This window comes from Salmo salar, chromosome 28 (assembly GCF_965601325.2).
Source record: "Salmo salar chromosome 28, fSalSal1, whole genome shotgun sequence".
Lineage (NCBI taxonomy): Eukaryota > Metazoa > Chordata > Actinopteri > Salmoniformes > Salmonidae > Salmo > Salmo salar.
This window is the reverse complement of record NC_138318.1, coordinates 20,830,062-20,974,240: the sequence shown is the minus strand read 5'-3', so window position 1 is coordinate 20,974,240 and position 144,179 is coordinate 20,830,062. Positions and strand designations below refer to the sequence as shown.

General features: G+C 43.6%; 2 protein-coding genes across 2 annotated transcripts; both read left to right on the top strand.

The window, feature by feature from the left end:
• The first annotated feature begins 39,334 nt into the window (after positions 1–39,334).
• On the top strand, positions 39,335–107,058 carry cox10 (cytochrome c oxidase assembly factor heme A:farnesyltransferase COX10). The gene is made up of 7 exons (XM_014179837.3): positions 39,335–39,473; positions 44,067–44,212; positions 44,594–45,056; positions 46,573–46,697; positions 99,201–99,271; positions 103,090–103,322; positions 105,725–107,058. Exons 1-7 carry the CDS (start codon positions 39,443–39,445, stop codon positions 106,165–106,167), a joined length of 1,512 nt encoding a protein of 503 aa, XP_014035312.1. The 5' UTR covers positions 39,335–39,442; the 3' UTR covers positions 106,168–107,058.
• A 4,691-nt stretch (positions 107,059–111,749) lies between these two features.
• On the top strand, positions 111,750–141,282 carry hs3st3b1b (heparan sulfate (glucosamine) 3-O-sulfotransferase 3B1b). The gene is made up of 2 exons (XM_014179835.3): positions 111,750–112,667; positions 137,633–141,282. The coding sequence occupies exons 1-2, from the start codon at positions 112,084–112,086 to the stop codon at positions 138,249–138,251; spliced, it is 1,203 nt and encodes a 400-aa protein (XP_014035310.1). The 5' UTR covers positions 111,750–112,083; the 3' UTR covers positions 138,252–141,282.
• Positions 141,283–144,179: the final 2,897 nt, after the last annotated feature.

Here is a 144,179-nt window from a genome sequence, read left to right as displayed (position 1 = left end):
ATTTTCTACTTTTATCCAATGTAAAAAACACAATTTCAAATTTTGCTACATAAGACCAAATCGAGCCGGTCGGTCACGTATTCCTGTAAAGCTTAGAGAGGATCTCATGTCAAATGCTGTTGAAGTAATATGGCTACAGGTTCACCTGCCTCACCTAAAGCCTATTCTTGTGGAAGTTGCTATAGACCAAGTGCAAACAGTCAGTATAAGGATAATATGTTTGAAAGGCTTGATAATGTATGTGATATCAACAGAGAGGTATATTTTCTGGGTGACCTAAATATTGATTGGCTTTCATCAAGCTGTCCGCTCAAGAAACATCTTCAAACTGTAACCAGTGCCTGCAACCTGGTTCAGGTTATCAGTCTACCTACCAGGGTATTTACAAACAGAACAGGAACGAAATCATCCACTTGTATTCACCACATCTTTACTGATGCTGCTGAAATCTGCTCTAAAGCAGTATCCACACCCATCGGATGTAATGATCATAATATAATAGCCATGTCTAGGAAAAACAAAGTTTCAAAGTCTGGACCTAAGAGGTTTCGCAATGATTCCCATGTTGAAGTGGTGAAAAATATTTGTTAGTCTGGTGTGTGTAATGAGGAACATGCTGACGCTGCACATTCTTCCAGGTATTGACAGGCATGTGCCCATAAAGAAACTGACTGTTAAAACTGCCAAATCCCCATGGATAGATGAGGAATTTAAAAACTGTATGGCTGAGAGGAATGAAGCTAAGGGAATGGCAAATAAGTCTGGCAACACAGCAGATTGGCAAACATACAGTAAACTGAGAAATCACATAACTAAACTTAACAAAAAAAAGAAACTATAAAATCAAATCACATTTTATTAGTCACATGCGCCGAATACAACAGGAGTAGACCTTACAGTGAAATGCTTACTTACGAGCCCCTAACCAACAGTGCAGTTTCAAAAAATATGGATAAGAATAAGAGAAAAGTAATTAAAGAGCAGCAGTAAAAAATAACAATATAAACAAGGGGGTGCCGGTACAGAGTCATTGTGCGGGGGCACTGGTTAGTTGAGGTAGTATGTACATGTAGGTAGAGTTAATTAAAGTGACTGTGCATAGATGACAGCAGAGAGTGGCAGTGGTGTGGAGAGGGGAGGGGGGCGGGGGGCAATGCAAATAGTCTGGGTAGCCATTTGACTAGATGTTCAGGAGTCTTATGAAGTGGGGGTAGAAGCTGTTTAGAAGCCTCTTGGAAACAATATACTATGGAACAAAGATAAATGATATAAAGAATGATAGCAAAAATGCTCTGGAGTTACCTTAAATTAAATTCTAGGCAGAAAATCTAACAACTCCATCCTTCAATGAGGCTGATGGCTCATTAATAACAAACCCTTTGATATTGCCAACCCCTTTAAAAACCTTTCTGTTGACAAGATTAGCAAACTCAGGCATGACATGCAAACAACAAATGCCGAGCCTTCTTATTGATGCCTAACATACCAAATAATGAAAGACAAGCACTGTAGCTTTGAATTCCGCAAAGTTAGTGTGGAAGAGGTGAAACAATAATTGCTATCTATAAATAAGGACAACCCACCTGGAACCAACAAACTGGATGGTAAATTATTGAGGCTGGTAGCGGAATACATTGCGACTCCCTATTTGCTGCATCGTCAATCTAAGCCTAGAAGACAGAGACGGAGTGTGCCCTCAGGCCTGGAGGGAGGCAAAGGTCATTCAGTTGCCCAAAAATAGTAAAGCACACTTTAATGGTTCAAACAGCAGACCAATCAGCCTGTTACCGGTGCTTAGTAAACTTTTGGGAAAAATTGTGTTTGACCAAATACAATGTTATTTTACAGAAAACAAATTAACAACATATTTTCAGCTTGCTTATAGGCAAGGGCACTCAACATGCTCGGCACTGACACAAATGACTGATGATTGGCTGAAAGAAATTGATAATAAGAAGATTGAGAGATGGTTTGTTAGACTTTAATGCAGCCTTTGATATCATTGATCATAACATATTGCTGAAAATACCTAGGTGTTATGGATTAACATCCTCTGCCTTATCATATATGGACAGTTACCTATCCAATAGAACACAGAGGGTTTTCTTTAATGGAAGCCTCTGTAATGCAATTTCGGTTGAGTGTGGTGTACCGCAGGGCAGCCAGCTCGGACCATTATTGTTTTCGGTGTTTACTAATGACCTTCAACTGACCTTGAATACAGCCTATGTGTCCATGTATGCTGGCGACTCAACAGTATACACATCGGCTGCAACAGTAAAACAAATAACTGACACCCTTAACATAGAGCCCCAGTCAGTTTAAGAATAGTCAACTATCAATAGGTTGGTGCTAAACATCTCAAAAACTAAAAGCATAATTTTTAGGACAAATCACTTGCTCAACCCTAAACCTCATCTAGATCTACACTGAGTATACCAAATATTAGGAAGCCCTCCCACCTCTTTTGCCTTCAGAACAACCTCAAATTGTTGGGGCATGGACTCTACAAGGTGTCAAAAGCGTTCTACAGGGATGCTGGCCCATGTTGACTCCAATGCTTTCAACAGTTGTGTCAAGTTGGCCACCTAATACCATACCCTGTTAAAAGGCGCTTAAATATTTTGTCTTGCCTATTCACATCTCTGAATGGCACACATACACAGTCCATGTCTCAATTGTCTCAAGGCTTAAAAAATATTGTTTAAGTTGTATCTTCCCGTTCATCTACATTGATTGAAGCAGATTTAACAAGTGAAATCAATAAGGGATCATAGCTTTCACATGTATTCACCTAGTCAGTCCATGGCATGGAAAGATGAGTTCTTAATGTTTTGTATACTCAGTATATTATCGAATAATGTGGCTATTGAGCAAGTTGAAGAACCTAAACTGCTGGGTGCAACCCTAGATAGCAAGCTGTCATGGTCAAAACATATAGACTCAATGGTTGCTTAAATGGGAAGAGGTCTGTCCATGATAAGCCATTGCTTTGCTTTCTTGATATCTCTGTCAACCAGACAGGTCCTACAGGCCGTAGTTTTGTCACGCCTGGACTACTGGCCAGTTCTGTGGTCAAGTGCGGCAAAGAGGGACATAGGTACATTTCAGTTGGTCCAGTACAAAGCAGCACGTATCGCACTTAGATGTACACGGAGTGTCAGTAACATGCATGTCAATCTATCCTGGCTCAAAGTTGAGGAGAGATTGACTGCATCACTATTGGTCTTTGTGCGAGGTGTTGATGGTACCGAATTCTCTGTTCAAGCAGTTGGCACACAGTTCACACACTCATCAGTATCACACAAGACATGTAACCAGAGGTCTCTTCAGTCTCCAGGTCCAGAACAGAAGCTGGGAAACACACAGTATTAAATAGAGCAATGACTACATGGAACTCTCTACCACCCCAGGTAACTCAAGCTAGCAATAATAACAGATTCCAAAAAACATATAAAAGAGCACCTTACGGCATGAAGAGACACATACATGTTTTAAAGCATTTTGCATTGTATTTTGCATTGTATTATGTATTGTACTATGTATGCGATACGTGGTTGGGATACGACTGTGATATGTGGTTGTCTCGCCTGGTTATCACCAGATGAATGTACTAGCTGTGGGTCACTCTGGATGGGAGCGTCTGCTGAATGGCTAAAGTGTAATGTAAATGTAGTGCTGTGTATATTTATGTATATTATGTATGTTATTTGTTATGTTGTTTCCTGTTTGGACCCCAGGAAGAGTATCCCTGCCTTGGCAGCAGATCATTGGGATCCTAATAAATACTAAAATACTAAATACTAAAAGGAACACAGCAATTGTCTAGGAGGCCTTGTCTGTGTCTGGGTTCTCCCTGGGGATATATGGCACTCTTCCCTTTTATTTCTTCCCTCATAATGATATATGAAAGATATTAAACATGACACCTGTGTCAGGCAAATCCCCTCGCCACCTGAAGGCATTTAACTAACATTTAAACAATGATTTCTGTCCACTGCAGAGATAATATCCTGAGGTCCCAGCCCACCCAGGCAGAACAATATCTTTACATGAATTGTTCCTCTCCTCGCTGCTGTGACACATTTACACACACACACACACACACACACACACACACACACACACACACACACCACACACACACACACACACACACACACACACACACACACACACACACAATTGATAATTGGATCCAAGAAGAGGCTACTATGAAAAAGAAGCGTCTAGAGAAGCAACATTAAAATAGTTTAAATGAAGAAGCATCTTCATGCTGACAGAGTTGTTTTGTAATAGCTGTGTTGTACTGAAGCTTTATTCTCACTCAGAGAGACAATAAAAGAGTAATAAAAAGCAATGCCATGGCATCTGGTCTGCTGGCTAGATCCCTGCAAATCGACTCGGTACTGATACTCCCTGTGTATAGCCCTGTTATTTTCTACTCCATATATATAGCCAGGTTATTTTCTACTCCCTATATATAGACAGGTTATTTTCTACTCCCTATATATAGACAGCTTATTTTCTACTCCCTATATATAGACAGGTTATTTTTACTCATTATTTGTAATTGTTATTCACTCTGTATTTATTCCTCGTGTCACTTTTATATTTAAATTTAAAAAATGGTATGTTATCTTTAACTCTGCATTGTTGGAGAAGGACACGTAAGTAAGCATTTCACTGTTAGTCTATACCTGTAGACTAATTGCTCTACAATAGCACATTACGAAGCATGTGCAATTATTTTTTTATTTGGATGGTGTAAAGCATGTGAGACTCCATAGCTGTGTTTACACATGCAGCCCAATTCTGATCTTTTTTCCCAGTAATTGGCCTTTTAAAATGATATTTAAAAATGTTTGTGAAGCACAGCTGAGTGAGCATACATTTAAATAATTTGCTTTTCATTTTAATGGGCTGATGGTGCCTGCATCTGATGGTCAGTCTCAGCAGAGGGAGAGAGCAGCAGACTGAGGGTCTGCCTCTCAACATCCCTCCACTCCCCCTTTCCTCCACTGAAACGGACCAAAAAGGGACACAGTCTTCCAGCTGATGGTGAAACTCGAGTCGCACCGCATTATTTCTGCCTCATGCACAAATTCATGTTGTTACTACTATGACCAGAGAAAGTGAAATATTCCTTGATATTGAACAAGACCTAACAACACAAGCTTATCGATACACTTTCCTACTCACTCGTTTTTTATGTTATTTTTTATTTCACCTTTATTTAACCAGGTAGGCTAGTTGAGAACAAGTTCTCATTTACAACTGCGACCTGTCCAAGATAAAGCAAAGCAGTTCGACACATACAACAACACAGAGTTACACATGAAATAAACAAACATACAGTCAATAATACAGTAGAAAAAGTCTATATACAGTGTGTGCAAAGGAGGTAGGATAAGGGAGGTAAGGCAATAAATAGGCCATAGTGGCGAAGTAATTACAATATAGTAATTAAACACTGGAATGGTAGATGTGAAGAAGATTAATGTGCAAGTAGAGATACTGGGGTGCAAAGGAGCAGGATAAACAAATAAATACAGTATGGGGATGAGGTAGTTGGATGGGGTATTTACAGATGGGCTATGTACATTACAGCTGCAGTGTTTGTTGTAGCGCTGAGTGGAAATAGGAAGAACGTGCATTGTATGGCTTATAAAGTGTTGAATAAAAAGTGCTGTCAGTGCTTAAACATTAACACACTCATAAAATATCAGCTCTTTGCTGTATTCGTTGAGTCTGTCTCTAGTCATGGTTTTAAAAGTTTTTAAAAGTTTTGAAATCTCACAGTATCAACTTTGACGTAACTTTCTTTTACGCCTGCAACGTTACTACAGACACAGTAATCTGAGCCATCCGATTGGCCAGCAGTTGGCCAATAGTGCACTGTATTTGCTTTCTGGGCCCGCCAGGAAGGCAGAGTTTGTACCTTCAGACACATGAAATTGTTCAAAATGGCAACACTTCGCCTAACCGCCACGCAGGGCAGCTGAATCAGGTGCACCGACCGCCAACTGCACGAGACAAATCAAATTAAAAAGGAACGCAGGGCTTTATCGTTGTTGTTTTTTCACAGAAATGTTTGGCGATCGACTAGGAATGCCTCACCGGTTGGTGACCACTGCGCTAGATAGATATAAAGGATATTGGTGGTTTTATGATAAATGTGCTGCTCTAGTGAATATATACAGTAGTTCATATAAGAACTAAAATGATATGTAATGCATTTCCTCTACAGGGCAAACAGAGGATGGCTGTGGAGAGGGCAACTGGGGATCTTTGTCCGGTACTGCATGAAGAAGGATGAGACACACACTTCCTGGTCGTGTAGTCCAGTGAGGGAGATGTGGAAAACAGAATGTCACGTGTAGAATCTTCAAGTAGCTTTGAAATCAGAGAGCGGTAGTTAGATGTCAAAGAAAGAGGGTAGACTGATCCAACGTGCCACTACATCAAGTGTTTGAGAAGACGGACAAGGCCATCATTGATCCTGTCAAGTTCTCATTTCTCTTGAATAGCTGTCCATTGAACGAAGTTAGAATAAAACTGTCCTGTGTAGCCTCATAATGGCCCGTCTCCTCTTGAGAGGAGAGATGAAGAGACTTGATTGATGCTAAGAGGCCTAGTCTCAATCATATTGTTGACCTCCATCTCTTACCAGTCTCCCTGACACAGTCTCACTCCTTTCTGAGACAAAGCACTCTCTACCTCCCCAAACCCCAGCCAATTGATTGGCCCGCCAACTCCAGAAGGCCCCATTTGAATGAGCTCCAACCCACTGGCACAGCCTCCTGTAATGCCTAATGATGGACTAATTCCGCAACCCTGTGGAATTCCAGAATCCCAATCATGCTCCAAAGAACCATATTGGCCAATTAAAATGGGTAAGCTTGTTCAGAGCCAAAGATAGCCATTCATGGTAAGGGAGAGAAGGGTTGCGTTCGGTTGGACCTGTCTCTGTTCTATTCATGCACCCCATCCATTACTGAGCTCCACCAAACAGATTTGCTTTTGGCACAAATGTCGGTGCTGGATGGATGGATTTTAGTTATGTGGTCCTGGTAGTCAATGCTTATATGGGACTGTTTTGTTTCAATGCGTTTGTGCTCTGTCTGTAGCCTAGAACATGCAATCACTCTCAGCTCTGTTCTCAGAATTGGAGGTGAGACATTGAGAGTCATTTTTCCATGAATGTTTAAAGCTTGAAACACTGCCAGTAAACATTGAATTTGTGTACAGATATCTAAGAAAAAGTTTGACCAACCAGAATCTCTTATTGAGCAGTTGAAACTGTTTAACATGATTAAGTTATTTTGTTAACAAAGATTAAAAGAAAAATATTGTCATGCCTGGGAGCATCACAGTGAAAACTATGTTTGTTTACACAGTCATATTTTCAGGAACAAGCCTCACCTTGCCCTTCTGTGAAGGAGGAGGAAAAATGGCCCTAGGTTAAAAACACAATCAGTGATTTCTGATTCCTTTTAGACAGTTGAATAGGTTGAATTGGCCTGAAGAAGAGAGCTGATACTCTATGTGGGTGAGAGTGGTGAGCCACACTTACACATGGGTGTCGTGAGAACACCATTCCTCCATACTGATAAATCAATCAGAGAGACAGGCAGTTGATGGACGCCCCTCACACGGTGAGCAGAGGTCGAAACGCTACGGTGGCAAAACATGAACAATCCTCTCCAATTCCCTCCTGTCTCCTGAGGCTCAGGCTCCTGGGATTGGTGCAGGGGGCAGGAGAGGGGGTCCATGGAGGGGGGTTTCCCTGGTGATGTGCCCCAGTAGACCACACAAACAGAGAGCATCTGCGGAGGTCTTCTTCTACTTCTACTGTTGCTATCTCACGTCATCTCAAAAAAGAGCAAACAGAGTATGAAGAACAACTGAGCACATAACATATTGTATGCCCAGGCACACACAACCTGTACGGAAAATTCTTCCAGTCAACATTCTTTCCATCTCATAACAAGCTAATAAATAATTAGATTAATTACACAAATAAATCATACAGTAGGAAAATAAAGGAAGGAAAAAATACCCATCTGAAAGCGCCATCTAAAACATTCTTTGTTCATTATAGAACAGAGAGCACTGAAGCAAAATGGAGCTGAGGGGAACAGAACACAGGTGTTCCAAACCTGCGAACAATTTCTCCAAATCCAGACTGTAGCCTGATGAGCTGCAAGTGTAACAAAATGGCCAGACTATCAAAGAGCCCTGCTGTATCCTGCTAAAAGCAAAACAGCTGGACATGATGGACCACTGCAGTAAAAAACCCTACAGTACTCAACCTGGCTACCAGGCCCCGCAAACAGCCGTTTGTAATTCACAGAGGTCACAACATGTTTCCATTTCAGTTTAAATCAAATTAACCCTCCACTGTTTATAGAAGGCTTCTTGTTGTATGTGCTAACATATGAGCTTCCCTTACAGAAAAATCATATGAATTCACTTGAAATTTCACGTGAAATCATGTTTTTCGAACATTTCACATGTGAGCATGTTTTAAAACATGTGTACTTTAATGTTACCACGTTGCTTTACATGTTGTCACGTGTTATCACATTAACTTCACATAAGATCACGTGATCACATGAAAACATGTATTTTTGGAACACTCTACAAGTGATCACGTGAAATTCATATAGCAAAGTCTCCTCACTTTGTTATTTTATTTGTTATCATTTAAGGCTCTCTGAGTCCAAAGGCCTCCGGGCCTCCCCCTCACATCGATAATCAGCACCACCTTGATAGAAAAATCCAGGGGAGAACACCGGAGATATCCTAGGTCCCCTCCTCCTATGACCCAGTGATAAAGGATACATACCAAATGGCACTCTATTCCCTACAGAGTGCACTACTTTTGATCAAGGCTCCGTCAAATATTGAGCATATGCCATTTGTGACACAGACATCATTTGTGAGGCAGTAGTAAGGAACATTTGTGGACATTTTTACCTTCTCAGCTTGGTGTATCCTTGTGGAGAGCATCCGACCCAATACAGATATTGACAGATGTAGGGTGTTGCTGATGTTCCAGAGGGGGACGGATGGTTAGGTTATAGGGCTCTTATTCACTGACCGTCCGAGACACTGTCACAGGAGAACCACAGCCCTATAAAATATCCCTGCATTCCTGAGTATATGGAATGTCCGTCGGTATCTCTCTCGTTTTCCTCCCTTCCAAATATCTGTCTAGCCGGCTGAGCCTCCACATAATGACAAATCCACCTGGAACTTTTAGTTCTAAACAGAAACAGAATAAAGTTTGAGAACCTATAAAAACAAAATGAATCCAATTTGTTCTGCTGATGTCAACATCCATCTATGCCTTATGAAATCTCCTCACGGGTCTCTCTACTTCAGCTATGAGAAACTGGTCTTCAGTGAGGAAAGGGCAACGCAGTCAGAGAGGGTCATTTAGGTAGGAAGGAGAAACACATCATGACACTGGGACTATTTTCTCTTGAAAGCCGCAGGTGTTTGAGTGACACCTTCATATATACATACACTCACACACTATAAAATGTCTTCACCCAACACTGAGAGGCTTGTTTCATTTTCTTAAGTAGTAGGTAAACACTTTGGCATAAGGAAGCACTTGATTCAGGCTGGCCAAGTCAGGCAGGTGTCCCAAATGACAACCCTATTCCCTTTAAAGTGCACTACCTAATTATAATAGTATATGCCATTTAACTGATGCTTTTATCCAAAGCAGCTTACAGTCATGAATGCATACATTTTATGTATGGGCAACCCCGGGAAACGAACCCACTATCCTGGCGTTGCAAGCGGCATGCTCTATCAACTGAGCTACAGAGGACCCTATGGGCCCTGGTCAAAAGTAGTGCACTCCATTTGGGACAAAGTCTGGAAGGGTACAGGACATGAAAGACTGCCTTTATAAGGATCTAATTGGTCCCTGCATCACGTTTCAAACAACTACTTCTAACCTCCATCCACATGCATGCACAAACACACGCACACACCATGTGTAAAACGAAGTGGACAGCCAGACCATGGTCAGTTTATTGTAATAAGCAGGGGAATTCAGCCTAATGAAACGTTTAAATGAGCTGTAAATGAGGTAAAATGAACCCAGAGGTCTTCTGAAAGACACTTAGCAAGAGAGGTATACACATAGATACATAGGTCACTGGCTAAAATACATTTTGAAACCAGCTCATAAAGTAGGCCTAAATAAGCAACTTTTCTGACCAAAAAACATCTGATGTCAGATCGCTGACCCTTATTAAGAAATTGTGCAGGACAAACATCATATATTATTAGCTACTTTGAAAAACTATATGTTGTATGTTGTTTGTCCTGCACTAATTTCTTACGTGTGCATGTATGGGGATGTTTGAAAAACTGGCAAACAAAAAAAACTGTTGGTGCTTCAATCTAACACCACATTTGAGTTTCATTCTAAAACTAATCCAGAACTGTTGGTCCCTGGTCCTCTTCAAAGCATAGAAGCAATGCTGGGCTCGAGCCCACAGCCTTCAAGCCACGAATCTGGAGGAAGGACAGGAAACTAACTACAGTGCAGTGCCACTTTGCGATCCATTACTGCAGAAGAAAAGATCAACTAGGTGCAGAGGAAGAGAACACAACATAAAGCTGATTTCAACCACCTGTGCTGTGCTCCCTCCCGGGCCGAGGCCTGCACATTCCATCTCAGTGACATGCATGGCACGCAGATAATTCCCTATATAAAAACATTTTCTCTTGCAAATAAATTATTGACCATAGTTCAGAGAAATGTAGTGTCATATAAAAAAGAAAGGAAAGGGAGTGAGGAGGAGGGAGGGAAGGAGGCGGAAGAGGGGAGGAGGGTGGGGTAAAGAGAGACTTTTAAATGAGAAAAAGTGCAATGAATGAATTATGCGATACCATTACATATCTACGTTTTCATCATTATCCCAAACCGTTGGAGGGGTAATTCAATTCATGCACTGATAGGATCCTCTTGTTTTCTGCCCCTTTGGTGTACTCTGTCATTCTGTCACTTTCTCCTCTGAACGAAGAGGGGGTCGAGGCGACAGGAGGAACTGGAGTAACAAAAGGGGTAGTGGTTATGGAACGGGGTGATGAATGATGTAGCTACAGTACATTCAGTAGACCATCAGTGGATCAGGGGTGAGGGTCGGGGTCATGGTCGAGGTCGTGGTCAGGGTGTCACGCCTGCTCCCGCTCTTCCCCCCTAGTGCTCGAGGGCGCCAGGCTGCCCTGCATTACGCACTCCTGCCACCATCATTACGCACACCTGCCTTCCCTTATCACTCGCATCAGCGATATTGGACTCACCTGGACTCAGTCACCTGTTTATTACCTTGCCTATATTTGTCAGTTCCCCAGCTCTATTCCCCGCTGCTGCATTGATTGTCATCTATCTTTGTGTTTACCAGTTCTGACGCTGTTCCTGTCCTGTTGCATGTCCGTTCCAAATGAAATGTCAACTCCCCGTACCTGCTTCTCTTCTGCAGCGTCGTTCCTTATAGAATGCAGCAGCCATCAAATGGAGCATCGGGGAGTGCTGGCAGTTCGGTTGTTGGTGACGTCGGGTCCGGGGGCTGCCGCCGATGGAACCGGGGGTGCCTTAGCTGGATTGTCAGGCTTCCATGCCCTAGCCGGCTCGAGAGGTTTCCTTGCCCCGGTTGGCTCGGAAAGCACCCATCCCACGTCAGGCCTCAGCCCGATCGTCAGATTTTTACTCCAATCGGCTCGTCAGGCTGCTACACCTCAGCCGGATCATCGAGCTCCCACGCCTCAGCGGGATTGACAGGCTTTCATGCCTCAGCCAGATCGTCATGCTCCTATGCCTCAGCCGGCTCGCCAGGCTCCCACGCCTCTTACCGGTTCATCGGGATTTCAGGCCCAGCCGGCTTGTCCAGCGCCCGTACCTCGGCCGGCCCGTCAGGATCGCCGAGGTGGGACGCCGGGTGACGCCCCTGGGGGGGGGGTGTCCTGTCACGCCTGCTCCCGCTCTTCCCCCCTGGCGATCGAGGGCGCATTACACCCTCCTGCCACCATCATTATGTACACCTGCCTTCTCTCATCACGTGCATCAGCGATATTCGGCTCACCTGGACTCAGTCACCTGTTTATTACCTCCCCTATATTTGTCAGTTCCCCAGCTCTGTTCCCCGCTGCTGCATTGATTGTCGTCTGTCTTTGTGTTTCCCAGTTCTGACGCTGTTCCTGTCCTGTTGCATGTCCGTTCCATATTAAATGTCAACTCCCTGTACCTGCTTCTCTTCTGCATCGTCATTCCTTACACAGGGTTGGGTTGGTTATTTTCTAAATCTTATCCTTTACAGTTACTAGTTTCCTGTCCAAAATTGTAATCAGTAACATTACTTTTGGATTACTTACCCCTTAAGAGGCAATATCATTATAGTGGTCTCTGACTTGTGGTCAGACTCACTCAGGTGGAACAAACTTAAACTTCAATGCTGAATTGAATGTCATTGAGAAAACAAAAATGTGTCATAATGAATTTTTCCACAAACATCCTTTCTGAATTTAAAAATGAATCCAAGAAGAAATCATCTAGTTTTTCAAAAGTACCTGTAATCTTATTGTGATATTTTAGCTGGTAACATAACCTTTTTTTTTTTGTAATCAGTTACTCCCCAACCCTGGTATTGGTAAATTAAATTATGTAGACTTCAGTCAGTAGAACACCAGTGGATCAGGGATGAGGCTGGGTGGGGGTCGTGGTAATGTAGAGTACAGCCAGTGCACCACCATTGAATCAGGGTGGAGTGGGGGTCAGTGGTACCTGATGTACAATACAGTCCTTACACCATCAGTACAAGGGGTGCTGTGCAGTCACTCTGTGAGGCAGAGAGGGAGTTCTGTAATGTAATGTGTGAAACAGCTTGGTCCCTGTTGAATGAGAGCAGAATCCAGGAATGCTCCCTAGCTGTCACACTCCAACAGACAGGACTCCATGGACCACAGCTGCTCAGACTAAACCTTCATAAGGCTAACCATGCACACTGACCTGGGGTCACAGTGGTGTTGACTCCCAAATGACACCCTATTCCCTATGTAGTGCACTACTTGTGTGCAAAATTGTGCACTATAAAGGGAATACGGTGCCATTTGGTACACAGCCACAATGGTGGTCTATACAATACTCAAACCTCTTCATAGGAAACGTGCTGGTACAAGACCAGCATGAAGGATCAGGTGGATTGCATCAATACTGAAATCAAGCCACATATTTGTCCAACTATCAAATAGAGCTGAACCTCACATATCTGTTGTACAGGGGAATATTCTGCAAACAATATGCTTGATATTGATATTATACAGAAAAGCTTGGTTTCATGTAGCCTATATCTAGCGTCCCCAAATGAATACATTTTATCATATAAAAGGGACATTTAGTTTACCCAGGGATGTAAAACTGGGTTATGGAGACATCCACAGCTGTTTCTGAAATCCAAACTGAAAACTGCATGGATTAGGTTATGGTTTTATTGATGGGAAATTATCTCACTCTTAAACCAATAAACATCAGACAAACTGGGGACAGACTTCTATAAAAATGACATTTTACTACAGGATCTGTTTTTGTTTTTCGTCGATTCTCCATGTCTGTGAATTCTGTTTGTTTTACCTAAGAGGGATAAAAAAGGGACAAGCAGTAAGACAGATATGTTTTCCATATATGTGAATGAAAGCTTTAGTTGTTATTAAGTTTACTATTGTGGTAGAGACATTGGTCGAGTCCTATAATCAGAACTATTTAGCTACGTTTATAGACTAAAACTCATTTCATTTAAAAAAGTAAGCTTAAAAATGAAATGTACAGAATGCAGTAATTGAAAGCATACATGTTGTTCTCATCATTTTCTATTGTTGTGATTCCAGCGACAGTACAGGGCCCAAGCTTTGGAATCTGCCTTAAATCGCACACCAACATCGCCTCAAAAATCCAATTTTATTTCAGCAGCTAGGAAGAGAATATAGTCATAGTCCATTTTGCTTATTGACTCTTTCAGGAGGAGACTGCGGTCTTGCAATATCCTTGCTTATTCCCGCATCCCTCGGGTCGTTCAGGGGAAATACACAGCACAGAAAACAGATTCTGTTATAGATGGTTGTGGATTTATGACATGGAGGAGAGTACGAGTGAAGAGAGCTCATTCCCATCTGGGCCGGGAGCCACCGCTGGTCAGATGAGATTTATGACAAGGATGACACAGTTGATTACTCTCGGACACTGAGGAGAATTGGACATGGGACCAGTTTCAGCTTTGTCCTCTTTTTTAACAGGATGAATATACCAGGGGCGACAGTGTTGCAGAGACTGCTCTCCTCTCGTCCTCTCCACATCCTCACCTTATACTCCAGAGAGAGGTGGCTTCACCCCTCCCACTCCCCCACCCAACTTCCACCGAACCCCCACCACGCCCCCTGAAGCAGCAAGGCTCCGTTGTTGGACAAATACAAGCCAATTTGAACTTGTTAGGGTAGATAAATAACATGTGTACAGACTGATGGGAAAGCCACATTGAAGCAAGCCAGGGGTTACAGTACGCATGCAGGCAATCTCTCTGGACGGAAGTGGAGAAATATGGAGACATTGCTGTGACCCCAGCAGAAACCTCATGTGCTGTGGTACTTTTCCCCCTCTTCCTTTTGACAAATTTGTGGGCCCTTCGTTGCAACGTTTCCCTGTGCGTGGCCTCAAACCCTGGACTGACAGTGAGAGTTCAGCCAAACCAAATAGACCACGAACAGAATAGTGGCTCTGGGGTAACCCTTTTAGACCCAGTATGGAGTATGGTTCTGGCTTATGGGCTGGACTCGTTGATCCTAGAGGTCCACAGGCTGTCACCTTCTCCAGCACCACATGGAACTGCCCTCAAGGCCCTCCACCCAGTTACAGCCACAGGTCCAGCTAGCATCCAAACCAAGATAATAAAGTGAAATGAAAGAAAACAGTCTCGTTCTCACCCAGTTCATAAAACAGAAGAGAAACCATGTCAAGTGAAAATAGCCAAATAAAGGACTAGTAGATTGGAGACAGATGGACAATTCATTTTCCTCTGAATGACCATTTCAGAGACATTATGATGAGATTCATTCAAGAGATCCAAATCACAGGAGTATGCTAATACAGGAGTAATAGAGGCCTAGTTCCCTAATTTTGTGGGGGGGGAATAAATTAAATATATATACAGTACCAGTCAAAAGTTTTGACACACCTACTCATTCAAGGGTTTTTCTTAATTTTTTACTATTATCTACATTGTAGAATAATAGGGAAGACATCAAAACTACGAAATAACACATATGGAATCATGTAGTAACAAAAATATTGTTAAACAAATGAAAATATATTTTATATTTGAGATTCTTCAAAGAAGCCAACCTTCGCCCCGATGACAGCTTTGCCCACTCTTGGCATTCGCTCAACCACCTTCACCTGGAATGCTTTCCAACAGTTTTGAAGGAGTTCCCACATATGCTGAGCACTTGTTGGCTGCTTTTCCTTCACCATGCGGTCCAACTCATCCAAACCATCTCAAATGGGTTGAGGTCGAGGGATTGTGGAGGCCAGGTCATCTGATGCAGCACTCCATCATCCTTCTTGGTCAAATAGCCCTTACACAGCCTGGAGGTGATAGTCCCACTAATCGCAAACCAGATGGGATGGCGTATTGCTGCAGAATGCTGTGGTAGCCATGCTGGTTAAGTGTGCCTTGAATTATAAATAAATCACAGACAGTGTCACGAGCAAAGCACCCCCACACAATCACACCTCCTCCTCCATGCTTCACGGTGGGAACCGCACATGCGGAAATCATCCATTCACCTACTCTGCTTGGTTGGAACCAAAAATCTCAAATTTGGACTCATCAGACCAAAGGACAGATTTCCATCAGTTTAATGTCCATTGCTCGTGTTTCTTGGACCAAGCAAGTCTCTTCTTATTATTGGTGTCCTTTAGTAGTGGTTTCTTGGCAGCAATTCGACCATGAAGGCCTGATTCACACAGTCTCCTCTGAACAGTTGATGTTGAGATGTGTCTGTTACTTGAACTCTGTGAAGCATTTATTTGGGCTGCAATTTTTGAGGCTGGTAACTGTAATGAACTTAAAAAAAAACTTTATTTAACTAGGCAAGTCAGTTAAGAACAAATTCTTATTTACAATGACTGCCTACCCTGGCCAAACCCGGCCAACGCTGGGCCAATTGTGCGCCGCCCTATGGGACTCCCAATCACAGCCGTTTGTGATGCAGCCTGGATTCAAACCAGGGTGTCTGTAGTGACACCTCAAGCACTGAGATGCAGTGCCTTAGACCGCTGCGCCACTCGGGAACTGCAGCAACGGTAACTCTGGGTCTTCCTTTCCTGTGGCGGTCCTCATGAGAGCCAGTTTCATTATAGCGCTTGACGGTTTTTGCGACTATTTTAAGTTCTTGAAATGTTCCGGATTGACTGACCTTCATGTCTTAAAGTAATGATGGACTGTCGTTTCTCTTTGCTTATTTGAGCGGTTCTTTCCATAATATTGTCACGCCCTGATCTGTTCACCTGTCCTTGTGATTGTCTCCACCCCCTCCAGGTGTCGCTTATTTCCCTGGTGTATGTATCCCTGTGTTTCCTGTCTCTCTGTGCCAGTTCGTCTTGTATGTTGAAGTCAACCAGCATGTTTTTCCCATGGTCCTGCTTTTCTATTCTCTTTTACTAGTCCTCCCGGTTTTGACCTTTGCCTGTTTTTCTGAAGCTACTTCAGGACCTTCTGGAAGGGCTTTGTTCCCTGACGGAACGCCACGACCAGGGGTTTAAGACTATTATGCAGCAAATCAGGGAGTTAGCTCATAGGCAGCCTAAAACCTCCGAAAACCCCCAACCACTCAGAAACTTTTTCCCTGTGAGTGGTGAGGTTGTACAGCCTACCTCGTCTCCCCGAGTACCCTGCTTACCTCCTCCGGAACGATGCTCTGGGGATCCTGGTACCTGCCGGGGTTTTCTTTCTCAATGCTCACTTATTTTTGAGCTACAGCCATCTTCGTTTCCTTCAGACCGATCTAAGATAGCATATATTATTACGCTAATGTCGGGAAGGGCGCTCTCCTGGGTGACAGCTGTTTGGGAGCAACAATACGCCATTTGTTGTAATCTGGAGGACTTTATGGCAGAGGTGAGAAAGGTTATTGATTCTCCGGTATCCGGGAGAGAGGCGGCCCATAAACTGCTGGATCTACGTCAAAATTCTCATAGTGTGGTAGACTACGCTATTGACCTTCGCACGCTGGCCGCCGAGAGTGCCTGGAACCCGGAGTCCCTTTTTGATACCTTCCTTCACGGACTATCTGAGGAGATAAAGGATGAGCTAGCCGCCGATGGACCTCGAATTGCCGGTGGACCTCAGTTCCCTCATCGCCCTCACCATTAAAATTGATGGGCGGCTAAGGGAACGCAGGAGTGAGAGGAGGTCTGGCCTGGGTCACACTCGTTCATCTGCAGTGGCTCGCTCATCTTCAAAGGAATCCAGAAGTCCCTGAAGGCTATTTTTCCAAGAGGATCTGAAGCCACCCAAGCTCCCTCGAGAATCATCAGCAACGGGTGAGTCAGATACTCCGGAATCTATGCAACTGGGCAGAGCTAGATTATCGCCTAAGGATCGTTCACATAGGCTGAGTTCCAACAGCTGTCTGTACTGTGGGGCTGCAGGACATTATATAGCCACCTGCCCAGTTAAGAGACCTATCTCTATAGTAGGCACAAGTACTCTGGTGAGCCAAACTAGGAATCTACTTAATCCCATTAACCGTACTCCCTCCTTTGTTACACTGCTGAGGCTTTACAGCTGCTTCTCATTGAGTCGCCCCAGGTTCCAGTTGTTTTGGTATTTTTTTGGCTTAAAAAAACACAACCCCGTTATTGATTGGACCACAAGTTCAATCGTGGGTTGGAGTCTGTTTTTCCATTCCCATTGCCTCAAAGCAGGTTAGTCTTCCCCGAGACAACCTCCTCAGGACTTAAGTCAAGTCTCGGATTTCTCCACCGTCCCCACAGAGTACCACGACCTCCTGGAAGTTTTCAGCAAGGCACGGGTTATTTCTCTTCCCACGCATCGTCCTTTTGATTGTGCCATTAATATCCTCCCAGGTACCATACCAACTTGTGGTAGGTTATATTCTCTATCTGGGCCAGAGACCAAGGCCATGGAGGAGTACATAGAGGAGTCTCTGGCTACTTTCCAAGCTAGACCTTCGGAATGCCTACCACCTGGTTCGAATACGCGAAGCGAAGGCGATGAGTGGAAGACAGCATTCAACACAGCCAGTGGACATTATGAGTACCAGGTCATGCCGTTTGGACGCACCAATGCCCCTGCTGTCATCCAGGCCCTGGTAAACCATGTGCTCCAGGACATGCTAAACCAGTTTGTGTTCATATGCCTTGATGACATCCTGTTTTTTTCCCGGTCTGCCCAAGAACATGTTCTGCATATCAGACAGGTCCTTCAGCGCCTCCTGGAGAACCAATTGTTTGTAAAAGCTGAGAAGTGTGTTTCACCGCTCTACCATCTCCTTTCTGGGATATGTCATTGCTGAGGGAAATGTCCAGATGGATCCTGGAAAGGTGAAAGCAGTGGTGGATTGGCCTCAACCCACATCCAGGGTGCAGTTGCAACGTTTCCCAGGTTTTGCTAACTTCTACCGCCATTTAATTCGGGGTTACAGCACCCTGGCGGCCCCCCTCTCTGCACTCACCTCTCCCAAAGTTCCGTTTACATGGTCTCCAGCTGTCAACAAAGCCTTTGTGGACCTGAAGCATCGGTTCACAACAGAACCCATCCTCATCCATCCGGACCCGTCCCGTCAATTTGTGGTTGAGGTTGATGCTTCTGATGTTGGAGTGGGGGCCATCCTGTCCCAGCTATCTACCCAGGAACAAAACCTTCATCCCTGTGCCTTCCTGTTCCATCGACACAACTCTGTAGAAAGAAACTATGACGTAGGTAACCGAGAACTCCTGGCGGTCAAGACGGCACTGGAGGAGTGGAGACACTGGTTGGAGGGAGCTGAACATTTGTTTTTGGTCTGGACTGACCACAAGAATTTGGAATATCTCTGCACAGCCAAGCGCCTTAATTCCGGGCAGACCCAGTGGGCTCTGTTATTTACTAGGTTTAATTTCACCATCTCCTACCGCCCAGGGTCCAAAAATGTGAAGCCGGACGCTCTCTCCCGTCTATACAGTTCCACTGCCACTCCCTCTGAATCTGAGACCATCCTCCCTGCCTCTTGTTTGGCGGCTTCTGTTGTTTGGGGAATTGAGGGTCTGGTCCACAAGGCTCAGCATAATAATTATGGTTTGATTTATCACGGGGTGCTGCAGCACTCTCAGCACCCCTACTTCCTGCGGATATGTGTTCTTCTGGGATATAAAGCAGAATTGAGAGACAAGACACACAAGCACACAGGCACACTTTATCGCTGTGTAAAACAACAGAAGCCCTGTTTGGAGGTTTCAAATACTTCATTGCCTCAAAATACTTTGGACAAATGTCATCATGCCTCCCTTTTCCCTCCTCCATAAGATGAAACCAAGACAAGAGACAATCCCAGCCTCGGACTAATTCCATGGCTGATTCCGGAACGGTGCCATCATCTCCAACAGAAGGAAAGGGGGGTGGAGGGTGGGATAGCCGTTCCATTTGACACCCTGTAGTTGACGAGCTCCAGCGGCGCCAGCCGGGAGGCTTGTTAGACAAACTCTGACAACAAGATGCTGCCCTTGAAAATCAATTATAAACAGGGGAGCTTCCCTCCCTCCCTGGCCTGACCTGGCTGCATCTGTTTCTGCTTGGGACTTTAGTAGCAGCCAGTCACTGTCTGTCTGTCTCTGTCTTCTAACCCCTTTTTTAAAGATCAGACTCCACATAACAGCAGTTGAAATGGCCATCCCCAAGGGATTAGTGATGGCACTTAAGCCTGTGGGACAGTGCTTGTAAATCAGGCAGGATGAACTGGGGCGATGACAGGTCCAGGAGGCCAATGTTACTTCACTGGGCCATTTATTAGAGGGGTTTACATGCACATACACACGCACACACATAGCGGGGGGGGGGGGGGGGGGGGGGTCCTCCTCATTATCTGTGCTCAGTGCTTTCTCTGCTGCATTGGACGTGTAAAACAAAAAACACCAAATAAGTTGGACTGTTGGGCGTTGTAGAATGCCATATGGGGTGCTGCTCTGGACTGGAGTTAGACTTAGAGAGGCCCCTAAGTATTGAAGTCTATTAATGGCCCTTCAGCACTTTGCTTACACAACCTGGGGCCAAAGTTACCTTCAATTGATTCAACATGTCACCTTTTCACCGCAGAGCACCAGGGATCTGTGTTTAAATTAACAAGCTGGGTAAATTCCTCTGCCATTTGAAATTCGCTATAGAGACCCCCTTTTCTCGTTGGCCGCATCGATTTCACAGCAACCCAGACAACTGAAGAGACCCTAACATAGTCCTGGCCCATCAGTCTTCCTAACGACTGCTTTCCCATGTTTGTTCACCTTTAATCTCAATGGTGCTGCACATTTGGGCAAGGTTGGTCTCCTACTAGAGAGAAATTAGTCCCCCCCCACAAAATAACTCAAACCAAGATATTAGGCTATAGCCGTCTCAGCAATAGCATGCAGAGTAAAGGCCTATGCAGCCCTGCCCAGACATACTGTATTACTTTGTTTGTCATAAATTAATAGAAGTTAATCAGAGGTTATCCAATGACCAATAAAGGATTTTTTTTTTTTTACTTTAGATTTTCCAAATGTGCTTATAGTTATTTTCCAACACACACTATCTTAGTGCTTTCATTTGTTTTCATAAGAGCTGAGCGGGTAAATATTTCTTTATGAATCTTCTCTGAGAGCTGCAATGTTTGTCACGATCGTCGTGATAATTGGACCAAGGCGCAGCGTGAGTAGCGTTCCACATCTTTATTATAATGTGAAACTTAGCAAAATACAAAAACAATAAATGAATAAACGAACCATGAAGACAGTGAAGTGCAAATAGGTACCTACACAAAAACAAGATCCCACAAACACAGGTGGGAAAAATAACTACTTAAATATGATCCCCAATTAGAGACAACGATTACCAGCTGCCTCTAATTGGGAATCATACAAATCACCAACATAGAAATAATAACCTAGAACCCCACATAGCAATAATAAACTAGAATACCCCCCAGTCACGCCCTGACCTACTTCACCATGGAGAAACAATGGCTCTCTATGGTCAGGGCATGACAATGCTCCAGTCTTGTTTACCCCGAAGACGCCAACCTGGCAAATTCATCTTGCAAAGAAAATATGTACCGCCTGCACCAGATGTGTTTTCCGCTTTCACTGACATAGCCTACAGTACATCCCCTCAGCAAACTGTTAAATTACGGTGGTGAAAGACTGATCCGTCACCACTCCGAAATGTCCAAATCTCAATACATGCTATAACACTTTACGGGCAACTCTTGTTTCATTGTCTCCCAAAGAGGATGTTTACAGTCTTTTTCAAGACGCTAAAGTGGCGTGATAAAAGAGCTGCACATTGAGACCACCGTCAGCTGTGGATGAAATCATTGTATAGGCCTTTTGAGAGGCTCCTTGTGTTGAGCAGACCTTTCCAATTCAACCTATTGTTTTTGGGCTTGTGGGCATTGTTTTTCCACACGGTGCCCATCTGTTCTTGAGGTCCTGGAACTGCCTCGCTGTCGACCCAACAGCTTGAAGAGAAGAGGAGGAGAAGAGAAGACCCCACATCACAGAAAGGAGAGGAGGAGAGACCCCACATGACCCTACATCACAGAGAGGAGAAGAGGAAAAGGGAGGAGAGAGGAGGAGGCGAGGAGACCCTACATCACAGAGAGGAGAGAAGAGGAGGAAAAGGGAGGAGAGAGGAGGAGGCGAGGAGACCATACATCACGGAGAGGAGAGGAGGAAAAGGGAGGAGAGAGGTGGAGATGAGGACAACCTACATCACAGAGAGGAGGAAAGGGGAGGAGAGGAGGAGGAGGTGAGGAGACCCTACATTATGGAGAGGAGGAAAGGGGAGGAGAGAGGAGGAGGCGAGGAGACCCTACATCACAGAGAGGAGGAAAGGGGAGGAGAGAGGAGGAGGCGAGGAGACCCTACATTACGGAGAGGAGGAAAGGGGAGGAGAGAGGAGGAGGCGAGGAGACCATACATCACAGAGAGGAGGAAACGGTAGGAGAGAGGAGGCAAGGAGACCCTACATCGTGGAGAGGAAGAGGAGACCCCACATCACAGAGGAGAGGATGAGAGGAGGAAGAGAGGGTAAGAGAATAGAGTACAGGAGGAGAGGAAACCCCACAACACAGAGAGGAGAGGAGGAAGGGGGAGAGGAGGAAGTGGAGGCATGTCTGGGTTTCTGACCTATACAGAGCTTCTGTCTTCCCTCTGTCGAGCATCTCATGCAATTATACAATCTTTGTTAGACAATTAGAGCCATTACTCTTCAAATGTTGAGAAAATAAAGGGTTGCTAGAATGTGTCTCTTTATCATGTAAAGCTATATAAATTGTCCCTGTGCTCCACATAAGTATGCCATGAAGACTGACATTATAGCCATATTTGTCACCAAGGGAAGATATTATCACCTGAATAAATTAGAATGAAATCTCCACAAAGTACCTTAAATCTAAACCATCCAGGTCAACAACATAGACCATAGTACTACCTCTCCTTTTGCCCTCATGGTCAGCCAGGGAAATGGGGAGATCTGAATGCTGGAAATCATTTCCCTATGGCTCCTCTCCTCTATCCAAGCCTTCGTATTGCATTGGACCAGAATGAATTATTCCTAAATGATATAAACAAATATTATTCCCATCATGGGCTGGGGGAGGCGGAACAGCCAGCTCTGCTCCTCATGGTTATGAATGAGTCTGGTTGTTAATGTTAATGTGAGAGGCCCGATAACGTTCTACTGGGGCTGTATGTCACTCATCACATCTGGGGGGCGGCTATACTGAAACTCCAGGGTCTGAGGTTACAGCTCAACACATCCACAGCATGCAGATATGGTTTAAACTTTGGACACTCCACAACTTTATTCCAAACATCATTAGAGAGGTAATATGAAACAAGACAGGAGCCAATATGAATTCCACTGCAAAAAAAGAAGTGGTGTATAACAACGTAATAAAACATTTTATCACACATATCAAAATCACACAAAAGAGGTTGACCGGTTCAGAGCCAAATCAAATCTTGTAGTACAGCACATAATCATTATCTCCTGTAATAAAGGTTGTGTGAAGCTGGGTCTGGGATGGTTGTGTCCCAAATGGCACCCTATTCCCTATGTAGTGTAGCTGTGGTCAAAAGTGCCTGGTCAAAAGCGGGAATAGGGTGACATTTGGAATGCAACCCTAGTGTGTATTGTTGGCATTCATCAGTCCCCTGCATCTTGATGGAGCAACCAGATTACATGGTGTAATCTTGCCAGGGAAAGAGGAGAGGAGGGGAGGGGCCATGCAGCAGGAAGCTGTAATGAATGAGATGAATCAGGGAAATGGGATGGCTGGATTGGGATGGGATGCCCGGATCTGATTGGATTACAGCACAGTGCCTTTTGTGCTCAATGAAACCATCTATGATCATATAAAAGATCCACAGCATGATGGTGTAAGATACAAGATGGTTGATACTGGACATTTCAGCAAAACAATTTGATAATGAAATAAACAAATAGGATCATACCTAAGTACATGTATACAAAAAGTAGCCTATTTACTGTAGGCCTAGCTATACATTGGCTGAAATAAATACATAATTTAGGATAGATTCCAATGGTAACAACTCTGTAGCAACGGTATGCTCAGTTGGAACCTATTGATTATTACAACACTTTTCCTTTAAGACTACTTTCACTGAGTCTACTTTCTGTTATCATAATCATGTTGATAACCCAGCCAAATAGGCTATTTCTCATAACAACACATGGAAACATTGCAACGTCAGCAAAGACTAGCCTACACTTTTATACTAGCCTACACTTTATATACTAGCCTACACTTTATATACAGTGTGTATCATAAGTATTTACCCTCCTTGGATTTCTTCACATTTTATTGTGTTACAAAGTGGGATTAAAATAGATTTAATAATTTACTGATATACCTTGATTAGATAAGTACTCACCCCCGAGTCAATACATGTTAGCAACACCTTTGGCAGCGATTACAGCTGTCAGTCTTCTTGGGTAAATCTCTAAGAGCTTTGCAAACCTTGATTGTGAAATATTGGCCTATTATTATTTTCTAAATTCTTCAAGCTCTGTCAAGGTGTTGGGGATCTACTCTTGCCATAGATTTTCGAGCAGATTTAAGTTAAAAGTGTAATTTAGCAACTCCAGTGTAGATTTGGCCTTGTGTCGTGGGTTAATGTCCTGCTGAAAGGTGAATTTACCTCTAGGATTTTGCCTGTGCTTAGATTAATCTTGTTTCTTTTTATCTTGAAAAGCTCTCCAGTCTTTGTTGATGTCAAGCATACCATACCATGATGCAGCCACTACCATGCTTGAAAATAAGCATGTAGTTAATCAGTGATGTGTTGTGTTGGATTTGCCACAAACATAAGGCCTTGCATTTGGGCCAAAAGGTGTATTCCTTTGCAATTATTTTTTGCAGTATTGCTTTAGTAATACTATTTAACTTTAGGATGCATGTTTTGGAATATTTTTTATTCTGTATATTTGTATTCTTCTTTTCACTTTCATTTAGGTCATTATTATGGAGTCACTTCAATATTGTTGATCCATCCTCAGTTTTCTCCCGTCAAAGCCATTGAACTCTGTAGCTGTTTTAAAATCACCAATGTCCTCATGGTGAAATCCCTGAGCAGTTTGCTTCCTGTCCTGCAGCTCAGGTCAGAAGGATGACTGTATATTTTCTGTGTCTGAGTTGTTTAATACATCGTCCACAGGATAATTATTAACTTGACCATGCTTAAAGAGATATTCAATGTTTGATTTGTTCTTGTTGCCCATCCACCAATCACTGCCCTTCTTTAAGAGACTTCATGAGACAAGTTGGTGCCGAAGATGGATGCCCTATTGCTAGCTAGCTCCCAGCCAACTTAGCAGTCTTTTGTTTCTTTTAGTGTTATTGTGTACTTTATTTGAGTAGACAGTTTCTACACTCAGAAAAAAGGTGCTATCTAGAACCTAAAAGGGTTATTCGACTGTCCCCATAGGAGAACCCTTTGAAGAACCCTTTTTGGTTCCAGGTAAAACCTTTTTGGTTCCATGTAGAATCCTTTCCACAGAGAGTTCTACATGTAACCCAAAAGAGTTCTACCTGGAGCAAAAAAGGGTTTTAGCTGAAACCAAAAAGGGTTATCCTGTGGGGACAGCCAGAGAACCGTTTTTTTTCTAATGAGCGTAGTATTATTTCCTATGACCTACAAGCTTGTTTCTTTTGTATTTTTTTATTACATTTTGTTTATTTGTGTACTTTTTTTACATTTAACTGCATTGTTAGGAGCTAGTAACATAAGAATTCGCTGCACGCGCTATAACACCTGCTAAACTGTGTACGCGACCAAAAAACTTAGATTTGAAAAGCTTCCTGGTCTTGTAGTTGGATCTTTGCTTGAAATTCAATACATGACTGAGGGACCTTACAGATGTATGGGGGACAGAGGAAGGGGCAGCCTTTCAGAAATCATGTCAACCCCTATTATTTCACACAGAGTGAGTCCATGTAATTTATTATGTGATTTGTAAAGCCAAATTTTACTCCTGAACTTATTTAGGCTTGCCTAAACAAAGGGGGTGAATACTTATGGAACAACTTTATCTTAATTAATTCATTTTTATTCATTTGAAAAAATGTGGAGCATTCTCTTTTGTCACGTCCTGACCATGGTAAGCTGTTATTTTCTATGGTAGAGTAGGTCAGGGCGTGACAGGGGGGTTTATTCTATGTGTTCTATTTCTATGTTCTTAGGTTCTAGTTTTTGTATTTCTATGTTGGTTTGTTTGGGATGATCTCCAATTAGAGGCAGCTGGTCCTCATTGTCTCTAATTGGAGATCATACTTAAGTAGGGGTTTTTCTTCCTGGGTTTTGTGGGTGATTCATTTTTGAGTAGTGTTCGTTTCTCCTCTCTGTCACGGTTTGTTGTTTTGTCTATTCAGTTATTTTGATGTATTGCATAGTTTCACAGAGTAAATAAAATGTGGAACTAGACACACACTGCACTTTGGTCCTCTCCTTTTGACAGCCGTGACATCTTTTCACTTTGACATTATGAAGTATTTTGTGTAGACTAATGACCAAAAGAAAATCACGTATGTTGAGGGAGCTCGCAAATAAGCATTTCATTGCACCATTTTCACTGTATCCTGTGCATATGGCGAATAAACTTGATTTTCACCTACACAGTACATTAGGCTTTATTGTTATGTTTTCTGCCCGAACCCTTGTGTTACTATAGAAGTTAACTGAGGCTGCAAAGTCAAGGCAGGAAAGGAGAGAGCTGAGGATATTAATCAGGCAGCCACCATTGGCAGCCCAGGCCATCGGGATGATCACGCACATAAATAACAGGCCAAGCAGTGGGGCTACACAGAGGACACGCAAGGGCAGGGAGGCAAAAGGCCAGCCATTGAATTAGAAGGCAATTTAGAGTTAAACGAATCCCATCTGCAACTCAGATTTATTGGACAGCGACAGGGTTTGCCTGGTTGGTAAGCCACTAGTTCAGTTCCAACAAAATGAAAAACCAACTGATATATCTAAATAAACAGGTGAACTTGCTGCAACAAATATGTTGTTTGATCTGGAACAAACAGTAGATGTGTTACCTTTGATCGGTTGAGTAAATCCATCAAACTCATCAGCCCTCAAACTCAACTCTGGACCTCGAAGCCAGTTACACTGCATTTTTTAATTGTTCCCCTCTAATCAGGGACAGATTTAGTCCTGGGACACCAGGAGGGTGCAATTAATTATCAGGTAGAACAGAAAACCCTCGTAAGTTAATAGTTGAATAGCCCTGATCTACAGTAACGGACGGGATAAGACTCAAAGTTATCATGACTATAGGAATTTATATGATTGGCTTGATGGCTAAACAAGGGATTCAAGCGATCATGTTCAATAATAATATCTGGAATATTTGTCAAATAAATAGACTGAATTAAAAACGACCGGTTCTGACTTTTGAGAGTATAGAGCAGGGTTCCCGAACTGGCGGCACGTGGACCGAATTTGTCCCGCAGGTGGTTTTATTTGCCCCCCAAGTTTTCTGAGCAAAAAAATTAAAATATAAATATTTTTTATTAATACAATTTTTTATTGTTGGACATAAAAGACTGTAGAAACACCAGGAAATCAGCTCTAATTGATTTTAATTTAAGAAATCTGTTCAAGTATTCCCACACATAAAAAAAACAAAAAAAACTTTCAAATCAGTTAAAAACAAATTGTTATTTACAATGGTGGCCTACAGTACACTGGCCAAACCCGGAAGACGCTGGGTTGGGAGCCGCCCTATGGGACTCCCAATCACGGCCAGTTGTGATACAACCTGGATTCAAACCAGGGTGTCTGTAGTGACGCCTCAAGCACTGAGATGCAGACCGCTGTACCACTTAGGAGTGTAATAATAGAGAGACACGTGATAGCATACAAATGTAAGCAAGGTTTGAAATTATTATGTTTTAGTCAAATATTATATCTGTTTGGGCTTCTTGCAGTCAATTTGCAGTCTACAAATGATTTGTAATTATGTTCCGGCCCCCCGACCATTTGCTTAAGAAAAGATCAGCACGCAGCTGAATCTAGTTGATGATCCCTGGTATAGAGAAGAAAAAAAAAACGAATAATTTTGAAATACAGTGCATTTGGAAAGTGTTCAGACCCATTGCCTTTTTCCACATTTTGTTAAGTCACAGCCTAAAATTGATTAAATCGTCCCCCCCATCAATCTACACACGTTACTCCAGAATGACAAAGCAAAAAAAAAATGGAAATGTTTGCAAAAGATAACAGAAAATATATCACATTTACATAAGTATTCAGACCCTTTAATCAGTACTTTGTTGAAGCACCTTTGGCAGAAATTACAGCCTCGAGTCTTCTTGGGTATGACGCTACAAGCTTGGCATACCTGTGTTTGGGGAGTTTCTCCCATTCTTCTCTGCAGATCCTCTCAAGCTGTGTCATATTGGATGGGGAGTGTCGCTGCACAGCTTTTTTCAGGTCTCTAGAAATGTTTGATCGGGTTCAAGTCCGGGCTCTGGCTGGGCCACTCCAGGACATTCAGAGACTTGTCCCGAAAACACTCCTGCGTTGTCTTGGCTGTGTGCTTAGGGTTGTTGTCCTGTTGGAAGGTGAACCTTCACACCAGTCTGAGGTCCTGATCACTCTGGAGCAGGTTTTCTTTAAGGATCTCTCTGTACTTTGCTCTGTTCATCTTTCCCTCGATCCTGACTAGTCTCGCAGTCCCTGCCACTGAAAAAAATCCCCACCGCATGATGCTACCACCACCATGCTTCACTTTAGGGATGGTGCCAGGTTTCCTCCAGACGTGACGATTAACATTCACGCCAAAGAGTTCAATCTTGGATTCATCTGACCAGAGAATCTTGTTTCTCAGTCTGAGAGTCTTTCGGTGCCTTTTGGCAAACTGCTGTCATGTGCCTTTTACTGAGAAGTGGCTTCCATCTGGCCACTTTACCATAAAGGCCTCATTGGTGGAGTGCAGCAGAGATGGTTGTCTTTCTGGAACGTTCTCCCATCTCCACAAAGGAACTCCGGAGCTCTGTCAGAGTGACCATTGGTTTCTTGGTCACCTCCCTGACCAAGGCCCTTCTCTTCCGATTGCTCAGTTTGGCCGGGCGGCAAGCTCTAGGAAGAGTCTTGGTGGTTCCAAACTTCCTCCATTTAAGAATGAGGGAGGCCACTGTGTTCTTGGGGACCTTCAATACTGCAGAATTCTGTCTTGGTGCTCTACGAACAATTCCTTCGACCTCATCACTTGGTTTTTGCTCTGACATGCATTGTCAACTGTGGGACCTTATAAACACAGGTTTGTACTTTCCAAATCATGTCCAACAATTGAATTTACCACAGGTGGACTTGAATCAAGTTGTAGAAACATCTCAATGATGATCAATGGAAACAGGGTGAACCTGAGCTCAAATTAGTGTGTCATAGCAAAGGGTCTCAGCAATAAAAGAAACGTCCTCTCACTGTCAACTGCATTTATTTTCAGCAAACCTAACGTGTAAATATTTGTATAAACATAACAAAATTCAACAACTGAGACATAAACTGAACAAGTCTCACAGACATGTGACTAACAGAAATTGAATAATGTGTCCCTAAACAAAGGGGGGATCAAAATCAAAAGTAACAGTCGGTATCTGGTGTAGCCACCAGCTGCATTAAGTACTGCAGTGCATCTCCTCCTCATGGACTGCACCAGATTTGCCAGTTCTTGCTGTGAGATGTTACCCCACTCTTCCACCAAGGCACCTGCAAGTTCCCGGACATTTCTGTGGGGAATGGCCCTAGGCCTCACCCTCTGATCCAACAGGTCCCAGACGTGCTCAATGGGATTGAGATTCGTGCTCTTCACTGGCCATGATAGAACGCTGACATTCCTGTCTTGCAGGAAATCACGCACAGAATGAGCAGTATGACTGGTGGCATTGTCATGCTGGAGGGTCATGTCAGGAGGAGCCTGCAGGAAGGGTACCACATGAGGGAGGAGGATGTCTTCCCTGCAACGCACAGCGTCGAGATTGCCTGCAATGACAACAAGCTCAGTCCAATGATGCTGTAACACACCGCCCCAGACCATGATGGACCCTCCCCCTCCAAATCGATCCCACTCCAGAGTACAGGCCTCGGTGTAACGTTCATTCCTTCGACGATAAACGCGAATCCGACCATCACCCCTGGTGAGACAAAACCTTGACTTGTCAGTGAAGAGCACTTTTTGCCAGTCCTGTCTGTTCTAGTGATGTGGGTTTGTGCCCATAGGCGACGTTGTTGCCAGTGATGTCTGGTGAAAACATCACCTTACAACAGGCCTATAAGCCCTCAGTCCAGCTTCTCTCAGCCTATTGCGGACAGTCTGAGCACTGATGGAGGGATTGTGCGTTCCTGGTGTAATGTTTGGATGTACCAATCCTGTGCAGGTGTTGTTACACGTGATCTGCTACTGCGAGGACGATCAGCTGTCCGTCCTGTCTCCCTGTAGAGCTGTCTTAGGTGTCATTGCAATTTATTACCCTGGCCACATCTGCAGTCCTCATGCCTCCTTGCAGCATGCCTAAGGCATATTCACGCAGATGAGCAGGGACCCTGGGCATCTTTCTTTTGGTGTTTTCCAGAGTCAGTAGAAAGGCCTCTTTAGTGTTCTAAGTTTTCATAACTGTGACCTTAATTGCCTACCGTCTGTAAGCTGATAGTGTCTTAACAACCGTTCCACAGGTGCATGTTCATTAATTGTTTATGGTTCATTGAACAAGCATGGGAAACAGTGTTTAAACCCTTTACATTGAGACCTGTGAAGTTATTTGGATTCTTACAAAATATCTTTGAAAGACAGGGTCCTGAAAAAGGGACGTTTCTTTTTTCGCTGAGTTTTATATTTAAGCAATTTTAGAATAAGGCTGTAATTTAACAAAATGTGGAAAAAGTCAAGGGGTCTGAGTACTTTCCGAATGCACTGTATTAAGAAAAGTAAAGTGTATCATTATCAACTTGGAATATAAAAATAGAGCAGAAATAGGCTTATAGGTCTGCAATCTACTTCGTTGAAATCAAAATCTAAAGTAAAGAAACATTTTTACTATAAGTTTATGGCAGTGTGCTCCAAGTATATACAGTGCCTTGCAAAAGTATTCACCCCCCTTGGCATTTTTCCTATTTTGTTGCCTTACAACCTGGATTTAAAATAGATTTTTGTGGGGTTTATATAATTTGATTTTCACAACATGCCTACCACTTTGAAGATGAAAAATATTTTGCATTGTGAAACAAACAAGATATAAGACAAAAAAATGAAAACATGAGTGTGCATAACTATTCACCCCCCCAATGTCAATACTTTGTAGAGCCACCTTTTGCAGCAATTACAGCTGCAAGTCTCTTGGGATATGTCTCTATAAGCTTGGCACATCTAGCCACTGGGATTTTTGTCAATTCTTCAAGGAGAAACTGCTCCAGCTCCTTCAAGTTGGATGGGTTCCTGCTGGTGTACAGCAATCTTTAAGTCCTACCACAGATTCTCAATTGGATTGAGGTCTGGGCTTTGACTAGGCCATTCCAAGACATTTAAATGTTTCCCCTTAAACCACACACGTGTTGCTTTAGCAGTATGCTTAGGGTCATTGTCCTGCTGGAAGGTGAACCTCCATCCCAGTCTCAAATCGCTGGATGACTGAAACAGATTTACCTCAAGAATTTCCCCGTATTTTTCTGCCATCCATCATTCCTTCAATTCTGACAAGTTTCCCAGTGTCTGCCGATGAAAAACGTCCCCACGTCATGATGCTGCCACCACTATGCTTCACTGTGGGGATGGTATTCTCGGGGTGATGAGAGGTCTTGAGTTTGTGCCAGACATAGCATTTTCCTTGATGGCCCAAATTTTTTATTTTAGTCTCATCTGACCAGAATACCTTCTTCCATATGTTTGGGGAGGCTCCCACATGCCTTTTGGCGAACACCAAACATGGCTTGCTTATTTATTTCTTTAAGCAATGGCTTTTTTCTGGCCACTCTTCCGTAAAGCCCATCTCTGTGGAGTGTATGGCTTAAAGTGGTCCTATGGACAGATACTCAAAACTCCGCTGTGGAGCTTTGCAGCTCCTTCAGGGTTATCTTTGATCTCTTTGTTGCCGCTCTGATTAACCTCTTGACGGTCGCCTAGGATAGGGGGTGCCACAGCGCATTTTGAAAAAAATGTGTGCCCATTTTAAACGGCCTACTACTCAAACTCAGAAGCTAGGATATGCATATAATTAATACTTGTGGATAGAAAACACCCTAAAGTTTCTAAAACTGTTTGAATGGTGTCTGTGAGTATAACAGAACTCATATGGCAGTCAAAACCCCGAGACAGATCGAAACAGGAAGTGGAATTCTGAATTGCGGACTCAACTTCATCACGTTGCCTATTAATCACACCGTGAGCTATGGTTCATTGAGCACTTCCTATTGCTTCCACTAGATGTCCCCAGTCTTTACAAAGTGATTTGAGTCTCCTACTGTGAAAACTGACAGAATGACACGCTGTGGAACGTGGTCACACGGAGAGGGCCATCATCATTATGACGCCGGCGCCCCTGGTTACCCTCCCTTTTCGAAACGTTTTGAAACACAATGCAATCATCCCCCTCGAATCTTATTGGAGCTCTCGTGGAAAAAGGCCCTACAGATTTATGTTATACAACGTTTGACATGTTTGAACGAACCTAAATAAGAAAAAAATGCATTTTGTTGAAAGAGTAGCCCCGCGCACGTCGGAACTTTTGGTGAAGCCTTCAGAACGCGCTAACAAGAACAAGCTATTGGGACGTAAAGGATTAACTTTTTCGAACGAAAATACATTTGTTGTGGACCTGGGATTCCTGGAAGTGCCTAAGGATGAAGATAATCAATGGTAAGGGATTATTGACAATAGTATACAAGACTAGATGTGATATGCGATTGGTCCAAGATGGCTAGCCTATTGCTATTGCTAGCCTATTGTTCTGAGTATCGCATCCCCTTTTATCGCAAAGTGTGATTACCCAGTAAAGTTATTTTTAAATCTGGCATTACAGGTGCTTTCAAGAGATATTCATCTATAAATCTTAGAATGACAATATTACATTTTAAAAATGTTTTCGAATAGTAATTTAGTAAATTGTAGCACTGTTTCACCGGATGCATTTGAGGGAAAATAGTTAGTCAACGTTACGCGCTGATGTAAAATGCTGTTTTTATATATAAATATGAACTTTATCGAACAAAAGAATGCATGTATTGTGTAACATGATGTCCTAGGAGTGTCATCTGATGAAGTTTGTAAAAGGTTAGTGCTGCATTTAGCTGTTTTTTGGTTATTTGTGATGTATGTGGTTGGTCGTAAAATGGCTATGTGGCTACTTTTACGATATACTCCTCTAACATAATCTAATGTTTTGCTTTTGCTGTAAAGCCTTTTTGAAATCGGACAACGTGGTTCGATTCAGGAGAGGTGTATCTATAAAACGATATAATTTGAAAAAAAAAATGCTTTTTAAAAAAAATTAAATGTTGTTATGCTAATGGCGATATGGTTTTTCGCTGGATGTCGAGGCCGCACAGGGGTTAATGCCCTCCTTGCCTGGTCTGTGAGTTTTGGTGAGTGGCCCTGTCTTGGCAGGGGTGTTGTGGTGCCATATTCTTTCCATTTTTTAATAATGGATTTAATGGTGCTCCGTGGGATGTTCAAAGTTTCTGATATTTTTTCGTAACCCAACCCTGATTTGTACTTCTCCACAACTTTGTCCCTGACCTGTTTGGAGAGCTCCTTGGTCCTCATGGTGCCGCTTGCTTGGTGGTGCCCCTTGCTTAGTGGTGTTGCAGACTCGGGGGCCTTTCAGAACAGGTGTATATATACTGAGATCATGTGACAGATCATGTGACACTTAGATTGCACACAGGTGGACTTTATTTAATTAATTATATGACTTCTGAAGGTAATTGGTTGCAACAGATCTTATTTAGGGGCTTCATAGCAAAGGGGTGAATACATATGCACGCACCACTTTTCCGTTTTTTATTTTTAGAATTTTTTTAAACAATTCTTTTTTTTCATTTCACTTCACCAATTTGGACTATTTTTGTATGTCCATTACATGAAATCCAAATAAAAATCTATTTAATTTACAGGTTGTAATACAACAAAATAGGAAAAACCCAAGGGGGTGAATATTTTTGCAAGGCATTGTATAAGGAGGAGTTGGCAAAAGAGCAGAAACAAACAACAGTTGACTTCATTGAAATCAGGACCATCAAGTTTCACATGAATTAAAGGGATACTGCAAGATTCTGGCAATTAAGTTGATCTACTTGCCCAGAGTCAGATGAACTCGTGGATACCATTTTTATGTTTCTGTATGGAGTATGAAGGAAGTTAGAGGTAGTTTCGCAAGCCAATGCTAACTTGGAATTAGCGCAATGACTGGAAGTCTACAGGTACGCTTTTTTGTTTTCTTCTAGGACATCAGGCATGTGATCTACATTGGCATGTATTCATGGATGCCAAGGCAAGCCAGGCTTCCCCAAAATGTATTTAAAAAAAATACATACAATAATTTATCTTTCATCTCTCTGTGTTTCATAATTGTCCTTCAATTCGTAAGAGGCTGAATGTATCTCACCGGAGAAAGCATCCCAGCGAGTAAAACAGAGCCCATCTGTCTCTGTATGTACAGCCCATCTATCTGATGCTGTCTGGTCAAAAAGAGTATTACATTGTTCCCGCCGTAATATTGAAAAATTGAAATAATGTGTATTGTTGCATCTCCTTGTGTTGTTGTCCTCCGGTGGCTAGCTAGCTAAAATGGGCCCTTTCCTGAATTAGCCACGGAGATAGGGATTTAGACTTGTGGTTTTACTTAATTATCCATACTGGACAATGATTATAATGGTGATTCTAATCCAACCATAAATTCATTCATTGTGCCTCTGGCCTGAGAGGATGGAAGTTAAATATGTAGCTAGATGTAGTAGGCTAATGTTAGCTGGCTAATCGTTGCCCATGAATGGAAATTAGGCAAGCAAGCATTTTAGCCAGGTAGCCTAGAACGACAAAAAGTTAAAGCGTGTACTGTATGATAGAGTCATAGCCCATTTCGGCAACATGAGAGAGATTAGGATGGCATTGGCATTTCTCTACAAGCAGGGTGAGTCAACATGTTTTTGTCTACCTATATGCTGACCACACTGCTCGCGTCACGTGTGCGAGTGTTATTCAATCATTGCACCCACACTGCTCGCGAGCGTTTGCGTAGCCAGGCGCTAAAATAGAACTTGGTTCTATTTGTGATGCTTAATGCAATGCAAGTCCCGTCTCTCCCATCTCCTCTTTGGTTTTTAGGAGCATATACCCACGTGGGTGATTGAAAGATGAACCGAGGTCCATACTCCAGTCGGTAGATGTAATGCACCTTAAAGTTGGTTGCCAACCACCATATAAAGTCCAAAGAAGAAGAAGAATCCTGAAGGAGGAGAGATTACTAGAAACAAACTCGGTTTACCCTTTTATCTGTGGATTAATTGTCGGAGTAGAGGACCTTGTGCATTTCAGGTAAAATAACAACCCAATGTTTATATCCCAGGACAAATTAGCTAGCAACAGCAAGCTATCTAGCTAGCTTTGCCATAAATGTTTAATGCTTTTCGACCTGTCCCCAAATTAATATAGTTGGTTCAGAGTTGGTTTTGATATTATTCATCCAATCTTTTTTATATCCATCCAACCTTTTTATATGAGTAAAGTACATGTCAAATTAAAAATGTCATGACAGGCCTGATGGAAACAGAACATTTTTCGTTAAACTTTCCAAATGTCAACAAAACAAAATAAGCTACACAAGGTGGGATCTTTTTGTGTTGGTAAAATGAATTATGCTAGATATGTCAGTGGAAACACTTATGCGGAAATATTGATATAATAATCATCCTATCTAAGTAAACTTGGAGTCACACGATGTCAATGTTGTGTGGTCCTCCCACTACAACTTGTCAGGAAAGCATGCAGTTTATTAAGTTACAGATTAAATAAATGATGCTGAACTTCACAGGGTGATGAAAGTGCAAGGTAATGAGGTTGATGCTCCTTTCCAATAAATATAATTCTGGTGACATTATATTCGATGCTTGGCTGCCGTTTGAAAAATAAAATTAATATCGCTCTAGTGTCCACAATAATAGTAATAATAATAATAATAATAATAGTAAAGAACAAGAAGGCCGCACTCTGTTAAAGCTCCCAATTCACAGCTGTTATGACAACGTTACAATAAAGCGGTGAATTGTGAGCTTTAACAGTGTGTGGGCCTTCTCGTTCTTTACTAGTATTCTTTACTATGACCACATACATTTCATAATAATTATAATCATCTTGTCATGTATGTTATACATGCACTCCAGCGGACAGATAGCGCTGTTGGCTAGAGCGCACGTGACAATACTAAAGTGGGCACACTCACTGTATTACGCATCACTTTTTGTGAGAAAACCATCAGTAGAGTTGAAAATTCAATGGAAACCAATGGGGATTTAAGTGCAAAAGGTATTTTTATGTGCACTGCATCACGACACACAGCCTTTTATCAGCAACAGGTCAATTTGATGGAAACATCTCTGGTGGGAAAATGTGCATAATGTTTCATTGCAGATTTTTGAATATTTGCATTAAAATCTGTCGCCAATTGGATGGAAACCTAGCTACTGTGTCTTCTTATTGTCTCGGCCTTAGGCCTATATCACGGTGGCAAGGCATATGAACTAACAGGATTTATTGTGCAAACAATGCAATAAGGCTTTTTTTCTGGCTCGGCTTCCCCAGTGATTTTACCCATGCACCGCTACCGGACGTCAGGACCGGAAGATTTTAAAACTTTAAACAAACTAAACTTTAGGTTTCCCCTTTTTCCCTGTGTTGGAATTCCTGTTTCTTGTTGTCAATGGTGTGCTCTTTTTCAGGCAAGGCCCATGTAATCTAGTGGGCACATAATTTCAACCAGGGAAGTTATGAACAAATATACACAGGCAGTTAGGAAAGCTAAGGCTAGCTTTTTCAAACTGAAATTTGCATCCTGTAGTACTAACTCAAAAAAGTTCTGGGACACTGTAAAGTCCATGGAGAATAAGGGCATCTCCTCCCATCTACCCACTGCTCTGAGGCTAGGAAACACTGTTACCACCGATAAATCCACTATAATTGATTATTTCAATAAGCATTTCTCTACGGCTGGCCATGCTTTCCACCTGGCTACCTCTACCCCGGTCAACTGCCCGGCACCCTCCACAGCAACCCGCCAAACCCCCACCATTTCTCCTTCACCCAAATCCAGATAGCTGATGTTCTGAAAGAGGTGCAACATCTGGACCCCTACAAATCAGCCGGGCTAGACAATCTGGACCCTCTCTTTCTAAAATTATCTGCAGAAATTGTTGCAACCCCTATTACTAGCCTGTTCAACCTCTCTTTCTTATCGTTTGAGATTCCCAAAGACTGGAAAGCTGCCGCGGTCATCCCCCTCTTCAAAGGGGGTGACACTCTAGACACAAACTGCTACAGACCTATATCTATCCTACCCTGTCTTTCTAAGGTCTTCGAAAGCCAAGTTAACAAACAGATTACCGACCATTTCGAATCCCACCGTACCTTCTCCTCTATGCAATCTGGTTTCAGAGCTGGTCATGGGTGCACCTCAGCCATGCTCAAGGTCCTAAACGACATCATAACCGCCATCGATAAGAGACATTACTGTGCAGCCGTATTCATCGACCTGGCCAAGGCTTTCGACTCTGTCAATCACCACATTCTTACTGGCAGACTCGACAGCCTTGGTTTCTCAAATGATTGCCCCGCCTGGTTTACCAACTACTTCTCTGATAGAGTTCAGTGTGTCAAATCGGAGGGCCTGTTGTCCGGACCTCTGGCAGTCTCTATGGGGGTGCCACAGGGTTCAATTCTCGGGCCGACTCTCTTCTCTGTATACATCAATGATGTTGCTCTTGCTGCTGGTGATTCTCTGATCCACCTCTACGCAGACGACACCATTCTGTATACTTCTGGCCCCTCTTTGGACACTGTATTAACTAACCTCCAGACGAGCTTCAATGCCATACAACTCTTCTTCCGTGGCCTCCAACTGCTCTTAAACGCAAGTAAAACTAAATGCATGCTATTCAATCGATCACTGCCCGCACCTGCTCGCCCGTCCAGCATCACTACTCTCGACGGCTCTGACTTAGAATACGTGGACAACTACAAATACCTAGGTGTATGGTTAGACTGTAAACTCTCCTTCCAGACTCACATTAAGTATCTTCAATCCAAAATTAAATCTAGAATCGGCTTCCTATATCGCAACATTCATCAGACCACAGAATCTTGTTTTTCATGGTCAGTGTCTTTCGGTGCCTTCATGCTGCCAAACATACCCTCGTAAAACTGACCATCCTACCGATCCTCGACTTCGGTGATGTCATCTATAAAATAGCCTCCAACACTCTACTCAACAAATTGGATGCAGTCTATCACAGTGCCATCCGTTTTGTCACCAAAGCCCCATACACTACCCACCATTGCGACCTGTACGGTCTCGTTGGTTGGCCCTCGCTTCATACTCGTCGCCAAACCCACTGGCTACAGGTTATCTACAAGTTTCTGCTAGGTAAAGCCCCGCCTTATCTCAGCTCACTGGTCACCATAGCAGCACCTACTTGTAGCACGCGCTCCAGCAGGTATATCTCACTCGTCACCCCCAAAGCCAATTCCTCCTTTGGTCGTCTTTCCTTCCAGTTCTCTGCTGCCAATGACTGGAACGAACTGCAAAAATCTCTGAAGCTGGAGACTCATATCTCCCTCACTAGCTTTAAGCACCAGCTGTCAGAGCAGCTCACAGATCACTGCACCTGTACATAGCCCATCTGTAAACAGCCCATCTATCTACCTACCTTATCCCCATACTGTATTTATTTATTTATCTTGCTCCTTTGCACCCCAGTATCCCTACTTGCACATTCATCTTCTCCATATCTACCATTCCAGTGTTTAATTGCTATATTGTAATTACTTCGCCACCATGGCCTATTTATTGCCTTAACTCCCTTATCTTACCTCATTTGCACTCACTGTATATAGACTTTTTGCTTTATTTTGTTCTACTGTATTATTGACTGTATGTTTTGTTTTTTCCATGTGTAACTCTGTGTTGTATGTGTCGAATTGCTATGCTCTATCTTGGCCAGGTCGCAGTTGCAAATGAGAACTTGTTCTCAACTAGCCTACCTGGTTAAATAAAGGTTTAATTAAAAATAAATAAAAAAAGGCTACATCATGGGCTGTCACTACTTACTAATAAAAAAGAAAAGGACTAGATGTGCTACATGAGTACCATGTTTGTCTCTGTTCAGCGTTATAACACCTGCCAGTGTCACATGTGTTGTGTGTGTGAAGGTGCACGTATGACTTTAAATGATTATGCGTTCAAATGAGGCGTCTGAAGTCATCTGAAATGCGCTTGCGCAGTCTGTCTCACCGGAAGGGATTCCCACGCTCAGACGAGGTCAAAATGGCGACTTGCTACATGTGAAGAGGACATAGGGGAGCCGGCTTTATGCTACAAAAACATGTACAAATCGACATGTAGCAGACTCACAGGTGAACACATAGATCATGTGCTTATCATTCAGATGCACCCGAATAAAATGTTACTTATTCTGCTTTTGTGGGTCGAAAATACCCACGTTTGCTCGGTTAGGTAAGCTTGTTAACATAAAACTGTTAGCTATGTGTACCGGTATGTTATGTAGATGTCTGTCAGTTAGCAATGCTGTATGACCTTCGATTTAATCCAGCCAATGTGTGCCAATCTACTCTCGAATAAATCTCGATTCATCTAGTCATTTGATTTATCGCTAGACACATCGTGTGGTGTTGCAGTGCCAGCAACAAACCCGTCAATTATGCTTTGCGTTGAAGAGTTATCTAGCTGCCTGGCTAGTTAATGCTAGCACCATACAAGTTGCTGTAACTCGATACCCCATTAACGATAATATCTTCTGCCCATAGGTATTTTCTTAAGCGCCCCGACGCTTGGTCTAAACATTAACACGCATCGTTTGCGGTACGGTTTGGGAAATATAAGGAGCGTATATTTAATATCAGCAGAAATAATAAAGTAACATTACTACACACCTTTTTATAATGTTGATGTTCCCACACGGCATATTTCCATTTTAGTGTTTGTTTAGGAAACAAAGACGGTAGACTGAGTGGCCTACAGTACATGTGCAAATTACAGTGCCTTTGGAAAGTATTCAGACCCCTTGACTTTTTCCACATTTTGTGTAGTTACAGCCTTCTAATATAACCAATTAAATCAAGTAATCCTCATCAATCTGTACACAATACCCCATAATGACAAAGCGAAAACAGGTTTTTAGAAATGTTTGCTGATTTGTTAAATAAACAGATACCTAATTTACATAAGAATTCAGACCCTTTGCTATGAGACTCGAAATAGAGCTCAGGTGCATCCTGTTTTCATTGCTCATCCTTGATGTTTCTACAACTTGACTGGATTCCACCTTTGCAATTCAATTGATTGGACATGATTTGGAAAGGCACACACCTGTCTATATAAAGGTCCCACAGTGCATGTCAGAGCAACAACCAAGCCATGAGGTCAGGGAGATGACCAAAAACCTGATGGAAACTCTGACAGAGCTCTAGAGTTTTTCTGTGGAGATGGGAGAACCTTCCAGAAGGGCAACCATCTCTACAGCACTCCACCAATCAGGCCTTTATGGTAGAGTGGCCAGACGGAAGCCACTCCTCAATAAAAGGCACATGACCGCCTGCTTTGAGTTTGCCAAAAGGCACCGAAAGACACTGACCATGAAAAACAAGATTCTGTGGTCTGATGAAACCAAGCTTGAACTCTTTGGCCTGAATGCAAAGCGTCACGTCTGGAGGAAACCTGGCACCATCTCTTCAGTGAAGCATGGTGGTGGTGGCAGTATCATGCTGTGGGGATGTTTTTCAGTGGCAGGGATTGGGAGACTAGTTAGGATCGAGGGAAAGATGAACGGAGCAAAGTACAGTGAGATCCTTGATGAAAACCTGCTCAGGACCTCAGACTGGGGTGAAGGTTCACCTTCCAACAGGACAACGACCCTAAGCACAAAGGCAAGAGACCTAGAGGCACCTTTTCATTATAATGTTGAAGATGTGTTCCTATCGTGTGAGGAATGTGATTGCTTGCCTAATAAATGTTAGCCGGCTAGCTAATGTTTAGAATTATAATATTTTTTGGGGCTAGACTTATGCTAACCCGTTTGCAGTCCTTTTAGCGTTGCTTGCTGGCTAGTTAGCTACAGTATTTGGCTACTGCCGTCAGTGTTTATCATATTTTGCCTATTCCACCATTTGTAGAATGCATACTGGCATTTGAATATAGCGCGGGATAAGGGAATCTGGACACGGTAGACACATTTTAAATGTAGGTGTAGAGTTATTACTCGTTCGGAATTCTATGATCAGAATACTAAAGCTGCATGAACTGTTAAGTCTAGACACGGCTTGAGGTGTGGCTAAGGTGTCTGGTTCTGGAATTATTTCAGCCTCCTGAGTTTGAAAAGGCACTGTTGCGCCTTCATCACACTTTGTAAAGGGACCATTTCAGGTCATCAGTGATGTGCACACCAAGGAACTTTAATCTTCTGACCCACTCCTCTGTGGCCCCATCGATGTGGATGGGGCGCGCGCTGTCTCCTGTAGGTGTATAGATTGATGCTATACATCGTTTGACATGTTTCTACAAACTGTAGTAGAACTTTTTGGACTTTTCGTCTCAACAAAATGCGCGAGCATGGCACATTTGGATAACTCGTCTGAATGCCTGAACAAAACGGAGGTATTTGGATATTAATATAGACGTTATCGAAACAAAACAAACATTTATGGTGGAACTGGGATTCCTGGGAGTGCATTCCGACGGAGATCATCAAAGGTAAGTGAATATTTATAACACTATTTCTGACTTTTTTTTTTACTCCAACATGGCACCTTTCTATAATGGCGGTTGTTGTTCTCTGAGCACTGTACTCAGATTATTGCCAAGTGTGCTTTCTTCGTGAAGCTTTTTTCAAATCTGACACAGCGGTTGCATTAAGGAGAGGTGTATCTATAATTCTTTCAATAACTGTTCTATATTTTATCAACGTTTATGATGAGTATTTCTGTAAATTGATGTTCTCATTCACCGGAAGTTTTGGGAGGCAAAACATTTCTGAACATTACACGCCAATGTAAAATGGGGTTTTTGGATATGAACTTGATCGAGCAAAACATACATGAAGTCCTATGAGTGCCATCTGATGAAGATCGTCAAAGGTTAGTGATTAATTTTAGCTGTATTTCTGGTTTTTGTGACGCCTCTCCTTGCTTGGAAAATGGCTGTGGTTTTTCTCGTTTACGTGCTGTCCTAACATAATCTAATATTATGCTTTCGCCCGTAAAGCCTTTTTGAAATTGGACACTGGTTAGATTAAGGAGAATTGTATCTTTAAAATGGTGTATAATAGTTCTATGTTTGAGAAATTTGAATTGAGATTTTCGTTGTTTTAAATTTGGCGCTCTGCTATTTCACTGGCTATTGAATAGTGTGTCCCACAGGTGGGATTGTCACGTCCCACATACCCAAGAGACGTTAACTGACTTGCCTAGTTAACCTTTAATTAATAAATAATAACAGCTGTGCATATGTCCTTCCACAGAGGCGTGACATGCTGGAGTGACGCTTCTCTATGCAAATGTTGATCAGTAGGCTGTAACTCTCGAACGGAAGGCAAACAGTTTGTCATCTGTAGCACCATAGACTCCACTGATCAGCCAAAACAAGCTCAATAACTCAATGCATACACATACTCCTATTGAATATGCATTCACATGTATTGGGAGTAAGCCTATGCCATCTAAATTTCCCTAGTTTATCAAGAGATTTGCGACTCAAACAAAATTATTACCGTTATGTAATTTTGGTAAAAACAAAGTAAAATGTATTGTTTGATTTTAAAAATGTATGTAATACATATATGGCTGTCTGGGAAATGTTTGTCTTCAACATTGTCAAATGTAATATTGAATTTCGTCCTAAAATATTGTCCATCAGTTTCCTAGACCCCCGAGGGTCAGCGTGGCGGAGGTGTTGTTGCCTACGTTCATCACATGGGCTTGGCCTGTCAGGAAGTCCAGGATCCAGTTGCACAGGGAGGGGTTCAAGCCCTGAGCTTAGTGATGAGCTTGAAGGGCACTATGGTGTTGAAGGCTGAACTGCATTCTTACATGGGTATTCTTCTTGTCCAGGTGGGTTAGGGCAATGTGTAGTGCAATGGCGGTTGCGTTGTATGTGGACCTGTTGGGGCAGTATGCAAATTGTAGTGGATCTAGGGTGTCAGGTAGGATGGAGGTGATATGGTCCTTAACTAGCCTCTCTAAGCACTTCATGATTACAGAAGTGAGTCCTACAGGGTGATAGTCATTTAGTTAATTTACCTTCGCTTTCATGGGTACAGGAACGATGGTGGACATCTTGAAGTGGGACAACGGACTGAGAGATTGAAAATCCCTAAACATTCCAGCCAGCTGGTCTGCACATGCTCTGAGGACAATGCTTGGGATGCCTTCTGGGCCGGCAGCCTTGCGAGGGTTAACATTCTTAAATGTCTGACTTACTGTACGTCGCCTACGGAGATCGGGAGCACACAATCCTCGTGAGTGGCGGACCACGTCAGCGGCTCAGTGTTTAACTCGAAGCGGGCGACGGCGTTTCGCTTGTCCGGAAGCGAGGCTTTGGTGTTTGATGTGGCTGGCTTTCCCTTTTATAATCCGGGATTGTCTGGAGTTCCTGCCACATGCGTCTCATGTTTGAGCTGTTGAATTGTGACTCCACTTTGTCTCTATACTGACGTTTTGCCACTTTGATTGCCTTACACAGGTCATAGTTCTTCCAGAGCCAATTCACTTTTAAACAAAACCCATAGTTCTTCCAGAGCCAATTCGCTTTTAAACAAAACCATGTAAGATCCTTGGACTATAAGGAGAAACGTTAGGCTCCTTTAGTCCATTGTTGGGCTAACCTCTGTTATAGCAGAGAAGTATAACTTACTTTTCTAGCAAGTCCTCAACAGTGGACATTTTGTCCAGATGATGCATATTCATGTCATGAACAGGTTTGTTTTGTGTTTATAGGTGTGGTTGGTGTGAGTGTGAACCAGAAACTATTAGGTCGAAATGCCATTAGAAATCACAAGAGTGCTCGCAGCCTCATCCAGATGTCCAGGAGAGACCCATCACAATGGATCACGTTTCAGCACCTCAACTTCTTGAAGCGCCAGGTAAGTCACAAGCCCATTTTAGCAGGCAACAACAACACTGTTTTGTAAGTGATGGGGCACAATCTAAGGACAGAATGTTGTCTATCATACCAATTGACTTCTCAGTCCATGCTCATGTAACCTAGTTGGCCTATATGTACCAGGTAATGTCAGGACATGTACACAGGATTAGCTGTATTATAATTGCAGCTGTATAGGCTATGTCATGGGCAGCCGCCACTTATTGATCAAAAAATAAGAGGACTACTAGCTCTGTGTTACATGTTGTGCCAATGTACAAGTATGACTTTCACTGCTTGTACTTTCAATGGAGGAAAATGTGCCAATGACAGACCACCTTTATCTTCACACACACTATCTGCTCTACCTCCCTCTTCCCAGTATGTGATGAGGAGTAACAATGCCCTCTATCAGAGAGCTAAACCTAAGCAGACAGCCATCTTGACTGTCGTCGAGGACCATCGTGATGATGGCATGGACAGTGAGATCCAGCAGGTCCCAACCATCGACCATGTGCCTGTGGTCACCGATGTCACAGCACAGCCAGAGACCACAACCACAAATATGACTGCAGCACCTGTCTCAAGTCCTCTCTCGACTGTGGCAGCACAGGAGAAACTTGATGTGTTGAAACCTCCCTCCAGCAAGACTGTGTCACCACCACAGACGAAGGCAGTGTCCAGTGCAGCTGAGTCTGGGACTGAGATGTTAGAGGTGCCCCATGTGCAGGTGGAGTCTGATGAAGCCAGGGAGGCTCGGCTGGAGAGGCAGTGGAAGGAGCTCAAGGTGGACCTGGCTGAGCTTCCAGATGTGTACGCCAAACTTTCCAAAATCAAACTCACAGGTATGTTAAGGACTAGGCTAAGCACGCCAGACTACTTGGTAACCAAAATCAAGTCTTAATTGCTTAGTGATCAAACTTTAGCAAGCATTGACAGTGTTATGATTTGAGGCTTTTTTTTAAATTGTCCGTAAAACCGAAGGAACACGTATGAAAGCATTTCTTATTTTGAATCAAGCATATGCACAATTCGGTTTAGAGTATTACTTCACCTTTCACAAAGATGGGAACTTTTAGCATTCGCATATACTCGGGGATGCAAACTCGTCACTTTCCAGCGATGTTCGCCATTTTGATTCCAAAATGGGTTGTCCATATGAATCGTGTAGATCCTAACAAAAAATGTTTGGTGTGGGGGGGTATGTTTCTCGTATTGAAATTGACTGAGCACAGAATGAATCCTCACGCGTCCTTCAATGAGAATATCAAACAGAGTTCAGAGCGGGATGTCCTATCAGAATGAGTGCTTTATCCAATATCTTCAAATTTAGGATGCAGTTGCCTAATCAATCTTTTTCTGGTGTTCCTTAAATTTGGTTTGGTGCCTAACTTTTGGGAGCTGTGTGGGGGAGGGGGGGGGGGTGTGTGTGTAAAGTTGTCTGAAGAGTAGGCTAGTAATGGGGGGGGGGGGGGGGGGGGTCGATACAGTTACGTAACGGATATTATTTTTGACGATGTATGGTTTTGACGATGTATGGTTTTGACGATGTATGGTTTTGACTATTGCAATATAATTTTTTTCGCTAGTTGGCTGTACCTGCACCAAAACTCCAGTATTTTTCCTTCATAGATTGTTCTCCATCTTCTTTTTAAATAGGAGCCGATTTTTCTTTTTTTGTTTTCAGCACTTTTTTATTTACATTACTTTTTTTTTTCTAATGGCGCTTTCTTGTACCTCTGCAGCAGACATATGGTGAGCAATATGTTTGGAACATCGAATCGCAATTCATATCGCATCGGCAGCCAAGTATCGTGATAATATCGTATCGGGAGGTTCCTTACTAAATATGGTTTCATATAGTGTTTTCTCCCCCTTACTGCCACAATGAAATTGCAGAACAATATGTGGTAATATTCTTTGATTACATTCCTCCTGCCAAATCACAGGTAGGCCTTTGGATATGAGCAAATCGGCGATTTTTCTGCAGTAGCCCATTCAATGTGTTGTATTGAGTAGAGGTGTGAATATCAGGGACAGGTTTTTGTGTAGCACAGGTGCAGAATGTATAGAAAACTCTATCGTGATACTTGACCTTGTATCACATCGTTAGTAAAATGTTATCGTGACAACCCCACTCTGAAATTAACCAAACTTTCTATCAGTTTACACAGAATTTTCTTGTGTTTCCGTGTCAACTTTTTCTGGCACTCATCAGTTTGCATTCCTGATCCTGTTTTGCCAGTAATTGCCTAAAGCTGCAGTCCTATAATTGATATGGAAATGATGGTGGGTATTCAAGTATGATAAGCATGCATGTTGCTTGTGTGTGATGTTGATATTGTTGTCTGGTTGTTTCAGCATTAGTAGTGTGGACGGCAGCAGCTGGTTTTGCCATGGCTCCAGTGCCCTTTGACCCTGCCACCTTCTTCCTGGCATCCCTCGGGACAGGGCTCGCCTCCTGCACCGCCAACTCCATCAACCAGGTCAGTTGCGTCACAGCTGTGTGCGCGTGTGTCAAAATTGTCATGCAGAGTAGCCTGCCTGGGCAGTCTTGGTTTGGTTTCAGACATTGTCTTGTTATTGCAGTGAGATATGACCATCGGTAAAGGACTGTGAAGAAAAGCACAATTAGCTGTGTATATTGGCCTGCTGTATTATTAATGCATGTATTATTGTGGACTATATCCCCTCCCCGTGATGAACTTTGTTTTACATGGAGAACAAAAGCCAAATCTTTGGTTTCTGGCACCGTATGGGTGGTTAATAGCTCAAAACTTTAATGATTCTGCATTTAACATCTTCCCCTGGTCAACCCCAGACTTACAAAACATTCAAATCACTGTAATCGGTCCCGAGTGGTCAAATATTTTTCCCTTTTTCTCCCACTTAAGTTGTTTCTCTGAAAGATGGATGAGGTCTCATTTCAACGGCTGGCAAGATTACAGTTGGGTTCTGAAACGCGTAATAGATTTTCATTGCACTTTACACAAACATGAACTCACTGGCTGACAGACATGCACACACACAGTACTGTCCCCTCGTCGTGCACTTCTTGTTGTTCTACAAAACATTGCGGGAGCCATTGACAGCACCTTTGAACTTTAGTTAAATTCCTCTCTCGCTGCGTATCTAAAAAATGCATTAACAGGCGGCTCAAACTAGAATACTGTTATTTTCCTGCTGAAAGCTTTTTTGTAACAAAAAATAAAGTGACTGCTGCGCCTGGACACTTAAAATGCCTGGAATAATCAGACCTCGCTGAGTGTTGACGCTGTGCGCTGGAATGCACTCCATGACTTAAGAATATTAGTTTAATGGACAACCTCTCCCTCAGCCCTGGGTTGAACCCCAATTAGCTGCGGCCTTCTGCCTGTAATTTGTCCAGGGCCCTGATTACACTGCAGGTTCCTGCCCTAGGGGCCAGACAGCAGGGTTATGTTCACTAGGTAGGCTCCAACCTGAAGAAAACCAACTAAAACTGGGAGGGACTAACCTGAACTAGTCCAATGAGAAATGCTTGTTTTTGTTGCAAAATGTGTTTGGTTGTAAAACCCTCCCTTAGCCCTAACACTAGCCCAGCCTTCAACAGCCAAGTTCCAGGCAGTGTCCTCTCTCTCATTTAGAGCTGGAATGAGGTTATTTTCTCAACGGGGTCACAATGAACGGAACTTATTTGTCCCAACAATCCAAAGCTCTTGGACCTGACCTTTCCGTGCAGGCATGTAGTATTTTCTCTAGTCTAGCGTGTCATTGTCAGGGTGACATCTGTAGAATTATGAATAGCGTCAATCCATCAAACAAAATAAATGGCATTGTCCCGTCAATGACTTCTTGGAACTAAACTCTGCCTGCCTTTCCCCTTCAATTTACCTCTTCACCCATCTACCTTACACTGGAGCAGGAGTGTAAAATATCCTACAGGTGTGACAGTTATGTCTCCTTCTCTAAAAGCAGGGGCAGATTGGTAGTCTCTAATCCCCAGCTGTAGGGCTCCGGGGCCCCAGCCCTGAGGAGTTCAGTGCTGAGAGATGGGAGAGGCGGTAGCTACATCATGTCCGTCCCTATCTGTATCAAGTCAGCCACTGTCATTCTTAATTTTCTCTATATTAATTTGTTCGGGGCAAGGAAGGACATGATGATTCATCTTTCATTTAGAGTACTAGATCTTTCTCCTTTCATCTCCTCTTTATCTCCTCCCAGCACAGCAGGCACCAGCCAGGCCTAGTCAGAACAGAAGCCTGGGGCTTGGGTGAAGGTGAAGTCCAGGGAGCCACCCACTAAGACCGGGTTTAGGTGATGGGTCTGGGGCCCTACAAAATCAGTTAAATTAGTCTGATTTGGTTTTATTTTCCAGGTTTCTGTTTTTCGCTCTAAAAATCATTAGACCTATGTTAGCAATGTTGCTGTAGTGCTCATCTGATTGCAGTGTTTGCACGACAAATGGCCACTGGATTGACACAAATAATCATGAGATCATTCTAGTGGTAGACCAACACGCACACAGACGCGGGCATTCCTGTGCCATTTCAGAAAGTTGAAGGAAAATACGAATCACTGATGCATTTTGTTCATGTCTTATGATAATCTTGGGCAAATGAATGCATTTTCTAATAAATTCAAAACATTTTAGTTGATTTCCTACTAAGTTCAATCCATTTTTAAATGTTGTTTTAATGTCTGGATTCTTTGATTCTGTCCGCCTTCTCCGTAACTCAGTTTATCGGGTCCTAGAGGGGAGTGTGTGGCTGTAGTTTGGGTAGGCTTTAGGTGTGGGTTGGCTGCTGTTCTGAAGTGGGCAGTGTGGAACATGTAGACTATCTTCAACCGAACATGAAGGGTAGTAGTCTAAGTTGTAGAGTTGGGAGGTAGTATTACAGTAGAGCAGGACCAATGGAATTCATGTTGATTTGTTTTGTTTGATGTGTCTCCGCTTTGAAGTCTTAATGGGCCCGCCAGCCAGGCCAGTGCATTATGGGTGGGTGGTAGCGGCGTGCACTTGGCCAACTGACAGTCATTTATTCACGCTGGCAAAGAGACACACAGGAAGAAAATTGTGGATGAGGTAAAAATGCCATTGTCATTGGATCGCAGTAAATTGTCTTTGAAAGTAAATACAGAGCTCTTGTAGGACTGTCTTACCTCAACATGTTTTCCTCCCTTTTTTTTTATGTGGATGGCCTTGTTTTTCTCAGACCTTATGTAAGCAGAGCCCGAGTCTCCTCACGGTTCTGTCTGGAATCTGAGGGCATTAAATCTTTAGGCCAGGGCTTCTCTTTCTTGTGGCCAGCACCAGTTGTTAGACAGACCAGGGCTTCACTCCACACAAGGCAGCCCCTGTCTGCCTCCATGTTTCTTGTCTTTCTCAATGTCCCTCTGTGGTGACAGATCCCTGTGATGTCATCAGTTTTAATTGGCAAGATTGAGGGATTGAATTAAATGTAGTTTAAAGGGAAAAGAGCCACCTGGTTCAAGGAGGCCATTTCCTCCAGTTGGCGTCCCAAATGGGGCCTTGTTACCCTACATAATGCTCTACCTTTGACTATATAATGAATAGGGTGCCATTTGGGAGGCAGCCCTAACCTTACCTATGCTGGTAGTATGCCTGCTCAATGATACTGGCTGGCCAGCAATACTTTCATAAAAAAAATATCCAATGAGCCCATAGAGATTAGGGTTTTGCAGTATTAGTATTTGTTTCTCTAATAGGGTAACACAATTCTTAGACAAAAAAGGCAGTTAATTACAAGTTGGTAGTTGCTCCCCTTTTTTTAAAATATTTATACTGTAAGTATGTCTATGTACGTGACTGCTAAGTAGTCGTTTTTGCTTTGTTTGGTATAATAATGTAATTTTCTTTTGTGTAATTACACACACACACAAAGGCCTCGGGGTTGTCGTGTGACACGTAACACTGCGGTGCGCTGCCCCACACACTTTGCTTCCGTGGCGACTCTCTGATCCTCCGCTGTGTCGGCTTGACACACCGGATCATCTGTCAAGGTTTTGTCTCGTAAAAGAAACACACCCTCACCTGGGTGTAATTGATCTAAACACTTTGGTCGTCCATTTGGTTTTATTATGAAAACCAAAAGAAAGGGAGGGGTACGAAGAAAATATGACACTTTTTTTTTTTTTAGATGTGGTGCCAAGTGTTTTTTTTCTTTAAAAGCAGTGCTACAGCGTCAGTACTGTGGTTGGGCTTGATCAAAGCACGCACTTATTTTCTTGATTTGACAAATAAATCTACAGCTTCAAATCAAAGTAAGCAGAGGGTAGATCCCCCACTAAAGATCCACTTCCTATGAATTCCCCCGCCGCCCTTTAATCCTTTAATGTTTTGGGCCCTGAAGACTGAAGTGTCGGCAGCGGACGGAGTGTGTGTGCTCCTGAGTGTGTGTGTGTGCTCCTGAGTGTGTGAGAGTGTGTGTGTGCTCCTGAGAGTGTGTGAGACCACATAAAACAACTGCGGTTGAATTACCTTCAGGAAAGGGAGAAAAGAAAATGTCTTTGGGGAAGAAGAATGCCTGACTTGGGTTTGTATCCCAAATAGCACCATATTCCCTGTATAGTACTACATTTGACCAGAGCTCTATGGGCCCTGGTCAAAAGTAGTGCACTATATAGGGAATAGGGTGTAATTTGGGATTTAACCTGTCTATGAAGCCAGCAAAGGGAAGCCAGACCTTCAGTAGTGCAGCTATCAAAGCCAAGGCTGCTGTTCTTCCCATGGGGGAAGTGCCCGAAGGCAGGCGCTCTCACAGACCGAAATGTTGTGGTTTCTTTTCTTAAACATCCCCATTTCGGGAAACTGACGCAAGGGTGTAAGCGCCTGGAGTCACGTAACAATGGCATGGCACCGTCTGGAGTTTCTCACTGCACTGAAAAGACACAATGACAGTCATAAGATTTGAGCCAGAGAAGGATAGTGGGCTTTTGCAGGTCTTTTTATTTTTTTTCTTCTTCCACAAGAGTAACCAACAAAACTAAACAGCTGGCTTGACAGTTGGATCACTAGCTTTGCTGAACCAGGTATCCAAGTTTGTTTGTCTGTGTGCTTTTCTTGCGGACACGATTTGACGTGGTTCACGACAAACTTTCTGACTACCTCACCAGATGAAATGTGCCCAATTGATTTCACAGACGGTGGTAGTTAGGGTTGAATAGCGGGAACTTGGTTACCCAGATATCTCGCCCAAACCCACTCCCTTTTCCCAGGATAAATAACTGCAAGAAACTGTTCAATTCTAATATATTATTTCTATAAACAGCATTACGTGAAATGGAACTGTTAAATGTCATTCTGGCTTCTCTACGGCTTTCTCTCTGTATGATCAATCATCAACGCTCAGGGTGGGGACAGACGGCAGATCTCAGTATGGACCGCAGTTCACAATGCATGTATCCTCATGGTATTTTTTTTCTTGTGACGGGAAGGCCTACATTTTCTGCAGCTTAGCCTATACTATAGCAATATAAGGACTGAATGCGTGTCTAATTTACACATCAGTTTGGCTTTCGGGGGACACCTTTTCATATTTTTATGGTGAAGATGATTTTCTTTTAATTACAGGCTGTTTTAGAACTCTGCAGCTATCACTTGAATATCGTTGCTTTAAATCAGTGAGCAGTCTTTCCATCCGTTACATTCAAATGTCATCAGTAGATAATCCTGTTCAAGATAATACAGTGTGTATATATAGATCTCCTACCCTTCCTCTTTCAGGTAATACATTCTATGCAGTATTAGCCTTAAATTTAGCTAATGAATGATGGGTTATGCATACACTTCTAACTTATAGCCTCTGTTTCTTGTGCAATATGCACGTGCACTTCGCTGGCCCCTCTAACTAAAAAAACACTTTTTAGCTCTTGGAGTCCCAGGAAAAGGTAGACTAGAATAGCTAGATGGACACATATTTTTTGCATTTCTTATACTAATTGACTAGTCAATAATTCGACATTCATCTTATTTGATGAATGTTAAATAGTAGGAGTTTGAAAGAAGAGGACAGGCTATGGCGGTAGGCTATGGCGGTAGGCTATGGCGGTTATTTATTCACGCTGATAACCATTCCATCTGCATCTTATTCTAGTCCAACTATTATTCAAGAATGTCATGACAATGAAGATGATAAGGACAAAGACACTAATTTCATTTAACTGTTGAAAGCGAGGAAGGAATGAAGCAACACTAGAGAAAGTAATACACACATTAGGGTAAATATTAAGGTATATATCCGTCAGCTTACGAAATGTAAAATGGGTCCTATTATAATCAAACTTGCTAGCCCAGAATTGTAACTTTGTAGGCCGAATGTCCTGCACCAGAATTGCATGTTTTCTCCTAGCTTCATGGTTGGACCGTGGTGTATAATTCCAGTATATAATACAGTTCACGCTCAAAGATTAATTTATTTACCCAGAACATATAGCTACATCTATTTGTTTCTGTAGATGAAATGTGCTATCCATGTGCTGGATAACAGAACAATCATTTGGGCTTTTTTGTGCTTGGGCTCAAATGTCTTTAGCTCTTACATTAAAGATATTTTATGCCTCATCAGGCTCAGGTAGCATCGGGCTTGAATTTTCATGCCGATCAAAACTCTAATCCAATCCAAAAATGCATATGCTTTAGAATGATACTTCCGGTTTTTGGTGGGAAATACCGGGTTACCTGGGAAAAGTGTTTTTATTCTCGGGATGAAACATTTTGTGAAATACCGGAGAATATTCAAACCTAGTGTTATGTGGTATTGGAACCTGCTTGTGGGATGAGGTGGTGAGTCTATGGCCTCGTCTGAGGGCTGAGCTTGTGGTTTTTCCCTCAGAGCTCCATGTGTCCTTGCAAACCTGCCAGATGGTTGAACAGCTCTGTAATGGGTCTGAAGACAGGGCCTTGAGTGTTGGAGTGACCTGGAGGTGGTCTGGCCTTCTAAGCCCCTGGGGTCACAGCAGGGAAGGACTCCCCGGGTGTTCCAGCCATCAGAAGGCCACTCGGGCCCATCTCCCCCCCATCACTGACTCCCCACTCTCCGGCCCTAATTTAAGCTAATTGAGTAATTGGGACTGAAGACTGTTTCAAGCTGGGTTTGGTGGTCCTAAAGACCCTGGGTGTAACCTGAGGTCCTCAGCTAAACAAACAGGACCTGGCCTGTACTGTCAAATCAGGAGGAAAAGTGCAGTCTACTAATGTATTGCTCTGTCCCAAATGGCACCCTCTTCCCTGTATAGTGCCCTACTTCAGCTGGTGTACGATGTCTTGAGGTTTTGCTCGCCTGAGGTAGAGTACCTTACAAGCTGTAGACCACACTATCTACCAAGAGTTTTCATCTATTTTTTTGTAGCTGTCTATTTACTACCACAAACCGACGCTGGCATTAAGGCCGCACTCAACGAGCTGTATAAGGCCATAAGCAAACAGGAAAATGCTCATCCAGTAGGGGTGCTCCATGTGGCCTTAATGCAGGCAAACTTAAATCCATTTAACCTAATTTTTACCGGCATGTCATGTGCAACCAGAGGGGGAAAAAAACTCTAGACCACCTTTATTCCACACACACACACACACACACACACACACAACCGTACAAAGCTCTCCCTCACCCGCCATTTGTCACATCTGACCATAATTCTATCCTCCTGATTCCTGCTTACAAGCAAAAACGAAAGCAGGAAGTACCAGTGACTCGCTCAATATGGAAGGGGTCAGATGACGCGGATGCTAAGCTACAGGACTGTTTTGCTAGCACAGACTGGAATATGTTCCGGGATTCGTCAGATGGCATTGAAGAGTATACCACCTCAGTCACCAGCTTCATCAATAAGTGCATTGATGATGTCGTCCCCACAGTGACCCTGCGTACATATCCCAACCAGAAGCCATGGATTACAGGCAACATCTGCACCGAGCTAATGGCTAAATCTGCCGCTTTCAAGGAGCGGCTCTGACACTTGTCGGATGTGGCAGTATTTGCAAACTATTACGGATTAGGAAGGGAAACCCATCCTAGTGACGCGAGCCTACCAGATGGGCTAAATTCCTTTTTTATGCTTGATTTTGAGGCAAGCAACACTGAAGCATGCACGAGAGCACCAGCTGTTCCGGACGACTGTGTGATCATGCTCTCCGTAGCTGATGTGAGCAAGACCTTTTTTAAACGGGTCAACATTCACAACGCCGCAGGTTTTTTTTTTACGCTACTGTTTATTATCTATGCATAGTCCCTTTCTCCCTACCTACATGTACGTATTACCTTGACTAACCTGTACCCCCGCATATTAACTCGGTACCCCCTGTATATAGCCTCGTTTTTTTTGGGGGGGGGGGGGGGAATATTTTGTTAATGTTTATTTAAACTGCATTGTTGGTTAAGGGCTTATAAGTAAACATTTCACTGTAAGGTCTACACCTGTTGTATTCGGCACGTGTCAAACAATTTTATTTTGACCAGGGCCCATAGCTATCTGGTCAAAAGTGGTGCTCTACATAGGGAAGGGTACTATTTGGGACTCAGCCTTCTAGCGTGTGAATGAAGTCTCTCAGTCTAGTATGTGTGTGAAGTGTAACACACACCAAGGGCTTCCGAGTGGTGCAGCAGTCTAAGGCACTGCATCTCAGTGCAAGAGGCGTCACTGCAGTCCCCGGTTCGAATCAAGGCTGCATCACATCCGGTCGTGATTGGGAGTCCCATAGGGCGGCGCACAATTGTCCAGCGTCGTCCGGGTTTGGCTGGGGTAGGCAGTCATAGGAATTTGTTCTTAACTGACTTGCCTAGTTACATAAAAATGTGTGTGTGACTGAGTCATAAAGATTGTGATTTTTAGTTTTTTGTTGTGGAAAAAAGGATTTTGTGGCTGTCTGGCGTGTAATTTCCCCTGTAGTGTTGAAGGGTGGCTGAGTGCTCCTTTGTGCCTGCCTGTCTAGTTTGTTTTTGTCTCCTGCGAAGTGCTGTCTAAGGATGGTGGCACGCGAGTGGCGAGCCCCCACAAGCCCCCCCGGCCGCTATTACTGCCGCTGTGAGCGACGCCCTTCTCTCTTGTCTTGTGGAGGCATGTATTATTAACCCTCCTACAGTATCTCTGGCTTCTAACTCCTCTTAGTGGGCTCCTTCAAGCTTTATTGTAATGGTGAGAGGTTAGCATGTCTTGGGGGTATGATATTTATGTGTATGTGACTTTCTCACTCATCATTATATACGATTCATTCAGGACTGTCCGTAATCATGGTAGCATCCACAATCATGTAGAAGTGTTTAGAAACATTCTATTCTCATTTACAATATAAGTGACCAAAAAAATACACCAATACATTATTTACCGTTAATTTCTATCGGATATCGGTAATCTTTGGAAACAACCAAAACAAACAGCAAATGCATCCAACAAGTTTGTATATTCACAAGCTTGATGTAAACATTGCGTACTAGGAATATGGAACAAAACTTTTGACTACTTTAATACACATGTAAGTGAATTTGTCCCAACTTTTAGTCCCCCCATTTTTAAGGGACCATGTACAAAAAGTGCTGTAGTCTCTAAACTGTTCACCCTATATGAATGAAAATACCCCCAAGTTAAAGCTGACAGTCTGACTATGATGGAATGTATCATTTCAACACCAAAGTGCTGGAGTTCTGGCTCTAACCAGAATATAAATAGTGGGAGGCCCTGGTGCACAACTGAGCAAGAGGATAAGTACATTAGGGTCTACTTTGAGAAAGAGTCGCCTCACAAGTCCTCAACTGGCAGCTTCATTAAATAGTACCCGCAAAACACCAGTCTCGACGTCAACAGTGAAGAGGTGACTCCGGGATGCTGGCCTTCTAGGCAGAGTTGCAAAAAAATCTGTATCTCAGACTGGCCAATAAAATAAAAGATTAAGATGGGCAAAATAACAGACACTGGACAGAGGAAGATTGGGAAATTGTTATTGACAGGCGAAAATACGTTTGAGGTGTTCGGATCACAAAGAAGAACATTTGTCAGACATAGAAAAATGCAAAGATGCTGGAAGGGTGCTTGACGCCATCTGTCAAGCATGGTGGAGGCAATGTGGTGGTCTGAGGATGCTTTGGTGTTAAAGTGGGAGATTTGTACAGGGTATAAGAGATTTTTAAGAACGAAGTCTATCACTCCATTTTGCAACGCCATGCCATACCCTGTGGATGGTGCTTAATTGGAGCCAATTTCCTCCTACAACAGGACAATGACCCAAAGCACAGCTTCAAACTATTTAGGGAAGAAGCAGTCAGCTGGTATTGTGTATAATGGAGTGGGCAGCACAGTCACCAGATCTCAACCCTGTTGAGCTGTTGTGGGAGCAGCTTGACTGTATGGTACGTAAGAAGTGACAATCCAACTTGTGGGAGGTGCTTCAGGAAGCATGGGGTGAAATCTCAACAAATTGACAACTAAACTCAGCAAAAAAACAAATGTCTCTTTTTCAGGACCCTGTATTTCAAAGATAATTCCTAAAAATCCAAAAAAACTTCACAGATCTTCATTGTAAAGGGTTTAAACAGTGTTTCCCATGTTCAATGAACCATAAACAATTCATGAACATGCACCTGTGGAACGGTCGTTAAGACACTATCAGCTTACAGACGGTAGGCAATTAAGGTCACAGTTATGAAAACTTAGGACACTAAAGAGGCCTTTCTACTGACTCTGAAAAACACCAAAAGAAAGATGCCCAGGGTCCCTGCTCATCAGTGTGCTGCAAGGAGGCATGAGGACTGCAGATGTGGCCAGGGAAATAAATTGCAATGTCCGTACTGTGAGACACCTAAGACGGGGAGCAGGACGGACAGCTGATTGTCATTGATGTGGCAGACCACCTGTAACAACACCTGCACAGGATCGGTACATCCGAACATCACACCTGCGGGACAGGTACAGATGGCAACAACTGCCTGAGACAGGACTGGCAAAAAGTGCTCTTCGCTAACGAGTCGCGGTTTTGTCTCACCAGGAGTGATGGTCGGATTCGCGTTTATCGTCGAAGGAATGAGCATTACACCGAGGCCTGTACTCTGGAGCGGGATCGAGGTGGAGGGTCCATCATGGTCTGGGGCGGTGTCACAGCATCATCGGACTGAGCTTGTTGTCATTGCAGGCAATCTCAACGCTGTGCGTTACAGGGAAGACACATGTGTTACCCTTCCTGCAGGCTCATCCTGACATGACCCTCCAGCATGACAATGCCACCAGCCATACTGCTCGTTCTGTGCGTGATTTCCTGCAAGACAGGAATGTCAGTGTTCTGCCATGGCCAGCGAAGAGCCCGGATCTCAATCCCATTGAGCATGTCTGGGACCTGTTGGATCAGAGGGTGAAGGCTAGGGCCATTACCCCCAGAAATGTCTTGGCACTTACCCCACTCTTCCATCAAGGCACCTGTAACATATCACAGCAAATCTGGTGCAGTCCATGAGGAGGAGATGCACTGCAGTACTTAATGCAGCTGGTGGCCACACCAGATACTGACAGTTACTTTTGATTCCCCCCCCCCCCCCCCCCCCCCTTTGTTCAGGTACACATTATTCCATTTGTGTTAGTCACATGTCTGTGGAACTTGTTCAGTGTATGTCTGTTGAATTTTATGTTTATACAAATATTTACACATGTTAAGTTTGCAGAAAATAAAGGCAGTTGACAGTGAGAGGAAGTTTCTTTATTTGCTGAGTTTAGAATGCCAAAGATCTGTTAGGCTGTAATTGCTGCAAATGGATGATTCTTTGACGGACACAGTTATTTAAATTAAAAATCATTACTTATAATCTTGTCAATGTCTTGACTATATTTCCTATTCATTTTGCAACTCCTTTCATGTATGTTTTCATGGAAAACAAGGACATTTCTAAGTGACCCCAAACGCTAGTGTGTGTATCTCTATCTCTAGAGATGCTGACATTTCTCCCAAAGATGCAGTGTTGTCAGACCTCGAATAATTCAAAGAAAATAAGTTCATGTTCATTTTTAAACGACACAATACTAATGTTTTAACTTGGGAAGAGTTCAGAAATCAATATTTGGTGGAATAACCCTGATTTTCAGTCACAGCTATCATGCCTCTTGGCATGCTCTCTGCCAGTCTTTCACATTGATGTTGGGTGACTTTTTGCCACTTCTGGTGCAAAAAATTCAAGCAGCTCGGCTTTGTTTGATGGCTTGTGACCTTCGATCCTCCACCAAATTTTTCAGTGGGTGTGAGACCTACAAGCCACAGTGTCTCGCACCCACTGTGAAATTTGGTGGAGGATCGGTGAGGATCTGGGTGTGCTTCAGCAAGGCTGGAATTTGGCAGATGTGTCTTTGTGAAGGACGCATGAATCAAGCCACGTACAAGGTTGTCCTGGAAGAGAACTTGCTTCCTTCTGCTCTGACAATGTTCCCTAACTCTGAGGATTGGTTTTTCCAGCAGGACAATACTCCATGCCACATAGCCAGGTCAATCAAGCTGTTGATGGAGGACCACCAGATCAAGACCCTGTCATGGCCAGCCCAATCTCCAGACCTGAACCCCATTTGAAAATTGCTGGAATGTGATCAAGAGGAAGATGGATGGTCACAAGCCATCAAACAAAGCCGAGCTACATGAATTATTTTGGGAAAATATCGGGTATCGGCCAAAATTGCCATATTGGTATATCCCATGTGCGAGAATCACCGCACAGCTATTTTAAAGTCCGGACTCTGGCTAGGCCACTCAAGGACATTCAGAGACCACTCCTGCGTTGTCTTGGCTGTGTGCTTAGGGTTATTGTCCTGTTGGGAGGTGAACCTTCACCCCAGTCTGAGGTCCTGAGCACTGGTCAGGTTTTCATCAAGGATCTCTCTGTAGTTTGCTCTGTTAATCTTTCCATCAATTCTGACTAGCCCCTGAAAGAAATCCCCACAGCAGGATTCTGCCACCACCGTGCTTCACCGTAGGGATGGTGCCAGGTTTCCACCAGATGTGACGCTTGGCATTCAGGCCAAATTGTTCAATCTTGGTTTCATCAGACCATAGAATCTTGTTTCGCATGAGTCCTTTAGGTGCTTTTTGGAAAACCCCAAGCTGGCTGTCATGTGCCTTTTTTACTGAGTGGCTTCTGTCTGGCCACTCTACCATAAAGACCTGATTTGGTGGAGTGCTGCAGAAATGGTTGTCCTTCTGGAAGGTTCTCCCATCTCCACAGAGGAACTCTAGAGCTTTGTCAGAATGACCATCGGCCCTTCTCCCCTGATTTCTCAGTTTCGCAGAGCGGCCAGCTCTAGGAAGAGTCGTGGTAGTTCCAAACTTCCTCCATTTAATAATGATGGAGGCCACTGTGTGTTTGTGGACTCTCAATGCTGCGGAAATGTTTCGGTACCCTACCCCAAATCTGTGCCTCGACACAATCCTGTCTCGGAGCTCTATGGACAATTCCTTCGACCTCATGGCTTGGTTTTTGCTCTGACATGCACTGTCAACCGTGGGACCTTCATAAGACAGGTGTGTGCCGTTCCAAATCATGTCCAATCAATTGAATTGACCGCAGGTGGACTCCAAGTTGTAGAAACAGCTTAAGGATGATCAATGGAAACAGAATGCATCTGACCTCAATTTCGAGTCTCATAGCAAGGGGTCTGAATACTTTCCGAATGCTGTCTGTCTATTCCGGATTATGACATTGCTCGTTGTGATAGTTCTTAATCTCTCTTTTGGATTTATGTGTCTTCAAGGTATTGTTGGAGCAAGAAACACACATTTCACTGCACCTGCGATTAAAATCTGTGTACGTGATTTTAGAGCGAGATTACACAAGCATCCGGAACAACGGGCTTTCACGCAAGACTCTGTGTTTTGTTCCTCGACGCGAGCATGAAAGGCATTTAGCTCGTTTTGGGAGTTCTGCATCACTGTGTATCGCATGGCTGAGTTTCCTTTTGTAATCTGTTATCGTCTGCAAGCCCTGCCACATGCAACGAGCGTCGGAGCCGGTGTAATAGGATTCCACCTTGTCCTATGTAGAGGATATACTTTACATGTAATTGGGCCTGAAAGTGACTGGTTGCAGGAATAGTAAATACTTATGTTAACATACTAATGCTTATACATGTAATAGTGACCAGTAGCAGGACACATACTAATGGTAATCAATGGATAGGAGTAATGCATCAAATCAATAGTAATTTTAGCAGCAGCGTGGGTTGAGACTTGTGGATTGGTGTATATAATCAATGTGGATACTCTGGGAGCGGGAGAGCAGTAGTTATTTGCCATTTAAGTCTTATGGCCAATGGGATAGAAGCTGTTTAGGGGTCTGTTTGTCTTAGCCTTGATGCCTGGTACCGCTTGCCGGACGCCATCAATCATCTGTTTTAATCATATTTATCCAAACGCTTGGAGGTCAGATTGAGGTGCTAGCTAGTTGGAATGACTGGGCCCTGAAATGAGTCAGAAAATTCCCCACTGGGATACAATGTCTTGAACCCTCCTTTGGGCACCACACCTCTAACTTGTGAGGCTGTAAGGGCATTTCAAGAGCTGTACTAGTGCAAATGTTAAATCTTGTCCGAAGGAAAGCCATTTCAAATCATACTTTCTAGTAATTTGCTTTAACCGAAAACAACAAATCATTATAGGATAAATTATTGTGATTTTTTTTTTTATTTGTCTGGTTATGCCCTACTTCAAAAGTGCATTTTTGAAGAAATCCCTCTACATGCGAGGAGCCTACATTTTTGTCTTTGGTTTTCTGGTTATATTCCCCTTGTTTGAACTGAGCAGATCATTGTTTAATTTAGACTTGACTTGTCTGGCATGGGGGTTCTAATCATGCTATTGAGCTTGAGATGCAATAATGAAGCATGCTAAGGCTTGCATTTTTAATGTGGCCCATTTTACCGCAATTTCTCTCATTGCAAAACCTTGAAAATCAGCTTGTTGCTGATGCTGGTTCTAGAACACCTGTGGATCTGATAATGAGCTGATTGGTGATTAGACTACAGTGACTAATTTACTTATGAGGTTTCCCATGGTAACATAGACGGGGGTAGGCACCCTCTGTCTCCACAGGCAATTTCCCCACACCCACACGCTTTGTGTCGCCTGTCATTTGGTTGGAGAATGAGTGGCTCATGCATGCATCCCCATAGCTTCCCATGCATTTTTAAAAATCCACATTTGCATGCATAGGGCGCATCATCAGAGGCAATGTACTGTGACTCAGAGATATGGCGTGTGAGAGATGACAAACAGCCTAGTTGTGTACTAGAAATTAAGATCTTATAAAATAGATGGAGTCATTTATTTTGCTTTATTTGAATTACTATGTTACATTTAGGTCATTTAGCAGCATACACTCTTATCTAGAGCAACTTATACAGTCAGTAAATGTTCATACTTTCATTTAAAAATGTACTTTTTTCTCAGACATTTTCTAAATGGATAGCTTAATGGTTTATATAATGGTGACAATAACATCCACATAGCAGGCTCATTCAATGCATGTTACCATTCATCTTTGAAGGTGGTGGAACATTTATTTTCTCCATTGTAATATCCACTGTCAATTTCAAATGACTTCCTGAGTGCTTTTCAATTGTTGCTGCTATTTGCTTTTCCTTTAGGTGTTGTATTGACACAGAATGGTAGATAAGGTTAGGCTATTGAAGGTCATATCAGGCACTGAATAGCCCACAGTTTGTGTTCACTGAAGTTGGATACCTTGCTGTCATATCTTCTGAGATACAATCAGTTGGATGTCACCACAGTTCTAAATCTCAACTGTCAAAACTAGGTGTCCTCTTCCAGTATTGGTGCCAGCCACATACTGGGCATTCTACCCTGCCTGGGGTAGGCCTACTCAACTACCCAGTGGATTCCAACTGTCAAGTCCTCTCCCAGGGTTGCCCAAACACTCCAAGGTTTTAATGTGTTTTGGGGTACCGTTTGTGACATTCTACCTCCAGAAGAGGGACCATTAGTAGTAACAGAACCTCTCAACCTCACCAACAAGAACACTCCTCTTCAAAGACCATGAAAATGCTCTACTCTAAGAGTTTTATCTGTCCCCTGGTGAGCAGTAGTGACAGAAGATACGCTTTCAAACAGAGCATGAATACCACTAGCGTGACAACATCCCCACACACCAGGGTTTCTGTTAGGGAAATGTGGTCCGGCAGCATTTTAATTTAACAGAGATTTTGATAAATTTACTGGACCCATATGCATTGGGTGTGTAACCCAATTAGGGCGTTCACCCACGGTGCTCAGAATGACAGCATTACATTTAGATTATGGTTATTCTTAACAGAACATGCGACTTTGCCGATTTCAGATGCACACTTTGAAGATGTTAGAATAAATGCCACATTTGTTTATCCTCAGCAACAAGATGAGTAACGAATGGCAATCTACTATCCCCCATAGTAGAAAAGTGTACCCATTCTATTGGTCAGCTTGTCATTCTGTGCGAGAAAGATATGGCCTATTCCACATGGACTCTGGGACAGTTGTGGGATGATAGATCCCAAATTCATACAACCCAGTAGCCCTAGGCTACCAAAAAACAACCCAGTAGCCCTAGGCTACCAAAAAACAACCCAGTAGCCCTAGGCTACCAAAAAACAGAAGGCTGATGCAACAGATCAGAATATTTATCTTAAAATGTTAAACTATTTATTTCTTCACACAAGGCAGTAGGCTACGTGCACATGTTCGTTCCATTTTGCAGTTAGCGGGAAAACGCCATTGTTAAAAGCCCACCGCTCATGTGAGTGGTTTCATGTGACTAAGATTAAAATATCTATTTGAAATTTAGAAAGAGAGCAAATCCTAAAGATGCAACAACTAGCACGGGTTGCTAATATGACTAGGAGTGTCTACTGGAAAATGAAAAAGTTGATTTGAAAACCAATAGAACATAAAAGAAAATAGGCTACTGGTTTCAATGATTGCTTCCACGTTTCTATGGTCGGATTTTACTTTGAAGCAAGGTAAGACATGCCTCATAATATGAAGGAAAATGTTCAGGTTTCAAGCAATTAAGTGTATGTTTTCAAAATGCATACTGCCTCCAGCTCATAGCAAAGTCAATGGTGTGTGCCACGTTGAAGCCTTCCTCAAGTTGCCTATATGCACTTGAATGGCAAATGTGAAGTGCTCTTGAATGATTAGTTGAGAAATAAAAATAGTAGCTCTTTTTAATCTTGGCCATCAGGACTGCTTTTAACACACAATTGCATTTAGAATTGCTACACAATGAGTGGGCTTATAAAAACATGTTTCAGTCCAGCAACGAATGAGCTGTTTGAGGAGCGGAGGGCTGTTTGAGGAGCGGAGGGCTGTTTGAGGAGCGGAGGGCTGTGGGGCTGTTGAGGAGCGGAGGGCTGTGAGGGCGGAGGCGGAGGCTGGCGCGCTCCGTGCTGTCAGGTAGATTTTCCGCTCATAAGCTCTGTATCTGTATGCTGTGCGTGTTAATAAACACAACTATGAAAATACACACGCCAATTTAATTCCCCTAAATTATGCAAATTAACCTAGACCGATAAGCATGACTGGTCAAATGTATTTCCATCAATGAAGAGGCAAAAAAAAATCATTTTGCAATGGGACTTTTTTTTTCTTCTCCTGGACAACTGTCCGGCGGCAATTTTATTTATCGGCAAAAAAGATATAGCGGCCAAAAGCCAGCTATTACCATCTAACAGAAACCATGACACACACTCCCTCTAAACATTAAGCTACTTTGAGATGGAATAAAACATTTAAACACCCCATGCCTCCACTCCACCACTTGGAAGAATTGCAACAGACTGTTTCAAAATAACCTCTATGCTGAGGTCAAATTGTTATGTTTAACTAATCGTTTGTGTGGTGGGCTTCAAAGAAAGCATGAGAAAGACCGATGGACTGCTAGCTCTAGTAATCAATCCATCATTTGGTCATCATATTAGTTCCACTCTGACTGTGTAATGACTGAGTATTTTGTCTGCATCACATGCTTTTTTGGGGGGGGGGGGGTATTTTTCTCTTTTGGGTTTTGATGGTAAAGGTCAGATACATCAGTAGGCTGCCTAAGGAGAGGTTTAACACTACCCTGATCCCTTTGCGCAGACCCTGCTGCTGCTGTGTGTGTGAGAGCTCTTGTTTTCCACCAGCTTTGTTAAAACAATAGAGCTAACTGGCCTTTGCCACTTTTTTAGATGTTTGTATTCTCTCTCCTTTTCCACCAAGCTGTGAGTTGAATTCACTGGGGAGCCTTATTATGAGGAAGGAAAGTCCCTTGTTTAATCGCTTGGTCGGATCAGGATGGCACGAGAGCAGCCCCGATGGGTTTCTTTCATTCTGCGTTGGATTAAAATGAATATTTAACTAGGCGGCACTGTTTAATAGTTAATTTCCTTAAATTCTGTCTGTGTGAGCTGTGGGGTGCCAATCCATGTCAAACTGTACACGACTGGATCTTCTGCAGCTTGAGAAAGACCGGAGGAGACCGACGCTTGCCTTTGATAATGCTGTAAAGGAGACCATAGATCTGTGTCCTCAAGAGAAACGCCTGGGGAAAAAGAGGGGCCTTGGCTAGATATTGGGCTAGTTAAATTATTAGCTTTGTAATCACTGGTGTGGAGGGCTGTTTCTGGTATCCATTGACTTGGTCCTTTAATGTAAGTCCATAGTCCAGGCCTTCTTTAGGAGAAGCTGAACTGATAAAGCTTCATATCCTCACAAGTGGCGCAGCGGTCTAAGGCACCATCTCCGTGCTAGAGGCGTCACTACAGACACCCTGGTTCAAATCCAGGCTGTATCACAACCGGCCGTGACTGGGAGTCCCATAGGGCGGCGCACAATTGGCCCAGCGTCGTACGGGTTTGGCCAGTATAGGCCTTCATTGTAAATAAGAAATTGTTCTTAACTGACTTGCCTAGTTAAATAAAGGTTAAATATATTTTTTTAACCCTGAACTACCCCTGATATTTTCACTCATGCCACTTGACTTCCTCCCTTACATTCTTTGCCCTATACACTTGAGTCCAGCCTATTGGTCTTTTTCAGCTCTATGCTGCCTGCAACACTATAGCGCCAGAGGGGCGTTTTTGACAACTGCTTAAACATTTTGGATGTCAAAATTGGCTGGTTTTGTTGTGAAGACAAGTGGATGATTAGTGGTTTCATGTAAATCAGCTTTTCAGGCAGCCTAAAGCACTGTAACCTTAACATGGGTCAAGGGTTTGTGGTTTTCCCTCAATTGACCAATTGGACCATTTCAAGAGGTCTTGTTGCATTAGTTTGCCCTTTTAACCTCATGAGCTCTTGTAGCCTAATCTAACCTATATGACTACAATATTACAGTAGCCTAGCCTATACGACATGACCAAAAGTATATATGAACACCTGCTCGTCGAACATCTCATGCCAACATCATGGACATTAATATGGAGGTGGTCACCCAGCATTCGCTCTTCCATTCAGCCACAAAAGCATTAGTGAGGTCGGGCACTGATGTTGGGTGATTAGGTCTGGCTTACAGTCGGTGTTCCAATTCATCCCAAAGGTGTTTGATGGGGTTGTGGTCAGGGCCCTGTGCAGGCCGGTCAAGTTCTTCCATAGACCATAAAACAGGAAATGGCCTTCCCCAAACTGTTGCACAAAGTTGGAAGCACAGAATTGTCTAGAATGACATTGTACGCTGTAACGTTTTAAGATTTCCCTTCACTGGAACTAAGGGGCCTAGCCCGAACCATGAAAAAACGCCCCATACCACTATTCCTCCTCCACCAAACTTTACAGTTTGGTAGAGGTGACCCTATGCACACAGCCAAGACAAAGCAGGAGTGGTCTCTGAATGTCCTTGAGTGGCCCAGCCAGAGCCCGGACTTGAACCCAATCGAACATCTCTGGAGAAACCTGAAAATAGCTGTGCAGCAATGCTCCCCATCCAATTTGACAGAGCTTGAGAGGATCTGCAGAGAAGAATGGGAGAAACTCCCCAAATACTGGTGTGCAAAGCTTGTAGCGTCATACCCAAGAAGACTTGAGGCTGTAATCGCTGCCAAAGGTGCTGCAACAAAGTACTGAGTAAAGGGTCTGTACTTTATACATTTGTAAAATTTCTAAAAATCTGTTTTTGCTTTGTCATTATGGGGTATTGTGTGTAGATGATGGGGGTTGAGGGACTATTTTAATCAATTTGAGAAAGTCTGTAACGTGGTAAAAGTCAAGGGGTCTGAATGCACTGCATATGACTACAGTAGTACAGTAGCCTAACCTATTTGAATGCAGTATTAATGTATGGGCATCTTTGTGTTGTGCCAGAATAAAAAGTGGCTATCCAGGTACATTTTACAACTGAGTCAGACCTCTGAGAATACCTTCATGGGAATTGCCCCAGGAGGATCCACGACGAGTCATCAGCTTCTTTGATCAAAGGCGTGTGTTTGCAGCGAACAACACTTCCCCCTCGCACGCAAGGTGTCTCTCCGCTCTCTCATCGCCCTGGTCTGTTTACTGTACACACACTTGTCTACAATAGTACCAGCCGTCACCCAGAGAGGAAGACTTCATGACTTACTCGCTGAATGACTGGGCAGGCAGCTCTCTGTCTTAACACAGCCTTACAGGTTCTGACAAAGTGCTGTGATTATGGGCTTCAGTGACCAGCGAGACATGCAGCAGGCCACCAGCTACGGACCTGAGTCAAAGATGAAACGAACCACCACCCTGTATCGGTCTGTCACCAGAGAGCGAGTTCTTTTCTTCCCCTCAGCGATTTTGACCAAGAAATGGCACGCGAGGCAATGCAAACGCAATTACAGCTTTGAGTGCAATCATTTCTCTTTCATTTTTTACATATTCCCTTGTTCCACTGCTGTTTTATTTTGAGCAGATTGAAACAGCTGTCAATATAATTACAATTGGTCGAACAGAGAAAGACAGCAAACAATACTTCCTTCCTTATTTAAGTCTATGGTGACAAAATGACGAGACCGACCCCATACCTGTATGACAGTGCAGTTGCTTGAGTCATACAGTAAATGGATAGGGATGGTTTCCCAGACCCCGATTGAAACAAATGATTGGACTAAAAAGCATGCTAAATGGACAATCCTAGAAGAGGCTTATGTTATTAATCTGGGTCTGGGAAACTGGCCCTGATAATGTCATATACCTCATGTCTGAGTTCTCTTACACAAATGGATATGACTGGTCAGCACCTTGGTGGTCCTCTCTAGAGGTGCCTGCTGGTGCAGCCAGTGTGGTGAAGTGGCCCCTTTCTAAAGGACACACTGGCCCTACCGTCACTCAGCACCTGAGTGTGTGTGTGTGTGTGTGGATAATGGGCTACTGCTGAGGATGCACTCCTTTTTAGAAGTGTTCCTCTGACTCTCCTCATTGCACTCGGATGCACTCTCAGTCCGCAGCACTAACACGTTGAGGCCATACGTTCACATCATGCATGTTTTAATGGGCAGCCCCTTCGCGGACCTCTTTGTTGTCGGAGGAGGTTCCTTTACTGCCCATTGTTACATTTTACATTTTAGTCATTTAGCAGACGCTCTTATCCGGAGCAACTTACAGGAGCAATTAGGTTTAAGTGCCTTACTCAGGTAGCCTTGTACAAACCATCCTGATCTCTCAAGCTCACATTCTGTGGCTCAGGGGCACATAGACAGATCTTTCACCTAATAGGCTCGGGGATTCGAAGCGGCGACCTTTTGGGTTACTGACCCAGCACTCTTAACCGCTAGGCTACCTGCTGCCTTGTTGAAGGTTGTGTTACTGAAGTACTGCTGTTAAACCTTTCCCCTCTGATGGAAAGAAGGTTTTTACCATTTTATTCCCCATCAACATTTTCCACAAACTACAGCACAGAAAACTACAGTAATTTCATCCATGATGGAGCCGTTTCTTGAACAATGCATGTGTTGCATATTTGATCTAGCAAGTCTGCATCCAAGGACAGCTCTTTGTTATTATTGAGTAGTCAGAAATTGCCGAGTTTTTACAATGAAATTACAAAATAATAACTTGCACTGGTGCAGAACTTTCAATTACCATGCTAGGATGGCCAATATGAGAACATGCGTATCTTCTGTGTGATACTATGTTACAAGCATCAGTGAAAGTAAAATAGGATGGGAAATGAATAATATCACTTTCTAGTTCTGTCATCGTTGAAGGATTACAATTAATTAAGCCATTTTCCCCTTTGGTCTGCTTCTAAGGTTGGTTTACCTTATTGGATTAGATGAATATCTAGCCTTGTCAGGCGCATCAGGGTAGTTGTTGCTTGTCTGTTCTAATTAACAACATTTGCGCATAGTGAAATGTGCACCAGAGTGGAAATTCAGACTAGGTGAGTGCTCACAAACAAAGCTTATGCGGGCCAAGATTTGGGTCTCAAGACTCAAGCATTGTTATATGCCTAGGGATTTCTATCTAGGCCTAAATCTTGATTGCAGTCACATCCTCTGTGCTTCTGTATTGATGAATCTCAAACCTTCCATTCAGCTCCGCCATCTTGTTTTCCATTTAAGAAATGTTTTTTATAAAGCATAGGCGTAATTGTTTACATGCTCTTATGTTTGGAAAGGATGTCGAAGAGGATTGGTTCCATTGAAACTTATCTCATGTACCTTAGCCAAGGCATTGATGGTGAACTAGGCTAGTAGTGACACAGTTTTAAGGAATGACCAGGTAGTGGTTGCCATAAAAACACAGAGACCCAATGTTTACAAATCTAGGTCATTTATTAAGCATCTACCACTTTAAGATCTGTTTTGCTACTTCCTTAGTCGTCGTCTTCTACCCATGGTTGATTTTTATCCCCATAGGGTCTAAAGTAGTGCACTATATAGGGTACCATTTGGGGGATACCACTTGTTTGTTCTCAAACTCCCCTCTTGAAGGTAGCTAACACAGCCAACGGCAAACAGGACCCCTCCATTTAATGTTGAGATGCGTGGATAATTAACAAAAGCAGCACTGTTTTATGGTGTTTCCCGCCAGCCAACACTTCATGCTAATTTTAACTCAGTCAAGCAGCTTATGGGGCAAGGGCATCACTGCTGCCTGGAAAACCAAGATGGCTGCCTGGCAGCATTGACCAAGAACTGTCCTCATGCCTTGGGCCTTGTTTGGGACTGTCCTCGAGCTTTGGTTGCACCTGATGCCATATGAACCTTGGCTTCGTTTAGTCAGATGTGGCATAGTCAGGATTCTTTTGGCGGGAGGCTTAATGTATTAATGACCGAGTTGTTCTGATGTCCTAATGATGGAGCTGTAACACTTCTAGTAAGCACAAAGGAGATTTACAGTGATTTTGCGGTACAGCAGATGGTGAGGGAGGGATTTAGCAACAACAAAAACGAATCTAGGGTATTTTAGCATAAAGATGTGCCTTGTCAAACTGTCCCAACGCTTCAAGGCATCTACTGACCTGTGAGGTATTAGGGCTTTGAGGTTTGGAAATATCATTGTCTGGGTGTTGCTAGCTATATTTCTGTACAGATTTGGACATCATGTTACCCACTTTTTGGAACACCCTCTACCTCTAAGAATTTTCTACAAAGCACAGTCGGAGCAGTATTGCAAGGCCCTGTTCTAGACAGGCCAGCATCATGTTGCACTTAGTCTGAACCAGAGTTAATTTAGTCAACAATAACTATTATGAAAAATACTTGTCAGCTACCTATTTTTCCTGACTAAAACTATGACGAGATGCCCTGGGGGGGAAAACAATTATTGCAAATGTTCATTTTAGTCTACAAAAATGTGACAAGTATTCCATGTAAAACGAATGGGCATTTGACTTGAAGCTCCTTTTCATCTGTGTTGTCCCATCATAAGCATGCATGCAGAATCTTTCAGTTGGCTGTCTAATTGAGCAGATCTGCCCAGCTATCCCATGTAGCTACCAGGCGGTCACTTCAATCACTCATCAATCTTTTGAACTGATGCGAAGCCAGCACACTTGACTTGTAAATAACTCGAAATCTCTCTCTTACTTTCATGTAGGCTATTTTTGCTTTGATCACATCAGCTCTATTTTTGTTGTTCATTCATCTGTGTTGACGCAGTCCGCAAAATTCGAGTTGCAGTTGCTTTTTTCCTATGGGGAAAAACAAATGCTATTTGTTGACTATTAGGAGTACACTAATACTTATTGCATTTTTGAATAGCTCAAATTCCCCCCTCTTCAAGGAAAGCACTAGTGATGGGGGAGAAATCGATAGTTATATATCGGGATATTATTTGTGACGATTATATTGTATAGTGTTGACAGTATTGCAATATTTATTATTTTGAGCTAGTTGGCTGTACCTGTGCCAAAACTCCAGTATTTTTCCTTCATAGCTTGTTCTCCATCTTCTTTTTGAGATAAGGAGCCAATTTTGTTTTCAGCGCTTTTATTTCCATGACTGATCAAAACTAGTTTTCTCATGGCTCTCTCTCTTGTCCCTCTGCAGCAGACACATGGTGAGCAATATGTTTGGAGCATCGAATTGCAATAAAATCACTGGATCGAATTGCAGTACATACAGTGCCTTCAGAAAGTAGTCATGCCCCTTTTTTTCCCCAATGTTACATCCTGAGTTTAAAATTGTTTAAATTGCTATTTTTGGGTCACTGGGCAACACACAATACCCCCATAATTTCAAAGTGGAATTATGTATTTAGAAATGTTTATAAATTAAAGCTGAAATATTTTAAGTCAATTAGTATTCAACCCTGTTTGAGCCTAAATAAATTCAGGAGTAAAAATGTGCTTAAGTCACATAATAACTTGCATGGACTCACTCTGTGTGCAATAATATTGTTTAACCTGGTTCAGTCTTTCTACCAGACACTGGGAGATTAATTCACCTTTCAGCAGGACTGTAATTTTAAACACAGGCCAAATCTACACTGGAGTTGCTTACCAAGAAGACGGTGAATGTTACTGAATGGCTGAGTTAGTTTTGACTTAACCATTTTCAGGTCTTGCAAAAGATTTGTCTATCAACAATCAATTTGACAGAGCTTGAAGAATTTTGAAAAGAATAATGGGCAAATGTTGCACGATCTTGTGGAAAGCTCTTAGATACTTACCCAGAAAAACGCATAGCTGTCATCGCTGCTAAAGGTTCTTCTACAAAGTATTGACTTCGGGGTGTAAATACATTGGGGTGTAAATTTTAGATTTTTCTGTATTTCATTTTCAATAAATTTGCAAACATTTCTCAAAACATGTTTTCACTGTCATTATGGGATGTCTGTGTAGATGGCTGAGAAAAATATATATTCAATCAGTTAGGAATTCAGGCTGTTACACAACAAAATGTGGAATAAGTCAAGGGGTATCAATACTTTCTGAAGGTACTGTATAGAATCATGACAATCACAATATATCGTATCGGCACTGAAATTTCATATTGTGAGTTCCCTGGCAATTCCCAGCCCTAGAAACCACTGTTATTTACCCCCTTGACTGTTATGATGGGGAGAACGTCCGAGCCGGAAATTGTTTAACCAAGGCTTTATAGTCTGTATATTATAGCCACAATACCAATGTTGCCGGCTAAGGTATACGAGGTGATGGTAAGCCTAGTTGAAGGCTTTCTGAACGTGCACATGATGGAAGGTAGACTAAATATGAATTATTTAATAGAAAATAAATATGCAGACTGTGACTAAAACTAGACATACATTTTCCAGAGTGTTTTATTTGACTGACCAACTAAAAGCAGGAAATTATACAGTCTGAAAAGCGACCTTTGATACATAGATTGCAATAACTAACGTGCTGTGTCTGACATTTTAAGACATATGATGTTCTGTGTGTGCAATGCAGACCAAAAAATGTAGTAAAACGACTGGGATGGTGTCATACAAACTAGCTCCCATCTGCTTTCTAAACAAATGTGAGATGCTTGCGTACATATGACAATACATGAGATGCTACTACAGTCTACCATTGATCTGTCTAGTCTTCTTGTTCTCTGATCCCAGCTGCGCTCCTCTCCCAGCCAGCTGGCTCTCACCTGGGGCAGACTTACCTGCTAGGCTGGGGCCCTGGGTGCGGTGATGTAGGGCTGGGCGGTGTGGAGGCAAGAGAGGCCCCGTCTTTCTGGCTGGCCCAGGTGGGGTGTCTCTGGGTAGACTGCAGGTGGTCTGGAGGAATGTCCACATGACAGGTAGTAGTGTGTGTGTGTGTGTGTGTGTGTAGAAGTTCCCGCTTTAATCGTTCTACTCATTACACCTCTCCCCATCTCGGGCACACAGCGTCTGTAATACCACACTTTTGTTTTTGAAATGCAACTCTTTGTTTTTTGCGTTACTTAATCTTTTCCCCCTTCCAAAAGCGTGAAATGACATTAGTTCTCCGTACACTGATGCTTAATAACCGTTTTCCGGATTCTCCATGGCTCACCTGCTAGCTCGCCTCCTCTTAGAAATCTCTCTGTCAACCAACAACAAAAGAAACCTGAAAGCCTTTGGAGTGTGGCAGGCAGGCAGGCAGGCAGGCAGGCAGGCAGGCAGGCAGGCAGGCAGGCAGGCAGGCAGGCAGGCAGGCAGGCAGGCAGCCCCTATTTGCTGTTTCTTTATCTAAAGGAGCTGCTGCCATTATGTCTGTGGTGCTTCACTAAACCAATAGCTAACCAGTTAGTTGGTGTCATCTTTTTCGTGATCCTTTGTTTTGTTGGCACGCGATGAAAGGGGTAGTTATATAATCAAACAGGGCCTGATCCAGTAGCGCCTTTCGTTGGATCCTCTTGTCTTGGAACTCGATCTGCCTACCTGTTCCTCGTCACTCAAAACAGACACGTGATACTCCCACAAAGAAAAATACGACTCCTGAACTTAAACACACACCACCACCACATTTAGCTAGAGATGAAAGGTTCTGTAGCCGGTCATTCGGGTAGGGCACTGAGTCTCTCTGCCCATTCATTTCTTACCCTCATGTTGGTAGTTGCAGGGACTCTGTGATCAGCTGTATTTTCCCCTCCTAGTAGGTGTCTGTGTATGAGAGAGAGATACGTTTTGTAATGGAGAGGATAGAACTTGAAACTGCCTTTTGTTTCTCCTATCCAAATCCTGGGGATTAACTGTTTCCGCTATGTCTGTCTGAAAGTGTCTAATAAAGTGGGTCTCTGTCGTCTTACTCTGGCTTTTTGATGCCTAGAGGCCTTTTATCTGATAGCCTACTTCCTCTTTCTAGTAAATGCTTCCTGAGTGATAGAGGGTAGGTAGTAGAAAAGCAGCTCCAGTTTCATCAGCCAACACTATCCGCAGTACATTATAACTGTAAAATCACACATGTCGGCAAACCTGTCCTCAGCCATTTAGATGTGTCCCAGTCCTGAAGTCATGGACCCTGGCTACAGTCCTCTGGGGTCTCCTCTGACTGACTGCGCTCAGCTCACTGTCCACACACACACACACACACACACACACACACACACACACACACACACACACACACACACACACAGACCCAGACAGAGAGAGCCCACTCAACCTCCCCAAGGCTCTCTCTTGCACCATGTCTGTCAAAAACCATGTCGTGGCTTTACAGGGACAGACTGTTGACAACTCCGTCTCAGGAGCCATCCAAGGAGCTAACTGGAGTAGATGATGGACAGACAGAGAGCCTATGTCTCTGGGGTGTCGCTCATGAAGTGGACACGGAGAGGCTATGACAGGGACTCACCATTCAGTTTGTCTATTCACGGAGGGACTTCCCATCTGCTTTTGTGAATATCAATTTTCAATATTATTTATCCTCACTAGTTTTACCCCCACAGTTCAAACTCCTGTTTCCTGTTTTGTTTTTTACCAGTTAATATGCTGCCACCCCCATTGCCAGCATTAAATTAACCTTTAACTCATTCCATTTCCTGTCAAGCAAATGCATGTTGAACTAATAGCGGGTTAGTGGGGGGCATCGGATCAATGCAATCTTTCAACCCCCTCATATAGAGAGTGGGGGGAACCACAAATACATCCTGGTTCATAATTAGAGATTATAAAGATGGTGGGAGGACGTTTATTTTCTTCAACTCTCCAGCCCCAGTCTCCATGTGATGGTTGAAGGAATCTCTCCCTCCCACTCCCTATGTTGGCCATGTTCAGACACAGCCCTGATATTAACCATGTGCTCTCTGGCAGGCTGGCTCTGTGCTTTACACCACAATATCCTCTTGTTTTCTCTCCCATCAGCATCAAAGCTGCTCTGCTATACTGGAGGATGTGACCTATAGTATGTTGAGGAGGACACATCCAAAAACCAGGGCTGCGTCCCAAAAAGACTTGGGTTTTCTGTATAGTTCTGTACCGTGTTGTACTTGCGGCTTCTGTAACGTGTGTTATCAGCTGTTTAGTTTACAGAACATGCAGGCAGGGGGAAAGGGAGGGAGAAAGAGGACAAATCAAGGAAGAGCGGGAGGCAGAAGAAAGGCAGACCTGATTGAGGAATGTGATGGAAGGCAGCGTTAGCTGGGTCTCATTGTGTGAGCGGCAGGGCTGTATGGCTGTTTTCAGAAGGAGCCTTGAGACAAGGCAGAACACTGGAGGCCTGTGACCCATGTCTCAGCATGCCAGAGCGCTTACCACAATACCCTGATGAAAAAAATAAAAAATGAAAAAAATAAACATAGAAGAATTGAATAGGTTTTTCTATGAGGGGTGTGTGCCGATGTGTTTGTGTCAGAGACTAAGTCTAACACGGAACCCAAACCGGCTGTGCGCGTGCGCCATCGTGCATACATTTATTTTGTCCCCCCTACACCAAACACGATCACGACACGCAGGTTAAAATATCAAAACAAACTCTGAACCAATTACATTAATTTGGGGACAGGTCGAAAAGCATTAAACCGGTATGGCAATTTAGCTAGATAGCTTGCACTTGCAAGCTCGTTTGTCCTATTTAGCTAGCTTGCTGTTGCTAGCTATTTTGTCCTGGGATATAAACATTGAGTTGTTATTTTACTTGAAATGCACAAGGTCCTCTACTCCGACAATTAATCCACACATAAAACGGCCAACCGAATCGTTTCTAGTCATCTCTCCTCCTTCCAGGTTTTTTCATCTTTGAATTTATATGGTGATCGCATCTAAACTTTCATAGTATTACCACGACGACCGGCAAGACAGTTCGTCTTTCAATCACCCACGTGGGTATAACCAATGAGGAGATGGCACGTGGATACCAGCTTCTATAAACCAATGAGGAGATGGCACGTGGGTACCAGCTTCTATAAACCAATGAGGAGATGGCACGTGGGTACCAGCTTCTATAAACCAATGAGGAGATGGCACGTGGGCACCCGCTTCTATAAACCAATGAGGAGATGGGCGAGGCAGGACTTTCAGCGCGATCTGCATCAGAAATAGAAAGGAGTTCTATTTTAGCCCTTGGCATCGCAGACGCTCGTGAGCATTGTAGGTGCAATAATTGCATAACCTGGATTTCTACATTTATTTTGCGACTCGCACACGCGACGTGTCTGGTCTGGTCAGCATGTAAGACTATAGGCTGTGTATTTCTATTGTAGATCACTCAAAAAGATCCAATTAACTAAATAGCCTAATATGTCTGTAAGCCTGTCAGTTTGACATTTTTAACACACATTCACCAACTTGTCCTGACAGGCACCTAAGAATGATAGATTTTGTTTGTTTTCTCCATTGCCTCATTGGATTTGTATCAATTTGTCCTTTTTCTTAGCCCTGTATCCAACCAAACCAAATATTATTTTCAAAGTCTGATGTCTAAAACCTTAAATGGACAGTCATTTGTGCTGTCCCCCCTCCATTCAGCTGTGTTATAATAGAAATTGGGTAGTGCATCATCAGTTGTCCTTGCTGGAAGGGGGCTCTGAGTGACAAAGATTAGGGAACACTGTTAGTTCTCTCTGTGTTCTTCTCTGAGAGGTCCATGATGTTCCATCAGCTTGATGAATGACCCTGTCCAGGTGAATGAGTGGATATAACTGTGGGTCGCTGGTGTCCACGGCTTCAACACAAACCTGCCAGAGGTGCTGATGGGCCCCGTCATGTTTAGAGAGATCAGGCCAGGGAGGCCCTCGTTCAGATGTTTGACACATGTCGCCTCAGACGGAATTGTTAGAACTCCCAAGAGGAGCGCCCCACCTCCCTAGACCACCAAGGGCCCACCATATCTGGGTTGTATTCATTACGGAACACCGTAGCAAAATGTTTTGTAACAGAAAACGAAATCGTTTTTCTAATTGGACAAGTTCAAGTAGTTCCTAGTTTTATTTCTCCATCTGGTGCCGAATGAGTACGACCAAGTGCAGGATTCAGGCTGAACCCTTCCTAGGAACCTCGTACTGTTCCACACAGCTGGAGGAGAAGGAGGTACTCTAAACACTCTCATTCTCTCCCCCTATACACAGTCATGCACATGCCTGTTCTCTAACCAAACTGTTGAGACGTACTATTACAAACTTGCGAAACACATGTCATCTCACTCACACACCTTCACAGTTATTGTCAAGTGATAGTAAAATCCCAGAAAGTAGTGTATATTTCCCTTCAAAACATGTGAAGTGTTTGGAACATTGGAATGTGTGAGTGTACACACACACACACACACACACACACACCCACACCAAGTCTGGGTAAAGACTAATCTAGTGTGGAGAGTTAATGATTAACAGGAGCCTCAGTGGAATGCTCTTGTTATTAAGTGTGTGTGTGTGTGTTAACTTATCAGTTTGAGATAGATATGGCCGGCCAGCCAGTGCTCCAGAGAAAGGGGTTTGTCCTATTAGCACAACGATGTTTACAGTGGAGTGAGAATAATGGCAGGCCTATCACCTAGCTAATCTGGTTCTATACTGTGTTGTTAACTTTGCCAGGGTGTTTGGCTGCAGTGAGTCTGATTGGGAGGGAACTGGAAAGGGATTCATTGTTTTCCTTGTAGGGACATCGTACCAAATCAGGTCAGGAGGACCAGGGCACTAGCCAAGATAGAAGTTTACACCTGCGACAATGCTTGAAATTGGAACTCGTATTGTGATCATGGATTTGCTCATACAGTGCATTCTGAAAGTTTTCAGACCCCTTGACTTTTACCACATTTTGTTACCTTTACTCAGTACTTTTATGAAGCACCTTTCGCAGCTATTACAGCCTCGAGTGTTCTTGACACTGCAAGCTTGGCAACTTGTATTTGGGGAGTTTCTTCCATTCTTCTCTGCAGATCCTCTCAAGCTCTGTCAGGTTGGCTGGGGAGCGTCGCTGCACAGCTATTTTCAGGTCTCCAGACATGTTGGATCGGGTTCCAGGCTCTAGCTGGGCCACTCAAGGACATTCAGAGACTTCTCCAGAAGCCACTCCTGCGTTGTCTTGGCTGTGTGCTTAGGGTTGTTGTCTTGTTGGAAGGTGAACCTTTGCCCCAGTTTGAGGTACTGAGTGCTCTGGAGCAGGTTTTCATAAAGGATCTCTCGGTACTTTGCTCTGTTCATCTTTTCCTCGATCCTGACTAGTCCATGCCGCTGGAAAAACATCCCCACAGCATGATGCTGCCACCACCATGCTTCACCGTAGGGACGGTGCCAGGTTTCCTCCAGATGTAATGCTTGGCATTCAGGCCAAAGAGTTCAATCTTGGTTTCATCAGACCAGAGAATCTTGTTTCTCATGGTCTGAGAGTCCTTTAGGTGCCTTTTGGCAAACTTCAAGCGGACTGTCATGTGCCTTTTTACTGAGTGGCTTCTGTCTGGCCACTCTACCATAAAGGCCTGATTGGTGGAGTGTTGCAAAGATGGTTGTCTTTCTGGAAGGTCTGCCCATCTCCACAGAGGAACGCTGGAGCTCTGTCAGAGTGACCATCCGTTTCTTGGTCACCTCCCCGACCAAGGCCCTTCTCCCCCAATTGCTCAGTTTGTCCGGGTGGCCAGCTCTAGGTAAAGTCTTGGTGGTTTCAAACTTCTTACATTTAAGAATGAGGCCACTGTTCTCGGGGACCTTCAATGCTGCAGAAATGTTTTGGTACCCCTCCACAGATCTGTGCCTCTACAATACTTATATAGACAGTGTGTGTGTGTGTGTGTGTGTGTGTGTGTGTGTGTGTGTGTGTGTGTGTGTGTGTGTGTGTGTGTGTGCCTTTCCAAATCATGTCCAATCAATTGAATTTACCACAGGTGGACTCCAATCATGTTGTAGAAACATCTCAATGATGATCAATGGAAACAGGATGCACCTGAGCTCAATTTCGAGATTCATAGCAAAGGGTCCGAATTCTTATGTAAATGCTTTGTCATTATGGGGTATTGTGTGTGTAGATTGAGGAAAATGTTTTATTTAATCCATTTTAGAATAAGTCTGTAACGTAACAATGTTTAAAAAGGGAAGGGGTCTGAATATGCACTGTACATTCAGACTTGTTCTCTCTGATGCCACTCAGAGCCATGAACTGCCTCCCAAATGGCACCCTATTCCATATTAGCCCTGGTCAAAAGTACAGCACCCGTAACTTCATGGTGGAGAGCACATTTGACTGTTTTGGGTAGTTTGTTTACAGATGGCTTGAAATATGCAGTGAGGTCAAAACAGGAAGGTATGTCTACCTGCTGCGTGAGACCCTATAAACATGACCTGTAATAGAATACCTCCCTGTGGGTGTTCTATAGCCATAGCTAACCTAATCACCGTCTCATCATCCCCACTGCTATCCACTGAGAGCTCAGTGGGTGAGACATGACACACACACACTAACGCTCTCACACACACACTCACACTGTAGACTGTAACCGGAGCCCTTCCTCTCAGTAGGAGGCGCTGTAGCCGAGTCGTGGTGTTGCCCTAAACGCTGAGCGTAGTGATGCGATATGACATCCTGTTGCTTGTATGGTGAACTACGTCTCCATCACCTCAACACGGGACACTCTTCTCCCCATCCTACCCCAGGACCCCTGCCGTCTCCAACTGCCTCCAACATCCAACCAGAATAGGCAACACTCATCCATCATGAGACACCAGTGATGGAGTCGAGGACTTAGGAAATGTCCTTTATGTTTTCTTAACAACGGGAGCGACAGCCGCGAAAACAGTCAGTGGGGCTGGATGAAAAACAGCAGTATGCCAGGGGAAAAAGGAATTACAATTGTAGTAGGAATTTGGGGACATGTCCTGACCTCCGTTTTCCACATCCCAATGTTATCCTCATCCTCCTCCCTCCTCCTAGCCTATATCTCTTCCTCCTCATCCCTGTCCCCTCCACATCTTTATCCTCATTAATCAACCAATTAATTGAGATGGGCTGTGCCAACTCACAGCCAACTGAACCTCTGCTGACAGTGTTACACTACAGAGAGGGAGGAAGGGCTAGAGAGAGAGAGAGAGCGTGCACACACAAGTGACATGATGTAGCCTAGTACTAGGAACCGCAAAATACGATTCGTACAGCTAATCTATACCTCCATGGTTGAGGGATTTAGTAGGCGGAGAGGTGTAACCCTTACCAGTTCCATATGTCTGGTCTGAGTCCGTCTCTACAGTGGCCTACGTCATGCACATGGTGCCATGCGGACCTCAGAGAGAGAGAGAGATCTGGTTCAAATGTTTCAGTGTGTGTCTGAACTCTGCGCCTTTTGTTAATGTCCCCCATAACCTCCACACACATGGGCCAGAGTGCGATACACACAAACACCCCCTTAGATTCCACTCTGGTGATCCCAGTCATGTCAGCATGCCTTAGGATCAGAGGACTATGGAAACGGCTGGCTGTAGAACTTCAGGATCAGAGGACTATGGAAACGGCTGGCTGTAGAACTTCAGGATCAGAGGACTATGGAAAAACTGGCTGGCTGTAGAACCTCAGGATCAGAGGACTATGGAAACGGCTGGCTGTAGAACCTCAGGAACATCTGCCAGCTGTCCGTCTGTCTGCCGTTTTATCTCTGATCCCACGGCCGCCACTAACGGCATTGCCATCAGCCGTTGAGGAAATGCTTCCTTTGAAATCAATGACAGCTGCTTCAATGAGAAATAAAGTTGATTTTGATTGCATATGACCTCGACTAACAACAATTTAAAGAGTAGGCTACTTGCGAAAAAGTGTACCAAATCTATTGTGCTTACGCATGATTGATGAATATGCTACAGTACATGAAGCAAAATACAATAGACACACACTTTCTCTGCTCTCTCAACAACGTGCTCTGTGTAGCAGGTAAATCACATTGACGCCACGCTGATGGCAAGGCAACTTGACGAGTATAGGGGAGCTGAATAAATATTGTCCTTTGCACAGCCTCTCTCTCGTTCTCTCGCTCAATGCCAGACAGTCCTCTTGTTAACCCCCTGCTGTGTGTTCACAGTTTAATAACCACTCTGGAAGACTGTAATCTGGTAAACAGGTTATTCAGGCCCTAGTGAGAAACCACAGCATTGCTCACATAGCTCCAACACTATACTGAGTATACAAAACATTAAGTACACCTGCTCTTTCCATGACATAGACTGACAAGGTGAAAGCTATGATCCCTTATTGAGCTCTCTTGTTACATCCACTTCAATCCATGTAGATGAAGGGAGACAAAAGACAAAGCATTTAAGTGCCTTTTGAACGGGGTATGGTAAAAGGTGCCAGGCGCACCAGTTTAAGTGTGTCAAGAACTGCAACGCTACTGGATTTTTCATACTCAACAGTATGTATCAAGAATGGTCCACGACCCAAAGGATATCCAGCCAACTTGACACAACTGTGGGAAGCGTTGGAGGCGACATGGGCCAGCATCCCTGTGGAACACTTTTGACACCTTGTAGAGTCCATGCCCTGATGAATTGAAGCTGTTCTGAGAGCAAAAGGGGGTGCAGCTTAATATTTCGAAGGTGTTCCTAATGTTTTGTATGCTCGGTGTACACTACTGACTCTGCCGTAACCTCTTACATCTAGACGTTCCGCTAGCGGAACACCACTCCAATATCCAATGATAGGGCGTGGCGCGAAATACAAACTCCTCGAAAATCCGAAAAACGTCCATTTTTCAAACATATGACTATTTTACACCATTTTAAAGACAAGACTCTCCTTTATCTAACCACACTGTCCGATTTCAAAAAGGCTTTACAACGAAAGCAAAACATTAGATTATGTCAGCAGAGTACCCAGCCAGAAATAATCAGACAGCCATTTTTCAAGCTAGCATATGTCACCAAAACCACAGCTAAATGCAGCACTAACCTTTGATCTTCATCAGATGACACTCCTAGGACATTATGTTATACAATTTATATGCATGTTTTGTTCAATCAAGTACATATTTATATCAAAAACCAGCTTTTTACTTTAGCATGTGACGTTCAGAACTAGCATTCCCACCGAACACTTCCGGTGAATTTACTAAATTATAAGAATTATAGATACAGAACTCCTTTATGCAATCGCGGTGTCCGATTTTTAAAATAGCTTTTCGGTGAAAGCACATTTTGCAATATTCTGAGTAGATAGCTCGCCATCACGGGCTAGCTAATTTGACACCCACCAAGTTTGGTACTCACCAAACTCAGATTTACTATAAGAAAAATTGGATTACCTTTGCTGTTCTTCGTCAGAATGCACTCCCAGGACTTCTACTTCAACAACAAATGTTGGTTTGGTTCCAAATAATCCATAGTTATATCCAAATAGCGAAGTTTTGTTCGTGCGTTCAAGACACTATCCGAAGGGTGACGCGCGCGGACGTGTATCGTGATAAAAAAATTCAAAATATTCCATGACCGTACTTCGAAGCATGTCAAACGCTGTTTAAAATCAATTTTTATGCGATTTTTCTCGTAAAAAAAGCGATAATATTCCGACCGGGAGACGTCCTTTCCGTTCAATGACTCAAAATCTAAAATGGACTCTTCACGTGCACGTGCGTGCCCGTCTCATTGTTCTCAGATCGACCACTTACCAAATGTGCTACTGTTTTTCAGCCATGGACAGCAGAGTCATCGTTCAACGTTCTGGCGCCTTCTGAGAGCCTATGGGAGCCTTAGAAAGTGTCACTTTACAGCAGAGATCCTTTGTTTTGGATAGAGATGACAAAGAAGGCCAAGAAATGGTCAGACAGGGTACTTCCTGTACAGAATCTTCTCAGGTTTTGGCCTGCCATTTGAGTTCTGTTATACGCACAGACACCATTCAAACAGTTTTAGAAACTTTAGAGTGTTTTCTATCCAAAGCTACTAATTACATGCATATTATAGTTTCTGGGCAGGAGTAATAACCAGATTAAATGGGGTACGTTTTTTTATCCGGCCGTGAAAATACTGCCCCCTATCCATAACAAGTTAAGCAACTTGGGATGTGTCTGAAATGGCACCCTATTCCCTGTGTAGTGCACTAGTTTTGACTAGGGCCCATAGGTGTATATATGTTAACAAGTGTTGGCTCGTGCTAGGTACTCTAAATCATTGAGTGTCTGGGTTTGTCCAAACAGTATATCGGAGAGAGTTCACCCTACAGGTTTAGAGGGGTTTGTGGAGAGCTATCAGGTGCTGTTTTAAAGAGGGCTGGCTAGAAGATGCTAGAAACCCCCTCCCCCCACGGATGTTTGTAGTTGGAACAGTCTCCATTTCCATTGAGCTCCAGTGTATACTACAGTACAAACAGGTGACAGCCCCAACACGTGATGACTTGGTGTTTTTGTTGAGTTTACCGTATGTACACAGTGCACCTGGGTTTCCCTCAATACAGAGATAAAAAGAGAGAGAGGGGTTGATATTGTACAGCTGCGTGTGTGTGTGTAATGTTAGCAGATCTCTTCTCTTTCCCCGACCTCTGTCGCACTCCTGTTACTTTTGTGTGGCCTGGCTGGCAGGGTGTTTGTCGTGTGGGAGGTTGGTAGGGCAACCCCTCTCCCTGCGGGAGTGAGCGGTGCACAATGGGTGTGGGCCTCATAGACACAGGTATGCGGTTACTGTTTAAACACTGTAGCACCGTGGTTATGATTGACGCCTGAGGGAGGCAGCTGCTTTGAGGTGTGTGTGTGTGTGTGTGTGTGTGTGTGTTGTAATAGTGTCCATTCTGACAAGACTGAATGGGTAGAGTGGGGCCCACACAGTTCATTCACAAACAGCTTCTCGCTCGTTGCCCTTGAGGGTGTATGTGTGTGGGACTGATAGCTTTGGCGTCCACATGGTTTATCTCCTAAGTGACAGGTATATTCCATCTAGCCTTTTATTAAGCCATTATATACTCCGGCCAAGCGGCGTCCTCCAGACTCACCCACTTAGACACAATGGCACAGCAAAGTCTGTGTGTTCATCTCGCCAGACATGAAAGTTCTAGAAGACCCGCTGTGTTTTTACCATCACTATAAATCAGTGTGAAAAAAAAGCACATCTTTTTCCTCTAAGTCGACCACAGGAAGAGGAATTGCCACACACACACACATATATTTCACAAGGCCTGTTGTCAATTGAGACTTGGTGGTGGTTGGAGGATCACGTTTTGTCTTTGATTCCCCCAGGATCTGGCAGCTGTAGTGTCTGTATGCTACCCCATTCCCCCCGGCACCCTCCACCTCTCCCGCTCTCCATGGTCTCGCCTCTGTTTTCCGCCCTCATCATCTGGTGGATAATTGTCCCTGCAGCGGTGGTTGTGTGTGTGTGTGTGTGTGTGTAATCAAAAGCAGCACAACCCCTCCATAGCTTCCGGTGCAGCTCCCCTCTGGACCCCCTTTCAGTTTTACACCATGTCCATCAATCAAACCACGCTGAGTATCGCTGTGAGAGTATCGCTGTGAGCTCTGTCTTCTTTCTGTGAAACCTCAGAGGATGTGAATACTACAGTCTAGAGACTGACTCTGTATCATATCACAATGACAGGCTAGACATTAAACTTACAGCTTTAGAGCTGTGAGCCTCTTAATGGCTGCGTCCCAAATGGAACCCTGTTCCCTTTTACACTACAATACTTTTGACACGCACTCTATGGTATCTGATCAAAATTAGTGCACTATCAAGGGAATGGTGTCATTTGGGATGCACACTTTTTACAGAGCACTTTATGGAGTACCCCCCCCCCCCCCCCCCCACGCCAATCCCACCCCAACAACCAGCATACAGTATCCGTCTATGTTGACAAGTAGTATGAAGCTGTGGCTTGGAGTATTGCTTCTTCAGCATTTGTAATATATTCTCTATGAATCTGGTGCTGTTTTTTTCCCCGTTTAGAGAAATGATCCATTTGAAGTTGCTTGCATTATTTACTGTAAATGAGTGTGACGGTACCAGGTTTTGCCCACTAGATGCCGCTGTTCCTGCTACTGCAGCCATACCCTTTTATGACATTTTTCTTAGTTTATTAAATTAATCACAACATTTTATTTGCAACTTTGGGAAGAAAACCAATAGCTGTTTCTCATTATCAAAATAAATGAATTGTGTGGTCAAGCCAGTCCTCCATGAGAGCAATTCAGTTTGTCATTCCCTTAGCAACCTAATGCTTCAACCCAACTCTTTGAATAGTCCAACAAATGGCAGCTCTCTGAGGGCTACCTACATGGTGCAATTCTCATATGAAGACTTTTCCTACAAGCCCAAAACTTTGATGGAGAAATGGGCTCGTGAATAAATGTGACAACCCTAAAATAATTCAATTAAAAACCATTGCATAGCAGTAGGTTTTTCAATCAAATAATTAGAAAACATCTCTATGTAGTGTGATTTAGTGAAATGTACCATTAAACCCAATACCATTGCAAAACACTATGCTGTGTGTGTGTGTTTTGGGACTTTTACCATTAGACTATAAGCAGAGATGGGACCTCAACCTTTTTTTTTTGTCTTGAGTCAAGTCCCAAGTTTCACAGCTCAAGTCACGAGTCCATCATTTTCAGTTCTCAAGTCAATGGTAAAGTGTTTATTGCGAGTTTTGGACCCACAAGTTTTATAAACTGCATCCCTTTTCTCCCCGCAACGATTTTTGGGACCGGTGCAAAGGTGGCACCACAGGTCCCAGATTGGTGGGGCAAATTGTTTTCCCTGGGACCCAGAGCTTTTCCTAATTTGGTAACAGACACAATGACTGCAATTGGACAATAGAAATCACAGGGCTGAGCTTGCTTTATGCAGGCTTGCATCATATAGGCCTATGCAACTGCAATTAAAAATGTACTATTTCTGTAACTGAGTATTGTTTGATTAATTTCAGTTAATCATTTTGGATTGAAAAGGTCAAGGTAGCCTAGCCAGCCAGCCCAAGAATGTAGCCCAAACCAAATTTGATCACATTCACATTTTCTCCAAACACAAATGAATGGGCCACATAACATTACCACTTTGTTTACTCTGGCCAGAGGACAAGAGGGGACATGGCTACATTGGCTGTAGCCTATGTAGCTGTTTGCTGCGGTTATCAGTAGCCTAGTTGATCGTCTCCTTTTCTTCCCATACAGTTTAGATGTAGGCTGCTGCAACATATCTGTCAAGAGTTTTTGCATGTCGGGAGTGGTGTGTTATCAAGTTTGCTAAATAATACCGGAGGACCGTTTAGCGGCGCCCACTTTGCTGGATGACGTGCTTTGTGCCCGGCCTGCGCAACCTGTGATTACTGTGAATCTGATTGGTAAAGACACCGAACCGAATGTGCAGAACCTGCAGCACTCTGAAATAAAGGACAGATAGGCTTACATATTGTAGTGCGCGAGATGACAAGTCTCAAGTCATACTGCTCACGTCCAAGTTAAGTCACGAGTCATAGATGCTCAAGTTGAAGTCAAGTGGAAAGTGTTTTTTCTCTTTGCCTAGTCAAGTCTCATTCTGCAAAATGTGCAACTCGAGTCCAAGTCACGTGACTAGAGTCCACATCTCTGACCAATAGAGACCATGGCTGCATTCCAAACACTTAGGGCGTGTCTTTTATCTCCTCAGCCCTCAAATTAAGTGGACACGACTGATGACGTCTGACGAGTATACAAGGGGAGAGGGAGGAAGGAATGATTTTTAAATGGAACGCCCTTACCCGGAAAGTTGTCACTCGTACATTGCGTGATGATTGTGTTTTCAGCCACCGGTAGCTTGTGGGTGCTTTATATGCGCTACAGTCAATTATGAGTGCATGTCTACTTATAACTAAATTATTAATATGCCTACTGTATGATAGCTAGTAAATTAATTGGCTAACTAACATTAGCCTACCTAGCTACTTCTGAAGAAGGAAAGTGTTTCAAAAGCTAATCGATCAAAAACATAATTACTTTTACGAGACGTGTTTGTGCATTAGTAGCACAATTTCAAACTTATTTACATTTGTTCTTACTTACACTTGCATGTTGAGGTTTTACATTTTGCCTGACTTATCTTAGCGGATGTACAATCATCGCGAATTGAATTATGGGGCGTTTCAGGCCCCGACGTGAACATGATTGTACACTCGCAAACTCCATTAAAAACAAAGGCTGAGGGGCTTACGTTGCAAACTTCCCTTGCTTGGCTAATCATTTGGACAGACGACAAATATGGCTGAGGGTTTAGGGCCGAGGGCTGTCTACTTTGAGTTTGAAACGCAGCACATAACATTGAAACCATTAGAACTGCTGTTGCCATGTGGTTTGCTTGTTCACCAAGAATGGTATAACTAATTGTAAAAAAAAATTTGAAGGGGATAAATCATACACAGAGGACCGTTTCTTGGACACATTAAGCCTAAGAGAATGACAAACTAAATTGCTTTCATGGAGGGCTGGATGGAATTGTGAGGATGACCATACAATCTATTTTCATCATGAGCAAAAGGTATTGGTTTTCTACCCAAAGTTGCAAAGAATATTATGTGATCCATTTTTAATGAACACAAGAAACTGCAATATAGTGGGCAACACATGGTACTTGCACACTAATTTATGGTAAATATTGCAAGCGACGTATTACTTTAATGGCTAATTTCTCTGAATAGGGAGAAAAGAAAACATCACCCTGTTCACAGGGAATACATTAAAAAGATGAAGAAACAATACTCCAAGCAGCAGCTCCATAGTACTTGTCAACATGGAGAACTGACACTATATACTGGTTGCTGGGGTGGGATTAGCGTGGGGGTCCATGGGTGGCTTTTGATAATTTTGGGGGATTCCTTGTGTCTTATTGTTAGTAAGAATGAAGGTCCAAATCGGATGTTAGGTACTATATTTATTGTAGATTATATGAATCCTATAAATTAAAATGGCCAATTTGGGTGCAATCAATTGGCTTAATTTATCAGAAATCAAATAATTTTTGTTGAACTGTATTCAGGAATGCTAATCTTTATTTTTTTAAGTACAAAAATGAATTTGAAACAATCTGAGACGGTGGGTGTCGAAATGCTCTTGTACTTTTTGAGGTGGAATGACTTGTTCATTATGATATCAGTTTTACATTTATGGCACTGGTGATGTGATAGGTTGTGAATTAGGCCAGTAGGACGGAGTCTCTCCCTCTGAGCATTCTGTTTTACAGGAAGAGACTAGGAGAACAGGAAGTGATTAAGTTGTCAGGTGGTCATGTTTTTGTGCCAATCAGATTTAAAGAGCTGATTTGATACTCCATTACTTTAAACAGATTTGAACTGCTCCGGCCCTCTTTGACTGCACCTACACAAACGCGTGTGTTCGCACACACAGTAGAATGGAATGGCATAATTGTTTAAAGCCGTGGACCCATGTTTGTAGCATATGGGACTGTGTGGTTGTAGGGAAGTAATGACAAGGGGCTGAGAGGAGAGGGCTGGTAGTGATGTGATCCAGATGAGCCAACTTAAAAGGCAGAGAGGAGGAAGGCTAATAGAGGGGGGACACTGTGAAATGACGACACACACTGTCAGCACACAGTGGGCTCACTGAGTAGCTAGAATTTGACACCCACATCAAACCAGGGCTCCATGGAGGACTAGCACACAGTCAAACCAGTCGGCTCATTCAGAAATGAATTGAGAATACCTCATCTATTTCAATTCTAGAATTTGAATTTAAGTAGTAAGCAGGATACAGAATTGCAATTAGTTTTAATGAAAGGAAATATAGTTGCATTCACTGAAATTCAAATGCCTCTTCTAATCTATATTAGGTGTAGTCAGTTTTGGTCATGTAGTGTACAGTTGAAGTCGGAAGTTTACATACACCGTAGCCAAATACACTGCTCCAAAAAAATAAAGGGAACACTTAAACAACACAATGTAACTCCAAGTCAATCACACTTCTGTGAAATCAAACTGTCCACTTAGGAAGCAACACTTATTGACAATAAATTTCACATGCTGTTGTGCAAATGGAATAGACAACAGGTGGAAATTATAGGCAATTAGCAAGACACCTGCAATAAAGGAGTGGTTCTGCAGGTGGTGACCACAGACCACTTCTCAGTTCCTATGCTTCCTGGCTGATGTTTTGGTCACTTTTGAATGCTGGCGGAGCTTTCACTCTAGTGGTAGCATGAGACGGAGTCTACAACCCACACAAGTGGCTCAGGTAGTGCAGCTCATCCAGGATGGCACATCAATGCGAGCTGTGGCAAGAAGGTTTGCTGTGTCTGTCAGCGTAGTGTCCTGAGCATGGAGGCGCTACCAGGAGACAGGCCAGTACATCAGGAGACGTGGAGGAGGCCGTAGGAGGGCAACAACCCAGCAGCAGGACCGCTACCTCCGTCTTTGTGCAAGGAGGAGCAGGAGGAGCACTGCCAGAGCCCTGCAAAATGACCTCCAGCAGGCCACAAATGTGCATGTGTCTGCTTAAACTGTCAGAAACAGACTCCATGAGGGTGGTATGAGGGCCCGACGTCCACAGGTGGGGGTTGTGCTTACAGCCCAACACCGTGCAGGACGTTTGGCATTTGCCAGAGAACACCAAGATTGGCAAATTCGCCACTGGCGCCCTGTGCTCTTCACAGATGAAAGCAGGTTCACACTGAGCACGTGGCAGAGTCTGGAGACGCCGTGGAGAAAGTTCTGCTCCCTGCAACATCCTCCAGCATGACCGGTTTGGCGGTGGGTCAGTCATGGTGTGCCGCACAGCCCTCCTTGTGGTCGCCAGAGGTAGCCTGACTGCCATTAGGTACCGAGATGAGATCCTCAGACCCCTTGTGAGACCATATGCTGGTGCGGTTGGCCCTGGGTTCCTCCTAATGCAAGACAATGCTAGACCTCATGTGGCTGGAGTGTGTCAGCAGTTCCTGCAAGAGGAAGGCATTGATGCTATGGACTGGCCCGCCCGTTCCCCAGACCTGAATCCAATTGAGCACATCTGGGACATCATGTCTCGCTCCATTCACCAACGCCACATTGCACCACAGACTGTCCAGGAGTTGGCGGATGCTTTAGTCCAGGTCTGGGAGGAGATCCCTCATCAGGAGCATGCCCAGGCGTTGTAGGGAGGTCATACAGGCACGTGGAGGCCACACACACTACTGAGCCTCATTTTGACTTGTTTTAAGGACATTACATCAAAGTTGGATCAGCCTGTAGTGTGGTTTTCCACTTTAATTTTGAGTGTGACTCCAAATCCAGACCTCCATGGGTTGATAAATTTGATTTCCATTGATTATTTTTGTGATTTTGTTGTCAGCACATTCAACTATGTAAAGAAAAAAGTATTTAATAAGATTATTTATTTCATTCAGATCTAGGATGTGTTATTTTAGTGTTCCCTTTATTTTTTTGAGCAGTGTACATTTAAAATCAGTTTTTCACAATTCCTGACATTTAAACCTAGTAAAAGTTCTCTGTCTTAGGTCAGTTAGGATTACCACTTTATTTTAAGAATGTGAAAATAGTAGAGATTTATTTTAGCTTTTATTTCATTCATCACATTCCCACTGGATCAGAAGTTTACATACATTCAATCAGTATTTGGTAGCATTGCCTTTAAATTGTTTAACTTGGATCAAACGTTTCAGGTAGCCTTCCACAAGCTTCCCACAATAAGTTGGGTGAATTTTGGCCCATTCCTCCTGACAGAGCTGATGTAACTGAGTCAGGTTTGTAGGCCTCCTCACTCGCACACGCTTTTTCAGTTCTTCCCACAAATTTTCAATAGGATTGAGGTCAGGGCTTTGTGATAGCCAGTCCAATACCTTGACGTTGTTGTCCTTAAGCCATTTTGCCACAACTTTGGAAGTATGCTTGGGGTCATTGTTCATTTGGAAGAGCTATTTGCAACCAAGCTTTAACTTCCTGACTGATGTCTTACGATGTTGCTTCAATATATCCACATAATTTTCCTTGCTCATGATGCCATCTATTTTGTGAAGTGCACCAGTCCCTCCTGCAGTAAAGCACCCCCACAACACGATGCTGCTACCCTCGTGCTTCACGGTTGGGATGGTGTTCTTCGGCTTGCAAGCCTCCCCCTTTCTCCTCCAAACATAACGATGGTCATTATGGCCAAACAGTTCTATTTTTGTTCCATCAGACCAGAGGACATTTCTCCAAAAAGTAATATCTTTCTTCCCATGTGCAATTGCAAACCGTAGTCTGGCTTTTTTTATGGCGGTTTTGGAGCAGTGGCTTCTTCGTTGCTGAGTGGCCTTTCAGGTTATGACGCTATAGGACTCGTTTTACTGTGGATATAAATACTTTTGGCCATGTTTCCTCCAGCATCTTCACAAGATCCGTTGCTGCTGTTCTGGGATTGATTTGCACTTTTTGCACCAAAGTACGTTCATCTCTAGGAGACAGAACGCGTTTCCTTCCTGAGCGGTATGACGGCTGCGTGGTCCCATGGTGTTTATACTTGCGTACTATTGTTTGTACAGATAAACGTGGTACCTTCAGGCGTTTGGAAATTGCTCCCAAGGATGAACCAGACTTGTGGAGGTCTACCATATTTTCTTTTTTTTAGGTCTTGGCTGATTTTCTTTAGATTTTTCCATGATATCAAGGCACTGAGTTTGAAGGTAGGCCTTGAAATATATCCACAGGTACACCTCCAATTGACTCAAATTATGTCAATTAGCCTATCAGAAGCTTCTAAAGCCATGACATCATTTTCTGGAATTTTCCAAGCAGTTTAACTTCTATGGGCTAGGTGGGACGTTTGCATCCCACCCTAGTCAACAGCCAGTGGAATCGCGTGGCGCGAAATACAAATACCTCAAATGCTATAACTTCAATTTCTCAAACATATGACTATTTTACACCATTTTAAAGACAGGACTCTCGTTAACCCCTGTGCGGCCTCGACATCCAGCGAAAAATCCTATCGCCATTAGCATAACAAAATTTAATAATTTTTTTTTTTCAATCTTTTTTTCAAATTATATCGTTTTATAGATACACCTCTCCTGAATCGAACCACGTTGTCCGATTTTCAAAAAGGCTTTACAGCAAAAGCAAAACATTAGATTATGTTAGAGGAGTATATCGTAAAAGTAGCCACATAGCCATTTTCCGACCAACCACATGCATCACAAATAACCAAAAAACAGCTAAATGCAGCACTAACCTTTTACAAACTTCATCAGATGACACACCTAGGACATCATGTTACACAATACATGCATTCTTTTGTTCGATAAAGTTTATATTTATATATAAAAACATTTTACATCGGTGCGTAACGTTGACTAACTATTTTCCCTCAAATGCATCCGATGAAACAGCGCTACAATTTACTAAATTACTATTCGAAAACATTTTTAAAATGTAATATTGTCATTCTAAGATTTATAGATGAATATCTCTTGAAAGCACCTGTAATGCCAGATTTAAAAATAACTTTACTGGGTAATCACACTTTGCGATAAAAGGGGATGCGATACTCAGAACAATAGGCTAGCAATACAGGTCAGCGCCATCTTGGAACAATCGCATATCAAATCTAGTCTTGTATACTATTGTTAATAATCCCTTACCTTTGATTATCTTCATCCTTAGGCACTTCCAGGAATCCCAGGTCCACAACAAATGTATTTTCGTTCGAGAAAGTTCATCCTTTATGTTCCATTAGCTTGTTGTTGTTAGCGCGTTCTGAAGGCTGCACCAAAAGTTCCGACGTGCGCGGGGCTACTCTTTCAACAAAATGCATTTTTTTCTTATTTAGGTTCGTTCAAACATGTCAAACGTTTTATAACAAATCTTTAGGGCCTTTTTCAACCATAGCTCCAATAAGATTCGAGGGGGACGATTGCATTGTGTTTCAAAACGTTTCGAAAGGGGAGGGTAGCTCGGGGTGCCGGCGTCATAATGGTGATGGCCCTCTCTGTGTGACCACGTTCCACAGCGTGTCATTCTGTCAGTTTTCACAGTAGGAGACTCAAATCACTTTGTAAAGACTGGGGACATCTAGTGGAAGCAATAGGAAGTGCTCAATGAACCATAGCTCACGGTGTGATTAATAGGCAACGTGATGAAGTTGAGTCCGCAATTCAGAATTCCACTTCCTGTTTCGATCTGTCTCGGGTTTTGACTGCCATATGAGTTCTGTTATACTCAGACACCATTCAAACAGTTTTAGAAACTTTAGGGTGTTTTCTATCCACAAGCATTAATTATATGCATATCCTAGCTTCTGAGTTTGAGTAGTAGGCCGTTTAAAATGGTCACAAATTTTTTTCAAAATGCGCTGTGGCGCCCCCTATCCTAGGCGACCGTCAAGAGGTTAATCTAACCACATTGTCCGATTTCAAAAGGGCTTTACAGCGAAAGCAAAACATTAGATTATGTCAGAGTACCCTGCCAAAAAAAATCACACCGCCATTTTCAAAGCAAGCATATATGTCACAAAATCCAAAACCACAGCTAAATGCAGCACTATCCTTTGATCTTCATCAGATGACACTCCTAGGACATTATGTTATACAATACATGCATGTTTTGTTCAATCAAGTTCATATTTATATCAAAAGCCAGCTTTTTACATTAGCATGTGATGTTCAGAACTAGCATACCCACGAAAACCTCAGGTGAATTTACTAAATTACTCATGATAAACGTTGAAAAAAGACATAATTATTTAAACAATTATAGATACAGAACTCCTTTATGCAATCGCGGTGTCAGATTTTAAAATAGCTTTTCGGCGAAAGCACATTTTGCAATATTCTGAGTACATAGCTCGGCAATCACGGCTAGCTATTTTGACAACCACCAAGTTTGGGGCTCACTAAACTCAGAATGACTATTAGAAAAATTGGATTACCTTTGCTGTTCTTCATCAGAATGCACTCCCAGGACTTCTACTTCAACAACAAATGTTGTTTTGCTTCCAAATAATTCATAGTTATATTCAAATAGCTCCGTATTGTTTGTGCATTCAGGTCACTATCCGAAGGGTGACGCGCGAGCGCATTTCGTGACAAAACATTTCAAAATATTCCATTACCGTACTTAGCATGTCAAACCGCGCATCTGTCTCACTGTCCCCAGGCTGACCACTTACAAATTCTGCTGCTGTTCTTTGCCCAGAGAGTCAGCAGACACCCCATTCCACTTTCTGGCGGATTTAGAGAGCCAATGGAAGCCTTAGAAAATGTCACGTTACAGCACAGATGCTGTATTTTTGATAGAGATGCAACAGAAGGACAACAAATTGTCAGACAGGGCACTTCCTGTATGGAATCTTCTCAGGTTTTGGCCTGCCATATGAGTTCTGTTATACTCAGACACCATTCAAACAGTTTTAGACACTTTAGAGTGTTTTCTATCCAAATCTACTAATTATATGCATATTCTCGTTTCTGGGCAAGAGTAGTAACCAGTTTAAATCGGGTACGTTTTTTATCCTGCCGTGCAAATACTGCCCCCTAGCCCCAACAGGTTAAAGGCACAGTCAACATAGTGTATGTAAACTTCTGACCCACTGGAATTGTGATTGTGAAATAATCTCTGTAAAAAATTGCCGGATAAATTACTTGTCTACTTGTACAAAGTAGATGTCCTAACCGACTTGCCAAAACTATAATTTGTTAACAAGAAATTTGTGGAGTGTTTGAAAATCGAGTTTTAATGACTCCAACCTTAGTGTATGTAAACTTCTGACTTCAACTGTATATTTGTATAGACACCTGCTCGTCGAACGTCTAATTCCAAAATCAGTTTTTCCCCCCTCATTTGCTGTTATTACAGCCTACATTCTTCTGGCAAGGCTTTCCACTAGATGTTGGAACATTGCTGCTGGGACTTGCTTCCATTCAGCCATGAGCATTAGTGAGGTTGGGCACTGATGATGGGGGGAGATGAGGCCGGGCTCGCAGTCGGCGTTCCAATTCATCCCTAAGGGGTATGATGGGGTTGAGGTCAGGGCTCTGTGCAGGCCAGTCAAGTTCTTCCACACCGATCTCGACAAACCATTTCTGTATGGACGTCGCTTTGTGCACGGGTGCATTGTCATGCTGAAACAGGAAAGGGCATTCCCCAAACTGTTATCACAAAGTTGGAAGCACAGAATCATCTAGAATGTCATTGTATGCTGTAGCGTTAAGATTTCTCTTCACTGGAACTAAGGGGTCTAGCCCTAGCCATGGAAAAACAGGCCCAGACCATTATTCCTCCTCCACCAAACGTTAGTTGGCACTGCTTTGGGGCAGGTAGCGTTCTCCTCCTATGCGCCAAACCCAGATTCGTCCATCAGACTGCCAGATGGTGAAGCATGATTCATCATTCCAGACAACCCCTTTCCACTGTTCCAGAGTCCAATGGAGGCGAGCTTTACACCACTCCAGCTGAAGCTTGGCATTGCGTATGATGATCTTAGGCTTGTGTGCAGCTGCTCAGCCATGGAAACCCTTTTCATGAAGCTCCCGACTGACTGTTCTTGAGCTGACTGTTCTTGAGCTGACGTTGCTTCCAGAGGCAGTTTGGGACACTGTAGTGAGTGTTGCAACCGGGGACAGGCGATTTTTACACCATACACGCTTCAGCACTCTGTTCCCGTTTTGTCAGCTTGTGTGGCCTACCAGTTCGCGGCTGAACGGTTGTTGCTCCTAGACGTTTCCACTTCACAGTAACAGCACTTACAGTTGCCCGGGGCAGCTCTAGCAGGGTAGAAATTTGACAAACTGACTTGATGGAAAGGTGGCATCCTATGATGGTGCCATGTTGAAAGTCACTGACCTCTTCAGTAAGGCCAGTCTACTGCCAATGTTTGTCTATGGAGATTGCATGGCTGTGTGCTCGATTTTATACACCTGTTTGCAACATGTGTTTGAAATATATATTTTAATATTTACTGTATCTACATAATACATCAAACATGTCGCTATATATAAACTCTATATATGAACTCTATATATGAACTCTATCTATAAACGCTGTATATAAAAAAAGAAACATCCTCTCACTGTCAACTGTTTGTTTTCAGCAAACTTAACATGTGTAAATATTTGTATGAACATAATATTCAATAACTGAGACATACACTGAACAAGTTCAGTTTGTCTAACGTGACTAACAGAAATGGAATGACGTGTCCCTGAACAAAGGGGGGGGGTCAAAATCAAAAGTAACAGTAAGTTTCTGGTGTGACCACCAGCTGCATTAAGTACGGCAGTGCGTCTCCTCCTCATGGACTGCACCAGATTTGCTGTGAGATGTTACCCCGCTCTTCCACCAAGGCAACTGCAAGTTCCCAGACATTTCTGTGGGGGAATGGCCCTAGCCCTCACCCTCCGATCCAACAGGTCCCAGACGTGCTCAATGGGATTGAGATCCGGGCTCTTCGCTGGCCATGGCACAACACTGACATTCCTGTCTTGTAGGAAATCACGCACAGAATGAGCAGTATGGCTGGTGGCATTGCCATGCTGGCGGGTCATGTCAGGATGAGCCTGCAGGAAGGGTACCACATGAGGGAGGAGGATGTCTTCCCTGTAACGCACAGCGTTGAGATTGCCTGCAATGACAACAAGCTCAGTCCGATGATGCTGTGATACACCCCCCCAGACCACAAAACCTTTTTGCCAGTCCGACTGGTCCAGCCTTGTCCCGTGTGGCTCAGTTGGTAGAGCATGGTGTTTGCGACGCCAGGGTTGTGGGTTCGATTCCCACGGGGGACCAGTACGGGAAAAAATATATGAAATGTATGCATTCACTACTGTAAGTCGCTCTGGATAAGAGCGTCTGCTAAATTACTAAAATGTAATGTAAAAAAATGAATGCAAGCGCATGGCCTGAAGGATAGATCTGCGCCAACTGTTTTTGATTGTTACTTTTCCGAAATATGAAATAAAATAAGCCCCACTAGCTAACATATTTGGCCTAGACAGTAACAGTTTTCATTTTGGCACCTGTCCAGTTTTGGCACATAAGTAGCACAGATTGCTAACTAGCTAAGCTAACTACCTTGCCGGCTAGCTAGCCAGTTAGTGTTAACTAGGTGAGAATGTGATGAGGACAGGGCTGCTTGCTTGGTGATGTGTACTTTTGATTATTTACTTATTCTAATATGTTGGCTGTGGCAAGATACTCACCGTCAAATCACCATGCCTACGCTCTCTCACATTGTGACCTAGGGCTGAATGATGTTCAATGAACAGCTCGTAGAGCGCCCTCTTCAGGCTACCATTGAAAATGTCAAATTTACCGTAATTTGTTTAGTCTATGTATATAATATTGGCGCTTTATCTTTGGAATAAAGGCCGATACAAGTGTACAAGTGTGTCTGTGAAAGGATCAACTGATTTTTATCGGTCGGGCTCTAAAAGTGATTTATTCTTTGGTAACTGGAAGTCATAGAAACTCATGTTCTATGACTGAGTGGAATTTCTTTGAATTGCACTGAATTAAATTCTACTTCCTGTCACTCAAACACAAATTACAATTCTACATCCTGTGGGGTGTGGCCAATTTTGAATTTGAATGAGTTGAATGGGAGTAAATAAAAAAATATGAATTGAGCCCAACCCTGCTCCAAACACTAGGGCTGTATTCTGTGATACACTCCTCTCTTCTGCACTCCTGATATTTTTGAACACAGGCCTGTAGGGAAGGGGGAGCAAAGCAGAGGTACAGTTATGTGGGTGTCAGAGTTTTATGTGCAGGTCAGAATGATGTCGTTATTGGAAACTGAAATGATTGTGATTTTATTTGACCAACGAGCAGTCCTGCATGTGAGCTTTTGGTCTGCCTGAGGGACAGTTCTGCTCTCGCCCTGGCTGCCGCTCCAACTGCAGTACAGAGCTCTCTTCTCCCACTCTCCCGCGGCCCCTGACCCCCTGACGCGTTTCCTGACCCAGGAAATAGAATTAGCACCTCTGCCTGTGTCCTGGGTCCCATAGCCACAGCTGTTCCCAACCCAGGCCAGCCCGTCATCAGCCCCAGCACAGCAGACTTCAGCTCGAGGGAAGGGGAAGACTGACTTTATATGGAGCTTAGCTTATCCCACCACTAACTTTATCCCTTTGGGTGGCTGTGGGCTTATGTTACACAACCTGCCACTGAAACAAAATGAAATGCATCAATTATCAACCCCACTCTCTGTATGGAGCCTAGGACTGACCAGTTGCACACCTGTTTCAAGCATATATCGTAGTCCACAGACACTGAGACGTGATAGTCCAGCGTCCCATTGTGACATAGCTACGCGGCTCTGAGAACACCATCCGCGGGGGCTGAGGACACGAAGTCTGTCCGTGCACCTCACCACAATTCCCAACCAACGCGGGTCCGGTACGCATCTTCTATTTATTTGAATGTGTTAACAGTTGGAGAAATTGCTTGAGCTGCACGGAGAATTCAAAAAGTATGAAAACCAATGGTCCAGTATTCTATAACACTGCTATGCGTGCGCTCCAAGTTTTGTTGAGGGCCTCGTTAGACCTACCTGCTAGACTGGTCAGGAAGTAGTCAGGAACGTTTCAGTCATCTCTGTAGTACTAGTGATTATTTTGAGGAACAATTCAGTGTGCCTTCCCCTTTATAACGCATTTCGTAGGCAGACACAGAACAAGGGTGAATCCTGCAAGTTGCTATGCAACCCCTCGTCTATCCAAAAAGGTTTTCCTTTCCTGAGAAAGCAGCATATCAGGTCAAGATGATCCATTCCTTTAGGTCTCCAGAGGGGACACACCGACAGGCCAAGCTGACAGACTTCCCTGTCACAGTTAATGCAAAGAAGTCCCCCCCCCCCCCCCCCTGCTGTGCAACTAAAGTGGTATGACCCAACTCTCCGAAGGCCTCTAGCGAAATATAAATGTACTCTATATGAAACGAATTACCCACCACGGGGGTTTTTAAATATAGAGGCTTTCCTATGTCAAAAGGGCTGTAAATTAAGGAAGTGTATTATCTGTTTATTTATTTTATTCCAGCCATATTTCAGAAGTAATGGATCTTAATATTCTCTGGTTGTCTGGACTCTGGTCTGAGTGCTCTGTCTGTTTTCATCATTAGGGTGCTGGCTCAGAGATTTATGTACACACACACGTAGGCCTACACACATGTACACACGTACACATACTAGCTGGTTCCTGCATTTAAGCGCCCCATGTGTTTGCGTTTTAGTCACACATAGCTGATCTCTTGGGGCCACTTTGAAGCAGGCTCTCCCAGAGTAGATCATAAAACAGAAAAATACGTTGTTTTTCACATAATCCTCCCCCTATGTACCCTAGACCCCTCCAACCTCCTCCTAACCACATCCCACCTCAGTCCCCATTCTGTGATGTGAAGGGCCGCTGTTCTGCTCAGAGATTTGTCTTGAGCTGCTTCCCTCACTTTCTTTCACTGCAGATGTCTGACGAAGGCCTGCATTGCTGTGTATTTTCCCCTGTATGTTTTCCAACTTTTAGCCTAATTTTGGTCATGAAAAATATCAGAAAAGCTTTTCCCTAAAAGTTTTGTAGCAAAGCCTCTCATGCTCCCATAGAAGATGCTATTGGTTAAGACCCCAACTATGCCAGAGAGATGGTGTTATGAAAGTGCCACTGATCAGGGGTATGTGGTGATGGGTGACATAACCAGGCAGTTTAGGGAATGGTGGGTTGACAGGATGAATGGTTACAAAGAAGAACTTGAAAGGCCTCTGAATATGAGCTGTATGTCCTTCCTTCCTTCCTTGACTCCTCCATTAAACCATACTCTGTTCTTTCTCTCTCCACAGTACTTTGAGGTGCCCTTTGACTCCAACATGAACCGCACAAAGAACCGTCCCCTGGTCAGGGGACAGATAAGGTAAACTAACAATTGTTTTCTCTACCCCAAATGGCACCCTATTCCCTATATAGTGTCCTTCTTTTGGCCAGAGTTCAATGGGCCAGTGTCAAAAGGTAGTGCACTACAAATGGAATAGGGTGCTATTTGGGACATAGCCTCTGTTTTTGTGTGTCTAGTTCTGTTTCTGTCTCACAACAATTTTGCATAAAACGTATATTTTTCACAATCATTCAACCTTTATTTCACACGGATAAAATCCCTTGACTTGAAAACCTTCTCTTTTGAGTGAGACCTTGATGCCATCACCAAATACATTGCCACTTCCCTTATCATGCTGTCTCTATTGAGTAGGTCATCTGATCCAGTGAAGTGTACCAGTGGAGAAACTGGATCCTGCCACTTGGCGTAATAACAGCTCTGTGTTATTGCATGTCTCGTGATAACGAGGGGAGGTAGGGAGCACCGTGGGTACACCTTCAATTAAACAATAGTGCTGCAGAGCACAGCAACACCACCCATATCACAGATCCATTTACACTCTTTTCCCAATTAGTTATGGTGCCAAGCCTGGGACAGGCTACAGGCTGTCTATACAGAGTAGCAGAGTACAGCCAGGAGCCAGGAAGGTTGCTGCCAATATCAGATCAGAAATAGTATGCCTGCAGCACCAACCAGTCCTCCCCTTCCACACCTGCCAGGTGTAACCTGATGCTATTTATTGTCAGGCTGGGAGGGTGGTGTAGGCTACCTGTACCTCCTCTCTCGCTCTAGCCAGCAAAATAAATTCAACTATTTTTTCTTTGTTGGACATAAGACTGTAAAAACACCAGCAAATCAGCTCCAGTTGATTTTAATTTTGGAAATCTGTTTTGAAATATTCCCACTCATAATAGAGATGTGATCGTATACAAATCGAAGCAAGGTTTAAAATTACTATGTTTTAGTCAAATATATATGTTTGGGTCAATGTGCAGTCTAAAATTATTTCTAATTATGTTCTGGCCCCCTGACCATTCACTCAAGGAAAAAAGGGGGGGCTGAATCTAGTTGATGATCTCTGGAACTCCAGGGTAAATGAGAAGACTCCTACCATAACAACTGTGAGATGCTGAAGCGCTGGTGTTGAACCCTGACCTGGCCCCATGTCCTCATGTTCACAGTGGAATCCTCACGGGATGTGTTGTTTAAAGGGACACTCCTCTTGTTGAGTTGGAGATTTAGGATGTAAACTGTTCTCCAAACAGGCCCAGGGTGCTGCCACTGCCTGGCTTTGTCCGTACATCCTGGTGTTGACGTGACTGAGGACTGTGTGTGACACACACACAACCTGTGGCCCGATGTGGACCAGCTGGATGGCTACAGAAGCATCCCAAATGGCACCCCATTTCCTACGTAGGGAATATGACCATAGCCTTCGTAGTGCACTATATAGGGAATGAGGTGCCATTTGTGACGCAGACGACGCTTACAGTCCCTGTCAAGAAAGCCCTCAGCGTCTGTCTCTGTCTGTCTCTGTCTGTCTCTGTCTGTCTCTGTCTGTCTCTGTCTGTCTCTGTCTGTCTCTGTCTGTCTCTGTCTGTCTCTGTCTGTCTGTCGATTGAAAGTGATTTTTAGTCTAGCTTAATCTGGGTCTTCTAGAAGACCGTCCCTAGACAGCTAGATGTATAGCAGAGCATACTGGTGGATGTCTTTTTGATAATCTGTTTGGACAACTTTGCAGAGCTCTCCCTCTAACCTCTTGTTGAAATCTCAATGAGATGAACTCATTCTCTATTGTGGTGTGAGGTTGAAGACATTGAGGTTGCAGCATGTGGCGATTTTGGACCTTAACCAATTCGGTAAGATGGATGAGAGCGAGAGAGAGGACTCGGTTCACCACCGTCTCCTCTAGCACCTCACACGCTTGTGTGGATCTTATTTCAATTCAACACTGAGCCATTCATTCGTGTAGCCCTCTTCATTGATCTAATTGGAGAAGCCATGACACTCTCTTCCAGACCCTTCTTGCCTGCCTGCCACCAACCACCCTCTCATCACGCTGAAGACACCCCTTCAACCCCCCAACTTATGCTCTTGCCCAAGTCCTCATTCTCTCTTCATTCTCTCACTCGAGCTTGAAGAACTTTTAGAGCACGTATCAAACTCATTCCACGGAGGGCCGAGTGTCTGTGGGTTTTCACTCCTCCCTTGTACTTGATTCATGAATTAAGGTCACTAATTAGTAAAGAACTCCACTCACCTGGTTGTTTTAGGTCTTAGTTGAAAGGAAAACCAAAACCCTCCTAGACTAAGCCCTCCATGAAATGAGTTTAGTACCCCGGTTTTAGACCTGGGTGAAGAACTTGTAAGCCTGGGTGAAGAACTTGTAAGCCTGGGTGAAGAACTTGTAAGCCTGGGTGAAGAATCTGGGTGAAAAACTTGTAAACCTGGGTGAAGAGACTTGTAAACCTGGGTGAAGAACCTGGGTGAAAAAACTTGTAAACCTGGGTGAAGAACTTGTAAACCTGGGTGAAGAACTTGTAAACCTGGGTGAAGAATCTGGGTGAAAAACTTGTAAACCTGGGTGAAGAACTTGTAAACCTGGGTGAAGAACTTGTAAACCTGGGTGAAGAATCTGGGGTGAAAAACTTGTAAACCTGGGTGAAGAACTTGTAAACCTGGGTGAAGAACTTGTAAACCTGGGTGAAGAACCTGGGTGAAGAACTTTTTTGGAACTGGGTGAAACACTTGTCTTAGCCCTCAGTTGCGGAAAGTAAATTCCCTCTTATAGCCAGCCAGCCAGCTACATGGGCTTAGTGCTGACTTTACCCCCCCCCACCCCCACCCCGGCTGACAGCGTTATGACTGGGACAGTGTCGAACTGTAAACTAAGGCCAGATAACACCCCCCCCCCCCCCCTCACTTCGATCCCCCACAGAGATTACCCAAACTCAGTGCGCACACACACACTAACACACACACCACTGCCACATAAAACAGACATAACACACTAATCACATTAATACCCTATCTCCCAAAATAAAAGCCCTTTTTCGCTTCAGAAGGCCTGCTGCGTTTGTTCAAGATTTTAATCTCCAAATCTCCTCCCTCTAATTTACAGCGTATTTACTTGAAGCAGCCCTGGAGTCAGTCGCTAGCTAGCTGCTTTCAATAAAAGACAGCGGGAGGAGGAGGTCTTCACCCGGTTAAAAGCGGGAGCCTCTGTGGTTAGGGCTGAGGATGGTTTGATCTCTGGGTGTGCGTAATGCGTACAGCCTCGTAGCCACACGCTCATTGTCTTGCAGGGCCACTTTTATCCCTGACAAACGCTGATCACAAGAGCTCTCCTCTAAGCCCATGTTTTCAGACTGAGTGCCGGAACGCCACTAACTGTCTCCGAGTGTGTGGCCCGGCCGTGTGGCACTCGCTGTCTTTACATGGGGCTATTGTCATCTTCTCCAATCATCTTCACAAGTCCACATATCTCAATCAGAGCATGAGAGCAATTGTTGTTGTTCTTCTGTCTTTCTGTGTCTTTAAGCCAGGTGTTCAGTATTCTGTGTCTTTAAGCCAGGTGTTCAGTATTCTGTGTCTTTAAGCCAGGTGTTCAGTATTCTGTGTCTTTAAGCCAGGTGTTCAGTATTCTGTGTCTTTAAGCCAGGTGTTCAGTATTCTGTGTCTTTAAGCCAGGTGCTCAGTATTTTGAAGGAAGCTTAGCTCTATTGTATGCTGAATTTGTTGTTGGTGAAATACAGTGTGGGGAAGTTGTATTAAGAGATTTCTTTATCTCCCTCCTGATCTCTCCCTCCTTATCCTCTCTCCCTCTCCTTCCCTCCCTTTCTTCCTCTGTCGCTCAGTCCTCTCCACGCGGTGGGCTTTGCCCTAGCCTGTGGTGTCCCTGGTATCACTGTGTTGACCCTGGCTGTGAACCCTCTAACAGGGGCCTTGGGGGCCCTCAACATTTTCCTCTACACCTGCTGTTACACACCCCTGAAGAGGCTCAGCATCATCAACACCTGGGTGGGGGCGGTGGTGGGGGCCATTCCCCCCATCATGGGCTGGACGGCCGCTACAGGTGCTCTGGACCCAGGTACTGAACTGGAGGACACACACTCACTGTACGCCTCTGTCTGCTGGGTCCTAGTGTCCTCTCCCACACACAAAGTCATGATACTTGGTCCTATGGGTCTCCACACACACACACACACACACACACACACACACACACACACACACACAGAGAGTAATGATACACCCCATCTTATGTTTCACGATGAAGCAGCCGGTGTATGACGAGCTGTTCAAACTGAATATGTTGGTAAATGGGGGATTGAGGAGAGAAAAGGATACACCCATACTTGTTCTTCCAACATTGGGTCAAAGAGCAGCTGTGGTGTGTTCAAGTTCATATGTCCATATTAGACTCTGTGTAGACTCAGGATAATACATTGGTGTTCGTTTCTACAGTTACGTATGTTAAACTCTGATAAAGTGGTTCAAATCTGACACTTCAGAGCGATTTTATTCTTTTCCAAACTAGATATCCAGCTAGTGGGAAATGCACGGTTTATCACAGCCTAAATGAACATACTGTGTGGTCACTCCCAGGAGAGTTAGGAGCTAGGCTGCAGTATAGACTAGAGGACATTTCTGCATGTTGTATAGCCATGTCTCCACAGAACTGCAGCTCTTCTATAGGTTCAATTCCATTTCTACAGTTTGTCTTGTCATTCCAACACAATTAGTCTCTGCTTGACTCCGTGAGGCCTCTTTCACAACTGACATTCAACACAACAGAGTTTGTATGTATTTCACTGGGTTGACGAGGACCTCTGTGACCAGGCCTGACCCCCCCCCCCCATTACGACCAGCCTTTTATTTACATACTCCACAACCCAGAGTCCCACGTTGCTAACACAATACTGTGTGTTTATGTTCGGCTAGCTGTGTGTGTGTGTGTGTGTGTGTGTGTGTGTGTGTGTGCACTTCTCTAGTGGATGAGGAAGGCAGAGCAGAGGGGGGTCTCCTCTCTCCTCTCCAGATTGTTTGGCAGACATGTTAAGTGTTCTGTTATGGCAACTGTGAACTGTGTTGCAGCTTGTCACAGGGGTCTCTCCGTAGGGTACACACACAAGTTTACACTCACCAAGCCAAGATCTTGGGACTTGCTCTCAACAAAATGTTAATCATGAATCTATGGGGCTTTTCACGTGGGAGTGAATGTGTTTTATTCCCATTGAACTTCCGCTGGGGGTTTTCTCTTCCCTTGGTGGCCCTCTTGATTCAATGACTGCTCTCATGCTATACAATGACATTCATGCCCTTTATGTAAGAAGGACCCCCTCAGTTTCAGCTAGAAGTATGACTTGGATATTGGCATTTTAACCAGGTGAATTGGGGGTCATTTAAACGTTAAAGTAATAAAATAATAGAACAGAAGTAAGTCTAAAGTGACAATTGTTACCATGATCTGTCCTGTTAGTTGCTACTACAGGCTGCGCTATAGTCCTGTTTGATCACTGTGTTTGGTGAGACCGGAGAGGTTTGCAGTAGAGATGCCTTAAGGCCCTGTTTTCCTAGGGGATTTAGGCTTCTTTTGTGTTTACAAAATGCAAGAACAGCGGAGTGAAACAAAAGGAAACCCTGTATGTTACGCTCGGGTGCCTCTGCAGCGCTGCCGAGTGAGTCTTTGTGCCTCGGCGGCCGGGGCGGTTCTCCTGTTTCTCTCTCTGCTGCTACTTGCTCTCTGGTGGAGCGTTTACAACGCCACACCGTACACGTGGCCCCGGGCTGTTTGTTGCCCCCACACACACACACACACACACACACAGGATGTGCAAGGCGAGCTGATGAATGGGTCTCTTTCTCTCTGTTTAACCACAGGTCTGAGAGGAACAGAACAGACAGAATGACTGGGGGATTCCTCCTCTCTGACTAGTGTCTCCAACATCCATGTTCTCGTATTCAGTTACCCATTCACTCTCTCACCTCACATCTCCTGTATCGTGTACAGAGGCTGTGTCATAGAGGTCAGGGCAGTGAAATGTCCAGAAATGATAAGTTGATTGACTGAATCTACGTCTTTTTTTCAAAAAGGAAATCAGTCCCTCCAGGATTCTGCATTGGCAAAAAAAAACGAATGTGCAAAATCAACAATTTCCTGCATATTATGCACCGCGCTATTTTACTTCAAATCATCCCAATTTTATCGCATACAACTGACCCATCACCGCAGCACTGAAAGAGGGTAGTATGGTTCAATCAAGCCACATGTCAACAAACGTTTTCCCTCAGCGCATTTTTGTGACAAATTGGACAATCATTGCATATTGCTGTCCAAAATGTCAGAATTGCTGCAGCGAAATCAAGCATTTTTGCCAACAAATCACCATAAATCCCTGCGAGAGGGACTGGGAAATGCAACACCAAGAGATTTGTGAATTCTCTATCTAGTCATTGTCAATATCTTCTCTTCTCCCTCCCCCTCTCTAGGTGCTCTGTTGCTGGGTGGCTTCCTGTACTGCTGGCAGTTCCCCCACTTCAACGCTTTGAGCTGGAACCTGCGTGAGGACTACTCCCGGGGAGGCTACCGTATGATGTCCGTCACCCACCCGGGCATGTGTAAGAGGGTGGCCCTGCGCCACAGCCTGGGTCTGATCGGTCTCTCGGCCCTGGGCCCTGTGCTGGACGTCACCACTTGGACCTTTCCTCTAGTCTCCCTGCCCATCAACCTCTACATCAGTTATCTGGCCTTCCGCTTCTACCAGAAGGGAGACCGCAGCTCCGCCCGCAAGCTCTTCTTCTGCAGTCTGTGGCACCTGCCTATGTTGTTGCTGCTGGCGCTCACCTGTAAGAAGTCCCGGACCGACAAAGAGGGCGTGGCGAAGACCTCGAGCCTAGCCCCAGCACCCCTGCCCCTCGCCATGCAGAACTAGGATAGCCCGTTAGACCCCACCACCTCATCCAACCTCCAACACACTGGCCATTACTTCTCCACCCACCCTTCGTACAAATGGAGGTATTACCTTCCGATGTCTTCTTCCCTCTGCCGCTGTATCCTGAGAGAGGGGAGTACTAGGGACACACTCCATTTGATCTGTGTGTGTGTATGTATGTCTGAGGACTTGTGGTGCTCACCGACTGCACTCTCCATGCCCTCAAGACAAGGGGGCAGGGTGGAAGCAACATGGCTGAAATGGTTGATCAACGAAAACCACACATTGTGAATTCCTGAAGTAACTTCAGGGTGTAATGAATCATTTCAGTGTGTGTGTATATATGTATTTATAAAGGAAGGCTGCCCTCTAGTCCCTGTCCATGTTGTATATGACTGTTGTTAATAAGAACGTTGTACAGTGTAAATTACTCCTATGGATTCGCAATTGGGCCCCAATCTTGAAAGAAACCCATGCATTGTATCAACACAAGATGACGTCAAGAAAGAATCGAGAATCAACTGTGATGGCCATGAAGACTTGTAAGATAAATGAGAGACAACAGTACATTGAGTTACGTAAATATTTGCTCATCAATTTAAATGATTGATTAAGGAAATGCGTTTTAAAGCAACCTAGACACTGCACTGAAATGCAATGATAGGTTATTACTTGCCTATATGTTACTTGACTGTAACGATTGCCTATGCCTCTTGGTTTTAGCTGTTCAGCAATCTCAGTGGAGTGTATTCTTCTGTCTGCAACACACTGCTTTAACGCTACACGGTTCACCTGCACCAAAAGAGAATAGTTGACTTCTAAACCATTTTCGTAAGACACAAAAATCATTACAAATGTTCTCTTACAATAAACGTCTTATGATTTAACCAATTTATTTGATTTACTTTTGAGTCAGTTGATTGTCTAATTATTTCATTATACTGTGTCAAAAGTGTGTTTCCCATTCAAGCATAGAAATCATTGTTATCCATATTAAAGCAAATTTCGAGGGGGCTTCATTAGTGACACCAAGTCCTTCCCACAGGGGGCGTCATTCCTGTCAGTGCGGATGACGTCATCGTGCTATCTGACATAAAAGGGATGAGTCTTACACATTTGTGTAGATATTCATCACCCACACATACACCACCACTACATGCCAGCTAGATAATTGTGTTGGCATGGGCATAAACTTTGATAATGTTAAGATTCAGGTTAATCGTAGCCTCAGTAGACACACATGTCCTGTTAGTCACATGAATATCAATATCACCAACACCTATTTAGCAAAAATCAACCCACTGCTGCACCTGTCACTTAGTCCAACACATGCTCCCCTTCCACTCTTTACTCTTAGCTTGTTTACATTAAACATCATCCACCTCCATTAAACAATTTTGTGTCCCAAATGGCACCCTATTCCCTATACAGTGCACTACTTTTGACCAGGGCCCATAGGGCTTTGGTCAAAAGTAGTGCACTATTTAGGGAATGGTGTGCCATTTGGGACACATATCCTCTTTACCTCCACTTCCTTAGTTAAAGGGGGCTGTGGGATTTGTCCTAAGCATGCTGCAGAGGAACAGAACTGTAATATCCTCCTAAAGGGCTCAGAATGGATACAGTGTTCCATATCAGCACAGCTCTTACTGTATAGGCTGAAAAAACACCACAACCTATGTGTTTCTCTGTGTCTCACTCTCTGTGTAGATTAAATGTCAGTTGCCAACCTTCAGTGTGATTACCTGCCTGTCACGTTAACAACATCTGCTCAGAGGAGGCTTCGAAAGCAGTGTGGTAGACTGGAGCTCACTCGATTCCATCCACGGGAAGGCAAGGGGGTCTGCCTTGCCCCTGCGTTTCCCTCTTTTCTTTCCCCTGCTGGGGTTTCCTCTCGCCCCTCGGTTCCTCCCGAATGGCACCCTATTCCTTAAATAGTGCACAACTGTTGCCCAGAACCCTATGGCCCTGGTCAAAAGTAGTGCACTATGTAGGGAATATGGTGCCATTTGGAACGCACTTACAGACCTCTACTTCGCTCTCCCTATCTCAGATGCTGTACAAACTTCATAGGCATTTAATACAGCTCTCACCTGTTGCCTCTATGACAAGTGTATAGCGACTATGACTCGTATTACCAGGCCTCCACTCTGAGACTTCTACAGTCCTGTTCCCTTCGCTGATGGACCTGGTCAACCAGAAGCCTTGATTCCTCACCTGCTGTCTTGCTAACAGGTAAATTATATCCTCCTATGAAGATGGCAATTGTTCCATCTTTAAAAAAAAAGTTGCCTAGTTTTATATTTGAGTAACAGTCTTAAACGTAAAAGTTCTTATTTTCCTCGTGCGTGTTTTATTTCATACAAATATTTCAGCGCTATGTATTCCCTTTATTTGGAATAAGGCGGGGGAAATGTATAAAAATTTGGTTTTGGTATGATTTCATGAACTAGAAGTATTTCATCGTAAGAATAATTCCTTTATTTAATCCCAAAGTTATGCCTTAATAATCATTCATTTAAAGGAAGTATATTCTAGTAGCGTCCCAACTGGCACCCTATTTAGTGCACTGCATAGGGAGTTGTGTGCTTTTGGAACTTAAAACCTCTATTCAGCGCAGTGACATGCACCCTTTAAATCACCCTCAACTGAAGGAAGGCAGCAGGGCCTTTGCCAGAGTCAACAACAAAGAGTGAAATATTGATAAACACGCGGAAGGAACTTTCCATCCAGACATCCACTGTGAACGCATGCTGGCTTTTATGTCCATAGTGACCCGACATCTGGGCTCTAATCTCAGAGAATTAAACGAGAAAATGGCTCACATTCCACGACAACCTAGTTGATGGATCGTATAAAGACTTTGCCTAATAGTTGCCTTTTCTTTTCCACTTAACTATCGGAGGAGATCGAGGCTCTTCGTGTTCTATACATTTCTAACTTGGATGGGGTCGATCCCTCAATGTTATTTGGTCGATCAAGTTCACTAGCCTACCGTCGGTTGTTAGGCCTGTAGTAGCGTAGTCTAAACAGGATGTAGTGGTTCCGCATGATTTAGGGGCTCTGGAATTATTCGAGTTTTTAGAATTGTATAGCCTAAATAAAAATGTGCATGTGCAAAAATATTTAAAATATTTCTTGATTTGAATATTGTCTATTAGGGTTAGTCTATATGGCCCAATGTTAAACACATAAGAAAGAATGAATCCGAGTCCATTTGGCGTCTATAGGCTTCCATTAACAGAAGACACAGCCCTACAGAGATGCACTCTCGACTCCCGAAGGAGGACGGAGTTGATTCTTGACCGTAACATCTGGCCGACTCTCCCCGCGCTGCCTTAGTGTGTCTGGTCAGTCATGTAAAGTGGCCTACCCCTGGTGTCGTGGATTTACTTCCAATGGCTCGGTAATGTAGCATCATTTCGAAGTCACTTTGGAGCCTTTTAACAGATCTTGTGCACATTACTTGATCTTCTACGAAATGTTTTTTGGGGCTTGTGAGATAGTCTCAAGACACAAAAACACTAAGTATTGCAAAGATTTCAGTGACTCGAAAGTATGAAATTGTATAGCTGGGCCTATGTATGTTTATAGTGGCCTGTAAATTATCTAGCATAGTCATCTCTGAAACCTTTGCAATGTGATATGTCTTTGACAAAATTGTTCAGGCTAATGTAGGCTAGGTTTATCAGTTATTTTTCAGACTAAGAAATGTAACTTATACAATAAGGTTTCCAGTACCTTTGGTGCCAGGACCTCTAATTAATGTGATTTTGGATCGAATGTAGATGTCCTTTGAAGTTAAATTGATCCATTTTAGGGTTGTCGTTGACTTGATATCTGCTGTGCAAAGTTGTTCAAATATTGCTGTAATTTAGACCTGTTAAGATCTTTTTCATGTTTATCCTTTTTGATAGTTTTAAAATATTTTTTTTTTACAAAGATCATGCTAAAAGCATGATATAGAATAGCCTAAAGTAGTTTATTGTCCTCGGAGAATGGGTTTAGTTTTCATGAACCACGCATCACAGAGTTCGGAGGCTGTTGGGCGGTGCGGCAGTTTGTGGGTTACTAGGCTACACCAGTTGCCCTTGCAATTAACGAAAAAATACTTGATTGACCAAATATTTGTCTAATTTACTTATTTAGGAAGAAAATGTTCACAAGTTCATGAGGTAGCCATATGAGTTCATATTCATTAAGAAATAACACATTATACACATAACATTCATATCCATGTGAGAGTGAAAAAGTTCTCAACGATACAAATGCGTATATTTCCTCATGAATAGTCAGCCACCTTCAGCGCGAACAGTTTGGGGACTTGTTGTCAAACTGGTTCGAAAGTTCCAGCACACACTGTTTTCGTTTAAATTCGACATTTTTCTGCATATTTACATAGAATTTAGGACAACGTGGTCATTTCCGATGGCATACAAATAGTTTAATATTAACAAATAATAAACGGATAGTCCAAAGTCCACTTCAATTGAATGAAGACATTTTTTCTTACAAGAATTGCATAACTCACAATTGTAGTTGGCATCATTTTGTTGTTGTTTTCGATGATAATAATAGTATTGATAGTCTAGTAATAATAATAATAATCATCTTGTCGTTTTTGTAATACAACTGCTAATAATTAATGTGTTATTATCAATAATAAAGGTATGAATCATTATTATTAATTAATGACTACTTACGTTCACTGTAAAAAAAAATGAAGTAGCTAGGTCTACTATTCCTTTGATAACAACCGCTCATTTCTCCATCTAAAATGACTTGCAAGTTGATTTCACCAACGGTTCAACTGCATTATTGTCAAGCATATAGCTAATATCTTCTCCAAGTTCTCTGCCAAAACAATTGGGAAACGACATTGTTATAACAGTTTTTTTGTTATGATTACTCATTTGTAGCCTATATCTCGATGTAGCTTTCTTGAAAAAGCAAAATCATTGAAAATGTTTTTTCTCCTTGAAAATATGGAAGAAAATATTTAACTTCTAATGCAGCCTATATACCGTGCTTGGCACAATCGATGGCCCCATACGTTTGGCAACGCAGAAGATCTCTAACAGCAAAACTTATATTTGGTCATAATGAGTTTGAGATGACCAGAAAGGTTATAAATAGGCCTATATTCAGAGATATGCGCTTCAGTGATATGCATAATAAATCATGTATTGTCGTAGGCCTATAGGCTATATGACTCAGAAGCAGAAAATAGTCCCCTAACCAATCCATTGTGTTAGTTAGGATACACATTAAATAATGCTCAAAGATAAAAAGGGAATAGCACAGCAGGTGGCCTTCGCAGCTGCCTCACCAAAAATACAGTTTTAACTATAGAATTTCCCTAGTGATTATATAGAATACCGTTCGTCTCTTCATCCAATAAGAGAGTTTCATCTCTATGGCGAGAATCCCAACGCGAGCGCCCTCCCACACTCTCCTGTGATAGGTCCGTTTCTATCAACAAACAACTGATTATTTAGCTTGCGTGAGTCAATTGGCCATGGTGATTGTCAATCAGATGTATCGGTACGCCCCCTCGTGCTGTAAAAGGTCTAGTCCTCGAGAGAAGGCTCAAAACTAGCAGTTGTTCGAAGGTTTGGCAACGGCGATGCGCGTGAAGAGAGACGGCTAGGGTGTGGAGTAGCACCACTGAAGTGCACCAGTCGTTCGTATCAATTTCCGAATTCTTTACTGTGGCTCTGGTGAATGACGATTATAGTATGCAATGACTTTGCACCAGTGGATACACCATCCGCTTTAATTTATTTGCTTGCTTTATACATTTTTCCGTTTTAAATGAATGGCATGTGCATTTTGCGAGGCTACTTGATGTGCCATCGGGAGTGAGTGGTTTTGGCAATATGTGTCGCTGGAATATGGTATGCACTCGTAAGGCTTATGGAATATAGCCTGGTTTGTCACAATCTGTATGCGTTCTCATTCAGCCCGGTGAAAAATAAACTCTTTCTGCTCGGCATCATGTTTTTACTCTGGGCATATATGCTCTACTCCTGCGTGGGCTACTGTGCCACCATGCCAAGTTTGGTCGTGGACAATTACCGGGGAAAGGAGACAGGGTCCGTGGTCGGTAAAAGGATAGAGAATAACGGCAGAGTGGACCTCATGTCCAGACTGCTACCTAGACCCCAACCCTGGGTGGATATAGAATCCGATTACGACGAAACCTCTGTCCGGACCTCCTCCAGAGACTTGCTCAATAACGATATAGACGCGTACAGAGGAGCAGAGGACTGGGACGAGATGAGGGGCGAGGGGCAGAGAGCTCCCGAGCCCGGTGCGATGTCAAGTTTCTCCAACGGATCAGGGAGCAAGAAGCTGCCCCAGGCGATCATCATCGGTGTAAAGAAAGGAGGGACGCGCGCGCTGCTCGAGTTCCTCCGCGTGCATCCAGACATCCGAGCTGTGGGAGCCGAGCCGCACTTCTTCGACCGCAACTACGAGAATGGACTGGAGTGGTACAGGTAAATGAATCTACATTATATGCTCTCACATTCAATGTGCATTAAAGATGATGGGCTATCAGACGTACATCACTGATTCCCATAGATGAACCAGCGCTATACAAGAAACGGTGAGAGAATATGCGTTACAGTCAAAGCTACTCATCCAGTTACTAGAGCTGACCTTCCAATAGTTGTCCATAGCAGCCTATTCATTTCGTTTCGTTGCCTATATCTTCCACGAACATTATATTGGATTGCAAACGGTGGAGGGTTTCTTTGCATTATAACAGTCTAAAATGCACTTAGACTAGCATAGTTGATAGTATTAAAATCACAGGAAAAGTTGTATAATCTAATTAATCATAAAGCTATAAGCAGTATATAATTAAACAATGCAGTGTATGTAAAATGATTCGATAGTATAATTCAGGATAATTATATCTGTACGTTTTTATAATACGATTTGTATTAATAATTTATCAAATAAAACGAAATATGTTCAAAAAGTCATTTTAGTTAGCTCCATAATGCATAATTATAGGCCTAGATCATATCCTATACGCTATTTGCAACATACATTTATTCTGCATAAATGTTTAGAAATAACGTCAGTGACCATATTTAGGGTAAGGTCAATAGAATATATAATATCTATAATCTACACTACAGACTATTATTCCAATAGATTTTTAGTTATGTATATTGGTATGGTGCTTTTCCAAACTCCAAGCAGTTTTGGCGTCAACGTGGACATATAATCGAGTATTCAAACATGAGTAAAACTGTAGGGTCATTGAATAGCATTAAGAGATAACAAATGCATACGTTTGTATTTTTATGTCTTCAGTTTGTGATCCAGTAGTAGGCTAGACTATACCTGAATGAACATGCACTGTCTCAGTATCGCTTGGGCTGAGCCGTTTCCACGTCGTACAGTGGTCTCTATTGGACGCAGTGCAATACTGCAAGTTAACGGGTTACTTTTCAGCGCTGTTAAACTGAGTTTAACTTTTAAATATAAATAAATAATTAGTTGATTATAAACTGAATATAAGTTACTAATAGGTGTATTATACTACAGTCTGAAAAGGTCAGGCAATGTGCAAGTTGTGAATTCAAGATCTATTCATTATTATTAGCCTATTATTGGATGCTATATAGGCCTAATATATTAGAAATAAGATGTGCTTGATTACTTTAATTATCAATTACATTTTTTTTGTATATTTCAAACTTTCAATGTAAATAAATATGCAACGTAAGGCCATACTTACTAATATAGTTAGGCCTATTTGAGTTGGAAAAAATTATGTTAAGCTTAAATAAATTCTAAGCTAAGCGGATTTGTCCTAGCACTCTCCTTCAAAATGTATACATAATACATGGACTCGAAAGTAACAGTAATCTACAACACAATAGCGCTGTGCTACTCGGAGAACAACAGTAAAAAAAAAAAACGATTCAAACGTTTCTTAAGAGGGTATACTACCAACTAACCTTTATACCAGTCATTTACATTTTGAACGGATAATGAGTGGGAGGAGGAGTAATATACTAGGCTAAGTAGGCTACTGTAGGATAATGAAAGAAAAACGTACCCCAGAATTAATGAAATAATAAATCAAACAAAATCCCACCAACCGCATATGAGCTATTCCTTGATCAATATTTGGAAATACATGACAAACCCCCTCCTATATTATTCATGCATAATTAAACGTTATAAACAACGTTCATATGCCTCTACCTCACGTTGGATTCTCTTAACTTAGCCTAGAAAGTAGTAGGGCCTATTACCATAATTTAGATGTCATATTCAGTATCATATTCAGCAGGCCACTAGTCCACGACGACTGAGCAATGGCAACTCATATCGAATTAATATGAGTGGAACATTATGTAGCCTAATCCGTTTACCTGAATGAATTAGTCAAATGAAAACTTTAAAAGAATGAAGTCAGTGCATTAAATGCAGCCAGCCTATGTGCGTTTTTAATTTCAGTGTAATATCGCAGTAAAATGCCCAAAATAGCGTAGCTGTTGAAGGTCTTTGCAGGAAAATCAGGGACCATGCATAGTGGTTGGTTTCCTCCTTGCTTAAACCCCGGGGACATTGCTTTAGTTTAAGGAGAGTTTTTCCATCTCTTGTCCCTGGACGGCGAGCAGAACTAATAGCTCATCTGACAAGTTGATAAAAACAATTGCATGCCCCTCTGAATAATCGGATTTGGTGCTGTGTGTAAAGAGCCGGGCTGTTAAATATGCGAGGCAGTTGAGGGCCCCCAACTAAAGTAGAGCAGTGAAATGAAAGAAAAGCGGAATGAGAAACCTGTGTGTATGGAGGGGGTGTCCGGCTATATGGATTTGATTCAAAATAAAGACACTGTCTTTATGCCGGATTTATTATTCAGAGATCCAACTTGAGCATTTGAATTGGCTTTGATAGTCTACAATTATTTATTAAACTTTGCACACTTTCAAATAAGTTATCCAAATGGTAAGTGCTAATTCTAGCTAATTTTATTTAGATTTCCCATGAACCCAATTGCCTCTTCATCATTGCATACTTTTAGAAAGAACAAACACGAGCAAAACGGAACATTGAGCAGTTAATGATAATGGTAATGAGGAGAATAGCTGCGGTGGATTCATTTGGGTCGATGCTTCAACCCTCTCTCTGGCCGCTGTTTACAGAGAAAACATGACGGGATGGTTGCCTGCTGGCGGGCACCGTGTGAGGAACGGGTAGAATAAACACACATGCACCAGCGTTTTATCTGCGGTTCTGGCTGTGTGGCCCATAAACCCGTATCTGTACCTAGAATGGGTCTGGGTCTTTATTTAGTATTCTCCAGGCTTTTCTTAGGCCACCGGTTATCCCTCAAATCTGCTCAAGAAATCATACCCTCCAGCCAAGCCTCTCTTTTGGCTTATCATTTGATGGGACAAGAGTCACACTATTGGAACACAGTGTAGTTTGATCTGTGGACAAATGTATGTTTAATATATAGGCCAACACACACACACACACACACACACACACACACACACACACACACACACACACACACACACACACACACACACACACACACACACACACACACACACACACACACACACACACACACCCCCCCCCCCCCCCCTGTTCAACTGACTGAAAAATTCAGCTGAGCTTTTCCATCCAACCCAGTTTGTCAGAAAGCATCTCATGTTTTAGTAAGCTGTACTGACTTCCCCTCTCATGCAATCACACATGTTGTGTGTCAGACATATCATGCCACGCTGAAATTCTATATCTGGGCACTGGTGTTTTTGCCCGAGACACAAACGCCACACAAACAAAGTGAAGAGTTGTTTTGTTGCTTTCCCTCTGTCTGTCCTGCACTTATAAAACTTTATGATGTGAAACTCACAGTCTGGATGCTTTAACAGTAAGATAAGCAGGGTGAACCAAACTGACCCAACCCCTACTGAAGTAAAGGAGAGTGTGTGTCAGAGCCAACCAGCTGGCTGTAGTTCTGAATGTAGTTCTCCCTGCATGCTGCTCATGGAACGTTTTGATAAGCTTTCTTTTTTGTCTTCAAGGAGAAGATTAACTAAATAGATGAAATCATACTTCATGATTAATACTCCTAACTTTCCCACTAGTGCCACATACTGGACTTTCCATACGAGAGAGAGATCATACCGGATGTATTTTGAAAGTTATATATCTTGAAAACTTGATTGCTAAACATGCAAAACATTTTGGAACTATATCAACAATGGACTAATGCAACAAATACCCAAAAATTGTTTTTGGGTGGAGTTTTCCGTTAAATCATAGTTTATTGTTGCATTATGTGTGGGCCATTTATGAAGTCTTTTGCAATAGTGTAAAGCGATCTTCTGATGCCATGATGTTTATTTGCACAATACTACTGTGCCTTCCACTCTTCTTCTCTGGCTAGTTTGCACCATCTTTGTCTCCGCGGGCCAATGGTCACACAAATTTAGCCTTGGAATTCACTAACTAAATGCAGCCCGAGAGAGAATAGAAAAGAATAGAGAGAGGGAAGGAGAGGCCGCTGCAAAAGGGAAAGAGAATAGAGCAGTGATAACAGGATTATTGTGATTCTCTGATGTACTTTGACAGTTTTTATTTGGTGTCAAAGACAAACACAAGACTTGTGCAAGGGGGCGCTTTGTATCAGGAGGTACACATTTCCACTGTGAGGTCATGCATGAACAGCCCCTACGGAGTGAGAGAGAGAGAGCGAGTCAGGGCAGTCTGTGCTGTGTGGACCAACCAGCTCAATTGAGAAGGAAGTTACTGTATGCCCTGTCAGTTGAAAGTATCGCTGTTATACTTTCTGGAATAGAACATGGATCACTCATTGTTGTTCTACCCATAGATATCCTTCATTCCTAATTCTATGGTTCTGCCTTATTAGTTCCAAAGGTACTGTTAGCACCTGCTACAGTGTGATCGGAATGCCGATGAGTTGGCTGGTCCTTTCAGTTGGACTGTTTTCATTAGCTACTCAATGAATTCTTCACACTTTTTCAGTCTCTATTTCTTGCCATTTTACTGCACTGAACTCCCTGTTGCTTCTGTCATGTCAACCTTTTTACATCTTTTTGTATTTACAACTTAGCCTTTTTGTCGAGTTGGTTTTAAATCTCTGTCATTCTGACAGTTTGCGGTGGTGTTGCCTCTCTTTCTGTGTTCATATTCCACATAGATGTATTGGTGATGAAGGGGCTCTGATATATCATTTATGGTTCTGTGGTTTGCTGATGGGTCATGGGCTCTCGTCTCAGCTGCCTGTCAGATCCATGCAGTGCTGTACTGTGCTCTTTCACTGCTCCTCCCTAAGAGTGTTTTTATGGTTTAAGAAGTAGTTCTGAACACTTATGGTCGCAAGGCTCCTAACTTTCATGCTCTATATATGGAGTCTGTCACTCTTGTGTGAATAACTGAGGAGTGATCGATCTGTGCTTGTTCACTACATAATCATCATTCTCCCTAGAATCTCCCTATGAGAAAGATAATTGTTGAGTTTTGTTTGAACAATATTTTCTCTTGAGTTTCTGGCAGTCAAACCTTTTGTCATGAAAAAATGTGGAGTCTTGCCTTGAACTGAAGTGCTTGGGGAAAGTTCAACACTCCTTTGTTGACATGCACTATATTTGGTTAATGATTGTGCTACATGGTCAAAAGTATGTGAACGCCCCTTCAAATGAGTGGATTCGGCTATTTCAGCCACGCCCATTGCTGACAGGTGTATACATTTGAGCACACGTCCATGCAATCTCCATAGACAAACATTGGTTGTAGAATGGCCTGCAATGAAGAGCTCAGTGACTTTCAACGTGGCACCTTCATAGGATGCCACCTTTCCAACAAGTCAGTTCGTCAAATTTCTGCCCTGCTCGAGCTGCCCCGGTCAACTGTAGGTGCTGTTATTGTTATGTGGAAATGACTAGGAGCAACAACAGCTCAGTCACGAAGTGGTGGGCCATTCAAACTCACAAAATGAGAACACAGAGTGCTGAAGCGTGTATGGTGTAAAAATAATCTGTCCTTGGTTGCAACACTCACTACAGTGTTCCAAACTGCCTCTGGAAGCAACGTCAGCACAAGAACAGTCAGCCGGGAGCTTCATGAAAAGGGTTTCCATGGCCGTGCAGCCGCACACAAGCCTAAGATCATCATACGCAATGCCAAGCTTCAGCTGGAGTGGTGTAAAGCTCGCCGCCATTGGAATCTGGAGCATTGGAAAGGCGTTGTCTGGAATGATGAATCATGCTTCACCATCTGGCAGTCCGATGGACGAATCTGGGTTTGGCACATAGCAGGAGAACGCTACCTGCCCCAATGCAGTGCCAACTGTAACATTTGGTGGAGGAGGAATAATGGTCTGGGGGCTGTTTTTCATGGTTCGGGCTAGACCCCTTAGTTCCAGTGAAGAGAAATCTTAACACTACAGCATACAATGACATTCTAGATGATTCTGTGCTTCCAACTTTGTGATAACAGTTTGGGGAATGCCCTTTCCTGTTTCAGCATGACAATGCCCCCGTGGACAAAGCGAGGTCCATACAGAAATGGTTTGTCGAGATCAGTGTGGAAGAACTTGACTGGCTTGGACAGAGACTTGACCTCAACATCATCGAACACCTTTGGGATGAATTGGAACGCCGACTGTGAGCCATGCCTAATCGCCTAACATCAGTGCACGACCTCACTAATGCTCTTGTGGCTGAATGGAAGCAAGTCCCTGCAGCAATGTTCCAACATCTAGTGGACAGCCTTCCCAGAAGAGTGAAGGCTGTTATCGCAGCAAAGGGGAACCAACTCCATATTAATGCCCATGGTTTTGGAATTAGATGTTCAACAAGCAGGTGTCCACATGCTTTTGGCTATGTAGTGTGCTTGTAAAATGTCACTTTTATTATTGCACATTAGGGAATTAGGGATGTTTAATGTGATATATAAGCTGAAATAGTTTATCCTTGAGACCGCAAAAGATCACCAACATGGATGGGCTTTCTCAGCCATGCCAAGTTAATCTGGCTGCTGTTTTGTTTGCAGTGGTTGATCAAAGGTTATGCTTCAGTCTTCTGTTAAAGGAGTAGTTGGACTGAAATGGCGCCATCCCTGAGTGGGGTGTCTTTGTGGGCCAGTGAACCTTTGTATCCCTCCACCCCGTGATAAAGAACCAAAGAAAAAACGCACTTAATGGCAGCTAGTGTCGGTTAGCTAGCTAGGGCCTGCTTAGAAGCTCCACCACAACAAAGGGACAAGTGGAGCATTGTTCAAAAGGGGAGTTTCAGAGGGGGTAAAAAAATCCTGTTGCGCTATCAAACTGGAGATGGTTGCGAAAGGAAGTCAGTCAGTGTAAAGTTGTTATCTATGGGCCTGCCGGTCCACCCCCCAGCTCCCTGCTTCCAGAGACCAGACAGGGGCTTCTGTCCGTGTCAAGGACAGTTCTGGTTGGATGCCTCTTCTTTTTAACTCCTCACCCCAGGAGCACTCCTGTTTCCATATAGGTGATGTGACCCTACACATCTTCTGTTCTCCACTGACCTCTCTCTCCTTCCTCCCCCTGGAAGCCGAATGTCAGAAAGGCCACCTGGTTGTAGTGCCACACTGGCAAAGTTCAAACTAACATCATCAACAACAACAAAATGTAAATTGAATGTGTGCTGTCCAAAAAATAGAGACTAAATGGAGAATGAAGGAGTCAGTGAACCAGTTTCACAAAGTCTTCTCCTGTAATGAGTTACAGTAGGGCTTTTATATTCAGCTGTGAAACACACTAATTTTCTTCTCAAGTCAAAAGAATGCTCAACACACACAGCGATGGACACCATACACACACAGATGACACAGAGCCTCGTCCCTGGGTCCTTAGGGAGTAGTGTGTATTGATTAGTCAGGCCTGATTGGAGGTAAAGCGTGTGGAAGGGTTAGATGGGTTAAGGGCCTTTGACTGGGGGTCAGTGTGGCTGTGTGCTGACTGACAGGGTCAGTGTGGCTGTGTGCTGACTGACAGGGTCAGTGTGGCTGTGTGCTGACTGACAGGGTCAGTGTGGCTGCTGCTGACTGACAGGGTCAGTGTGGCTGTGTGCTGACTGACAGGGTCAGTGTGGCTGTGTGCTGACTGACAGGGTCAGTGTGGCTGTGTGCTGACTGACAGGGTCAGTGTGGCTGCTGCTGACTGACAGGGTCAGTGTGGCTGTGTGCTGACTGACAGGGTCAGTGTGGCTGTGTGCTGACTGACAGGGTCAGTGTGGCTGTGTGCTGACTGACAGGGTCAGTGTGGCTGCTGCTGACTGACAGGGTCAGTGTGGCTGTGTGCTGACTGACAGGGTCAGTGTGGCTGCTGCTGACTGACAGGGTCAGTGTGGCTGTGTGCTGACTGACATGGTCAGTGTGGCTGCTGCTGACTGACAGGGTCTGTGTGGTGACTGACAGGGTGTGCTGACCATCTGCAGAGCAGGAAAACGCTTCTGGACCCTACAGGGCTGCTGGACTCTATAGGACTGCTGGACCCTACAGGACTGCTGGACCCTACAGGGCTGCTGGACCCTATAGGACCGCTGAACCCTATAGGACTGCTTAACCCTATAGGACTGCTGAACCCTATAGGACTGCTGAACCCTATAGGACTGCTGAACCCTACAGGGCTGCTGGACCCTATAGGACTGCTGAACCCTATAGGACTGCTGAACCCTATAGGACTGCTGAACCCTATAGGACTGCTGAACCCTACAGGGCTGCTGGACCCTATAGGACTGCTGAACCCTATAGGACTGCTGAACACTACAGGGCTGCTGGACCCTACAGGGCTGCTGAACCCTATAGGACTGCTGAACCCTACAGGGCTGCTGGACCTTACAGGGCTGCGGAACCCTACAGGGCTGCTGGACCTATAGGACTGCTGAACCCTACAGGGCTACTGGACCCTACAGGGCTACTGGAACTATAGGACTGCTGAACCCTACAGGGCTGCTGAACCCTATAGGACTGCTGAACCCTACAGGGCTGCTGGACCCTACAGGGCTGCGGAACCCTACAGGGCTGCTGGACCTATAGGACTGCTGAACTCTATAGGACTGCTGAACCCTACAGGGCTGCTGGACCCTATAGGACTGCTGAACCCTATAGGACTGCTGAACCCTACAGGGCTGCTGGACCCTACAGGGCTGCTGAACCCTACAGGGCTGCTGGACCTATAGGGCTGCTGAACCCTACAGGGCTGCTGAACCTTACAGGGCTGTGGGACCTATAGGACTGCTGAACACTACAGGGCTGCTGGACCCTACAGGGCTGCTGGACCCTACAGGGCTGCTGGACCCTACAGGGCTGCTGAACCCTACAGGGCTGCTGGACCCTACAGGGCTGCTGGACCTATAGGACTGCTGAACACTACAGGGCTGCTGGACCCTACAGGGCTGCTGGACCCTACAGGGCTGCTGGACCCTATAGGACTGCTGGACCCTACAGGGCTACTGGACCCTACAGGGCTGCTGGACCCTAGGTCCCATTGGGTATTCTGAGTTGTTTCACTCCCCCAGTCCACACAGGGAAATACAGTTAGTTATGTTGATTTAGAGACTAACCTGCTGAGAGCATCCCCTGTCAACACAGGAAAACATGATTTGTTATGTCGATATATAAACCAACATGCTGAATTAAGGAACCCGACTTTTCAACTGTCCAACTGTGAGATAGGAAATATATTCACTATAAGAGTTTTGTCTGATAAAGTCATTGACAGACAGTACATTATCTGAAATCTTCTGTGAAAACCCCAACTGGAGATGGACGCTATTATGTTGTAGTTATAGCTAGAGAGGAATGTTGACTCTGCGGCGATCTGATACTTTGGCGCTGTGATGGCTTCCTGTATCCTTGCCCTGGCCTTCCCTCCCTCCACAGCTCCACTCTTCAGGGGCCAACATGGCCGACCAGCCAACCGTACCGCTGACAGCAGGTTGACATCCCCTCCTCAAAGAGCGGGAGCCGCAAACATAAAAACAAGTCGCTCGAAACCATTCCTCTGTGTTGGGTAAGCTTCCCCAGCGGTCCCAAATGAGAGCAGATTATTTTCTTTATGGTCAGGCTTCAACCCTCAGCCCTGGCTGCGCCCCCCCTCCCGTTCTTCCCCCCACCACCCCAAAACAACCTCTTTTATGAACCTCCTTTCTCCATTCTTCAGCTGTGCGCTCCGCCTATTGGCAAATAAGAATAGTGTCACATGTCGTGCTCTGTTCGCCCGATCCTGGGCGGGTCTCCCTGCAGGCCTCAGTGACCACGAGTGGTCAGCACGGAAGGGGAGAAGAGGCCCTCACTCCCCGCTGCCTAAGCTGGCATGGCCCTACCGAATGGAGGAGAGAATAGGGAGAGACTGGGGGTGGATGAGGTGGAGGTGGGGGCTGGATGCTGGAGAAAGGCAGCTTTGAGCATTCATCCCCAAATTACCACCAGCTAATTGTGAAAGGGGTGACCTGTGGAAAGGGGAGTGGCAGCTAGCTAGCGCAGCACTGTGGTGGCCTGGTGGCCCATGTGAGTGGCCCATTCAGCACTACCCACAACAGTGGGGGGAAGATGGCCGCCGCAGCAGGAACCTACTGCTAGAACTATGGATACAGGAACTCAGTGTCACACACACACACACACACACACACACACACACACACACACACACACACACACACAGACACACACACACACACACACACACACACACACACACACACACACACACACACACACACACCACACACACACACACACATACACACACACACACACACACACACACACACACACACACACACACACACACACACACACACACACACACACACACACACACACGACACACACAGACACACACAGACACACACACACTCACACACAAAATTAAGTTTGAAAAACTCTGACTATTGTATGCGCTCATTCATTCACTCTGGCGGAGGAGAGGAGACACTTGTGTGTCTGTCTGTTGATGCCATTTTTGTTCTCCCTTTTGAGAAATAATTTATGTATTCCCCCAGAGCTGGAGTCAAAGCAAGACAAGGAAGGCAATGATGAAAAGAGTTGGGAGAAGAAGAAATAATCGAAAAAGAAGAAGAAAAGAAGCTATGGTCTTCTGAGATAGTGATGTTTTCCCCCTCTCTCTTTCTCTCTCCTATAGGCCCTTGTGTACTGACCCTCCTTCTGTGCCACTAGTGAATTGGGTCCTATTTAACGAGGTGATAATTTGGATGTGGGAACACATGTCAGAGCAATACCAGACCTCCCTCCTGAGTTAATGCTCATTCATTGCTGCTAAATAAACACTGTTTGGCACATTAAAAGAGCCCAGGGGCTTGGAATTAGAGAAAAAACACACAAGCGTTCCTATGCGTTGTTAATCATTAGCCTCCTTCTTACTCAATTTTCCTTCCAACACCATGGTCAGTCAGTGTTCGGTTGGCATCACTCCCCCAGATATTGAGAGATGAGAGAGTGGTAGGTGAGAAAGGGGTGGGTGTAAAAGTGGAGGAGGGGGAGGAGGAGGAAAAAGCGATGACATTAGACCTGGACCTGGTCCCAGGTATTAAGTCTCGGAGGTACCCATTAGGGTGTGGGTGGGTGTGGCAGTGGATGGGGCTGCGTCTGGTGCTCGAACCAGGGCTGGGGCTGTGAGAGGGAAAGTAAGAGTTAGGTAGTGGAGACTAGGAGGCCCCCTGAGGTGTTCTATTAACCCTTGGCCATAAAAGAGCACAGCTCATTAGGAGCCCTGAGTGGTCTCTCTCTCTCTCTCTCTCTCTCTCTCACTCTCTCACTCTCGCTCTCTCTGTGTGTGAATGGGCCTCAGCGGAGAACAGTGAGAACAGCTCAGCTCCAAGGCAACCCGGCAAGCCAAACCCAGGGGACAAACTCCCTCTGGCTCTCTTTCACTCTTTTCCACTCTGTCTATTTTGTCTCTATCTTGTCTTTCCTACTGATCAAAAGTACTGGGTGTTTGGAGCTTGTACTCTTCACTTGTGGAATTATAAAGCTATACAATAGCGGTTGTCCAAACTGAACATTTAACGTAAAAAGTTCAGAGAAATAATTTTACGCTGCAGCAAGGTGTGCACCTTTTCCTCCGCAAATCTCCACCAGAACAATTTGATTATGTGTTAAAGAAATACACAAATAAGATACAGCAGGGGTATAAAACCGGGGGTCCGCTTAGATATTGCAGGGAGTCCGCAATTTATATATATATATATACAGTACCAGTTAAAAGTTTGGACACACCTACTTATTCCAGGGTTTTTCTTTATTTTTACTATTTTCTAAGATAGCCCTATTTGGTAAAATACCAAGTCCGTATTATAGCAAGAACAGCTCAAATAAGCAAAGAGAAACGATAATCCATCATTACTTTAAGACATGAAGGTCAGTCCAACTGAGAAACTTCAAGAACTTTGAATGTTTCTACAAGTGCAGTCAAGCGCTATGATGAAACTGGCTCTCATGAGGACTGCCACAGGAAAGGAAGACCCAGAGTTACCTCTGCTGCAGAGGATAAGTTCATTAGAGTTAACTGCACCTCAGATTGCAGCCCAAGTAAATGCTTCACAGAGTTCAAGTAACAGACACGTTTTAACATCAACTGTTCAGAGGAGACTGTGTGAATCAGGCCTTCATGGTCGAATTGCTGCAAAGAAACCACTACTAAAGAACACCATAAGAAGAAGAGACGTGCTTGGGCCAAGAAACACAAGCAATGGACATTAGGCCGATGGAATTCTGTCCTTTGGTCTGATGAGTCCAAATTTGAGATTTTTGGTTCCAACCGCCGTGTCTTTGGGAGACGCAGAGTAAGTGAACGGATGATCTCTGCATGTGTGGTTCCCACCGTGAAGCATGGAGGAGGAGGTGTGATGGTGTGGAGGTGCTTTGCTGGTGACACTGTCAGTGATTTATTTAGAATTCAAGGTGCACTTAACCAGCATGGCTACCACAGCATTAGGCAGCGATACGCCATCGCATCTGGTTTGCACTTAGTGGGACTATCATCATTTTTCAACAGGTCAATGACCCAAAACACACCTCCAGGCTGTGTAATGGCTATTTGACCAAGGACAGTGATGGAGTGCTGCATCAGATGACCTGGCCTCCACAATCACCCGACCTCAACACAATTGAGATGGTTTGGGATGAGTTGGACTGCAGAGTGAAGGAAAAGCAGCCAACAAGTGCTCAGCATATGTGGGAACACATTCAAGACTGTTGGAAAAGCATTCCAGGTGAAGCTGGTTGAGAGAATGCAAAGAGTGGGCAATGCTGTCATCAATGCAAAGGGTGGCTACTTTGAAAAATCTAAAATCTAAAATAAATGTTGATTTGTTTAACACTTTTTTGGTTACTACATGATTCCATATGTGTTATTTCATAGTTTTGATGTCTTCAATTTTATTCTACAGTGAAGAAAATGAAAAAATAAAGAAAAGCCTTTGAATGAGTAGGTGTCTCGAAACTTTTGACTGGTACTGTTTATGTATTTATTTCAATGTTTTAATAATGTAGCTAGCAACATCAGAATAAACACATTTGGATTTTCATATCTACAGTAGAAAAGAGGAGAATAACGAGGAAGTGTTCTGGCTAAGGCTGACATATTTCCCTGGCAGGGCCCGTTTCTCGAATGTCTTTTTAAAATCTGCTTCTTTCTCATTTTTCTCTCAAACGACTAGTTTTTCTGGCATGGAGAGCGAGTGGATAGAGTTTCGTTGCGTACCATGAGGCCCTCACTAGAGACAGTGGAGGGCCAAAAGAGAAAACATTTGTCATCTTACTCCCAACGTTTCTCCGACATCCAAATTAAATAATGAAACCTTGAAATTGCACTTCACCTTGGACATCAACGCTGGGCGGTAACTTGAACTAGCCGCAGTAGAAAGGGTTAACAACATGGGTCCCGGCTTGCTCACTGTACTTTCAGCAATTATCTTGTCTTCGAGATGCACTGAGATATCAAAGCAGACAATATCTAGGCTATCATCCAAGACGGAGCTTTAGAATTGCCTGAGGATGCAGGAGCACAACAACACTGCTGTCATTCTTCTCCTCACAAATGAACAGTTTAATTTCACTACTGGAACTATCGCTACTCAATTTGGCTAATTATACGTTAGCCAGAAAGACGGCTTGTCTGGAGGATTTTGTAAACCATTAACCTACACCATAGCTGTACTGTCTGGGAATAAGGGAGGAGAGACATGTAATGGTACATACACACACACACACACACACACACACACACACACACACACACACACACACACACACACACACACACACACACACACACACACACACACACACACACAAACACACCAACACGAATATAGATCCTTGTACACTGACTGACGGGGAGGAAATCCCCTCTTTGTAGCTCACCTGCCTTCAAAACTGCTCAGGCAGTTACGGATGACAGGCAATTCAAACAAGATGCAAAGTAGCTTTGTGTGTATATATATATATAGTAGCAGTCAAACGTTTGGACACACCTTCTCATTCAAGGGTTTTTCTTAATTTTTTACATTTTCTACATTGTACAATAATAGTGAAGACATTAAAACTATGAAATAACACAAATGGAATCATGTTGTGACCAAAAAAGTGTTAAATAAAAATATATTTTATATCTGAGATACTTCAAAGTAGCCACCCTTTGCCTTGACGACAGCTTTGCACACTCTTGGCATTTTCTTAACCAGCTTCATGAGGTAGTCACCTAGAATGCATTTCAATTAACAGGTGTGCCTTGTTAATTTGTGGAATTTCTTTCCTTCTTGATGCGTTTGAGCCAATCAGTTTTGTTGTGACAAGGTAGGGTTGGTATACATAAGATAGCCCTATTTGGTAAAATACCACGTCCATATTATGGCAAGAACAGCTCAAATAAGCAAAGAGAAACGACAGTCAATCATTACTTTAAGACATGAAGGTCAGTCAATGCGGAAAATTTCTTCAAGTGCAGTCACAAAAGCCATCAAGCGCTATGATGAAACTGGCTCTCATGAAGACCCCCACAGGATTGGAAGACCCATAGTCACTTCTGTCGCAGAGGATAAGTTCATTAGAGTTACCAGCCTCAGAAATTGCAGACCAATAATTGTTTCACAGAGTTCAAGTAACAGACACATCTCACCATCAACTGTTCAGAGAATACTGCATGAATTAGGCCATGGTCGAATTCCTGCAAAGAAACCACTACTAAAGGACACCAATAATAAGAAGAGACTTGCTTGGGCCAAGAAACACGAGCAATGGTCATTAGACTGGTGGAAATCTGTCCTTTGGTCTGATGAGTCCAAATGTTTGATTTTTGGTTCCAGCCACAGTGTCTTTGTGAGACACAGAGTAAGTGTACAGATGATCTCTGCATGTGTGGTTCCACCGTGAAGCATTGAGGAGGAGGTGGGATGGTGTGGGGGTGCTTTACTGGTGACACGGTCAGTGATTTATTTAGAATTCAAGGCACACAACCAGAATGGCTACCACAGCATTCTGCAGCGATATGCCACCCCATCTTTTTTGTGCATAGTTGGACTATCATTTGTTTTTCAACAGGACAATGACCCAAAACACATCTCCAGGCTGTGTAAGGGCTATTTGACCAAGAAGGAGAGCGATGGAGTGCTGCATCAGTTGACCTGTCCTCCACAATCACCTGACTTCAAACCAATTGAAATGGTTTGGGATGAGTTGGACCGCAGAGTGAAGGAAAAGCAGCCAACAAGTGCTCAACATATGTGGTAACTCCTTTAAGACTGTTGGAAATGCATTCCAGGTGAAGCTGGTTGAGAGAATGCCAAGAGTGGGCAAAGCTGTCATCAAGGCAAAGGGTGGCTACTTTGAAGAATCAAAAATCAAAAATAGATTTTGATTTGTTCAACACCTTTTTGGTTACTACATGATTCCACATGTGTTATTTCATAGTTTTGATGTCTTCACTATTATTCTACAGTGTAGAACCCTTGAATCAGTAGGTGTGTCCAGACCTTTGACTGGAACTGTTTATATGTGTACTGTATATGTGTGTGTCTCTAGGGGATGGTGGTGGTGACATGTATGTTTTTCTATAGTCCGTTTCATCTTTTGTTCATCCTAGCTGTATCTAGATAGAGAGTCATATCGGTACCTAGATCAGAGAGTCATATCTGTATCTAGATCAGAGAGTCTTATCTGTATCTAGATCAGTGAGTCGTATCTGTCTCTAGATCAGTGAGTCGTATCTGTATCTAGATCAGTGAGTCGTATCTGTATCTAGATCAGAGAGTCATATCTGTATCTAGATCAGAGAGTTATATGTTCTTTGGAGCATGTCAAATACCTTTAAATCACAATGTGTGTGACTACTGCTTCTGGTGCGGCACGCACGCAAACACACATCTGAATGAGCTGTATCTGAACGACACCATGATACTGATGAGGCCTGAGTCTACAAGGTGACTGGTGTGATGGCGATGCTGGAGTTTGTGGCTGCCTCAGGGGTCACCAGCGGTCTGCTAACACCTTTAACAAACACCCACAGCAAACACAACATAACACACTGATCACAGAGGATTACCAGCACTAAGCAAACTCGGGGTCGGGCTCCTGAGTGGCCGCAGCGGTCTAAGGCACTGCATCTCAGTGCAAGAGACATCACTACAGTCCCTGGTTCGAATCCAAGCTGTATCACATCTGGCCGTGATTGGGAGTCCATTAGGGCGGAGCACAATTGGCCCAGCGTCTTCCGGGGTAACCCATCATTGTATATAAGAATTTGTTCTTAACTGACTTGCCTACTTAAATAAAGGTTAAAATAAAAAAAGATATAATACAGACCCAGCACTGGATTACAGCTAGTGTTTGTGTGTGTGTACCTGCAGTGGAACCCTGTGTGACCAGAGTAGACTTACTTGTTGGCATGGCCCACTCCCGAAGTGTCAGGTATACCTTATGTTGTATCTCGTCAATCCAAGTGTTGAGGTGTCGCGTTGCCATTCTAAAAGGAATTGTGAAATTCAATGGCCCTTTTGGCATAGCTAGTCTTCATTCCTCCCTCTTCAGTGGAAAGTACTACTGAAAATGGCAGCAGCTCAGGGTAGGGACTAGGGTTGCATCCCAAGTGGCATCCTATTCCCAAGTGGCATCCTATTCCCTATGTAGTTCACTACTTTTGACCAGGGCCTATAATATTCCCAATGTAGTGCACTACCTATCAAAAGAAGTGCCCTACATAGGAAATAGAATGCCAATTGGTACATAACCACGGTGGGCAGAATGTGTAAAGCATGAGAGGAGGAAGTGAAGGCAGCACTTTCTACCCCCCGCCACCCTGTTCCCCCACCCCCCGCCACCCTGTTCCCCCACCATCCTAACTGTTTTATTTATACCACATGGAGAGCTGCCTCTCCTTGCACCATGGTCTTGTTATTAACACTCAGTAATTCTGCTCAGCCTGCATGGCCACAGGCATGTACCTCGATGCGGGCCCTCCGAGCAAAAATATGTCACATTCTCACTGTTATTTGTCCTTTCAGAGGTACTGAATAGCAACAAATAAACCCAAAACAGACCGTGTAGCAAATCGTGAGTTATAGAATTGAGTGATTTGTGTGTGTCATGCTGCGGGGATGGTAACCCATCACAAAGGAACCACTGTGGTTGTGAGAGAGGTTTCTGGAGCACTCTAACCTCATTTAAGTGTTTTCAGTTCAAAAACAGAGATTCCAAATGGCACCCTATTCCCTTTATAGTGCACTGCTTCTGAGCAGTCCATGATCAAAAGAGGTGCATTATAAAGGGAATAGGGTGCCATTTGGAACTCAACCAAGTATCTGAAGCTGGCGGTTACAGCAGTACAGTGTTGGCGTGTCTTTTTGACACTTTGCCTGACATACAATCCCCAACTCTGTATGGGTCGTTTAGTTTCTGTTTATTTACTCTTCTCTGCTGGTGTCCGATGTTCCCTCCAAGAACTAGGCTGGTCCTTAGCCTAAACTAAAACCATGGAGTTGGACCAAACCAAACCGCAGGGTCGGGCCAAACTCACACAGACACTAGCAGTAAAACATTTTTTATAAGATTGCAACTTCGTTGGCATATTTCTCCCAGTGAGTCCAGTGATGTATGGGGCCATTTAGGTAAACTGTTTGTTAACGTTGAAGCCAAAATGATATTATTTAAATAGGATGCTCTGAGAGTCTGTCTCCTGAAAGACGATAGAGGGTTGAGAGAGGCTGGGCTCAGCCAGCCAGGTCAGTGTGTCTGGGACGATTCGCCTATCTACATTATTCATCTCCCCTCTTCAGTAGACAGCTCAGACGGTCTCTTCCAGGGGCTTCCACCCTCCATCAGTGTGTGTGCCTGTGTGTTTGTGTGTGTGTATGTGTGTATCCAACCCGACATCTTACAGGGATCCAGTAGCACCATTTATTCAGTGAGGTCTATTAATGTGTAAATCCAGGCCTGGATGGAAAGCACACTGACAATCTGAAGAGGGGCTTCTTCTCAAGGCTTAATGGTCCTTTAGTATCAAATAGGATTCATCACACAGTCAGCATGAGATATTTACTAACAAACAGTCACAAATAGAGACAACACACACACACACACACACACACACGTGAATAATCAAGAGAATGCACACATGCACATTCACTCCTGGCCCTTAGGTTAAGAGGAGATCCCTGGATCTTTTCATACAGGAAATGAGCTGTCAGGAAACTCTAAGTGGCCACATACCAGAACCTACCATCCACCCCTCTCCTCTCCTCTCCTCTGACTCTTTCAGTATGGATCTAGTGCCTCTGCCATAAACCGTCACTTTATTATTTTGAATTTATAGCCATAGCCTTGCTCTGCGGTTAAATACTCTGGGCTCAGTGGGGTATATTTCATAACGTCTGGCTTCTGTGTGTGTGTCTCAACACTGCTTTGGGAATATGTATGTAGTGGGCCAGGAGTGTTGTGCATGCCTGCCTGTCTGCTCAGTCTGTGGCATCCACAGTGTGGGTGTGTGTGTTTATATTTCAATCCCATTTCATAGACAGACGAGCTTCTCCTGCTGGACAATTACAAACAGACTGTAGTACATTACATTCAGCACCCGATAGAGGCTTAATAATGTGCTTATTTACCAGTCAGAGATTCACAAACTGTTGAATTTGTTCACATTACACTTACAAAAACCGGTGGAATAAAATATACTTTCCATTGTTGAAGGGATCCTTCGTCATCCATGCATTGATAAATGGTGTTTATGAAAACAAGCAGTCTAACTATGCTGAATGAGTATCTCTTATGCATTCAGAACAGATAGGGGGCTCCAATAGAGGTCTCAATAGACCACTTTGAGCCCAGACTTAATTGCTAGTCAGCCACTTGTCTAGAACAGGGGTTAAACCTCCAAACTTTGTGGCCAGTCAAGGAACAAGTGGGCCTCAAGATGTCTATCTTACACCGCAGAAGAGTCTTTTTTTTAGCCGACGACTTTGTAGCCACATCTCTCCTCTACTCCTGTTCATCTGAAGACCTTGGGTGAGAGGTTGGAAGAGAAGAAAGAGAGTCTTTCAGTGCTTCTTTCCTTCATTTCCTCCATCTCTCCCTGTCTCCTCCTGTGAAGTGTCACTTAGCTTCTCTCAGATCTCCAGGCTGGTCTCTGAGGGGTTTGGGAACTGCTCCTGATCAATAGCCTATACAGTATTGGGAGTTGGGAGAGGAGGTAAGTGTTTGTAGTGGCTATCCAGGAAGTCTTTAATAAGTTCAGAAAGCATTACAATGAAGTATTACCAACTGGGACGACTCAGTGCTCTAAATGGGCAGAAGTTTTTCACCTGATAAGCTGCAACAGTAGAATTCTAAGAATAATTATAATTATATTATAAGAATTTGTTCTTAACTGACTTGCCTAGTTAAAAAAAAAAAATGTATATATATATATATATATATATTTTTTTTAACTAGGCAAGTCAGTTAAGAACAAATTCTTATTTACAATGACGGCCTACCCCGACCAAACCCGGACGACACTGGACCAATTGTGTACCACCCTATGGGACTCCCAGTCACGGCCGGATGTGATACAGCCTGGATAGGTGACTCAGCGTTGGTGAGCCATCTTGAGGTGAATCACATGGAGAGGAGACTGTCTTTGGTTTTAGCTATCCCCTAGCGTTAGTACTCAAAGTCTGGAAATGATTGGGCGATTAGCTTTGATTTGTTTTGACTGCGGGTCTTCGGATTAATTTCAACATCTCTACAGCTACTTAGAGCCTTAGCTGTTTCTGTGTGTCTTGTGTTGGTGTTATCTCTATGGGGAGTAGGTCTAATCAACAACTTAAGGTGTGCATCAGTCTCTCCTGTCCCTAGTGGACGAGAACAATCTCTCTTGATTTGCCTTCACACAAATGATCCTACAAGGGACAGACACCTTGAGTAACATAGACTTTACATGCAGTGGCATACAACCAATGCCACCTGGATCATATAGACACCAAATAGGGAACACCATAACTAGGCAACTTTTCCCTCTTCTGTCTTTGAACAAACCGGTGGTCATTTTGTTACGGCTGTTACAGATGCACTCTTTCAATGGAAACAGAGGCAGCCTCTTATCGTCCAATCAAACATGACAGAAGATAGAGAGACAGAAATAACCTCTGTCTTGTCTGCGTTTATCTCTCTGTGTGTGTGTGTGTGTGTGTGTGTGTGTGTGTGTGTGTGTGTGTGTGTGTGTGTGTGTGTGTGTGTGTGTGTGTGTGTGTGTGTGTGTGTGTGTGTGCGTGCGTGCGTGCGTGCGTGCGTGCGTGCGAGTGTATTTACTGTATCTATGATGGGATGTGGGCCGTTAAACACAGGCCACAGGGCCACTCCAGTCCCCCGTTTGAAGTTGGCATGCAAAGAGGGCTTCTGCTTTGTGTCTTATCGCTGTTTTTGGCGTCCCTTTCAACTTGGAAAGAAAACCCTTCGACGGAGGACAGAGAGAGAGAGAAAGGGGAGAGATAGAGAGAGGGGAGAGATAGAGAGAGGGGAGAAAAAGAGAGGGGGAGAGAGAAAGAAAGAGAGAAAGGAGTTGAACCAGCAGCTGAAATGCTTAGTAAAGTCCTGCTTTTGAACATCCTCTGTTCTAGAAGAGAAAACCCATATAAACCTGACGTTTTGTTGTGTGTTCCGATGTGAAGAGCAAGGGCAGTTCACCCTAATGGAAAATGTCTGTCATGCAATTTTAAGATATCTAATATTTTTGGAATATCATAATGCACTCTCAAACTTTTGCATAATTTCAGCCAGTAGTTTTGAAAGCCAGTAGTCATCAAATTGTGTACTACGTCATTCATTTCGTATGATATGTTTCTTTTTATTTGTATGGTATGTTACGAAGCAAATTCGTACTGTATGTTACGAATGTGTTGTGCTTAAGATCCTGGAGTGCATCTTTAAGTCGTCATGTATTGTAAGGAACCAACAGCGTAGATGGATGTTGGTTTCTTAGAGTGAAGACATTTGTCCCATGTGTCATTGAGCAGAGAGAAGCGGAGGCAGTGGAAGGACCCTAGAGCTCGTGGAACCTCTGGAGTCTTTAGGGGGGGCAGCTGAGTGTTCCAGGGGACAATCTCTAGGCACACGTTCCACTCTAGAGCTCTCCAAAAGCTCCTCTCACTCAAAGCTGAGAGTGATCGAGAAGTGCTTCCAATCAGTCCTCAATAGGCACCCAGCCCCCCATCTCACCCCTCCACCCTTACCCCAGTCCTTACCCCCGATGGCCCGGCCACTGCCTCGTTCACCCCGCCGCCAAAGGACAATGCTCTCGATTTGAAAGGAAAGCAGGGAAAAAGAGGGTCTCGTTGTCACAGAATTGCCTGTTTGCTGACAGAACCTTTAAAAGCACTACCTCATAAATCAAAACAGAGCATAATAGGCATTGTTCCTCCCAGGACCTACTCTTCCCACTGAACTGAGCCCCCTCCTCCTCTTCTCTTTTATTCTACTCCCTCCCTTTTCTGCTTCTTTGGCACTCTTCTCAGAGAGAAGTGGGTAAAGTCAGAGGGGGAGGTTTTTATTGAAGGCCATCTCTTCTTCTCTTGTGGTGGATTTGGCAGGTCTGTTTAGAGGGTCTCGTCTTCCCGCTCCCTCTCTCTCTGTCCAGCTCTACCCTCCTTTTACCCTCTCCCTCCCTCCATCCCAACCCCCTACACTTGATTCACAAGAGGGATTCCCTGAGCTAGGATCACCATAATCTATCAGCATGCACATTCTACCTCGATCTCCCTCCCTATCCCTCCCTATCGCCAGGCCCCATTGTCACTTAGAAATCGGATTAGAACGAGAGCTGTGTGCTGGTTCTGTGTTGGTTTGCTTCTAGGCACTTTATGCAGCATGTTAGCACTACATAATACAAAAAGGTTGCCTGCAGTATCACCATTATTTCTAGAGAGAATTAGTGACTAATGCTTTGTATTTTAAGGCTGACATGTTTGGTTTATATTCCTTGAAGACATTCGAGAAGCCTGTATAAACACTTTAAGTGGGATCAACGCTCTTGAAGAAACAGTAGTATGTGTGTGAGCAAAGAAAGGAGTGCAATCCAAACACACACACAGGCACACACACACACACACACACACACACACAAGATTGCACACACACAAGCACACACACACGCAAGCAAACACACACAAGCACACGCGCATACACACAGTCACGTACGCGCACATGCATGCCTGCGTGTGTTAGCATGCGTGCGTGTGTTTGTGTGCAAATGTTTGTGCGTGTGTGTGTGTGCATGTGTTTGCTTGCACTGCTTTCTTCATGCATGCGTGCCTCCGTGTGTATGCGTGTGTGCTTGTGTGTGTGTGTGTGTATAATCAGTCTGTTTGGCTTACACTCCTTTCTTCTCTATCTAATAATGGTTTTGCTTAAGGAGAGATCTGTCATGCTCTTGCAGAGAGATTCAGTGCATCCCTCTGTTTTGATTTCAATAGGCAGTTAATGAGCTTTTGGAAGAAGCCTTGGTTCTCTTTCCTCTGCTCCCTTCTCCTCTTCTGTGTCAGCAATCAAGCTGATATGATCCTAATTAGATCACTGGCTGGCTCTTGAAAGACTGTTGATACTACGCATACATATCTGTCAAGAAATGTCCATGAACCATTTCATTAGTTACATCACATCACCCTGGGCTTTCTCTCCTTCATTTCATTTCATCTCTGTCTCTCTGTCTCTCTGTCTCTCTGTCTCTCTCTCTCTCTCTCTCTCTCTCTCTCTTCTCTCTCTCTCTCTCTCTGTCTCTCTCTCTGTCTCTCTCTCTCTCATTTTCTCTCTCTCTCTCTCTCTCTCTCTCTCTCTCTCTCTCTCTCTCTCTGTCTCTCTCTCTCTCTCTCTCTCTCTCTCTCTCTGTCTCTCTCTCTGTCTCTCTCTCTCTCATTTTCACTCTCTCTCACTCTCACTCTCTCTCTCTCTCTCTCTCCTCTCTCTCTCTCTCTCTCTCACTCTCTCTTTCTGTTTCTCTTTCTATTTCACTCTCTCTCTGTCTGTATTTCTCTCTCTCCTTCCCTCTCCCAGAAAGCGATTTTTTACTCACAATTTCCACTATAAAACGTGACCACTAGTGCATTAAAGGAGAGCCAGCCAGTAGTACATGTCAATGAATTAACCATGAGGTGCAGTAGTTTTACATGAACTAGATTCTAGAGCAGAACTGAGGAGGACATAGAACTGAAGGAACTGTTGGACAAAGAATGGTAAGCCTAGGTCTATATGGCAGCCCCAGTGCCTCTTACAGCAGACATGGTGTGTAAACACTCACGGTGGGATTACACAGTGCAGGGACAGGGTATTTTACAATGGCTGTGTAACTCTGGCCCTGCACAACAACACAGCCTGGTACATAGGGGACAATAGGCTAACGGGAACCCTTATCTCTGTCTGCACCCTGATAGCCTCCTGCCTGCATGGGTTATCTATCTCTCTCTCTCTCTCTCTCTCTCTCTCTCTCTCTCTCTCTCTCTCTCTCTCTCTCTCTCTCTCTCTCTCTCTCTCTCTCTCTCTCTCTCACTATCTTCCTCCTTGTTTTCTCACTAACTGTCTGCCTTGTTTGCACTGGGGTTCAAGCAAGATAGTATCAGTATTCTAGTGTGTATTTATATGTATGTGTCCTGCAGGGTTGTATGTATCAAGGCTGTGTGTGCATGTGTGTGTTAAGGAGCGTGCCTAAGCACATACGAGTGCAAGTTCCTGTAATCTCCGGTTTATAATAGTACCCCTCACCTCCAGCTAGCGAGTATCACAACCAGAATCACATGAAGACATCAGAGACGTACAGGGTTTCCTGCCAGAGGCTCCAGGGGCTCTCTGCCAGGGAGGGAAAGGGGATCCGTGTCCCGGTGTCCGTCAAAGCCCCTCTTATTGCCTCGCCATAATCCACTCTCTATGATTGTCCACCATTTCTGAAACCCGAAACCATCTTGGCAGCAGAGAGCATGTTCACTTTTCATTCAAATGCCTCTTGATCATAGGTTCTGTATGTAACTTATACGTCTCACTCCCTCTACCACAGCCGTACAGGCTGGCCCTGGTCCTGTTAGAAACATTGGGTAAAGTGAAACATGTTGAGTCTCCTTTCAGACAGCTCGAGGGCTTATTGTTGAAGCACTCCGCCATGGGCACGCCACAGAGAGCTCTAGCTAAATCAGTGAAAGGCAAATTAGGCTGTGCTTTGCTGCCTAAGCGGTTAATGGTGTAAAGAGGCAGGGTGGATTAAGATTTAAGCCCAGCCTCACTGGACCATTAGGGTGGTTGGCAGAGCTAGACAGACAGACAGGAGGGATGAGACAGTGCTTCTCTGTGTGTTGTTGATCAGATGATGAAATAGCCCAGGTTTAATAGAAAAAATGGTTCTTCATAGAATTTGATTGTAAATTCTACACTACACAAAATGTTCTTGTAGATGGATATTTACTCAGGAATATAGCTGCATGACTACAAGCGATGTGAGGGCCTCTAGCCTGTGTGTGTGTTTTTAGTGAGTGGTGTTTATGCTGGAAGGCTGCCTATAGTAATAGGTTGGGAGCCCTGTAATAAGGCCAAGCGGCCTACACTAACTGACTGACTGACTCATTGATTGTAGAACACAATGCTCTCCATCTGGTTGATTACATTATGCAAGATAGATTACATTATGCAAGATTCTCCTCCTAACCACCCCCCCTCTCTCCCTCCCCTCTCTCTTTCTCTCTCTCTCCTACCCCCTCTCTCCCTCTCCCTCCCCCTCTCTCTTTTTCTTTCTCTCTCCTATCCCCCTCTCTCCCTCCCCTCTTTCTCTCTTTCTCCCTCTCTCTCCTAGCCCCCCCCCAAGCAAAGTGTATTTCTGGCTGCTTTAAAAATGTAATAGTTCCTAGTTCTAAGAGTCATGAGTGATAGATTTTCTTCTGACACTGTCCTCTTTTCTTCTCCTCAGGGAGCTGATGCCCAAGACCCTGGAGGGCCAGATCACCATGGAGAAGACCCCCAGCTACTTTGTGACCAGAGAGGCCCCTGCCCGGATCTCCGCCATGTCCCGGGACACCAAGCTTATTGTGGTGGTGCGGGACCCCGTCACCAGGGCCATCTCTGACTACACACAGACGCTGTCTAAGAATCCCGACATTCCCACCTTCGAGAGCCTGACCTTCAAAAACAGGACTACGGGGCTCATCGACACGTCCTGGAGCGCCATCCAGATCGGCATCTATGCCAAGCACCTGGACAACTGGCTGCAGTACTTCCCCATGGGTCAGATCCTGTTTGTGAGCGGGGAGCGTCTGATCAGCGACCCGGCCGGAGAGCTGGGCCGGGTGCAGGACTTCCTGGGGCTCAAGAGGATCATCACTGACAAACACTTCTACTTCAACCAGACCAAGGGCTTCCCCTGCCTCAAGAAGGCTGAGGGCAGCAGCAAGCCCCACTGCCTGGGCAAAACCAAAGGGCGGACCCACCCCAACATCCACCCAGAGGTGGTGCAGAGGCTACGGGACTTCTACAGACCTTTCAACATGAAGTTCTACCAGATGACAGGACATAACTTTGGTTGGGATTGATGGATGTGAATTTTGGAAGACACATTGTTTTTTTCTCTCTCTGTAATTCAATGAATGGCAAAAAAAAGACATGGGAGATATTGCTATATATATGTAAAATGTACAGAAATCTATTTTATAATAATTTATTTTTATTTCTAAGCAATTAATTCACTAAGCTGCCTAACCATATTGTACATACATAGCATCTGGCCCACATTTATTTCCTTTTTTTTTTTTTTACATTCCACATTTTATTTTGTTTCTTTATTCTTCCCTTAATGGTCCCTCATGTCAACTCAGCAGAGTTAAAATGGTCCCTCATGTCAACTCAGCAGAGTTAGAATGGTCCCTCATGTCAACTCAGCAGAGTTAAAATGGTCCCTCATGTCAACTCAGCAGAGTTAAAATGGTCCCTCATGTCAACTCAGCAGAGTTAAAATGGTCCCTCATGTCAACTCAGCAGAGTTAAAATGGTCCCTCATGTCTACTCAGCAGAGCTAAAATGCAGATAAGTAATAATTGGTAACTAAAATATGAATATAAGGATATTGATAAAGCACCGTTTCACAGGTATAGTGTTCACAGAACAGTGATGAAAAACCCATTCATGGGCATTCTGATTTAAACATTCATAATCACGTTCACGTTCAATAGCCATAATCAACCCCCCCACACATTGCTCCTTGTCTAGTTACTCCTATGAGTCTCTGTTCCATCCATTCAAAATGTTGTGCTTCATATTGTGAGTTACCCCCATCCACATCCCATTATTCTACCGTCCCATTGGTCAAACCAGCTGATCTCCTGCCCTGTCATTGGCCTAACCAGCTGATCTGATGTCCCTTTCATTCAATAACAGGTGGATCAATTGGCCTAATTGCTCCTCATTGTGTCAGACATGGTTTAAGGGGCACGTCTGGCCTCCTTCTTGTAGGGCTCCTACAGCCTGTTCTAATGAATCCACCAAAGGCCTAAATCCTATTTCTGACAGCATCACTTTGATAGGGCTCCATGTTGACATGATGCTAATGGAATAACGTTACTGAGGCCCATCGATTCAGGTCTCCGCTCCGCTATACTCTTGCTCTCATTACAAGACACTGTTGGCTCAGAGCCAAAGGTCATACAAAGTCCCAATTAAATTAGCTCTGAGAGACGTTTGATTTGTCGAAGAGACAGAGAGGGGAGGACACTCTGGGTCAGGGGAGGACTGTAGTATAGTCCTTGAATGCATCCCAATTGGCACACTCATTCCCTATATAGTGCACTGCTTTTGACCAGAGCGCAGTGACCCTTGCTCAAAAGTAATGCAATATACAGAAAATAGGGTGCAATATACAGGAAATAGGGTGCAATATACAGGAAATAGTGTGCCATTTGGGAAACAGTGCAAGCTCTTGGCCTGAGTTGAGGTAGGAGCTAGCAGTGGCCTATACATCTGTCTGATACAGAGCATAACGATAGAGATGATAGAAAAACCACTGAGCGCTCTCCTTCACTGGAACACATCATCCTCAAACAGGATTGTCAGGCCTCAGATCAGATCTTGAAGTGCGTCCCAAATGGCACCCTATTCCCTATATAGTGCACTGCTTTTTACCAGATGTCAAATGACAATACTTTTGGGCCTTGGTCTAAAGTAGTGGACTATGTAGGGAGTAGGGTGCCATTTGGGGCACATACACAGATCTAAGGGAGGCGGAGAGTTTCTGAAGTACTCTCTGCGGGAATGGCCTCGGAAGAAAATACAGAACGTCACTGTTGTCATGATAAGACTTCATTATGGTATGTCTATGGTCTATATAGTTTGCCTTATTCAACCCATCATCCTAACATTGTTTCTTTCATAGTTTCATATTGGATCTCAATTCGCTCCTACTTGTTGCCAAAAAAAATACTTTTTCAGAGTATGGAGCTCAGATATGAAGTTACCTAGGCTACACTCTAGCTTGAGTCACTATCTTTTCTTTTGAGCTTTTCTTTTTTTTGTTCTTTGTTTTTCTCAATGCTTCTTTGTTATTGTTTGTCTTTCTGTCTGAATTCTTGATATGCAAGAGACAGTCTGGCGTTATCATTCAGCGATGTACATGCTGGCCCATACCCTCGCATGTACTGTCTACTTCAAAGTCATACTATGCTCTTTAGAGGATAAGAGGGCTGATTCTGCTTCTCAAATGGTACCCTACTCCCCATAGTGTATTACTTGTGACCAGGGCCCATGGTTGTTACCTCAAACTAGTGGATGGTAGCATACTATGGTAGGTGGATGGTAGGGCTTGTCCTAACATTGTACTGTCCCTTATTCACATATAGTGTATTTTTTCCACCAAGGAATTGACTCTTATTTTCAAATATCATGCCTATATGGACAACACCTCAATCTCTCCTTCTCTCCTTATAGTGCAATGGTTGTTGAAAGCATTTAAAATGGTCTTCATATAGAGCAGGAAAACCATGTGAATAATGTTGATCTTTCTCCCTGTAATGGCTGGATTAGGGGAGGCTGGGGCAGTTACCCCCTGTTACATTTGCCTCCGGTCTCCCCCAATGCATTGGAATTCTGATCTTGGTCATGTTACTAAGAGAAAAGGGTTATGTCCCAAATGGCACTCTATTCCCTATTTACTGCAGTACTTTTGACCAGGGCCTTTAGGGATCTGGTCAAAAGTAGTGCACTTTTATAGGGAATAGGGTTCCATTTGGGACACATTCTATCTTAAAAATGTGCACTCATGGTCATGGTCCATGCTGCTGCATCCATTCTGGTTGAGTTTTATTCAACCCTTTTAGAGCTCTACAAATCTTACTGATGTTTGTCTTATTCCCATCCGCATATAATATGGTTAATACTTAGACGTTTAGCAGATTGTGTATGTATAAAAATGAAAAAGAACATGTAAATCAAGTATTTTGTGGTATCATGTACATCAAATGAATTAATTTTACACAGTGAAAGAGCAAAATGGAACAGATGTTTCTAGATAATTAAATACTGAACATTCATACTATTTCTTTGTATGAAGAAATAAATAAAAAATTATATATTTTACCACTTTCTAAGTTCATCTTTTGAATTTCAATGTGAAAACATGAAAATAATATGGAATTGTCAATGTCAGAGTATGAAATGTAAAATGTAAAACATTTAGAATATGGAATCTTTGCACATCAAAAGAACACACAAGAAAGTAATGATCTGTATTTCTCTCCACATGAAATGCAAAAAGTGCTCGCCTAGCTGTCTAGCAATTAGAGTAACTATGCTAGTAAATACTTGTTAGTAGTGCACTCAGACAGTAAATAGTTGTTCCTAGAGCACTCAGACATTGCACAATTGGATCAGTGGTACTTTTCCTGTGGTGTACCTTTTCTCTAAAATGGAGGCTTTCTGGGAAATGTCTCATTACTGGTAGTCAGAGGAGGTCTGAAGCAGACCAAGGGCATGCTGTGTCATCCACAATGGTTGGGAGGTGTGTGTGTGTATGTGTACGTGCATGAGCGTGTGGGGTGTGTGTACATGAGAATGTGTGTTTTTGTGTGGGTGTGAATTTGTGTGTGTATGTTATTCTGTTTTGTGGTTGTGGGTTGACACAGACCAGCGTGGGAGGTTTGGGTACAGCGGTGGGTCTTATTCCTGATGTCAGAAGTGCCCCCCTCTTCCACACCCCCACCCCTTGTGAAAGAGACACATTGTGTCCTAGTTCCTAGTGTGGACTAATGAGATGCACCTCTACCTCCCTGACTGTTTATTTACGCGTGTGTGTGCGTGTGCACACGTGGATGCGTGTATATGGAACACCTCCATGTTTTAACAGAGCCCTATTTACCCTTTCAGAGGTGCTGTGTTTACCTGGCTGTGTTCTGACAGGGATGCTGACATGCTGGAACTATGTTCCAAACCAGGAGAGTTCTTTACGCCCCATCATACTTTCCCGTGAAATCCCACATAAAAAAATACTGCAGCTTACTATAGAATACTACTGTACTTACTATAGAATTATGCAGTAAACTGTAGTATACTGTACTATACTGTACTACACACTGTAGTATCCCTCTAACATGTGTATAACTTACTATACAATGGTGTAATATACTGTGGAATACTATGGTAAATACTACAGTATTGTCTGCAAAAACATACTAAATAATCTGAGGAAGCTACAAATTACTTCACACTGAAGGAAGTTAAGCTACACTAAAACTACCCTTAAGAAAAATATAGTTTACTTATCTAAAGTTACATTAAAAAAGTAGTTCACTACATACATCCAAACTACTTCATGAAAAAGTGTTATATGTAAATCTGAAATGTCATGGACTACAAATTGCAAGACAGATCACTTTGGGGTCATATGTTAACAGAATGTGTTAATTAATTTAGCCCATTAAACACAAAAACAATGTTTCAAGTGAAAATTAGGTAGGTCTGATGCCAAAAAAGAAAGAACATTGCTTACTTCACCAATATTTTATTTTAGCAAAAAAAGGTAGTGTGTAGATCCAGTAGTTAGCTACACTGGTACAAAGCAAAATAAAGTAGTGTGTAGTTCCAGTAGTTAGCTACACTGGTACAAAGCAAAAAAAAGAAATTCACTACTGAAAACACTACTTCCCCAACACTTTAAATAATACAGTAATGTCTGCAGAAACACTACACTCCGCAAAAACACTACACTTTTTTTAGCTATTACAGTATTTAATTTGCATAGACACTGCCCATTACCCTACCCCCATATCCCAATTTGTGACACCCATAAGTGAGAAACTACGTGCCAAGTATAGACCATACATATATTGTGTACCCTACAGGATATAGAAATGAGCAGAAGCTCTAAACTATCTGTTCAGATCCCAGTCCTACCTACCAGTATTCATCGTAGCGTTTTTCTGACTTTATTCCGCAAAAACACTACAGTGAATACTACACTTAAGTATACTATAGTATACTATACTATTTTTTCATGTGGGCACCTAGAATACGTACTGTACAGGTCTAGCCTAGGGATGTGTGGATGAGTCAACCTTGCCCAAGACCTTACAGGTAGACAACGATGGTGTTCTTGTTTGGGTCAGGTGGAACATGGATGCTGTGGTAAGGAGGCCAATTCTGCATCCCAAGTGGCACCATATTCCATATTTAGTGCACTTCTTTTGACCAGCGCCCATAAGGAATAAGGTGCCATTTGGGACACAGACCAACACCGAAGAGCAGGTGGCAACAATCACAGCTCCTCTTTGCTCAGGAGAGTTGCATCGCTTCAGGCTATTGTTCCACATGGAAAGCTAAACCCAAATTACCCACCATGGTGGAACAAAACTGTACTTTCCTCTGCACTGTTCCACTGAAGCACTTAGTCTCACTGGAAAATGTATTCAGATGAGTAGCATATAAACCATCAGTAGGTGACACAATGTAAACCAATCTAGGAGCAAAGCAGCAGCACTTCTTTCCCAACCCCTTACCCTCCTCATCTCCTCCTCCCCTCCTCCTTCTCATCCTCCTCTCCTCCTCCCCTCTCCTCCTTCTCTCCTCCTCTCCTCCTCTCCTCCTCCTCTCCTCCCCTCTTCCCCTCCTCTCCTCCTCTCCTCTTCTCGTCCTTTCCTCCCCTCTTCCTCTCTTCTCCTCCTCTCCTCCTCTTCTCCTCCCCTAATCCCCTCCCCTTCTCCCCCAGTCCCCAAGTAGTGACATGTCACAAGCAGAGCTAGACCTCTCATCAACACCATCATAAACACTAACAAGTCTGGATCTGGATAATTGCTCAGGCTGACAAGGGGAGCAGTGAAAGACGTGAGAGAGAGAGAGGTGAGAAAGAGAAACAGGATGTGGGGGTGTTGGAGTGGAGCAGCAATAGAGCTCTGTGTGTTTGTTGGCACGCAACCAGTATCCTCCAGCTGAATCACAGCCGTCAGTATGATTAAACGAATGGTTACTAACCTGATTAACCT

Bases quoted from the DNA above. Each gene is read 5' to 3' on its own strand.
- cox10 (XM_014179837.3), top strand. From the start codon at position 39,443: ATGTACAAATCGACATGTAGCAGACTCACAG. The intron at 44,213-44,593 runs GTAAGTCACAAG...CCCTCTTCCCAG, and splicing joins TCAACTTCTTGAAGCGCCAG to TATGTGATGAGGAGTAACAA. The intron at 46,698-99,200 runs GTCAGTTGCGTC...CTCTCTCCACAG, and splicing joins CCGCCAACTCCATCAACCAG to TACTTTGAGGTGCCCTTTGA.
- hs3st3b1b (XM_014179835.3), top strand. From the start codon at position 112,084: ATGGAATATAGCCTGGTTTGTCACAATCTGTATGCGTTCTCATTCAGC. The intron at 112,668-137,632 runs GTAAATGAATCT...TCTTCTCCTCAG, and splicing joins AATGGACTGGAGTGGTACAG to GGAGCTGATGCCCAAGACCC.